Source organism: Patella vulgata, chromosome 2, assembly GCF_932274485.2.
Source record: "Patella vulgata chromosome 2, xgPatVulg1.2, whole genome shotgun sequence".
In the NCBI taxonomy this organism is placed as follows: domain Eukaryota; kingdom Metazoa; phylum Mollusca; class Gastropoda; family Patellidae; genus Patella; species Patella vulgata.
This window is the reverse complement of record NC_065880.2, coordinates 82294842-82439020: the sequence shown is the minus strand read 5'-3', so window position 1 is coordinate 82439020 and position 144179 is coordinate 82294842. Positions and strand designations below refer to the sequence as shown.

At 36.7% G+C, this 144179-nt stretch overlaps 3 protein-coding genes across 4 annotated transcripts; 1 reads left to right on the top strand and 2 right to left on the bottom strand.

Annotated features, from left to right (window-relative positions):
- The first annotated feature begins 29625 nt into the window (after positions 1-29625).
- Positions 29626-40320, top strand: LOC126810864 (splicing factor YJU2). Its single transcript, XM_050536175.2, has 7 exons — positions 29626-29748; positions 31301-31401; positions 32866-33010; positions 33686-33817; positions 34812-34993; positions 35572-35701; positions 38578-40320. The coding sequence occupies exons 1-7, from the start codon at positions 29725-29727 to the stop codon at positions 38947-38949; spliced, it is 1086 nt and encodes a 361-aa protein (XP_050392132.2). The 5' UTR covers positions 29626-29724; the 3' UTR covers positions 38950-40320.
- Positions 40321-41583: 1263 nt separating this feature from the next.
- LOC126810382 (hexokinase-1) lies at positions 41584-59195 on the bottom strand. 2 transcript variants are annotated; one of them, XM_050535416.2, is made up of 13 exons: positions 59108-59195; positions 57788-57900; positions 56703-56871; positions 55997-56136; positions 54101-54182; positions 51781-51923; positions 50453-50552; positions 49780-49859; positions 49054-49166; positions 48417-48572; positions 47537-47679; positions 46320-46453; positions 41584-44952 (listed from the first exon to the last, which is right to left on the bottom strand). In XM_050535416.2, exons 2-13 carry the CDS (start codon positions 57848-57850, stop codon positions 44854-44856), a joined length of 1422 nt encoding a protein of 473 aa, XP_050391373.2. In that variant the 5' UTR covers positions 57851-57900; positions 59108-59195; the 3' UTR covers positions 41584-44853. The 2 variants fall into 2 exon arrangements, with proteins under 2 accessions (XP_050391373.2, XP_050391374.2); XM_050535417.2 differs by having other exon boundaries at positions 57788-57893; positions 59108-59177.
- A 20023-nt stretch (positions 59196-79218) lies between these two features.
- LOC126810379 (rab-3A-interacting protein) lies at positions 79219-109080 on the bottom strand. The gene is made up of 11 exons (XM_050535410.2): positions 108930-109080; positions 92668-93489; positions 91697-91868; positions 90467-90562; positions 89805-89882; positions 88924-89160; positions 87430-87558; positions 85869-85948; positions 83658-83757; positions 82611-82677; positions 79219-81505 (listed from the first exon to the last, which is right to left on the bottom strand). Exons 2-11 carry the CDS (start codon positions 93468-93470, stop codon positions 81435-81437), a joined length of 1833 nt encoding a protein of 610 aa, XP_050391367.2. The 5' UTR covers positions 93471-93489; positions 108930-109080; the 3' UTR covers positions 79219-81434.
- Between the last annotated feature and the right edge of the window lie 35099 nt (positions 109081-144179).

The window sequence follows — 144179 nt, the reverse complement described above, 5'->3', positions numbered from 1 at the left end:
GGTAAATGGACAGTAAGTAATGACAAATACATTCTGAAAAATGGGCCCTCCTCAAAAGACAAACATTAGTGCTAAATGATAAGGCCAGCTCAATTTTTCCTCATAGGTAACGAGATGTAAACAGGACTAACACTAATCCTAAACCTAACCCTGGACCTAGCCCCAATGCTTACCTTAACCCTAACCTACAATCCCACCAACAATCACGTGCCGTAACCTTATTTACATCTCAGCGACCATGACAAAAATTTAGCTGGCCTTAACAAACAGATTTAGCCTCTACCAGTCTCGAGAGTTCAAAAGCCATGCAGTCTGAAATTAGGAACATCCACACATCGGCGTTTCCGCCTACTCTTCATCAAATTCTAGTTGCCCAGGGTTCTTTTATTTGCCTCAGTGGCTAAGTGGGTAAGCCGCTGGCTCGATAGCCTGGAGGTCGAGTGTTCGATCCCTGCAATGGCACATTGTATGGCGTATGCCCGTCTTCGTTAGCCCAGTTCGCAACGGAGCAGTAGGACGTTAAGTCCCATTTCATTTCATTTGGTTTAACGTTTCGCCAACACCCCATTTCATTTCATTTGGTTTGGTTTAACGTTTCGCCTACCGGAGGGCCTGACAAGGACAGCTGTCTAGTCGTTCCGATGGGTGGAAAAACCGAGGTCTCGTGTATATATTGGCATTCATGTAAAAGATCTCTTGGCAGTTGGAATTCGATATAAGAGTAGGCCATAGTACCACTGCCTAGGCAAAATTTCCCTCATAACACACTGCATGGCTTATGCTCTTCTTCATTAGCCCAGTCGGAGCAGAACAGTAGGACGTTAAACCCAATTTCATTTTATTTTCGAAATGTAACTGCCAAGGGTTCTTTTCGTTAAATACTTTTATTTTACTCGTTTTAAGCTTTTATTCTTACTAGAACCGAGTGGGCGACCCCTTGGTCACACCCGCCCCCTTGTTTCAGGTTTCTGAAAAATCATATTTATTATGATAAAATAATATCCTCGGAATAGAATCAGTCGTTGTATTTTGAGGAGAGCCAAAAAATGCTCCCCATAATCAACAAACTGAAAAAATCGCTCCCCTAAAACAGCTCTCCCAGTTTCGATAAGAAGGATTTTTTAGAAATTAAGGAGAGTGATTTAGAAATTAAGGATTAATTTTGTATGGGAAATGGCTCCGAAGATCAATAACTGTATGTAATGGGGTCATTCCTGGTTTGATAAATGATAATAAATCCCCAATGATTTTGTAAATGAGAGCGATTTTCAATTTTAAGCTCCCCTCGGTCGACATTCAGGTGAGCGGCAGGCGCTCGAGAGCGATCCCTCGCCTTATTAAACAATGACTGTAGAATGAGTACTTGGGAAAAGAAAAAAAGCCTTCTGTGTATAAGATAAGATATTTATTGCATTAAAATTCAATATTGGTCCATTTCCAATCTGATTAAGACACAGAAAATATTTCGTTTCGTTTTTTATAGTTCAAAATTTCGTTTTACTTGTATTCGCAAAAATTGGATCTGGAATAGTTGTTATATAACAGGCGTTCTAGTTGATGTGAGGATTTAGCCAATGAAACGGTCTGTAACGGCGAGTTTCTGGCGTGCTCTGCATGGAACTGTAGGTAAACCACTAGAAACGCCAACGCCTGGTGTAATAGGGTCAAAAGTCGCTTGACGCCACCTCCCAGTACAATTTGTCAGATCTTCATGTAGTGTAGGCCATCGAAAGGATAAAAAAAAATGAAACGAACTATAGATTTGTATTTTAATCAGATTGGTATATTTCAATCAATATTGATGTTGTTGTTTTGCACATTTAAATATCAGTACGCGAGTCTTGTATTCTATGGTTTCGGACACCAATTGTAATGAACAAAGACGAGCATAGTAATTGTAGTAATGGCTTATTCACAAACGACAAAATAATAATAAAAAAACGTGTTGAATGGACTAAGCAGGCGCAAACGACTGCCGTTCACGTATTTCTTCACCGAACATAACTGATTAGAAATTACAATAAAAACATTAAAAATTGAATATAAATCACTTTATATATAGCCTACATTGAAATTACATTGCTTTTAGAACCGTTTTTTGTCTATTTCAAGGTTTAAAAAAATAGAGCGGTATATTTTAGTTTTTCATTCGATGCCCCGTCGATTTCCCAGAGAGATAGTTGGGTTGATATGAAGACATTACCATTAATAGTGGCTCAAAAGAGTCAATGCACTAAGCTTAAGTGTAGTTATCTCCCTTTAACTAATTAATAGGTTGATGCAATTAAAAATTTAAGATTGATTTAACAGGTTGATCTATAACGAAAGCGAATGATTGCTTGATAACACAAACTCCAGTTATTTCTCATGGTCCGATAGATCGATAGGACACAATTTCTCAAGAGGTCTATTCATCAGAATGAACAGCTGAACGAATATTTCCATCGCGACCTTCTGGAATTCGTTCGATAAGCGCAATGTTCCAGTTATGTCTCGGTACTTTATCCTCGTATACGATTACAACACCACCAACGTGTACTGATCGATTGTCCTCTTGTTTAAATGAATTTATGATGTTCACTGGGGGATCTGCCGTTTTTGTGTGGAACATTACCCGATATTGACAACACCTACTTTACCAACTATGCCAGAAGCTACTTATGCAACACAACCTTCAAAATCAACAACAATAAATGAAATGAAATGAAATGAAGTTTAACGTCCTACTGTTCTGCTCCTAACCTGGGCTAATGAAGACGGGCATACGCCATACAGTGTGCTATGAGGGAAATTTTGCCCGGACAGCGGCACTACGGCCTACTCTTATATCGAATTCCAACTGCCAAGGGATCTTTTACATACACGCCAATGTGTACACGGGACCTCCGTCCTGCGTCACTGACAAGGGAGAACCACGCCGGAAAATCTGGATGAACTTTCTCGGCCAATGCAGGGATCGAACACCCGACCTCCAGGCTAGCGAGCTAGCGAGCTAGCGTCTTACCCACTTAGCCACGTGATCCCCCATCACGGACAATAAGATCTAGACGGAAGTTGCAATTACACGTAACAATGTCATGAAACCACCCCTCCATCAACCCCACCGAGACAAAAAGGGAAAACAGGCATAACAAGGGAGTGAGTTGAAAGACTCAGAAAGGAACGAACAGAGAGACTCAAAGAACAAACTTTCTTTTAATAGTCGTAAAATATTTACACAGAAACAAAAACAGCAAATAGAAGAATATTTACAAAGAACAAACTTTTTAATAATTATAGAAATATTTACATAAAAATTTGAAAACTCGCGAAGGATTATTTTTTACATACTGTTTTGTAATTATATAAAAAAAAATAAGCTCAAGAGGAACAGCTATTTTCTTACAATTAATTGTATAAAAAAATATGCTTATGTATTTATATAGAAATAAAAAACAATATGTATGATAATTATTATCTAAAATATTCACATACTTTAATTTTGTTTGATATTTCTGAAGAAGTAGCGAATCAACAGTCGAGCCAATCACCAAATCCAATTCCTGTGACAGATGTGGAGTTATGCCTTCAGATGTTGAAAAGTTATGTTGTGGGAACAGACCAGAGAATTGTATTTCTTTACAGCCAGTAAATGATTCTTTTCTGTCAAAATATCCTTTGAAAGATTTCATCAAGGAAGACGGCGTGGGTAGTTGAACAGCAGTAGTTAAAACCCCTTCATTTCATTTCTTTTCAAATTACCTCGTTTACTGAAAATAGATTTTAAAAATAGTTAATTTAATTTTGAAGACTTTTGTTTAGAGCCGAATTCTGGATCTTGTCAATGTAATCTGATTAAAACACAGATCCTATTTCGTTTCGTTTTTTATAGTTCAAAATTTCGTTTACTAGTCTTTACTACGCTTGCATCTGGAAGAGTTGTTATATAACCGCCGCTCTGGATGATGTGAATGATTAGCCAATGGAACGGTCTGTTGCGGCAAAGGTTTGGACGTGAATTGTACGGAACTCTGAGTAACCCACTAGAAACATCAACGCTGATTTGTCTGGCGTCATAGGTCAAAAGCAGCTCGTATGACCTTCCACTACAACCTGTCAGATGTTCATGTAGTGTAGGCCATCGAAAGTATTAAAAAACGAAACGATTGGTATTTTAATCAGACTTTTGCCAGTGTGGTGTACCGAACCCTTGTCCCAGCAACTGGTAAGGACGAAGGCCTCAATCGAATCAGACGACACATGGCTCTTGGGAGTTTGTGATGTGGCGGCTTGGTACAGGGATAGTAATACCTTTCTTTTGTGTCCTGAAGATATGGAGATTGTTTCTGGACAGAAACGGACAGTATACTGGTTTAATCCAAGAAGACTATTATGACAAATAAATAAATTCTCACATTAAAATATTGCTCTCTTTCTTGGCTATTTCTGAAGTTGGGTCAACCTCACCCAGTGATCTTTTCCTGCATGCTTTGCCTTTATCCTCCAGGCTGAAGGGGTGGGGGGATGCTTTATGTTTGATGCCCGTTTCCACCTAGGGCGATATCGCAGACATGTGTTTCCTAATAAACCTGCCAGAGATGCGAGATCAATAATTAGTAGGCTTATTGGATATTGTTTCCTTAAATGAAGACACATGGTCTTTTGAAAGGTAGCATCCAAGGTAAAATTTCATCCAAAGGAGTTGCTCCGGTTACTAAAATGGGGTTTGTGTGGGAAACCGTAATATGGCGAGCGTGCGCAGTCTGGTCTGCGTTGTCATAAGTGCTGTGATCTGCCGAAGCTAAGGTTTGACTGGCATCTTGATCCAGGGGCCTTCACCATGTTATATAGCAAGGATAATATGAAGCCATGATGCTTGGCTCCTTTCATTGCAGTGCGAAAGCGCAGTTTGGTGCTCTCTTAAGAGTTTTTTCTGTGGTACCTGAAAGATTGAAATTGTGAAAGTGTTATTGTTTTTAGACTTAATTAGTGAACAACATTCTAAACAGTCCTTAGAATAACAAGTAAAAGACCCGTTTTCAGTTATCGTTGAGACCTTTGCAAACTGAAATGAAACATTGAAAATGATGATCGTCAAACTTGTATAAACATTAGCTCAAATGACATATTTAACTGACTAGATTGAAAGAAAGTCAACAATAAAGGAATAAAAATTAAATATTGCAAAGGCGGATTCATATAACACTATCTTATATGAGTATGAGTTTAGTAAATATATGATTTATTTACATCAGAACATAATATCACACAGTTACATAGATACGACAGGAACTAAACTACATCGGGAACTAGGCTATGACAGGAACACGTCAGGACGGTACATAACTGCCATTTAGAGTGATCGGAAACAATAATCTGGTTTTAAAATGCGCCCCCGCCCCCACTAGATCAGCCCTTGAATTGCAAAAGAATAGAAACAATATTTTGCGTCTTTAATAAATACACCATGAACAATTAATGTTTTAAAAAAAATATTTGTTTTATCATGGCAAATACTCAACTTATAATAGGTTGAATTTGGTTTTCATTGATAACATATTTCTTCCTTTTTTATTAGCAAATTACCTGTATAATAACAGTTTTGCCAATTCTTCGCGGGTCTCTATGTTCCGCTTCTCCTTCTATTCTTCCCATTCTGCTCTGTTCTCAAATTCAGAGGGTCAGACCATTGAACCACACAACCCCTATATTGCGTGTGCTCATTTTATTTTAATGTTGATTATATGGTTTTACTTGATTCCGCATCAAGTGTTCCGGGTACTAATCACAGGCGCTTTATAATTGTCATCCTTCAATTATTAAAATTCAATCCGATAACATACATTGTTTTACGGTCATATCATCGGGGTTTATAAGTGCACGGTATAGATGGATCTATTGTTGGAGAATAACCACCAATTTGTGTAATAGTATTTTGTGTTTTAATGCAACAGAACATACATGTATCAGTTGAGATCAAACAAGGCAAATTCATCATATGAACATTCCGTTTATTTATTTATCATAAAATTCAACTTCAGGTAATTTAACTAAATGCTTCCGTTTTAACTGAAGAAGTTTATATGTATACACATTCATCGGTACGGAATTCATTTACGGGTGGGCTGAAATGTAACAAAGTACTCTGTAACTTTCATCAAATTGAACGGTCATTTAGGTGCTTAGAACTTTATGACCTCAGCTGATTTTTAATAATATAATATATTGTTTTTTCAACTCCGTGTGAACTTCTCTTAAGGCACGAATTGGCTATGATCTAATTAAACATGTAATTAATTCAATATATCATTAACGTGCTGCACGTGATCTGTGTGCAACACTCGGCAGGGCTTCAAAGGGAACGTACTAGTAGTCAGTGACTTCAAAGGAAATACGTAGTGCAATTACAGATACCATAATCTGATAAATAAACAATACCTTATATGATGTTCCCTCTTAACCATTGTCCCTAATTGTCGTACGCTAAATAAGCAGGGGTTTGCTGACAGTTAGATAGAGAAGAGAGAAGACAACTAAAGACGACTAGACAGATCAGAGAGAGAGACGAAGAGACCGGCGTATGGACTCATCCGAGTTCAGTCGCTGCCTTGGCAGAGGGGTTGAATGATGGATTTAATATTGTTACATGTGTTCATCTATAGTTTAAGTTCCCATATTGTTGATCTAACTGTAGATGTTTTATATACCTGATGTAGATAAATCATATATTTACTAAACTGATCTCTGTTATCACTAAGAAACAATTACGGAAAGCGTAGAGAGTCATAGTGGAGTAGACTTTGCAACTCAGAGCCACTAGTTCCAGTCAATTGCAAGTGTATTTATGTCGATCATATCAGTAACTGAGGAGAACTGAATTCGGGGCGCTCATGTCGACTCGCAACTGATAGCGATTACACTTAACACGTGACTTAATTTCTTCATCTAGTCATCAACAAATTAGCAAATATCTTAGAAATGAAATGAAATGGGTTTAACGTCCCACTGTCCTGCTCCGACTGCACTAATGAAGACGGGAATACCTTAGAAGAAGTATCCCAAGGACATGGTCGGTCTTGCCACAATTCCATTCATTCATTATTGTCGACATCATCAACATTTGAAAAGTAGGTGTCTTCGTTCTCTTCCATTTCGCTTATTTATAAAGTAACATGACACATGTCTCTTAACTCGTGATGATATTTGCATGGAAACAAGTTGACGCCACTTGTAAGAACGCTCATGTCGATTAGTTGAAGCGAGTTGCACAAAGTTTAGCATGGGCAACTGGCTTCACCTGACTGGAACTAGTTGCTTTGAGTTCTAAGAGGCGCCCGGCTCAACCTTTTCAGTTGCATTCAGTTGAAGCCAGTTGCTCTCAGTTGTAAGAGCCACCCTTAAGAGTTCGGGGTGGGGTGGGGTGGATGACTAAATGGTTAGCGCGCGCGCACTGTTATTGAGTCAGCTGGTTTGGTTTCGATTTTCCGGTTGTACGTGGCAAAACGTAGGAAATAGTACAGAAAATACAGACCACTTAGTATTAGACATAATTAATAAAACAAATCCTGGGTAGTGAATTTCCACAAATTACAATAAGCCAAATTGGACGTAGCCATCGAGTTGGAAAGCGTGTTCCTAATAAAACCAGGGATATCATTGTCCGATTTATTTGTTATCGTGACAGGGCCGCTGTTTTTGGCAACAAACGTAACTTAAAACCCTTCAACGAAGGACGTAGTCCTAAAATATTTGTTAACGAAGCTTTAACTCATAGACGATCACTGTTGTACAAGAAGACTAGAGATCTGTTAAAATCCGAGCACATTACTAATTGCTGGACATACCATGGTCGTATATATGTCCAATCGCTAGTTGGCGCAACATCGTTATAAACTCAGAAGTTGATCTTCAAAGTCTGATTGTTACTAATTATTACATCCCACTTCTACTCGTTGCCACTGGCAACCTTTGAAAAAACTGTCCTGTTTAATTGCAGTACATGCAGAAAAGTATCCGTGTATCAGAAATGTACAGAAAGAGTACTGTTCATTTCTGATACACGGTTACTTTTATACCGTTTTAGATACCTATCAAGCAATAAGTAGCGGACGTTTAGTCCGACCCAGATCGCAATTGATAACGACGGCTTTGTATAATGTCCACGAAACGACTAGTCAAAATCAGAGTAACAAAACAAAATGGGGGGAACTACATGGCAGTTCAAAAACATATACAATGACATTAAATTAACATAACAACATATTACAAAAATCAATTATTATACATATCAATTGGCATCTATTTCATAATTTTGTTTGATTTATATTAATATGCAAAATATATAAATTAGAATTTTGAATAATTATTTTAATTAATTGTGATGATAGAAGGCGCAGTTCTCTTGCTGGACACTTCACAGGCATTGAAAATAAGCAGGATGAAAAAAAAACGCCTAGAAAGTCATAAACTTGATTACAAATAAATTTCAACGGAAGAACCATCCGCCGATGCATACTTTCACCAGGAATGACCCACGTTTCGCATTTCCTTTACACTACATTTAATAATATCGCAGTCCTCTACGCCATAGACAAGTTTGTTTTGACGATGTGGTCTAAACAAACACGTGAATGTTTTACGCTCAGAGTATCATAGCAAGACGCACGTGTAAATACTACTCAGGTCGTCTCTCCTCTGCGAAATCATTCTACCATGAAATGTAACGTGAGGCTCATAAAGGGATAAATAATGAAAGAGCAGAAAGTATTTGTCACTTTTCGGTTGAAACGACTCGATAATAAATACTATTTTTCACATTTTGCTTCACAATACTCGATAGAAATGTGATGTAAGTAACTTATTAGCACCTTTCCTCGGTGTATCGGTGAATATCAGGACAGTTTAGGTCGGGAGCCGCCTCGGCTCCGCCTCGGCTGGGCCCCTCGACCAAAACTGTCCTGATATTCACCGATACACCTCGGAAAGGGTGCTAATAACTACTACAAACAACACTCGAGATTACAAACCAAGGACCCGTCAAGAAACAGTAGTCAGTCCATCAGAAGATAGAAACAGGTCAGAGGTCAACACAACCACAAATGTCATCAACCCAACAGCAAGCGAACAAATTGGATGTGTCCTAAATTCTGTCGGGCCAAATACAACCTTAAGACAACAGTCTTTGTTAGACGTCGGTCTGTTTCCAGCCACTTCCACTCCAAAATCTACCGTCAACGATACTTAATTATGTCTTTAAGAAAATTCCAAGTTACCACATAATAGATTATAATAATATATAAAATATCCTTCGGATAAATTGTGAAAAATAACGCTTTTCATAGTTTGTTTATATGTAATCTGTCCAGTAATTTCAACCCTATTGTATGGAATTGACAGCATAGAAAACTCATTCATTATTTTTAAAACTGTTCACTCGTTTTTTGAAATCACCAGACGATTCGAGGGACAATTATAACCATTCATTGTAAATATATTTTCACTTGTACATTATTTGCCTATTACTAAACTGTAAATCCATTCCAGAGACAACTATGACACACTCACTGTAAAATAACTGCACTTGTACATTGTATGTGTCTTTATGTAAATACATGTATCTATATCTGACAGGGAGAAGGGTTTAATATAGGCTATGCCTGTTCCCCAATCCCTATTCAGATAGAAATCTGAATAAAAATATTGCTTATAAAAAAAAAAAAATTTCAATAACAATTTAACTGCTGTATGGCCTTTCATAAATATCCAAAAACTGCGTTTTTGCCGTCTTTCGAAACGTGTATATCAAATATCTTGACCATATTGTGTATTACTAATTTTTAATTTAATCACATTTAAGTACATGTTATGACCGTACATTGACTTCAAATTAGTTGAAAACGCATAACAACAATATTTTAGCATTACTTTCCAAATGGATTTAGTATAATACAAAAAAATATATATATTTATTCAATATGGTCATGGTACTAACCCGGGATTCTTTGAAGCTATTAATGTAACGAAAATGTTATCGACACAAACAACCAAGCAGAAACCCCACTAAAGCATATGAAGTACTACATAAGACGTATAATGGATAAGAAAAGTCAAGAAAAGTCAATAAAATGAAACTATGACCATATCATAATTGTATTACATGCAGATATTCATTATATTTATATGATGGTTTTTATATTATCGCTTAAGACTACATGCCATATCCGTACTGTTTAAAAGGAACAATAAAGATATGTGGTTATGTACTATATATTTACTTTAATATTACAATTAGTATGTATAAACCCAATAGAACTTTCTGTCATATCAACTGCCTACTTTTTGTAATATAAAATATACATAATTTCTGAAGGAAAAAAAAAATGGAAATAATAATGGAATAAAATCCTCTCTAAGGATTCTGTCATCAGTATCGGACACTCCATGTGTCATGCTAATGTAACAAACCATTGTAAATATAATTCTGTTGTTAACCAGCTCATGAATATATGTTCGAATATTTCAAATAATTACTTTGTGTGTGGAAATGTTATCACTTATAAATTATACAAACTATGTAATGTGTCGAAATGTCCCGTCCTAGCCATGTTCATAGTGTCCGATACACACGATTAAAGTGTATCATTACATTATAAATCAACAGGACAATCTGACACATGTCATAGCATACCAGGTAAATATCTTAACATATATATATGTAATATATCTTTACTTCTAATTAAGACATTATTATTAAGGGGGTGTATTGAATTAAACCCAGGACCAGACGGAAAACGAATCGTCTCAAAAAAAATATCGATTGTTCATAACAATGTATGTAGTATATTATCGAAAATATCAACAATTGAAGCATGAAATGAAATGAAATGAAATGTTGTTTGATGGCACGTCAGCTCCAACCGGGCTATATTGCGCCAAACATATGGTGAATCTAACGAGACAAATTAAAACAATATCACATAATTAAATTTATATATGTAAATAAAAACAAATATCACAGAAAATATATAATTAAAAAAAAAATAAATATAACAAATCTTTTACATATATATAAATATTTAAAACGATATACATGATTAAATATATACAATTAAAATTGAGAATAAAAGTTTGTCTCTTTTAAAAATGTTAGCACTTTTTCATATAACTCCGGTTGAGCAAATAGCTGACGTAATGACTGGCAACGGTAGTATTTAGATCTAATAAACTTGAGATGTTTGCACTCAATCAAGATGTGTTTCACTGTCAAAGGAACATGACAGTGAAACAATTGAAGCAGAATTAAGTAATTATGGTATAACTGAGTCACACCTGGATCATTCTATTTCTGATTCCAGAGTATGCCTACCAGGTTATCACACTCCTGTACGGTTAGATCGAAGGTGGTGGTATAATATTTATAAAAAGTAACCTTTCTTTTCATGTAAGAAATGACCTGCACCATAACGATTTAGAAATAATTTGTGTCAGTATTAGTAATTCTAAGAGTACGTTTCAAATAGGAGTTCTATATCATCCACCAAGCACGCCAATTTCCTTTTGGGATTCATTTTATGATATAGTAAGTAAAACCTTAGACAGCGGTACCCCCCCCCCCTTGGTAATAACAGGGGATTTTAATATTAATGTTTTATCTAATTCCGGTAATGCCAAAAAACTATCCGTATTATTACAACGCTTTGATCTAGTAAATCTCATATATGAACCAACTTGCATTACAACTCATCCAGGAATATGCATAGATTGTTTATTACAAATAAAAGGTATCTTATTTCTAATTATACAGTATTGCATTCAATATGTAGTACTCATTCGTTAATAACTGTAGAAATTAACTTTAACACCTATAAACAATTATCATATAAATGGAAAATCAGAAATAATAAACAGGCTGATTTTGAAGCCTTATGTATTCTCTTAAACAAATAGAATGGTTAATAATGTTTTTTAAAAGTTAGGATATAAAAAAATTATATAATGATTTCAAAAATGTCTTTGACGAACACACATCAATATTCATTCCCACATAAGTAGTCACAATTGGACCCAATGATAAACCTTTATGAAAAACAGCATTCGTCTAAAAATTCGACAAAGAAATCGAGCACATAAGCGTGCCAAAAAGTCAAATAACCAAAACCATTGGTTAAAGTTCCGTAAAATTAGAAATGAGGTAATTTCACTCATAAAGCGAAAGATGATTTTACATCTAAAATCACTAATAAAATAATCATAAAGTCACATCAAATCAGTGGTGGAAATTAGTAAAATCAGTTGTGAAAATGGATAACGTGAACAGTAATAATCAAACCCCAATGATCCTCAATTACCAGAAAATTATCGCCCCATTTCATTAACGTGTACAATTTGTAAGATTTTTGAAAAAATTATCCTAAAACACCTGTACAACTTTATTAAAAAATATGATTTATTATCTGAACATCAGTCAGGATTTCAAAGAAATGATTCAACAATTAACCAACTTCTTGAAATATATAATATAATCATAAGTAATCTAGATAAAGGGAAAGAGCTTAGTTTTGTATTCTGTGATATTTCTAAAGCGTTTGATAAAGTCTGGCACATGGGAATTATATATAAGCTACGAAAGTATGGTATTAGTCTAAATTTATGTGATTGGATATACAATTATTTAACAGACCGCAAACAATGTGTTGTCCTTGAAGGCTTTCAATCACCTTATTTGTCAGTTGAATCCGGGGTTCCCCAGGGATCAATTCTCTCGTCCTTTTCTATTCTTAATCTACATAAATGACATTTCAGATAATCTAAATAACAATGTACGATTATTTGCTGACGATACGTACCTATTTCCAATTATAAATGATAACCCATTAGAAACTGCTAATTCCATCAAATAAAATTAAAAACTTAATATTCACACGTAAAAAAACTAATCACCCTAATCTTATGTTTGAAAATAAAATTATTGATAACGTAACCTCGCACTGAGAAAGTTCATCCAGATTTTCCGGCGTGATTTCCCCTTGTCAGTGATGCAGGACGGAGGGTCTGACAAGGACAGCTGTCTAGTCATTCGGATGAGACGAAAAACCGAGGTCCCGTGTACACATTGGCGTGCACGTAAAAGATCCCTTGACAGTTGGAATTCGATATAAGAGTAGGCCGTAGTGCCGCTGTCCGGGCAAAATTTCCCTCATAACACACTGTATGGCGTATGCCCGTCTTCATTAGCCCAGTTCGGAGCAAAACAGTAGGACGTTAAACCCCATTTCATTTCATTTCATTTCCACCTGGGGCTAACTTTTCATTTAAACGGAACATGGGCAGAACATATTTCTAAAATGCACAAAAAAGCCTGCAATAGACTCAACATACTACGCCAATTAAAATTTAAATTAAATAGGTCTACGTTATATACGATATTTACGTCATTTATACGCCCTCTTATGGAGTATGGGGATAGTATATGGGATAATTGTAGTACTAAAGATTCGGAATTACTTGAGAATATCCAACTAGAAGCAGGAAGAATCATAATTGGTCTACGTCGAAATTCCCACAGAAAATATGTTTATGACGAAATAGGTTGGGAACCACTGTTCAAACGCCGACAAAAGCATAAACTCGTCTATTTTTATAAAATCCTTAATTGCTATAGTCCCCAGTATTGGTCCGATATTCTAATGAAAATAAAACCCGAAACTAATTATTACAATCTTAGAAACCACAAATTAAAAATACCACAATGTAAAACGTCTTCTTATATAAAAAGTTTTTTCCCAAACACAATAAAACTATGGAATAGTTTTCCTGCGCATGTGCAGTTATCGCCGTCTTTATATACTTTTAAGTCCAGTCTCCTAAGTCAGTATCCTATACCTAGTTACTTTCATTATGGAAACCGTAAAGAAAATATCATTAACTTCCAACTAAGAAATAAATCTAGTAATCTCAACAACCACCTTTCCCCCCATATCTATCTGAATCAAAAATATGTCCTAAATGCAATTCTTCGGATGAAGATAACTACCACTTCTTCTTCTCTTGCCCATCTTATTCAAGTATCAGAATCGAACTATTAAATTCATTAAAGGTATTCACTGAAACTATTAGATCTAGATCTAATTTTGAATGGCTTTACAGACCTTTCGAACACCTCTAATATTTTTATTTTTGAAGCAGTCCATAATTTTATAAAAAAATAGCAAAAGGTTTTGATTTGCATTTACATATTGTTGTATAATATCAAATAATCGCATCAACTATATTTCGTATATATCATTTCCTCATGAAATGGTTTATATGTTCGGTTTTACAATTTATTATATTTAATCTTATTTTTATGTATAGGTTTATATTTATCGTTTATTATTTTCTGTATCCCTGGGAAAGAACTTATATAGGCTTTGCCTGTTGTTCAATCCTTTTCAAATGAATAAAATATTGTTTAAACTAAACTAACTAAACATGACACATGTCTCTTAACTCGTGTTGTTATTTCCATGGAAACACGTTGACGCCATTTGTAAGAACGCACATGGCGATGGCAGCAGTTCCCACTAGTTGAAGCGAGTTGCAGAAAGTTAAGCATGGACAACTGGCTTCGATTTCCCGCTTGAACGCTAAGGAGTAGAATCAACCGTCCAATTTCGTGGGTTTTCTCCGGGTCCTCCGGTTTCCTCCCACTGCTAAAGACTCCTACGCGCATGCGAATTATTGAAATAAAATTGAACCACATGTTAGTCCCGAAATGACCTAGTGCACCTTTCAGTGAAAGATGCCACACTCACTTTCATGTGTCGGTTGCCATTGTGTATGGCCTTCTCCAGCTCTAAACGCTGGTTCCGCCACTACATAGATATTATCTAATTATTCAGTTGTTTTGGTCACACTGTGTGCATTAATATAATACTGATATTCATCGATACAGGTTAATCATCGACACAGAACCGACAGGGGCGTCTATAAATGTTAATGCTTTGAGAGAGAGTCATACAGGTTGAACATCAACAAAGAACAATACAGACAGGACGTCTATAAATGTTGATGCTCTGAGAGACTGTCACCGGGATTATCAGTTATTGAACAATTCAAATATTGTGATTGATTCATTGTTTCATTGTGTGCCAAAAATTCGAATTGACTAAAAAGTGTTCAATTAAATGGCTTTTTAGAGCTAATAGAAAACGAAACTTAGCTGAAAATGGTCAATCTTGTAGCAGTGTTGATTTTAGTAGTGAGTATGGTCTGTATAGTTTCACCAAACTACGTACAGATTTATACGGATAAGGTTGTTGCCTTTGCTGCAACTACCACGTCACAGTCAGAGAGCTCCCTAGAGTGTGCTCTAGAATGTCTACTAAATCATCCTTGTGTTTCATACGCTTTCCATCCAGGAAGGGCCCAGTGCCTTCTTTACGACAGGGTTATTCACCCAGCAGACCCTACAAATGTTGATGTAGGCATCCAGACATTTACTTCTAAATTTGGTAAGTTCCACTTCCTGGTTCAGCTTGCTAACTTACACAATTATGCATTAATAATCAGTAGTTTTCTTTAACAATTCTGGACAAGTTTAATCATCACTATTGCTGCCGTACTTCACCGTGTCATTTTTTGTGACAATTTGGCATTACAGGTGACGATAATATCGCTTTACATAAACCTACTGCGCAAAGTTCAACTTTGGACGAACCATATAGATCATCAATGGGTGTGGATGGAGACGAAACCACCTTCTTCCATACTCAAGAAAATGCCTGGTGGTGTGTAGATCTTGGGGCTGTCTATGCCATTAAGTGGCTGGTTATGTACAACGTTGTTGATAGTAAGTAGCATTACATTTCTGTTTCTAATAAAGAAATGATATATGTTAACGTGTGATAACCGAACAATAGTAAGATTGATTAGGGGTCAGCGGATTGTCGAACTTGATTAGTAGACATGACAGAACAGGTAAATATAATTATGCCATTGTTATGTTTGACACACCTGCCCAAATACAGCATTCAACATTTAAAGGAATCGTGAACTGGAGTATATTTTTAAAAGGCATTGAATGATATCAGATCTATATATGATTACCGACAATGTCCATGTGTAAAATGAAAATTGGGGTTTTATGTATAAAACTTGTTGTTTTTAGAAAGATTTTCATTTTTAAAACTCTTTTAGGAAAAGGTACAAACTGTACAGAATTAAACTACACTGTATATAATATTTGAAAGCTATTTAGTTCAAAAGCCTAATGAATATCTAAATCTTTTAAAATGTTATCAGGAAGTGACGTCATAGACGACAATAGACCAACATTAGACATCAAAGGAAACGTTTTTATTTTCCAATCAATTTTAATGCGGTCTTCAAACTGAAATGTTCAGAATCCGTTATCAGTGAGTGGATTTAGCAAAAAATGTCAACAAAAATTTTTCGATTATCTCCCTTCTGAAAACGAGGTCAGATTTTCAACTTCTTTAATTTGCCTTATTTAAAATATTACACAGTAAAAGTCGTCTATCAACATTTTAGAGTAATCTAATCGAGTTAAAACTGTTGATGCTAAACCATTAACTGAGTCATTTGGTGCTTATTGTGTTAAAGATTCTGTGCAACTTTGAGTAAGTAATAGTGGCCCTCGAATTAATATGACAGGTCTTTTGTGGACACTGGTAAGCTGATGCCATTGACTTGTAAAGTTGAGCCTTTTAGTAATGACAATTTGTGTCATTATAGCATATAAGTGATCATTATTCAAGATTAATGTTTAGTAGTGGGGTTGGGTGACCGAATGGTTAGTGCGTGCGCGTTGTATCATGAGGTCTGTCATTAAGTCAGCTGGCGTGGTTTCGATTCCCCCGTTGTACGTGACAAGGAGTAGCGTCGCTTGTCCAACCTCCCGGGTTTTTTCCAGGTCATCCGGTTTCCTCCCACTCCTAAAGACCCTTACGCGCACGCGAATTATTTAAATAAAATTGAACCATAAAATAGTCCCGGAATTATCTTGTTTGTGTCGAGTGGATGTTAAAACCCATTTCTTCCTCACTCGCTTAGACTTTATACAGTAATCATTAGTTAACAAATTTATGTACAACTAGTTGTAAAAGATGTCATTACTGGTGTAAAAGCGTGACTATACTAAACAGCAAAAAAACGTCAGTACGATTTCAAAATCAGAGAGGCACTTTAATCAAATCATTCTAGAAAACGACTTAATAAATCGATCAAAGCAATTTTTTGTGAACAGTATGTTGACACATTAGTGATTATTTCATCACAATTCCAAGACATTGCAAGAAGGTTTAGAGTCTGTACAGTCTATACATCAGTATCTGGTGTGTCCACCGCGAGTGTCAATAACAGCAGCGCGACGTCTGTAAATGGAGTGGACCAGAGGAATGATGAACGCCATTGGCACCTGGAAACACACTCTCGTAAAAGTCTGGCGCAATCCATCGGCCGTGTTTGATCTCGGTACGGCGTTAATAAGTCTCCTCTGAATTTCATCCAAATCGGGTTTAAGTCCGGACTAAGGAATGGCCAGTGTATAAAGTTGATACCGCTCTGCTGTAGAAAGTACCGAGTAAATCTGGCGGTGTCATGCTGGAAAACGTTGTTTCGATGACGTGCGAAATGTGATATGACGTGGGGTCTGAGAGCTTGATCGATGTAGCGCACTGCTGTGATGCCGCCTCCTCTCCCTGGACCAAGATTATAGAACACCACAGGATCCACTCTCTGGTTCAGGCCGATTCCACCCCAAACCATTATGCTTCGAATTCCCCCTCTGGTGTGTTTCGTGCCGAGAATGTGATTTATAAAACACTAGTAATAAGTGTATTATAAGCATGTGATTTGTGTCGTATAAAAACTATCAAACATGTCACGAAGACAAGTCTAGTTCTTTTTATTATTGATTTTTTCTTGTTATAGCCACTGGCCTAAAGGTAAGACTTCAAGGATTTGAGATATGGCTAGCAGCAAGCGGTGGGTGTACCCAGGCAGGTTTCATGGCATCAACACTGTGTTACAGAGATATAAGTAATACAGCACTGAATGCCTACACAATCAATAACTGCTCTGAACCAAACACACAGTTTGATGCCAGATATGTTTTTCTTAATCAACCATCACATAATTTTCTTCATTTATATGAGTTTGAACTTGTTCCTTGGGGTTGCCATGCCTGAGTGGGAGTCATCGCCTTAGTTCGATTTTGTGCAAATGAAACAAAATAAAATATCAACCTGAACGAGAAGGTTGGAGATTTAACCTGGGAAATCAAATATAAGGAGCCAACTTGATATTGTTGATTAAATTAGTTCATCTGAAGAGAATTAAACACAATCGCTAGTCTTTGTAATACTGGGAATAAGGATGCTTCAACAAGGTTACGGTAAAGCTATCAACCTAAAGGGAAAGACATACCCTAGATTGTTATTTAACTTAGCGGGGTGTCGCGCTGACTCAGTTAGTGGGACGCTGGCTCGCTAAATACGAGATCTCGGGTTTGCTTCCAGTATTGACCGAAATTTTCTGGCGTTGTCAGTGATGCATGCAAGACGGAGGGCATTAAAGGGACAGTGTCTAGTCGTTAGGGTGGAATGGAAAATCGAAATCCCGTGTAGCACACTGGCGTGCACGTAACAGAAACCTTGATAGTTGAGATTCGAAATAATTGCCGCATTCCGGGGCTACATTTCTCTCGTTGCACACTGTAAGGCGTATGCCCGTCTGCATTAGCCCAATTAGACATAAAAGTAGGATGTTAAACTCTATTTCATTTTCATTGTTATTCAACCTAGCAGCGTGCATTTAGCGAATCTTAAGTTTACATAACGGATAACAACCAGCTAGATGTATGAATAACAATCTTAAGTTTAAATAACGAATAAAAACCAGCTAGCTGTATGAATAACAATCTTAAGTTTAAATAACGAATAAAAACCAGCTAGCTGTATGAATAACAATCTTAAGTTTACATAACGAATAACAACCAGCTAGATGTATGAATAACAATCTTAAGTTTAAATAACGAATAACGACCAGCTAGCTGTATGAATAACAATCTTAAGTTTAAGTAACGAATAACAACAAGCTAACTATATGAATAACAATCTGATGGGGTTTCTTTCTCCTTTAGGTTGATATTTGACTTTAGACTGCTGCGGTATCCTGATTATCACCATCATGAAGAACATAGAAGTATATTTCATTTAACATGAATCCCCGAATCTTCTCTTTTAGGTTGACATTAATTTATCTCCATGCGGCAACTCTTTCATTTTGACAAACTTTTGTTATTTATATTAAATTATTGATAAGAAGAAGCAAACTGTAAAATTTATAAAAGCTTATAGCTAGTTTTTTTTTTATTACACCATTTGAATTGAATTATTAATGTAGAGAAAAAGCAAATTGTAAAAATTTATACAAGCTTTTAGCTAGTTTTTGTATCACACCATTATAATGTTATAATATTTGATATGTTATAAATACATGTTGTTTAACACATGATACAATTATATGGAATACAAGTTACTTGAAGAGTTTATTTCAGCGACGTTTCGACGATGGTTCTCCCGTCTTTATCAAACAAAGAATGACAACCATGGTACAATGAAGATATATCACCCAATAATACATTCTACAGGAGATATCGCTTGTGTGATATATTTCATAATCTACTGCGATATCTCCTTGGTCAGTTAAAAAGAAACTACTTTTTTTTATTTTCAAAGAACAGTTCATTTTTTATTAAAAGTAACTTTTTTTATTAAAAATTAACTATTGTTATTCAATTGACCTTGATGGAAACACTGGGTCAATATAAAGGACTTTGCAATGGTTGAATTGCTGTCAAAAAATGAAGTATCACTACGCTGTAAGGTTCAGTAAAAGTGAAATCTACAGCATAGAATTATATTTATCTATTTGTGCATGTAACAAGGGATTGGGTGATAAATAAAATCTCCCACTCGTCTTTTTTGATATGGAACATTGTACTACGGTTGTGGGGGGGTTGTTGGGGGTTTGGTGGCCGAATGGTTAACTCATTGAGAATTATTGAAACAAAATTGAATCATGTGTTAGTGCTGAAATTACCTTGTTCGTGTCGAGTGGACGTTAAACCCCATTTCTCTCTCTCTCTCTATCTCTCTCACTCTCTCTCTCTCTGTCTCTCTCTCTCTCTCTCTCTCTCTCTCTTCAATGGTTGTCATTCTTTGCTTGATAAAGACGAGAGAACCATGGTCGAAACGTCGCTGAAATGAAATGAAAATGAAATGAAATGTGGTTTTATGGCACGTCAGCACCCACCGGGCTATATTGCGCCAAACATGGTGATTTATGCGAGACAAGTTAAATAAATATCACAGAAAAAGTATTATTTGCATAAATAAAAACAATATCACAGTAAATAAAATTAAAAATGAAATAAACCTTTTGTGCATATTAATATTTAAAATACACAAATGAAATGTTACAATATAAACTCGGTTGGGCAAATTATACGTGACGTAGAGACTGGCAACGGTAATATTTCGATCCTATGTTCTTGAGATGTTTGCACTCAATCAAAATGTGCTTCACTGTCAAAGGAACATGACAGTGAACACATTCCGGCTCTCGCTTCAAAATGAAAATGTGTGTTAAAAAAGGTATGACCAATGCGAGAGCGACACAAAACAACTCTACGTGACGTAGAGACTGGCAACGGTAATATTTCGATCCTATGTTCTTGAGATGATTGCACTCAATCAAAATGTGCTTCACTGTCAAAGGAACATGACAGTGAACACATTCCGGCTCTCGCTTCAAAATGAAAATGTGTGTTAAAAAAGGTATGACCAATGCGAGAGCGACACAAAACAACTCTACGTGACGTAGAGACTGGCAACGGTAATATTTCGATCCTATGTTCTTGAGATGATTGCACTCAATCAAAATGTGCTTCACTGTCAAAGGAACATGACAGTGAACACATTCCGGCTCTCGCTTCAAAATGAAAATGTGTGTTAAAAAAGGTATGACCAATGCGAGAGCGACACAAAACAACTCTACGTGACGTAGAGACTGGCAACGGTAATATTTCGATCCTATGTTCTTGAGATGATTGCACTCAATCAAAATGTGCTTCACTGTCAAAGGAACATGACAGTGAACACATTCCGGCTTTCGCTTCAAAATGAAAATGTGTGTTAAAAAAGGTATGACGAATGCGAGAGCGACACAAAACAACTTTATCCCTCCTGTTGGTCCTATAGGAGTTGGGCCAATCTCCTAAGAGAGGCTTAATGTGATGAAGGTTATTTGTGCCTGCAAGATCCCAAGACCGCTGCCAGCGGCCATAAATAAAATGATCAATGCAAGATTTAAAATCTGTGTATGATATTAAAAAATAGCATAAAGGAGAAACGTCGCTGAAATAAACCCTTCAAATAACTTGTATTGCATATAATTGTGTCATGTGTTAATCTCATCCAGTTACTAAATGTCACTTAAACAACATATTGTTCAACCTGATTTTGTAACAAACCATTATAATATTATATTTGATATTTTATAAACGTAGGTTGTTTGGTTTAGTTTATTACCACTAGAATGTTTTGATATTTTATAAATACATATTGTTTAGTTTAGTTTATTACCACTAGAATGTTTTGATATTTTATAAATACATATTGTTTAGATTATTTTGTATCACACCATTATAATGTAATATTTTTGAATACATATTGTTTAGCTTGTTTTGTATCACGCCATTATAATGTTATATTTTATAAATACATATTGTTTAGTTTAGTTTATTACCATTATAATGTTATATTTTATAAATACATATTGTTTAGCTTGTTTTGTATCACGCCATTATAATGTTATATTTGATATTTTATAAATATATATTGTTTAACTTGTTTTGTATCACACCATTATAATGTTATATTAATAAATAGTGCGTTAAACCCTATTTTCCGACGTGGTTTTCCCTTGGCAGTGGTACGGGACTGGGGACATGACAAGGGACAACGTAAAGTAAGTCGGATAATGAAGACGGGCTAATGAAAACGGGTATATGCAGTGTGTTGTTAGAGGAAACGTTACCTGGACAGGGGGCCAAACTTGCTAATGACGATGGGCATGCTGCCCACACCCACATCAAATTTAACATGTCAAGGATTCTTTTACATGTACGCCAATGTGCACATTGGAGTTTGAGTTTTCATACCATTCGAAGGACATAGCCTGTTCCTTGCACCATTGATCCCAGATTGGACAATCACAAGAAATTATCTCAGCCATGACTGGTATCAAACCCAGGATATCCTGCTTAGTGAGCCAGTGCCGTATTCACTGGGCCACCGTGGCTCCCGATAAAATTACAGAAAACTATAATACAGTTCATAATAACACAACTTTATGGATTTACTACTTCTTGGTTTATTACATGCAACGTTTCAATACTCTTACAGGTATCTTTATCAAGCAATGATCAATAATGAATAACAACTCTACATTTATAGTACATCCATGAGTAAGAACCATTTAACAATAAAAACATAACATTAATTAAGACTATAACAACAAACATTTCCCTTTGAGTATGGCTTTACCATTTTTCTTCAATCTAAGGTGTTAAAAGTGGGGATTGAGGCCACCGCCTAAGCTAAAATGCAATCAAAACCCATTAACCACACCATCAAATATTTATATGACTAATTTCAATACATTATGCATAATTAGTTAGGTTGAACCCACCCCCTCTTGCTCATACATTTACCATATTATTATATAAAAAAAATTTTAATTATTGTTCCAATAGAACAAATAAATAAGTTATAGTAGCCCTTATGAATAATAGTTCCACTGATAAATAAAATTTTTTTAATTTCCACTCCACTGATACGAATAATAACTTATAGATCCACTCCACTGATAAAAAATTATTTTAATTTTACTTCACTGATAATTGATACTTATGGTATCCTATTGTATAATACTTATAAATAGTTCCAATAATAGATAATAACTTGCTTAACAAAATAATTCATTCCATACATTAGAAATGGCTCTTCCATTGTCTTTATTCATTTTTGGTTTTTGTCTTCGGATTTCTAATGCTTCCCACAAAACTCTTTTCTTCCATACTTTAATATTTTTGGTAAGCACATTGGTGTTGTCCCATTCTATGTTATGGGTAGGATTGTTTATAATATGTTCGGCTACTGCAGATTTGTTTGGTTCCATACGTCTAGTTGCTGCTTTGTGTTCTTTGAGTCTCACTGATAATGGTCGGCATGTTTCGCCTATGTAAATGGATTTGCAATCGCATTGGATCTGGTAAACTATACCCTTTGGGTCCACTGTTGGTATTTTTGTTCTCCCATGGGCGTTGATAAGTGATTTTAATGATATCCCCCCACTAAATGTTACATCTATTTGCAATCTAGTTAGTAATCTTTTAATTTTATAACTTGTTGGGCCTATAAATGGAATGTTGATATGAATTGGAGCCTTTTCTTTACCTGTCACGTTTGGGGCTTTGTTCAGTTTTTCTGTGGTACTATGAATAACTTTTTTGACAAATTCTAATGGGTAGTTGTTGTTTTTGGTTAGAGATTCAGTAATATGTTCAATTTCTTCTTCAATTTTGTCATCAGTGCAAATATTGTGAGCTCTTCTGGTAAGTATCGAAACTATTCCTGCCTTGGTTGTTGTTGGGTGGGCTGAAGTGAAATTAATGTATTGATCTGTGTGAGTCGGTTTTCTATACACTTTTGTAGTTAATTTATCATCATTTCTATCAATTAGGATGTCCAAAAAGGGTAGTTGTTTATTATTTTCTTCTTCAACTGTAAATTGTATTCGGGGATGGATTGAGTTGAGGTGGTGGAGTAGTAGTTGGTGATCTTCCTCTTCCTTCATAACAACAAACACATCGTCCACTTTCCTAAGCCAAATACTAGGTTGGAATGGGGATACTATCAGGGCATTTTGCTCAAAGGCTGTCATATATATTTCGGTGATAACTGGACTTATTGGTGATCCCATTGGTAAACCATGGATTTGTTCAAACACTTCATCTTTCCAAGTAAAATATGTAGATGTAATACATAATTGTAATAATTTCATTATACTATCCGGACTTATGCTGGTATTGAGGTTTGTTGTTTGACTTTGGATTTTCGATCTCACACAGTTTAAGGCTTCATCGATTGGTATGCTGGTAAATAGGTCCACTACATCATAACTGATCAGTTTTCCTAGTTGTGATTGTCTCTCTATTTTACCTCGAAGTTCTTTGCTGTCTTTAATGTATGATTCTGCTGACTTTCCTAATTCTGATAGTGCGTTTGACAGGTATCTGGCTGTGTTGTAGAATACAGTTCCTCTAGAGCAAATCAGTAATCTAACTTTGACCGGGTTCTTATGTATTTTGACCTGAGCTTTGGCATATGGCGTTGATGGGTGCGAGATATTGAGCTTTTCATATGTTTCAGGATCGATCTCACCTGATTCTTTAAGTATCTTTAAGGTGGCTTTTAGTTTCCGATCTAGTTTTTGGGTTGGATCTTTAGGTAACTTTTTATAGGTTGTTGTATCTGACAGGGTTTGGGACACCATTATTTCTAATTGATCTGTATCCATAATCACTGTTGCTTTCCCTTTATCTGCTGGTACAATAGATATTTCTTTATTGTCTTTTAATTCTTTGATGGCCTTAATTTCGTTTTTAGTTAGGTTTGGTTTTTGATTGATAGGTTTCACAAGTAAATTTTTAATTTGGTGTCTATTGCATAAACTTCAATGTCATGGCACAGAAATATATTATACCAGACTATTATGGCAACATAGTTGGAAGATGAACCTTTGTACTGAAATGAAATGAAATGAAATGCAGTTTAACGTCCTACTGTTTTGCTCCAAACTGGGCTAATGAAGACGGGCAAACGCCATACAGTGTGCTGTGAGGGAAATTTTGCCCGAACAGCGGCACTACAGCCTACTCTTATATCGAATTCCAACTGTCGAGTGATCTTTTACCTGCACGCCAATGTGTACACAGGACCTCGGTTTTTCGTCTCATCCGAATGATTAGACAGGTGTCCTTGTCAGGCCCTCCGTCCTGCATCACTGTCAAGGGGGGAAATCACGTCGGAAAATCTGGGTAACTTTCTCGGCCAATGCAGGGATCGAACACCCGACCTCCAGACTAGCGAGCCAGCGTCTTACCCACTTAGCCACTGTGACCCCCACTTTTGTACTACTGTATTGCAAGATAGAGAGTTGGGCAAGGATCCCTGCATCGGGATTTCCGGACGTCGTTTCCCCTTGTCAGGGGTGCAGGACAAGGTCCCGTGTATACATTGTCAGTGGTGCAGGACGGAGGGTCTGACAAGGTCCCGCGTATACATTGTCATGCACGTAAAAATCCCAGTTGGAATTCGATATAAGAGTAGGCCGTAGTGCCGCTGTCCGGGCAAAATTTCCCCCATAGCACACTGTATGGTGTATGCCCGTCTTCATTAGACCAGTCGGAGCAGAACAGTAGGACGTTAAACCCCATTTCATTTCATTTCCCCCCAGTGGCTCCATCTGCTTTCCTACTATTATACGAGATGGAAAACCATGGGATTCATTATCTGTTAATGATAAACAAATTACACTATTTACAAAAGTTTCAGATTTAAAAATTGCTGGCTGTCTTTTTCATTTTTCAGACAATATGCTAATTCTTCATTGTTTAAATATGCATTATGCAAGAGCTAAATCTGCCTATTGCAGGTCTTTCTTTAGGTCTGAAATGTTATCTAAATTATTAATTAGACATTAATTAACTTAATGAGACCATAATCAATTCTCGATGCCATCGTTAGCCTGCTATATTTACTGGATTTGAATACATTTTGTGATGGATAATTTAACGCAAAACTGGATAATCGAGACTTTGTATATTATCATATCAACGTTAGTAATGACGACCGAGATTAGCCGAAAATTGAATCACGAATATCTCGGTTCAGAGTGGAGCGATTTGACTGACATTTCCTGCATATTTTGTTTTCATTGTCTATTTTTTAACTATTACAGCGATAACTGTTAGGTCTTTAGGTCTCTAATGCCCTTTTAACATGAAAAAATAATAATCAACTCTCGATGCCATCGGATCACTCCGATCTTAAGAAGATTAATTAGACAGGTTCGGCCATTTAATGACTTAATTTAAAAATGGTGGGACGAGGCACACATCTTGTCGACCCTTCAAAGGCTAATAATTATCTATTCCTCAGAATAAAGTAATTTGAATGAAATTTTCAATATATTCATTTTACATTATCTATTATTGAACTACAGTAGCAAGAACGATCAGCTCTTTATCTAAATATTACATAACGTATCTTTAATATAAAAGAATAGCCACCTTAAAATATACTTGGGAGATTAGTCTGTCGGTATGTATCTCAAGTTACGACCTACATTATTTTATTATATAGACATACAGGTCACAATTCTATGAATTACAATTACTGAGCGACGTTTCGACTAGGCTTCTCTGCTCAGTAATAAGCAGTACATGTACTTGTATTCCATAGAATTGTGACCTGTGACCTGTATACTCTCGTTCAATTACTAAATGCCATTGAAACACTTGTATAGACATGTACGTTATATGAATTTGTAAAGGGGGATAACTCCAGATTCTCGTTAAGCTTAACGCTCTAGGTAATAGGGGGTGCGTTTTTCTCCCACGTACTGTTTGACGAAATTCTATGACAAAATATTTCTATTTGTGTTAAAATACTGATCAAAATCTTAATATGTTTAAGGAATAGTATTTTCTTTTACTATAAATAGTTGGAATATCCTTGTTTAATTTATCTTCTATACTTTATTCGCGACTCGAATCGCTTTAATAAATCAGAGAATTTTAACTAGTTCTATCTCGCTGATTTATAAGGCCAGCGTAAGAAATTTGAATTGTGGTTCGCAGGAAAAGCTGGTTGTGCGGTCGTTGAAGATGGACTCTGTGATCAAACGGTGTGCCTTATCCAGAGTCAAAGAAGCCCATACCATGAAAGTGCGTGGATGGGTTTGGATAGGTACAAATTCAGTGATTTGTGGTTATATAGAAGATTGGATGCCGATAAAGTGGGTCCAAATATAGATTTCTCGATCACAGTGACTTCGCCTGATTCTCCCGATGCGTGCGCCACTGTTCCACAACTTAACCACACTTTTGATCAAATAAAACGATTGAAGGTAAAAGGTCCTACTATTTTGCTCCTACTGGGCTAATGAAGACGGGCATACGCCATACAGTGTGCTATGAGGGAAATATTGCCAGGACAGCGGCACTACGGGCTATACTTATATCGATTGTTAACTGTCAAGGGATCTTTTACGACCATGCTAATGTGTCCACGGGACCTCGATTTTCGGACCATCCGAACGACTAGGCAGCTGTCCTTGTCAGACCCTCCGTCCAATTTAGTTAAACGATTATACTGGCCATTAAATAAAAGTAGTCAAGCTGATGGTGACTTTTTTTATATAACCATATAAAATAATTTTTTTTTTGGGGGGGGGGTGCGGGGGGGGGGGGGGGTACGTCTGACTCCCCGAAACAACGATCACCCCTACTATGGCACATTAATTAGATTTTACCATGGAAACCAATCGACTGTCAAACACAACTAAACCCCTCTTAATCACAACAATATATTCTGAGCCCGCATACAAATTTAATATATTAAAGAAAGATAATGAAAAATCAATATATTGAAAATTTCAGTCAAATTAATATATTCTGAGCGAGGTATGTGAGAAATGGGTTTAACGTCCACTTGACACAAACTATAATGTCATTTCGGGCCTAACATATAGTTCAAGTTTATTTCAATCATTCGCTTGCGCGTAGGGTCTTAAGCAGTGAGAGGGTCATGTAAAGGCGAACACACGCTACGCATTGTGTTATGAGGAGAATTCTGCCTCGACAGCGGCGTTACGGGACAGTGTGCACACGGGACCTCAGTTTGTCGTCCCATCCGAAATTTTTCCGGGAAAACGGCACTACGGCCTACTCTTATATCGAATTCCAACTGCCACGGATTCCTTGATGCCTTGATGTGCAGGCTAATATGTACACGGTACGTGTGTGTGTGTGTGTGTGTGTGTGGGGGGGGGGGTGATGAGTAATGTCGACTCGACACCAATTAGGTCAATTCGGGACGAACACAACAGTTCAATTTCAATAATTCACTTGCGCATATTAGCAAAGGTTGTGGACCGGGAAAAACCAACGAGGCAAATGGAAGCAACATCACTTGACTCAATGACATGCTTTATGGTCTAAAACGCACGCCTTATAGCCTACCATTCAGTCAGCCAATTCACGGGTATGAAAAGACATTATATAATGATATCAACGTAACGGTGACCTCATTTCCCGAAAGCCAATTGCTGCTGATGCGGAATGGGTTTTCAAACAGAACACAGACTTGTAGTATCGCTTGGTATGAGTTACAATACAATACAGTGCTTTATCGGTTGACGTGTCTATAATTATTATTATGTCTGTGTAAAGGGGGGCAACTCCAGTTAAGCCGCCCGTTTCTAAAAAGACATTCGCATTTCATAAACCAAAATGCATTTTTATTCCGAATACCCGTTTTTAAACACATTCCGGGTATTTATATATTCATTCTAAAACACCTTCGTCATACAATTTCCTCAAAAGATGTAAGATGTAACCAATCTGTTCTTTTGTGAAAGGTATGTGTCTTTATATTGCTGTGGCCCCGCCCCTTTTACATATTATATCTGATTGAATTATGTAGAACTATATATAGAAATTGGTCTTGCGATTTACAAAATATCGACCACAATATCCGGAATGATTTCCAGCTTCTGTTTACGCACTGTCAATGACTGAACATATTCGCGAACAATTATTAATCTATATTCTTGTCAAATGACGTCATGGTTTTTCAAATCATCTAAAGTGTAATACGTGATGGTGGTTCATTTATATACCTTCGAAGACACCTTATTAAGTGTGGTGCGCGGGAAAAGCTGGTTGATCGGTCAGTGGAAGTCCACTCTAGGATCATTCTCTCCGTACTACATACGGAACAAACGCCCTTCACAGAGGGATTAACGGGACAAAACGTCCATATCGAGACAAAACGTCCACGGGCCTAATGGGTCCACAACGGGGTTTCTTAGTTCAAGAAACTCATCTAAGTCGATCTAGTGGCGGACTTGTACTGATGCCTTGGCCACTGTTCCGTACCTTAACCACACTTTTATAAGTACAAAATAAATTTGTACATGTAGTGTGTTTTCTGATTAAATCCTAGTCTATAATTTTATAATTTGGTAGATACGGGTTAGATTGTGTTCGTTGAATGAATACGCTCCCTTGGCTTTGATATTTTAGAAAAAAATCTGTAAAGGAATTTTGATTGGGTTTGGGTTGTTTTTGTTTTTTTTGGTTTTTTTATTGGAGGGGGGGGGGTATAGTTTTATCATTTTGTTGTGTAATTTGGACATAATATTGGGCTACGGCTCGTTGATTTTGCAGGGTTTAAACCAAAGTCACATAGCTTTATTGTGGTCTGTATCCAAAGAGAAGTGAAATAGAGTTACCGGTATCGAACTATTTCCGGTTTTATTTCTAAACCGCAAGAAAACGTCTTGTCTTGTTTACTGTTTTCTTGTATAATTTCAGAGTAAACTCAAAGCAAGATGTCTGAACGAAAAGTTTTAAATGTAAGTATGAAATATAATAGCCTAATATGTATTACTGGGTACGTGATTTACTGAAATACATAGGTTTGTCTAGCTATATAGCCTTCCCAACGACAGGTATGACAAAACGTAATGATGTAATGTTTCTTTTGGAAATGTTTTCAAAATTTGCTTTAGTTAGGCCTACCTTACCCATCTGTCGAGATATCATCATCAATCACTGAATCAGACTAAAGTAAAATTTTTATTATAAGGAACTATGAGTATCAGAATGGGTGCTAGACGACTCGGGACCAAGTTCACTCGGTACCCGCATTTTGAGATCACTCGGGACCTACTGGTTTTATGGTAGATTGGTGTATATACAGTAATTAAGACAAGGATTAGGATTAAAATATATTTATTGAGAATCAATCAACAAGATAATTAACACTAAAACAAACAATAACAATTGAAATATAGTACGAATACCTGCGTAAAAATAATAGCTGTGGTTTCGTAGTCAATTATTATAACGAGTATAGTCAATGCTAGTTGAGTAGTTCTCCTTTGTTTTGTTTTATCTGCGAGTATAAAACTTGACAATAATATATTGTTGAAAATTTGTGTATATTTAGTAATACTTCGTTGTTTTTCTTTTATCAAATAGTAAACGAGCTTGATTGACCGACCACTGCTAATGTTTTTTCGTGAAACGGTATAACTGCAATCAACACACGGCCGCCATTCTCTATGATTGACAACTCACGTTTTTCCTCATCCACCAAAGAACCGTTAGGTTTCTTTGAACATACTGCAATAACATCGGGATTATCAGTTAATCAGCTTTAATTATCCCGCTTTGATCGTTGCCATTTCTTATATTTTTCACAAAAAAACTTTGCCTTGTACGCCCCAATTTATCTATTGGTATTGCCATCAACGACAAGCATGTCAACGTGCAGCTCACGGATTATCGTTCACAATTTCTAGGGGCTTTTAAAAAAGATTGCATGTCGTGTAAATATTTATTTTGTTTTTTGTGTAGGTCATTTTCAAATAAATTCATCAGCATATTATTCGTTTTAAATAAATATATAACTTTTATGAGAAACGATGATTATCAAAGAACCGTAAGTGCAACTACTAATGTTTTATCGTTTGGTTAAGCCTTTTACTAACCACGTGTTTCATGTTCTTAAATATTTTCTTTCGTGTTTTGAATTGGCCTATTTTTAATAAATTATCCCGAGTCCCAAACGTAGTAGTAATTAATTAATCAAGCAACGGATTTAATACTTTTATTTAATAACTCCATGTTCATCAAAACATCGTTGAAACCATCAAAAACATTTAATAGTAATAATTAATTAAGCATATATAATTGACAATACACAGAAATACATTAATTAACACTTTAATTAACACCACTGGGTCCATGCATACACTAATCTACCATAAAACCAGTAGGTCCCGAGTGATCTCAAAATGCGGGTACCGAGTGAACTTGGTCCCGAGTTATCTAGGATTCATCAGAATAAGGGTTTGACAGAATAACAGTTTAAATTACAGATGCCTTCTTTTTTTATTTCAGAAATACTATCCCCCGACCTTTGATCCTTCAAAAATACCAAAAGTAAAAGGGCCAAAGAATCGAACATTTTCTATTCGTATTATGGCACCGTTTAATATGAGGTAAGAACAATATTAAGTGAAACTCACAGTTTCTTTTATGATTTAGCCTACCTGTGAAGGGAGATAAAATGATTATATATTATTATATTTTCTGTGTATGCCTGCTGATAGATCAAAACATGAAATGGGGAATTCTTGCCCACCTTTTCTGCACAAACCCAGGCTAATATTAATAAAGATGTGCATACACCATACAGTGTACAATGCATAATATTTTGCCTGGACAGTGCTCCTCGTCGAATACCAACTGCCTGACTCTTGTTATGTTCATGTTCATGTACCCTCAGCTTTTCATCCCCTCCGAACGTTTCAAAACTATTCATTGGCACGCCCACTATCATGCTCCACTGACAAGGAAAAACTGTACGCTACACTAGATTCTCTTGGTTTGTGAGCCAGCACCTTATTCACCGTGCCACTTCGCAGGTATATCTACGGTAGTTAATAGTCCGGGGGGGGGGGGGGGGGGGCTTGGATGGCCGAATGGTTAGCACCTGCACATTGTATCATTAGGTCTGTCATTGAGTCAACTGGTGTGGTTTCGATTCCCCAGTTGTACATGACAAGGAGTAGGGTCGTCTCTCCGACCTTGTCCGTTTTGTCCGGGCCCTCCGGTTTCCTCCCATTTCCTCCCACTGCTAAAGACCCATACACACAAGCAGATTATTGAAATAAATTTGAACTATATGTCAGTCTCGAAATGACATAGTTTGTGTTGAGTTGACGTTAAACCTCATTTCTCTCTCTATCTCTCTAGTTAATAGTCAAAAAAATTTTTTTAAATAAATGCAATACACAGGTATTATTAGGTGTCACAGCTCCATTGCCTGCGTTGATAGAAAGTCATTTTTTCCCGATTTGTAACCCTTTTTCAACTTAACGTCATACGGTGGCTATTTAATATTTTGTAATAATTTTAAAATATTTTTGAAGCCGATATCCTGTTCTTTTGCTTGGTATAATTTTTATATATGTGTTCATTTTATTAATTTCATAAACGTAAGTTGAAAAACGTCAATTTCCCGTGTTTTGACGTTACGCTGAAAATTTTCGTTACATTTTGAAATGAGGGTACCCCACTTCAAGTGCTCGGTGGCGGTTCCTATTTTTAATATTATTTTTTTATTTTAATATCATTAGAAAGGTAATTGAACGATCTTTCGATCGTTCGGGGGTGCTTTGTCGGCATTTCGAAATACCATGCCTTATTTGTAAGTTGAACGCTTCAATTCACGTAATCTTTTTGTGAGGCGATTTGCCAATATAGCACCCCCGACCGATCGAAAGTTTGTTTTATTGTCGTTTCAATGCTATTAAAATCAACAAAATCGGAGCATTTGAAGAACCGCCGCCGAGCATTTGAAAATTGTATACATTATTCATTTAGGGTAGGCCAACTGGTAATTCCACACAACTTACACAAAGTAATCATCTTTATTAAATCACAAATTTTATTTTTTTCAGGTGCAACACTTGTGGTGTTTATATTTACAAAGGAAAAAAATTCAACTCTAGAAAAGAAAATGTAGATGATGAAGATTATTATGGACTGAGAATTTTTAGATTTTATATAAAATGTCCATGTTGTGTTTCAGAAATAGCTTTTAAGGTTGGTAAACAGTATCCGTCACCACTTATTATTTGTCAGCTCGCCTCCCAGACTTGTGAATTTGGCTGCATAGTTTGTGGTTGATGGCACACAGAAATAACAATAGTTTATTCAAGGCAATAAAGCCACATCATTTGGATAGGGTCTGTTTCAATTTTAGGGTACCTGTAGTCTCTGTTATCAAGTAAATAACCCTGATGAATGTTATTAACAGTCATAATGGCACTGGACAATGGAGATAGAGGGAGCAGCATAATTAGTTAGTTACTGCTTGTAGAAAAGCATGATCCAGTAATAAAATGAAAACCATCTTCCTGAATTTGAAGTTTCTTAAGGATTATCTTAAACCCAAATTAATTTTTTTTTTGTATGTGTGGCTTATTAACTTTGTTAGTTTAAGGGCACCACACTAGTAAAATTAGCAGCATTTATGATTAATTTGAATTCTTCGATCTCTCCTTAATTGATCGGATTTTGCTTGGAAGAAATGATGCACATTGAGTTCTGAATGACATTCCAAGAAACTTGCATGACAATAAACCCCTTATTGTACAAAATTGTAACCCAGGTATCATTTAATCTTGTGTATTTTAATGGTACCCGGGTTACAGTGCAATGTTCTAAGGTTAGTATTTTTATGTTTTAAACATTTTTTTAATTTTTCTAATTTACTAGACCGATTTAAAGAATACAGATTACACACTAGAAGCTGGTGCCACTCGACTGTTTGAGGCGGAGAAACTAGCACAACAAATGGCAGAAAAAGAACGACAAGCTCAAGAAGCAGAAGACATGAATCCCATGAAGGTAAGGTATTTTAAACGGTTACAGTTAGTTACTCACACTAATCAATTTTCATTGAAACCAAGGGTGGGGTTGGGTGGCCGATTGCTATGGTCTGTGGTTTCGATTCCCTGCTTGTGCATGACAAGGAGTAGGGTCGCCTGTCCAACCTCGTGGGTTTTCTCCTGGTGCTCCAGTTTCCCCCCCCCCCCCCCACTGCTAAAGACCCTTATGCGCAAGCGAATTATTGAAAGAGAAGTGAACCATATGTCAGTCCTGGAATTAACTGTTTGTGTCAAGTGGACGTTAAACCCCATTTCTTTTTCTCCGGTTTCCTCACACTGCTAAAGACCCCTACGCACAAGCGAATTATTAAAATAAAAATTGAACCATATGTTGTCCCAAATCGACCTAGTGGACATTAAACCCTTTTTCTCTCTCTCAAACCAAGGAATGCTAGCTACCACAATGTATTCTTTCACGAAGGACCACATACATACTGTCTTTGACAATAATAAATCACATTGTGTCTGTAAAGCAAGCCTGGTAATAAGGCACCTGTCACTGACAATGTCAGGCACAGATTCAGGCTTTGTCAGGCACTAAACCTTTGGTGCCTGTCATTTTGTACGGCACTGATTTGTCTTTTTTATTGATATTATTAATACATGTCCGGCACTAAGGTGAAAATGTCAGGTAGTATTTCATTAGTGCCTGACATTTTGTCAGGTACATGTAACACCGTTATTTCCAGGCCTGCTGTAAAGGTAAGCTCTTGAATTTCTTGCGAAAAATTTTGTTTTCGATACAAGCATTATGTGAATGACCCCAAAACTTGCTGCTTTTATATCAGGTAGCAACTGATTAAAACTCACACCTGTATTACTGTATCTAAATTTTCCTACAATATATTTTAATCTATAAAATTTGATTAATATGCATCATGCAAGAGCAAAAACTGACTATTGCAGGTCTTTCTTTTGGCTTCAAGTGTTATATATATTATTATTTATATTAGGTATTGGAGAACCGAACGAAAGCCAGTCGTAATGAAATAGAACAGTTAGATACGTTAGAGGAGTTACGTGAGATGAACACACGGAACGCTGCCGTCGATCATGAATCAATGATTAAACTTCACACAGCCTACGAAGAGATGTTGACGAAACTACAAGATGAAGAAGATGAAAATATTGTACAGTAAGTTCTCCTTGATTTAATGATTTCTGGTCAACCAGGCGGTCTGAGGTTGTGTTCACGTTCAGGGGAATTTTGCCTGGACAGCAGCGCTACGGTCTACTCTGTTTTGAACCACTGGTAAACAGTTATAAATCTAGGATATATTCCATTTAAGACATCTTTATGAAAGATAAAGGCACGCCAAATGTAGAACTCTTCACAGAAAAGTCAATTTCAGTTCCTGGGCAAATTACCCGTATGAAAACAATTATGGCAGTTGATATAGTTTGGGCAGCCATTTCAAAGTTCGTGAGAAAAAAAGCTCAAGGTTCATTTGGCACATGTGCAGTAATCTGTACCGAAACCAGTTCTCAGACCAGATAGCGTTTACACTACAAAAATTTAACTGTGCCATGCCTGGCACCATGCCGAGACTACCTCACTTCAGTGTGCAAAATTAGCACGGTACTCAGTAGACATGCTTATGTTTGACCTGTTTTCACTACAAAAAGAATTAACTGTGCTGTGTCTGGTACCGTGCCTGGCATGCTTAAAATTTGTGATGTAAACAGGGTGTATATTTCATCTGTTTATTGTAGGTCTATATTTGGAAGTAAAGACGATAATTTTGTAAAACGACTAGCTGATTCGGACAGTGAAGAAGAAATAGAAGAGCCACCCAGGAAGAAAATGGCTGTGATTGAAAAACCTACAGATCTTCTAGCTGAAGTAAGTTTACGCTTAATGCAATATTTGTAAATATTTCAAACAACATTTTCTTGAGGTTGATGTTGAGGTCACTACTGTGTGACTTCTAGGTTTGGATCCCTCCATTCTCTGTGAGGGGGGTTGAATGGCCAAATGGTTAGCACTTGTGCGCTGTATCATAAGGCCTGCCATTGAGTCAACTGAAGTGGTTTACAATCCCCGGTTGTACGTGACAAAGAGTATGGTCGTCTGTCCAACCTCGTGGGTTTTCTCCGGGTCCTCCGGTTTCCTCCAACTGCTACGCGCAAGCGAATTATTGAAATAAAAAAAATTAAACCATATGTTAGTCCCGAAATGACCTAGTTTGTGTCCATTGGACATTAAACTACATTTCTCTCTCTCTCTCTCTCTCTCTCTCCTTTCTCTGTGAAAAAATTTGTCCAAACCATTTTTGCCAAGACTACATGGAATTATTTTATGACCACATTATATTTTTGTGTTGGAAACACTCTGGTTAAGAAAGTACAATCATCCTAGAGAAGAGACAAGTAAACATTTGTTGGCCGAATGGAGTTGATATTGGAGAAAATTATAGAGAAAGGGAGGTGTGGACATTTGATAAAGACCCCTACGCACAAGCAAATTATTGAAATAAAATTGAAACAAGTGTTTGTGTCGTGTGGACGTTAAACCGCATTTCTCTCTCTCTCTTTAGCTGTGGGCATTGGCCGAGAAAGTTCATCTAGATTTTCCGGCGTGGTTCTCCCTTGTCAGTGATGCAGGACGGAGGGGCTGACAAGGAAAGCTGTCTAGTCGTTCGGATGGGACGAAAAACCGAGGTCCCGTGTACACATTGGCGTGCACGTAAAAGATCCCTTGGCAGTTAGAATTCGATATAAGAGTAGGCCGTAGTGCCGCTGCCCGGGCAAAATTTCCCTCATAGCACACTGTATGGCGTATGCCCGTCTTCATTAGCCCAGGTTAGGAGCAGAACAGTAGGACGTTAAACCCCATTTCATTTCATTTCATTTCTTTAGCAGTGGGAGGAAACCGGAGGACCCGGAGAAAACCCACGAGGTTAGATAGGCGACCCTACTCCTTGTCACGTACAACCGGTGGATCAAAACCACACCAGTTGACTCAATGACATACCTTATGATACATTATGCACGCGCTAACCATTCGGCCATTCCCCCGCCATTCCCCCCCCCCCCATCCTTTTAGTGTTGGAATATGAACATGTAATCTATGATACATTATATCAGGGCTTGCCACGAGACGCGAGCAGTTGCTCGCGCTCGCGCTGTGCTCGCGTAAATCTACATTTACGTGAGCGGTTCGTTGCTCGCGTAAAATTTTAAGAAAAACCTGTAAAAATAATCAAAATATTGATAAGTTTATTGCCGAAACTAACCCGACAGTGTCAATAACGTCATAAATTCGTCTGTCAAACTGAGATTCACCCAGCTGCACGCGGCATTTCCTCCTTAAATTTGATTGGCTAATGAAGTTGCTCACCACTCGTGTTACTAAAAATACACTTGAGACCTGAACATCATGACTGGTTTTCCCACGAACACCAGTAACAAACGCGTGATAATCGAGTCTAAAGTAAAGAATGTTTACATCCGGCATTTGGCATTCACGCTAAATAAACACGTTTCAAACTAATATTTATCGGTATTTCTTATTTTATCAGAACTTCGGTTTTTATTCCATTGTGCAGTCGTATAATTTTAAATCTAAGCGTAATAATGGCCAAAGAAAACCCGATTGCCCTATCTACATTGATGTATCCACATTTATGTCGTGGGGTGAAGAAATCCATACGGTGATTGGTTTTAAAGAAGAGTCGTATGACTATGACTGTCAAAAACAGAAAGCGATGGTCACACATGTTTACTGCAAAGCCAGGAATAGCAATTTCATATGATTTTAAATTGAAACAATGTTACAAAATGTGTGCTCACGGAAACAATTTTTATTGCTCGCCTTAGCCTAAATTTGCGTGAGCAGTCATCTGCTCGCCATCAATTTATTCGTGGCCAGCCCTGTTATATTGATACTCAGTATTTATGATAATCTAAAACCAAACACTAGGTGGTATATGCTGTTTCTCACTTTTCAACATTTCTACAAGATATTTACTCCAGAATTTGATTATCTCCCTTTTATGAATATCAACATAATAAAATTTAGGCATGATAGTATAGTTACCCTCAGTTAAATACTATTTTTGAAATAGATTTTTAATGATCCAAGTGTTTCTGCAGGAACGAGGTGGATCCCGGTGACTGTGTGTGAGGTTTTCATTTACATGTGCTGACAATAAAAGATTATATAAATCATTTTACTGCTAGAACTGCGTCCACTGTAACCCAGGTATCATTTAATCTTGTGTATCTAGCACTAATTACTTTCACATTCGTTTATTATCCAATCTTTGTTTTAAAATTCATAAAAACTGTTTAAAATCACCATAAATCGTTTAATTTGTATTTGATAATGAGTGTCCAATTTACAAGTGTTTTAATTTCTCAATCACTGTTAAAAAAATAAACAAACCAATTGATTAATGATGTATAATGATTAATTTTTGAACAGTGGTCAGGAAATTAAATACTTGTATATTGGACACTTATTATCAAAATTAATCAGTCAGCTTTAAACTGGACACAAGTACAAATTAGATGATTTTTGGTGATTTTAAATGATTTTTAAACGAAGATATGATATTAATATTAAAAGAAATGTGAAAGAAATTAGTGCTAGATACACAAGATTAAATGATACCTGGGTTACAGTGTTCCATGATGACTATTGTTGATTATTCATTTTATTCATTATAATCATGATTTTTTTAGTTTAACTTTTGATTGTTTTATATATAATTTCAGGACCCCCCAAAAAAGGAACCTAAGAAATTAGAATCTTGGCAAAAGAGTGTTGGCGTAATGGGAATTAGCCAATCCAAAAAAGGTTTAGCTGGACTAATTGTGAAAAAGAAACCCAAAGTAGAAGCAACACAAACATCTGAAACAAAGACTGTGAATGGTTCTCATACTGCAGCAAATAACCAATTAGAACATGTGATACAAAACACATCATTTAAATCAAAACCTTTAAGTGACAATACTGCTTCAGTTAAGCCTGTTAGCCAATCAGATTCTGCATCTGTAAAGCCAGTTAGCCAATCAGATTCAAAAGCTGTTATTTCAGGACTGAGTATGCTGGGAGATTATTCGGATAGTTCAGGAGATAGTGACTGACAGTTTTAATTCTATATTTAATCCGGGATATGGTTCTATAAATGCAGTTTTGTAGATAGGGGTAACTTAACCCTTTGAAGTGTAAACTCATAATAATGTCACCTTATGAAGTGAAAAGTGTACAGGCTGTTAACAAAGGATCGATCTTACGATCTAACGTTACCAAGCAATAAGCACAGTATCATAAGATAGGTTGCCAGGCAACTAAACTTAACCCACAATATTGTAAAGAGGAAAGTCTTGGGGGACTTAACTGTACATGTGCAATGTTCTGATAGGATAATAATATGCAACCATGTGTAACATATCACTGATAATATCATGTGCCTGTATATTTTATATAAAACCAAAATCACAAATCTGTCTTCAATAAGATATTATGTTTAACGTGTACTTTATACCAACACGGGGGGGGGAGCCACAGTGGCTAAGTGGTTAAGACGCTGGCTCACTAGTCTGGAGGTCGGGTTTTCGACCCTTGTCAGTGATGCAGGATGGAGGGCCTGACAAGGACAGCTGTGTAGTCCTTCGGATAGTACGAAAAACTGAGTTCCTGTGTATACATTAGCGTGCACGTTGGAATTCAATATGTAGGCCGTGATGCTAATTTCTGCGCAAAATTTCCCTCATAGCACACTGTATGGCGTATGCCCGCCTTCATTAGCCAAGTTCGGAGCAGAACAGTAGGACGTTAAACCCCATTTCATTTCATATTTATATTCCTGCGATATGGATATATTTATAACATATCTTGATGTCCAATTGGTCTTACTCCTGGGTGGACATTTGTCAACTTGTGAAGGACATGTCCGGCATCTACTGGTAAAATACCATCCCTGATACATGTATGTACTGTACATTCCTGTCATATGGATAGATGCCTCTTCAACATCTCGTACCACTACCCCTCTTTCACTGCCTAGCTAATAAAAAGCTACATCATAAGATTGAAGGTGGTTTGGGTGGACTAGTGGTTTAACACATGCACAAGAAATCGCAAGGTCTGTCATTGAGTCAAGTTGCGTAGTTTCAGTCCACCGCTTGAATGTGACGAGTAAGGTCGGTTGTCCAATCCTGTGAGTTTTCTCCAGTTTCCTCCCACGTCCAAAGACTCCTACATGCAAGCAAATTATTAAGATAAAATTGAACCATATGTTAGTCACAAAATGACCAAGTTTGTGTTAAACCTCATAAGATTGAAACATGTCATCTTGTAACTTTGTATAAGTCTTGATATTCCAGTCTTGAGAAAGTTTGGTTCAGATTATCACCATACAATGAACACAACATTGTCACATGTTTTATAAAACTAAAAAAACATTCTGTAAATAATAATTGTTATCATTAAATAAAAAAATTTTATTGTCTGTCTTTTAGCATTTTATTTTCTTTTCGGAATTACAGTTCTTTTTATTCTCTTGTAAACATGGAGTCATGGGCGGGGGGCGCGATCTAATGCTCAAACCCATTTCCGTATAGCCCCATCTATGAGTTGGAATCACACTTTGTGACAAGAGGTTGATTTGATTACAAGGAGTTCCAATATTGTGCAGTAGCTTGCCTGATTCTTGTGGATGGCTGAGTGGTTAGCACATGCGCACTGTATCATAAAGTCTGTCATTGAGTCAACTGGCGTGGTTTCGATTCCCCGGTTGTACGTGACAAGAAGTAGGGTCACCTGTCCAACCCCATTTCTCTCTCTCTGATTCTTGTGGAACACATTTTATCTCAATTAAAAGCAGAGTTATTCTGTTCTAAAAGCTTCACCAATAAAACTGCTACTGCCTAAGCCGAAAATGCTCATTACCAAACTTGGTCAAGGTATTGATGCAATAAACTGGGGTTCTTACTCGTACTCAATTAGAATCAAAGTATTGCTTATCTTAGATTAACCTAAACAGAAACAATTCAACATCGCATTCACCTAGAAACTAAAACACGGCTTCTCCTTGTCTCCTTGAGAGCCTGTCTAGTTGTTCAGATGGTATGAAAAATCAAGGTCCCATGTACAAAAAAGAAACCACACTGTACATGTGCCTGTCTACATTAGGCGAGTCGAAGCAGAACTAGTATGTTAAACCCCATTTCTTTCGAATATTCTAGCTCGATTAGAAGCAGAGTTATTGTGTACCAAAAATTGTGACAGACAAACAGACATATTTTAACACTCTCCTGCTTTTCTCCAAAGGTGTGGGCAATAAATAATTTCATTAATATATGAATTAAAGTGTGTCCCCCTCCCCCCCTTTAGGGGGGTTGGATGGCTGAATGGTTAGCGTGCGCGCGCTGTATCATAAAGTCTGTCATTGAGTCGACTGGCATGGTTTCGAATCCTCGGTTGTATGTGACAAGGAGTAGGGGCGCCTGTCCAACCCCGTGGGTTTTCTCCGGGTCCTCCGGTTTCCTCCCACTGCTAAAGACCCCTACGCGCAAGCGAATTATTGAAATAAAATTAAACCATGAAATGACCTAGTTTGTGTCGAGTGGACGTTAAACCCTATTTCTCTCTCTCCTCCCTCTTTTGTAAAGGTATATAACAGGACCCTTAGAACAAAGAAGGCTGGGGAGGCGTTTTGCAGTAAAATAATTAATTATTACATGAATAGAACACCAACACATTCTACATATAAACCAATGTATAAGTTTAATTAATATACAATTCCCATCCATATGTAAATCTAAATCATACAATGTTATAGTAACAAAACCATATACCTGACACTTTTTATATAATAGCACAAATATATGAAGACCTGTATGTGCATAACAAACCATATACATGAAGACCTGTGTATATATAACAAACCATATACATGAAGACCTGTATGTGTTTATAACACAGTATACATGAAGACCTGTGTGTATATAACAAACTGTATACATGAAGACCTGTGTGTATATAACAAACCATATACATGAAGACCTGTATGTGTATATATCAAACCGTATAAGACCTGTATAAGTAGGGGATATTGAAATGCAAATACCTATGCAGGTTGTGATATGATAAATAGTCATGGCACTTGACATGTTTTGAGAGTATGTTCACAGATGAAGAACTTATTGCCCCAACAGAACCACTGAGCTGCACATGCAACACGCAATAGTGCCATACACCTGTGATGGGTTCATTGTCAAATTTGACACTTCAAGGAAGGGTTGATGAAAACTGCCGCGTGCTGGTTTATCTATCCATGTTAGCATTCCTATCGGTTCTTGTATAAAATTTACTGTTTAGCATATCTTTGCTTTAGTGTGTAAAGTTTATTTTCATCATCGGGAGACGTGTTCGTCGACGTCAACCGACAACACTGCAGATTGCCCCAAATCGTGATTGGACGGTTGAATTGCTGAATGTCTGAGGATTGGTGGAGCAATTACTCATTATTAAGACAAAAATTAAAATTGTCCATTTTCACTTTTGACGGTGTATCTCTTTGCGAGTGAAATGGGGCCGTCAGATAAGTCGCCCATATGAACTGTTTATGTTCATGTGTAGGCAATTGGCCTGTTATTAACATACACTGGTTACCTCTAATAAAAACAGCAGTGCATTTCCGCAGTTTTGTATTGTTTCTGAATATCCCCTACTTTTTTTGAAGAGTATATATAACAAACCGTATACATGAAAACCTATATACATGTATATATAATTAAACGATACAATATTATAGAAAAAAAACATATTTTATGTGTGTGTATATAGATAACAAACATGAAGACCTGTATACAGAAGAAAATTAAAATGATGACTACATTAATCAATATGTACAATTTCATATTATCAAAACCTTAAAATAATAATAATAGTTACAATTCCATAGTTTGTAAATGGACCGACTAGCTCTTTTACTCTTATAAACAATTCTCATATAAATGACATAATTTCTTACAAGTTACTATCCTGCATAGAGCATGTTCATACTGTGAATTTTAGGCCTTTTAAGACATTATTATTATTAATAACATAAGTGTCTACTCTGCTTAGAGAATGTTAATACTGTGAATTATAGGCATTATAAGACTATTATTATTAATAAACATAGGCTTGTGCTGTCATTACAAAAGTTACTACTCTTCTTGTCATGTCGTCATGTCATGACATCTTGTCATGTCATGTTATGACATCTTGTCATGTCATGACATAGTTTACTACCCTGCTAATTAATAATCTTGAGTCTTTTTGTGATGTCATGACATAGTTTTGTTCGATAATCATTAATCCATTCCCCTGGGATAATATTAAAGGTTGTTCTATAAAAGTATATCAATTTATTTTACATGCCAAGTGGTTTATCAGCCATGCTTTACACATAATATGAATCAACATTTACTTACTACCAACCGGTATATGGACACCGTTCCACATAATTATTGACACATCTTTGTTTGCTGTTCAGTAAATATTGGTGTCATGCTATCCAGTGTTTTACATGAATCACCATGCAGGCACGAAATATAGATCTAGATCTGTATTTAAATCAGATTGTTCAAAATGTTTCCTACTGATAAGAACAATTGTATTGGATAGAAGTATGTTCTGCTTAGAGAATATAAATCTGTTTATTTATGTAGTTGATTTAAACAATATATATTCAAATAAGTTTCATATTCTCAAATAGTAAGGATTCAAAAACACACCAAAGGCTTATATTAATACGTCTCCCTACCTAGTTAATTCAGGTACATGTTGTAGAGTCCTGGTATAAGTATTGCTACAATATGAAGAGCCCCGGCTAAGAACGATCTAAGTCACTTTTTCAGCAAACCCCAGTTAATGGCGAAATCTGGTAGCCAATTGATTAAGCTTTCTGTGGAACAATCAATTTCGGGTAAAAACGATCAGAGTCACATCAAACCAAGCCCTTCTGAAATGGACTCCCAGACAAATACAAGTCCATCGTATTTATTTGACTTTAATTTGGCTGAAAAGTGGAAGTCAGTTGTTGTACTGGTAATTATGATTTGTATTAAACATCATTTTGAAATTGTAATCAAACCCACTTGTTCAGTTCGCATCAAGTATTTTAGTCTAAAAGTCTGTTTTGGCTTTTATGCGAAAAGAGTAAAATGTGACTTAGATCAGTCTTCCTCTGGACTCTTCATATGTGTATCTAAACCAGTGGCTTCTGTTAACTTATTATCAGTAGTAAAATCATCTTGATCTTCCACACGATCTGCTAGTGTTAGTTACCCTTAGTGACGGTCCAGCTATTTCTATCATATTATAGTCCCACTTCAGACAGGAAGTACTATAAGATATTATTATCAAGACGTTTAATTCGGTCATATAATACTATAGGGGTGCTCGATTCACAGTCCAGAACGTCCCGAATTGACAGAATTGCAATCGAGTAAAGCAGAATTCAGTTCTGTCACAGTTCTGTCAGTCCCGACAACGGAGGTGATGTGAGTAGAATCGTGATGTAATTAAACACAATGAATAGGTTTCGGCTGCATGGTTGGTTGCGATATTTACTTATTTAGTTGACGCATGCTTTGTAGCCCCAAAATCCACCTTTTCACTCGATTGCCACTATTTTGTGGATTGAGAGAATTCAATTCCGGAACGTTCAATTGAGTACCCCCTTATAGTTGTGCATTGTAAGGGTAGCTAACTCTAGCAAAACATGGGGAAGGCCAATGGAAATTATACAATGAAATTAATTTGCCCAATTGCCAAATGTTTTTTTCGTTCCAGTAAATCAGGATATACATCATTTCTGATTTTTAACAAAATCTTTAATCTTGATCAAAAAAAAACATTTTTGATATTTGGCCATTTTGGCAACTGGGTAAAATGAACCCACTGGAAATTATATTAAACCTGGTAGTAGTCACAGCAATCTAATCAATAACTGGTCCCTCATCCAGTCAATAACTGGCCCCTCATCAAATAGTTCTTTATGATGAAACAATATTTTCCTCTTTTTGTCGTAGTCCTGCTACAGCAGCGAATGCAGCACCTTGTCCACTTCCATCTTTGGCTAATATTAACTTAACCTTAAAAAATAAACATATCAATTATATTAGAAACAGTTTCTAATTATATATATAATAATTCTAATGAATACACCATCATGACAAGACAAACGAGACAGTATTTGAACCATAAATATAGGCTACTCTAATTAATCTGTATCAAATATTATTATAAATAATAATAATAACATGTCCATTTATATAGCGCCAAATCCACGTGCTCATAGCACATACAACTATACATAAGTCTTCTGGCTCTAAGTTTGTTTTTTTTGGTCAATTTCTGTAGTAAATTTTGAAAAGATGATTTTTTAATCGAGATTTGAAGATTGATAAAGAAATCACAAAATGGAGTTCAACTCGGAGTGCATTTTAACTTTCAGCGGCAGCAAACGCTTTTTGTCCAAAGGTAGCAAGTATACACCATTCCCATGAGGAAACAAATTCTTGACATATTTTTGTATTTTATTCTTTATGCCTTAAAATTGTACAATATCTACGAAATAAATAGTGTTTAAACATACATTCCCACAAAAGTATTTATCGACTGATTATTTCCAATAAAAGTATGGCAAATTTGGTAAGACACCCAATCTTACTAGAAAAATACTGGATTACCCAAAAAACACCCAAGGGGCAAGTACGGAACCTGACTGTTGTTGAGAACGCTGGATCGGAGACGGTCCTGCGCATTTTATGACGTCATATGTGGATTATGGGTTAGGGTATGGGTAAGGCTTGGCCCAGGGTTACGGCTAGCCCTGTCTACATCTCGAGACTATGACAAAATCTACAGATCCTAGCCCTTATCCTAACCCACAATCCACATATGCAGGGCTCACACTGTCGGTCGCCAAAGTCGCAATTTGCGATAAAATTATGAAAGTGGCGATTAAATTTTGTTTTTGGCGATAATTTTGGCGATAAAGTTTTGGGGTACTGGCGATTCTTTTTTAGAATTGGCGAAAAAATATCCTTAAAATTCTAATTGTATTTATCCCGGATTAACCATAGCGGCATACTATAAATATGACGTCATAAAATGCGCAGGACCGTCTCCGATCTAGCGTTCTCCGACTGTTGTCTGCCAACTTGACTTAGGGATCAGTTGTTATTTGTTGATCGAATGGTTAGGCGTTTGGGGAAAATTGAGGAGTGTAAATGTTCAACAGACTATGCATTTAAATGGAAGAAAAAGAAGTTGGTATGGAGGTACAACTGGGATACTAACTCCATAATTTACTCACCTGTGTATGGAGGTTCAACTGGGATACTAACTCTATAATTTACTCACCTGTGTATGGAGGTTCAACTGGGATATTAACTCTATAATTTACTCACCTGTGTATGGAGGTTCAACTGGGATATTAACTCTATAATTTACTCACCTGTGTATGTAAGTTCAGTTGGGATATTAGTTCCATCATATAATTATGGAATTTAGGATGATGTTCGTATAATGAACCATCTATTGCCACGGTAACTTCTGGTAGATTTACATGTCGTATTAATACTGCTAAGGCTGAAATAAAACATGAACATGTAATAAATAGTGTCCAGATGATCAAGACTACATATCAAAGGCTCAACTGTTGGATGAGATATAGAGATACACAAGGTGATAGTTTGTGTCTGACTCACACTGATCAGCAGTGAATATTCATTAGCCCATTCCATTCCATGATAAGGATGACATCGATGCAACTTAATGAGCCAGAAATATTAACTTTTTTCCTCTAGACAAATTAAATTCTAAAACATTTTTTTTATGTATTAGAAAAATAAATAAAGATGTTTGACATATTTGTAGGTAAAAATTATTCCCTATTTAGTGTAAATGGGTATTAAAATGAGTAAAAAGAACGTCTTATGTAAACAATGCATGCGTCATTGAGCCAATGATTGACGCTGCGTGATGAGACGTCACGTGTTGAAGGTAGTCATCTTTTACAGAGATATTAGAAGACTCTTGTAATTCTCTGAGGAAGAGGTGCCCTATGTCCGAGCTTGGTGATACAACACTTGAGATTGCACGAGAGTTAAATAAATGCAGCTAAAGGTTATTTAAGGGTATACTTCATAAATTTATCTATATTTTTGTAGCACAAAATCAACTAAGGTAAAAATATATTTCTAATTCGAAATTAAAATATACGTAAATACAAGAGGTAACCAAGTCAGATAATCCTGAGTAACTTTCTTGACCAACACTGGGATCAAACCTCGGACCTCCTGGTTAGCTAGCCAGCGCCTTACTCTCTGAGCCACCGAACTTCTAAATCCAGGTAAACTGTATCAGAATATTTTAGACATACATGCTACTACAATACATACAGAGAGGCAATTTTTGGACTAACAAATGGTTAAATTTCATTTCAATATTTCGTTTGCTGCTTGTTGGGGTCTTTAGCTGTGGGAGAAAACCCCAAGGACCTGGAGAAAACTCAAAACGTTAGGCAGGTAAACCTACTACTTGCCACTATAAGCGGGGAATCGAACCCATGCCACCTGACTCAATGAGAGACCTTATGATCTGACACACACACGTTAAACCATTTGCCCTCCCATTGGCCAAAGAATATTACCTATAATTAATCAGACATACCTGCGGCAACGATATAAGAAGCTCTTTGTACAACAAAATCACAAACTTCTCTAACAATAGCCACATCTTCATCTGTTGCTAGTTTCTCTAGTTTCATTTTCTCTAATATCTGTCTAGTTTTAGCTGTGTCATTCCCTTTATCACTATAATAACAAGTATAATATTTGTCTAGTTTTAGTAACAACTCATGTCACTATAATACCAAGTATAAAATGGGTACATTTTGGACTGGAGAAAGAGAGAGAGGGGGAGAGAGAGAGAGAGATGGAGTTTAACTTCCACTCGACACAAACTAGGTTATTTCGGGACTAACACATGGTACAATTTTATTTCAATAATTCGCTTGCGCGTAGGGGTTTTTAGCAGTGGGAGAAAACCGGAGGACCCAGAGAAAACCCACAAGATTGGACATATGACCCTTCTCCTTGTCACGTACAACCAGGGGAATCGAAACCACATCAGTTGCCTCAATGACAGACTTTATGATACAATGCGCACGTGCTAACCATTCGGCCATCCAACCCCCCCCCCCTCCCCATTTTGAACTGTAATTTTGGGGATTGAAATAAAATAAAAGATATCTATAAGACAGCATCGAACAACAGTATAGAAGTACTTTATAGCAGATTAAGAGGAAACTGGACAACCTGCAGAAAGAAAAGCCAAGAGGTTGGTCATGCAACCTTAATCCTAGTCACATACAAGTTGGGAATCGAAACCACGACACGTGACTCAATGACAGAACTTATGGTTTCACATCCACGGAAAAATTTCTAAGCTCATGAGGCTGTGCCTTCATTGCTCAGATGTTAGACTCCATACCTATCATGAGGCTATATTGAAGACTATTATTATTTTTTGATCGTTATAAACGACATACCTATCAATTTCAGTTACAAAGCCAGAGGTAAATTTCCACCTAGTAGCTAGTTCTTCAGTCACCTGACCATTGAATAAGACGCCCTGTTTGGTTAATTTAACTAACACTAATCGTACAAATTCTCCCAGATACATCCCAGCAAATGATTTCTCAAATCTAGAAAACACAAAAACAAAAACCATGTAATTCCTCAAGATGTTTTAGGTGATCTTGAGAATAACAAAGCGATTTATTTCATAATCATGAGATCAAGTAATGTTTTATAAAAGAGAATGGCTCTAGCAAGTTATCTAGCGGGCTTTTTGGTTCAAAATAACATGAATTATGTTGGAGGGGTCTACAAAACGAAGTATTTTTAAAGATATTTCTTACCTTTGCACTTAACAAATTTAACTCATGTGAATTGAACTTCTGTTCATATAACTCACATGAATCTAACTCATGTTCATTTAACTCACATGTATTTAATTTTAGTGAATTTAACTTACACAAATTAAACTCAAGTGAATTTAACTAACATGTATTTAACTTGTGTACATTAACTCATGTGAACTTAAGTCACATATATTTAACTAATGTGAAATTAACTAACATGTATTTAACTCAGGTGAATTTAAGTCACATGAATTTAACTTACGTGAATGAATTAACATGGTTTGAATATTGATCAACTTCTTTCTCGAATTCTGTTTTATAAAAATCCAGACATCCTCCATCTCCCATACATCCCCATTCTACATTCACTAATACCTTGTAACAATAACACATAATATATAATACAGCCATACAATAACACATAGTATATAATGCAGACATACAATAACACATAGTATATAATATACACATACAATAACACATAGTATATAATATACACATACAATAACACATAGTATATAATATAGACATCCAATAACGCATAGTATACAATACAGACATACAATAACACATAGGATACAATTACTATTCTACAAGGCAACAATAACACATAGTATATAATATAGACATACAATAACACATAGTATATAAAACAGACGTACAATAACACATAATACACAATTACTATTCTACAAGGCAACAATAACACTTAGTAGCCAATATATATATATATATATATATATACAGTTTATAGTTCAGGATAGGGATGATAGATGATAGACAGTATACCAACCAGTCTCTATACATTCACTTATATGCACAATGGGAGGAAAAAAACAAAGCATGTAGAGAAAACCCACAAAATTAGGCCAGCAACATGGCCCTCGAATAGATGTGATACCAGTAAGTATTTTAGTTGGATTAGACTCGATTAACAAGTGGTTTGTCTTGGTCAAGAAGTTTGAAACTTGAATCTGTGGAATCCTACCTGTTTTGGTTCTTTGAAATCTCCTGTGTATTTTTCTATATTCTCTAAATGTTCTACAAAAGCTGCATTTGAACCCGTTCCTGGAATATATAAATATAATAAAGCTATGGATTTAAACATTTTGTACATATATGGTATTGGAAATAATCTTGTAACTAAACTACTAAGGCCTAAATTATTCTACCCTTGATATATCTAAACTATTAAGGTCTAAATTTATTGGTTCAATTAAGATCATCTAAAAATTCTAATTCTTAAATTAGCTGGCAACCATTTGTTACCGAAAGTGACTCCATGTTATAGGGGGATAAACTACTAGACAAGACCCCGGCACTAAAACAGTTAGAATGTCTAAATTAATTTGTCAATATGTTAGTATGATTTAAAAAAGCTGATTAATGACGCCAAATTATTCTGTCTTAAATAGGCATGACTATGGGAGACTATCCATTGGCTGGCTGACTTTAAGGTCATACAACAATAAAAATCGTGTTCTCAGACAATCCTTCCAAACTGGGAATGGGGGTGGGGTTTTTTTATCTTTGCTTTTACTTTGTCAAAGAATCACCAACAACCCATTTGAAGGTTCTACATATATCCCATCATGCTGTTAACACAAATTACTAATTCTATTTCTAAATCTCTAAAATGTTTGTCTGTTAGTGTTACTCACCTAATATAACCCCAATTCGACATTTTTTATCGAGATAATTTCCTGCCATCAGTGTACTAGTGGTATCACTCATAACAGCTACAATATCCACAGGTAAATTCTATAATATAAAATAACAACAGGTAAATTCTATAATATAAAATAACAACAATTTATAACAACAGGTAAATTCTATAATACAAAATAACAACAGATAAATTCTATAATACAAAATAACAACAGGTAAATTCTATAATATAAAATAACAACAGGTAAGTTCTATAATACAAAATAACAACAGGTAAGTTCTATAATACAAAATAACAACAGGTAAATTTTATAATACAAAATAACAACAGATAAATTCTATAATATACAATAACAACAGGTGTATTCTATAAAATAAAATAACAACAGGTAAATTCTATAAAATACAACAATTTATAAAATTTATAACAACAGGTTACTGATGGTATCATCAATTCAATTAAGGACAAATGGTCTTCTACAAGAGGCAATCTGATTAAAATACAGATCTGTATTATGTTTCGTTATTTTTTTTTTATACTTTCGATGGTCTTAAGACTGCATGAAGATCTGACCAGTTGTAGTCGGAGGTCACATCAGGGGTCACGCGAACGGCTATTGACCTTATGACATCAGACATTTGATTAACCAATCAACATTGATGTTTGTAGTATAAAACCCACAGTTCTGTGCATCACACATCAGCCAAAACGCGGGTTATATAACAACTCTTCCAGATCCTAGTGTAGTAAAGACAAGTAAACGAAATTTTGAACTATAAAATATGAAACGAAAGATGATCTGTGTTTTAATCAGATTGCTTCATATGGTAGCCTACACAATGAACAACTTTTGCAAATAATTAATAAGTTGAACTAATATCGACAATCTTATATAATATTTTTCTGAGAATCAGAAAGATATATAAGTCTGGCTATATATAATGGAGTAATTGACAAAGACGCTTGGGAAAAGATGAGATGTGTCATTTTAAAAGTGATAAAGCAAGACTTTAATATTATATAAAGATAGAATAATGAGGTTTAACGTTCCACTTTTCTGCTCCAACTGGGCTAATGAAGACAGTATATCATATACAAGGACTTCTATAGGAAGAGAAGTAGGATGTTAAACCCCATTTCATTCTATGAAATTGCTATCATTTAACCAAGATGAGCCCAATATGAAGCACAGAAAAGTAGGACTTGCAGCCCCATTTCATTTCCAACATGAAGCACAGCAGTAGGTTTGACTAATGTTTAACTGTTACTCAAAGGTGATTTACAAGATAAACCAGTAAATAACGTTTAACTGATACTCACAGGTGATTTACGGGATATAGCTTCTTCCAATAATTTCACTGAATCTTGTCCCACACCATCTGGACATTTAAAACTCTTCGTCCACGTTAATAAAATGGCGCTGTTTAATGCAATCTGTGTGGACGGGAACGAAAACGTAAAACCTACAAAATAAAAATATAATATCAGAAATTTATCTCAGATAGAACCAGGGTTAAAGAAATGAAATAAAATGGGGTTTAAAGTCCTATTCTTCTGCACCGACTGGGTGAATAAAGAGGGGTACACCACAGTGTACTATAAGGGAAATTTAGCATAGACAGTGGAGCTACAACATACTTTTATTAGAATTCCATATTTAAATGGTTCTTTTACGTGCACTGTATGGTTATGTATACATGGGGGGATCACGCGGCTAAGTGGGTAAGGCTCGTTAGCCTGGAGGTCGGATGTTCGATCCCTGCATTCGCCGGGAAAGTTCATTCAGATTTTCCGCAGTGGTTCCCCCTTGTCAGTGATGCGGGACGGAGGGCCTGACAAGGACAGCTGTCTAGTCCTTCAGATGAGACAAAAAAACGTAAAAGATCCCTTGGCAGTTGGAATTCGATATAAGAGTAGGCGATAGTGCCGCTGCCCGGGCAAAATTTCCCTCATAGCACACTGTATGGCGTATGCCCGTCTTCATTAGCCCAGTATAGGAGCAGAACAGTAGGATGTTAAACCCCATTTCATTTCATTTGATGTATACATGGGACCAGGCTTTTGTCTCATCCGAATGACTAGACAATGTCCTTGCCCTTGCAAACTACTGTACTGTGAAAATTGAATCACTAAAAGGAATACCGGTCTAAAAATGTTTTATTTCTGTTCAGCAGACGATATAAAACGGATATGGTTAAATGCCAGCACCACCTTTTCTTTGCGACAAAATGTGAAACACAGTGGCTCGCGTGTTCCATGCCTGTGGTGACCGAGAAAGTTTATCATGATTTTTCGACGTGGTTTCCCCTTGTCAGAGGTCCAGGACGGAAGGTCTGACAAGGACAGCTGTCTGGTCATTCGGATTGGAAAAAAAAACAAGGTCCCATGTACACATTGGCATGCATGTAAGACATACCTTGGCAGTTCAATTTTCCCTCAAAGCACAGCTATGGTATATGCTAATCTTCATTAGTCCAGTCGAAGCAGAACAGTAGGACGTTAAACCTCATTTCATTTCATTTCATTAGTCCAGTCGAAGCAGAACAGTAGGACATTAAACCCCATTTCATTTCATTTGCTACAAAATGTTGATGGGGCTCTTTTTAATCCAGTTGTCTACCATATTGATATATTTATTTTGTATTTCTAATTAAACATCAAATCTACTGTTAATTTTTGACCTGAATCAATGACAGTTTTTTATACAAACAATACTCTTGTCATTGTTTAACATCAACACAAATACTGATGTATTTACAGTTTCTTAAATTACATTTCTGATAAACATTCACATACAAACATACTTCGGCCCTAGTAATATAGGTGTGATTTTGAATTGATATTAGGTGTGAATTTGAATTGATATCAGATGGGAGTTAAATTGATATGAAATGAAATGGGGTTTAATGTCCTACTGTTCTGCTGCTAAATGGGCTAATGAAGACGGGCATGTGCCATACAGTGTTCTATGAGGAAAATTTTGTCTGGGCAGCTGCAATATCCCTCACTCTTATATCAAATTCCAACTGCCAGGGGATCTTTTACGTGCATGCCAATGTATACATGGGACCTCGTTTTTTTTTTTGTCCCATCCGAAGGACTAGACAGCTGTCATTGTCAGGCCCTCCGTCCTGTACCACTGACAAGAGCGAAATCTCGTTGGAAAATTCCGATGAACTTTTTTGGCCAATGCAGGGATCGAACACCCAACCTCCAGGCTAGCGAGCCAGAGCCTTACCCACTTAGCCACTGTGGCTCCAAAATTGAATATCAGGTGGGATTTTGAACTGATTCCAGGTGGGAGTTTGAACTGATTTCAGATGGGATTTTGAACTGATATCAGGTGGGAGTTAAATTGATATCAGGTGGGAGTTAAACTGATATCAGATGGGAGCTAAACTGATATCAGGTGGGAGTTAAATTGATTATCAGGTGGGAGTTAAATTGATATCAGATGGGAGTTAAACTGATATTAGGTGGCAGTTAAATTGATATGGGAGTGGGAGTTAAATTGAGCATGATTTTCTTTTCAATGATTAAGTCAATCTTTGGGAATTTCTCCACTGCCCTCTAGCCATACAAACTACATTCCAATAGAAATTCTTCATGCAAAATGCTGTAAATGTCTAATATAACTTACCCAAAGGTAATTTTTGTTCTGAACTGATGAGATTTTCTTGTTTTAAAAAATCTTCAATACTCAGGGCGATGAAATCAAAAACCTGTGAATGAGAAAAAAAAGTTTCAGTTTGTGGAATCAGCATTTTGAGAAAGTGATCCAGCATTGTCGATTCTTTCTTTTTGCAGTTAATTAAAAAGTTAAGATGTCTGTTTTGCATGTACAAGTTTTTGCCAGTGAAAAGGTTGGTCAAATAATCTAATGCTAATGTAATGGAACCATTTCCATGTGACTGGCCGAAGACTACAGCACCTGACTATAGTCAGTTCACTGTTTTATTTGTTTGCAATACACGACAATTACTCTGAAATCGTTTAAAATCAGTAGGCTTCATAGTCGCACAAGTTACATGTAACGTATAAGTCAATAGCTTCAAGAGAGTCAACAAGAAATTGTGGACCCTGTCTTGACAAACGGACTAATGAATGGATAGGGGGGGGGGGGGGGGGGGGTGATGGCAATATAGGGCTATTTATTGAAGTTTAAATGTGTTCATTCAACCTAGCCTACATATTATATATTACATATCAAGATACACAGATAATACCTTCACCCGACTTTCTCACAGAAAGCGAGAGCTTAACATCAATTCAGCACAAACTAGGTCATTTCAGGACTAACATATATTTAGATAATTTGCATGGCCTTAGAGGTCTTTAGCTATGGGAGGAAACTGGAAGACCTTGTGAAATTTTTACAGGCGATCCTACTCCTTGTCAGTAGAAGCTGGTAATCGAAACCACACCACTTGTCTCAATGACAGACCTTGTGATCTTAACATGCACGCATTAAACCATTCAGCCACCCAACCCCCTCTCTTAACTGTTTCAAGGATTGTTTGTTTATTCAGCAACTATATGACATACTACATGTGGTATATTAGATATACCCTAGATATTAGATCAAGGTTGTTTATTCACTAACTACATGTATAACATATACTATATCCAACCATGATGTTTACTGGGATTATATCAAATTACATCATGGAATATATTGACATGAATTATTATCAATATCAAATATAAAAGAGCACATAAGATGAACTATAAAAATTGTATGTACTTGATGCCATGGTTTATTATATACACTTAAAGCAATTTAATTCAAATCCATTTATAATTAATTGAGACATTTTCACTCAAAGTTGCAAATATAGACTTCCCCTAAAAACAACTTTGCCAATTATCGAAAACACTCTGATTACTCTCAAACGCCAGGGACATCACCATGACCAATGTGAAAATTAGAAATGTCCGGGATATGTACTCATAGTCAATGCCTCAATAATTACTTAAACCCTTAATACTTGAAAATAAAACAATTAACTACAGAATAATTTGTTTGATATGAAATGAGTGCCGTAAATTTAATTACATACAATATCATTCAGACATTTAATGTGCTCTTTAAACTACCCCCCAGCACACCATATATATTGACATGGATTATATGAAATATTAAAGGGGTGGCCTAGTGACCGGTCACCTCTGCCTCTGGCTTGGAGTCGTGGTTTCGATCCCTAGTGTGAGTGTATGTGGCTTGGAGATAGAGAGAGAATGAAATGGAGTTTAACATCCACTCGACACAAACTAGGTCCTTTCGGGACTAACATATGGTTCAATTTTTATTGTAATAATTTGCTTGCACATAGGGGTCTTTAGCAATGGGAGGAAACCGGAGGGACCCTGAGAAAACCCATACATTTGGACAGGCGACCCTACTCTTTGGTCACATACAACAGGGGAATTGAAACCACGCCAGTTGACAGACCTTATGATACAAAGCGCATGTGCTAACCATTCGGCAATCCAACCTCCTAAATAGAAGAAGATGAAGATGAAATATTAAACTAACCCCAGCACATGGTCCACTTAATACTTCCTCCGTTAAACTGTAATATTTAGTATTAGTAGTGGCTACACCATCTTTTAAATTTACATGTACTACACGGAAATTGGTTCCACCTAAATCTAGACCTAAGAAATCACCATTTTCTGAAATAAAATAATAATTGGAAGAGTTGACACTTTATTCATCAACCAAAACTGTTCATAAATTTTGATATATCAGTAATGATTTGCATGGTGAAATGTCTGTCTCTTGAAAACAGAGAGAGAGAGAGTTTAACATGCACTCAACACAAACTAGGTAGTTTCAGGACTAACATATGGTTCAATTTTATTTCAATAATTCGCTTGCGCGTAGGGGTCTTTTAGCAGTTGCAAGAAGCCTGAGGACACGGAGAAAACCCAGGAGGTTGAGCAAGCGACCCTACTCATTGTCACGTTCAACCTGGGGAATCAAAACTCTTGAAAACAACAATAGTAAATCAACATTCAGGTGCCACGTAAATTGAGCCAGTAAAGATAGGCATACACCATATAGTGTCCTATGAGGGAAATTTTGCCCAGACAGCGACCTTCTTTTATTTCGAATTCAAAGTATTGAGGGTTCCTTTACATGTCCTTTTTTTGTCCCATCCAACGAATTAGATACTTCTCCTTCCCAAGCCCTCTGTCCTGCAAGTCGAGTAAAAATATAAAATGTCCAGCTTACAAACCTCTACCATCTAATAAACATCTAACATGAGTAATTGCCATTAAAATATCTGATTTCTTCCGTGTTGCTTCATCTTTACTTGTAGCCAATCGCATTTGGTCTTCCATTGTATCCATAATACGTTTGATCGTTTCTTCCGATAGATAGAGAGGCTGTAGAATTTCTTGTAGCTAAAACAGATAGATAGATAGAATTCAAACTTTCAAGGGTATCTGACATGCAAGGCATGTGTAAACAGGAGCTTGTTGGGGTTTTTTCTCATCGTTGTCCCTTGTCAGACCCTCCTTCCTTGAAAACTGACAAGGGGATCACGTGGCTAAGTGGGTAAGAAGCTGGCTCGCTAGCCTGGAGGTCGGGTGTTCGATCCCTACATTGGCAGAGAAAGATCATTCAGATTTTCTGGCGTGGTTCCCCCTTGTCAGTGATGCAGGACAGAGGGCCTGACAGCTGTCTAGTCCTTCGGATGAAACAAAAAAACGAGGTCCCGTGTATACAATGGAATGCACGTAAAAGATCCCTTGGCAGTTGGAAATCAATATAAGAGTAGGCGATAGCGCTGCTGCCCGGGCAAAATTTCCCTCATAGCACACTGTATGACATATGCCCGTCTTCATTAGCCCAGCATAGGAGCAGAACAGTAGGACGGTAAACCCCATTTCATTCATTTAATTTCATTTGAAAACTGACAAAGGGGGAACCACTCAGAAAATCTGTAAGAACTTTCTTCGCCCACACCAAGATCAAACAAAGGGCCTCCAGGTTAGTAAGCCACCATCTTACTCACTCAGCAGGAGCATGAACAGGAATTTGAGCAGCAGCTGGTCCACAGTGGAGACAACATCACTTTTCGCGCTTGGTCGGGGTGGGGACTACAATTTTATAAAATCAGAAGCCGTGAAAAAAACGCTATTTGCATGATATTCTCTGTGCTAGCTTGGCGTGGGGACCCTCTACACACGTGCCTGTTTAGCCATCATTGCTTCCACTGATCTGTGGAGTGTGGGCGCAGGTCGTAAAGGTGCTGAAATTCTGCAGTTCAACAATGTTTTTCAAGTGTTGGGACAGTGAAAAATTAAACAATCATACCATTAGTTTCTTGTCGTCGGCTACAGATGACAGCCTTGCCATTCTATTAGAGAGGGCGTCCATCTTTTGTACTATTCTTTTGTTCACTCTGTGTTACTGCTAAATACTGAAAACTGAATTTAAAAGATACTGATTTGAAATAAAGCCTTGATTGAATGAAAGATATAGTCCTGCCATTTTGGTCTGTGCTATCTTCATATGACATAAATTTTGTTAAATCCTCCCTCAGACTGCCTCCATCTATCTCTCTTTCCCACAGTCGTAATGTATACTAACATTATTGTGACTCTCATTTGTTTGTCTGTCTGTTCTGGGTTGGCGGCTACACTAGGGCTGTCCAGAGGCTAAAATTTGGTGTATAGGGGTAGCTCAGTCCCAGGAGTAACATAGGCTAGGTGGCATTGGACTACCACTCCCAGATTCTGAGTTATACCACTTTCGGTAACATGCACAACCTGTGCAGCAGCATGTCATCTGCTTGGGTTTTAATATTTATTTGTTGAATTTACCGCAATATACCATGTTGCAGCACACACACACACACACCCTCCCCACATCTTAATGGGCTGAATTGGTCAATGCGTGGGGAAAAGGGTTATTCCTTAAACATTTGCAAACCAGTCAATTAATTTTAGCATACTTTTGATTAGCAAGATATATTTTCAAAACTAGAAATATATCCATTTCTTATATATATAGATTCTATTTCTAAGTGTTTTCATATCGTGTTCTAAAATTAAAGATGCATTATGTTAGAGCTATTAAATCTGGCTAATAAAGGTTATAGATTTGAATCATCTATGTTGCAACTATTACAGCAAGTTAACTGTCAGCTCTTTATCGAAATCTTACATAATGCATCTTTAAAATCATAATTCAAATTGACTGACAGGTACATGTATGTTCTCCACCGGTCAATTTCTCTGCCAGTCCGCCAAGGCCGGATAAATGTGACTTAAATTAGAGCTCTGGCTGTGAGGATCTAGCAAGGATCAGCCGACAATAAATATCTTGTGCCATGCCAAATTGATTTGGCCTTTAAAGAAGGTTTAGTTCGACCTAATTTGCGTAAAAATGAGAAATATTATATAGCTCCGAATAACCAGAATTTACATTAAAATCAATGACAGTGAATTAAATAGTGATACAAACTGCCAACGCATCGCTAAAAACAATGTTTGCACTTGACTTTGAAAACCACGTGAAAGAGTTTGTCAGGCTAACTTACATGTCCCTATTGAATGCACACCAAATAAAATTTGCAATTTCGGTTGGGAATTAATTTTAGCGGATTGTTTGATCCTAAAGATTTTTACTTACTTTAGTCTTACGGTGCACAAATGTCTACAAATCTCTTCTTATGAACCGGTGACCTTTTATTGAACCCAACTTCTTTCCAAGAGTTATCTCCCTTGCACATATAGTCATCCATTATCCAGACTGTTTAAAGGAGACTTAATTTTTTGTTTTAGTTGCGCACCGATAATGTTTGCCAACATATATTAGTGTGTATTAAATAAAATAATTATCCATAAAAATGACACACCAGAGGGCAGTAATTAAGATTTGATAATATAAAGGAATAATAAATATTAAGTTTGCCAAGCCTGTTCCAATGTCTTTCAATTCGGAGTAGGGTCGCCTGTCCAACCTCGTATGTGGGGGTTCCCCGGGTCCTCCGGTCCCCCTCCTCCATTGCTAAAGACCCCTTGCATTTAAATTGAACCACGTGTTAGTCCCGAAATGACCCAGTTTGTGTCGAGTGGATGGCAGAATGGTTAGCACGTGCGCGTTGTATCAGAAGGTCTGCCATTGAGTCAACTGGCGTGTTTTCGATTCCAGGCTGTACGTGACAAGGAGTAGGGTCGTCTGTCCGGTTTCCTTCCACTGCTAAAGACCCCTACACGCAAGACAATTATTGAAATAAAATTGAATCGTGTGTTAGTTAGTCCCGGAATGACCTAGTTTGTGTCGAGTGGACGTTAAACCCCATTTCTCTCTTAGGTGGATGACGTTAAACAATCTGATTAAAACACAGATCCTATTTCGTTTCGTTTTTCATAGTTCAAAATTCGTTTTACTACACTAGGATCTGGAAGAGTTGTTATCATTGACGTGTTCTGGATGATGTGAGGAATTAGCCAATGAAACGGTCTGTTACGGCGTGCTTTTGGCGTGCAATACACCGAACTGTGGGTATCTTATTAGAAACATCAACACTGATTGGTTAATCAAATATCTGATGTCATAGGGTCAAAAGCCTCGCGTATGAACTTTGACGTGACCCCCCCCCCCAAAAAAAAACTGGTCAGATCTTCATTAGTGTAGGTCATCGAAAGTGTAAAAAACGAAACGAAATATAGATCTGTATTTTAATCAGATTGGACGTTATTCGCCTTGCAATTCTTTTCAATTGTATTGTATTGTCAGGTCAAGCCAATAAGTGACATGTTTAAGGTGCCAATCATTGTGGTTAATTCCACTGAAGACGGGACAAAAATCCATGACATTAAAATACAGTATCAGTTATTTCCGTAGCCTAATAGTCCATCAATTCTCTACCTCAAGGGAGGGGCGCCTAAAATATAACCGAGACGTTCGTGACAAAAATTGTAACGTCACCAGAGAAATTCGGAATATTGAATTGATCCCAATGGTAAACAAACAAAATTCGATGATTTTCCAGACCTGCGAATTAGATCATTATTAAAGAACTATATCATCAACTATTCGGGATTTATTTACATCACACAAATAAACTTTACAACATTTAAAAATATTTACATATGGTTTCCAAAATATAAGAATATGTACAAAAGGTTATTTCTTATATCTGTACAATATCTACATGTTTACCTTGTCGCTTACCCTTGGTTCGTTTCCACATAAAATAGCCCTGAGGTAGGCTACGCATGGATTAGTGCTAAATGATAAGGCCAGCTCAATTTTTCGTCATAGGTCAGCCCAGATGTAAATAGGGCTAGCGCTAATCCCAACCCTAACCTACAATCTCGACAACATGTGTAGGCCTACATCTCAGCGACCTTGACAGAAATTGAGCTGGCCTTAACAAATAGATTTAGCCGGCTACCCAAGGGCTAATTTATCGTATAGGAGCCGGGCCAAATTCGACATCAGATTGGCCGCGGACTGGGGGTATTACAGGCGATTGCTATGAAATGGTTGGAATAGTATTTATTCTCGATCATGCATTAATACCACAGCGTATTACCAAGGGTAGATAACTTTAACTCGCCATGCAATAAATAAGATAGTCATAGGCTGACTGTTGGGGGAGGTAACTCTGGTTGGCCGAGGGTAGACTAAGATGATATACAGTTTATGGTAAGCGTTAGATCCTTCACAGTGGTTAGAGTTGAAGCTTATATAAATTACGTCATACAGAAAACTGTATAACGGGCAATACGCAATATTCTGATGCAGACACACTTTATATATAGTCGCCCTCGATCTGTGTTCGCCTTTCATTTCTAAAGTGCCATGGAGACCACCGGGATTCCTTGGGTTATTCGACATTAAATGTCTAAAATAGAACTTCCGTTATTCAGAAGTTAAATAACTGTAGACTAGATAATCCATGACATGATAATAATTGTAGGCTCGGTTGTCGTTGACATGAAAATAATGTTGGCTAGAATGTTCATAACACATGATAATAATTGTGGACAAGATTGTCCATAACATGATAATAACTGTAGGCTAGATTGTCCATAACATGATAATAATTGTAGGCTCGATTATCCACAAAATGATAAAAAAGGGCATTGTCAGTATCTCTTGACGTCCCGTCCATGGTCACGTATATTATCATAAACATCACTGCTTACATTATATAAATGATTATAATCTTCATCCGATTCGCCACTGGTTTTATATTGATTTGATTCGGTCTGGTTTTCTCCCAGATAATTATATTCAGCATCGCTTTCAACTGTTGGGTTCTTTCCCTTTCCCTTGTTAGTAGAGTTATCGTTCTTTCGTGAATTAGGCTTTCGAATACTAGTGTACAAATTGGCGTTGTTCAATTCATTATAGTTCTCCGACTGGCCAACAGAGTTACGGTTCTTGGATCTGGAAGAGTTAGCTTTCCCTTGTCCACTGGAGTTATCTCCCATCACACTAGCTTGCCTCGACATACACAAGTCGTTTATGGTATTATAGTACGTTGACATTCTGTTGGAATTTCGCTTGTTTGCCGTCTCCAGAACGTGATATTCTGGTAATGACTCCGATGACGTTTCTTGCGACTCTGTTTTTTTAGTCTCCTTCTTTGATTTTTTCCTGGAAAATAAAACAAATATTTTGGAAAATTTGAAAAAAAAAACAATTGGGATAGTAACTGATTTATGCCAATTTTTGTTCCCTACCCTAAAATTTTTCACAAAAACAAATCACATCTACCAAGACCAGTCAAAAGAATACAATTTTTATAAAATGTAATAATGCCATTTTTAAAATTCAGCAGATTATTTCACTTCAGAAACACCTCGTCAGGATTGCGCACCCCTAAACATAAATAAAGTTGTCTTATGTTCCTCGGATAAATATTGTAACTCTCTCCTCTGAATAACATCGCAAGAGATGTGGATATATAGTATACAAATCGGGAGTGAGTAAGACGCTGGTTTGCTATTCTGGAGGTCGCGGTTTCACTCTCAGCGTTGGCCAAGAAAGTTCATCGGGATTTTCCGGCCTGGTTTCCCCTTGTCAGTGGTACGGGACGGAGTACCTGACAAGGACAACTGTCTAGTTGTTTGGATGTGACGAAAATCTGAGGTCACGTGTACACATTGACGTGTACTTAAAAGATCCCTTGGCGGATGGAATTGGATATAAGAGTATGCCGTATCATAGTACATTGTATGGCATATGCCCGTCTTCATTAGCCCAGTTTCATTAGGTATCCGTTATATCTATATAGACTATATTAGACTAGGAATCAGGTATTAGCCTATTATATATCACAAATCCGTTCGCGGTTTATCGTATTATCAGACGCAGCGTAAATTCAGATATTTCAAACTGTAACTAGATATTATTTTATCGTATTTGAATATATTTTTTGAATAAATGGAAGGACAATATATTTGTGCATCATCTAAATCCATGCACACCAAGACAGGGTTTTTACTAACTATTTAACGTGCCCTTTAGTGATGTAACTAGCGGGCAGATGTCTGAGTTATTTAACTATCCAGTAGAAGTATAGGTATATAACGTACCCTTTAGTGATGTAGCTAACCGGTAGAAGTCCGAGTTATTTAACTAGCCAGTAGAAGTATGGGTTATATGACGTACCCTTTAGTGATGTAACTAGCCGGTAGAAGTCTGAGTTATTTATCCTACTCTTTAGGGATGTAACAAGCCGGGTGAGGTCTGAGTTATTTAACTTCTCTTTAGTGATTTAACTAGCCAATAGAAGTCTGAGAAATTTAACCTACACTTTAGTGATGTAACTAGTGAAGTCTGAGTTATTTAACTTCCCTTTAGTGATATAATTAGCCGATAAACGTATGAGTATTTTAGTGATGTATTTAACCCAACCTTTAGTGATCTCAATAGCCAGTAGAACTATATATGAGTTATTTAACCTACCTTTTAGTGATTTCAATAGCCAGTAGAACTATGAGCTAATCTATGTACCTTTTAGTGATATGAATACAGCTTGTAGACCATGAGTAAACTTACCTTTTAGTCAAAAACATAGCCAGCAGAACTATGAGAAGTAATACCAATAGAATGATAATAGTTAAAGCCACGCCCACTATTACACCCTGCGTTAATCCTTTAAATACAAAATATAAAATAATCAATAAATTAATAATCAACACAGAATTTGTATAGCGTAAACAGTACATCGATATATAAAGTTCCTAATACGCTTTAAAATCTATGTGCAGGATTCATCAAATAGATGTCTTCAAACGTGACATGAAGAAGTTTTTGATTCTTTGATGTCTATGGGTATAGAATTCTAGAGAAATATGCTATAAAGTGTAAAGATCACCCACCGACAGGATAAATAATTTCAATGGAATATTGTTACCAAAACGAATTTCGTTAAATCTAAAATTACAAATACGAAAAATTAACAATTATCGATGTGTTTCTCGCCCCCCCCCCCCTCCCACCCCTCACTGTTAAAAATCTCTTAATGTTTCCGTCCACTGTTTACATACCCCACAGAGTCACACCACAGCTAAATGACCCACTGCAAGGCGTGATCCCACAGCTAAATGACCCACTGTTAACATACGCCATGGCGTCCACCCACAGCTAAATGACCCCGATAACTCACGGTGTCCTCCCACGGCTAAATGACCCACTTTCAACATACGCCACGGCGTCTTCCCACAGCTAAATGGCCCCACTGTTAACATAACCCACCGTGTCCTCGCACTGCTAAATGACCCCATTGTGTCCTCCCACACAATTAAATGACCCGACCGTGTCCTCGCACTGCTAATTATCCCTTAATGTTTCATCGCACTGCTAAAAGACCCTATGGCTTACCCCCACTTCTAAAAGACCCCTGGTTTCCTGTTACTGCAAAAGATTCTACATCTCCTTCACATTTCTAAAAGACCTATATGTTTCTTCCTAGTGCAAAAAGACACCTACATCTCCTCTCTTCTATAATACCTTTCTGTTTCCTCCTAGTGCCAAAACACCGTACAGTTTCCTCCAACTACTAGAAGCCCCTACAAAGTCCCCTCAATAAAAAACCGGTTTCCTCGTACTTAAAAAAGAACGTAATGTTTTCTCCCACTGCTACAAAATCCTTCGACAGCTAAAAGCCCCTGCAACTCCCTCCACTAGTAAACACTACTAGAATACCTTCCTACTACTAAAAAACACCTGCATGTACATCTTTCACACGGCTTATAAAAAATCCAAACAGTTATTTCCTACTGCTAAAAGACCCCTAGAGCTTCCTACCACTTATAAAAGACCCCCCCCCCCCCAAATAAAAAAAATAAAAAATCCTAAAAGACACTAACAGCACCCAACCCCAAACACTCAAAGACCCCAAAATCCCCACCCCACCCCCTCATAAACGATCCTTATTATTGACATATAATATGCCACTTATCATTATAAAATGACAAACCATCAAATCGAGTCAAGTCTTATCAATTTAAAGGAGCTAAGTCTCTAATTCAATATCATCCAAAATCTTCAACATTGAAAACACGATTTATTTGTCAAATTAAATCAACATTCATGTTGTGCTCTTACCGGAAAAAGATGGGCTTTTGATATCCTATATTTAAGACAAAATAAACATTTTACCATTGGTACACGAATCGTGTACCATAATGCACTTTAGCAACAGTTGTATCAAGAGACTCGAGGGACGAGGCTAGACACATATGCGTTGCGACCCACTTTTGTCAATTTCTAGGTCCCAAATGTTAGCGATTTAGCTCCTTTAAAGAACGAGAGCATCGCTAACGCTGCAATATACGTCCACATTCCAGCTTTGATTGATATGGTACTTTTTAATAGGAAGATAATGAAATATGAAATGGCTGTAATGTGATAAGAGGCAAAGAAGGCTAGGAAATGGGTTTGTTTTGCCAAATTTACATACAAAATACTAACAAAAAAGTGGGTGTGACACTGCCCCAGGGGGTCGGGGCAAGCATCAAAATAAATAGTTGCTGTCTTTACAGAATAAGGAATAAATATGCAAAGATCCAAGATGATTCATTCAGAATTGCACCCTGTAGACGATAAATACAAAAAATGGGCATGGCTCTGCCCGTGGGAGTTGGATATGGAAACAATATAAATAGGTACCACCCTGTTATTGAAATGACAACATCAATAGTTGCCGTCCTTAGGGTGTAAGGAATAAGTATACCAAGTTCCAAGATAATCCATTCAGAATTGTGGCCTTTGGGCGCTAAAGGCAAAAATTGGGCGTGTCTCTGCCCCTGGGGGTCGGGGCATTCACCAAAATCAATAGTTGATGCCCTTAGGCTATAAGGAATACATGTGCCAAATACCAAGTTGATCCATTCATAATTCCGGCATGTAAACGATAAACACAAAAATTGGGCGTGGCTCTGCCCCTGGGGTTCGGGATATGTAGTTGTCGTCCTTAGGCTATAAGGAATACATAGCCCAAGTTCAAAGACAATCCATTAAGAATCGTGGCCTGTAGGAAACTCACAGAGACACAAAGAAAAAATGGGTGTGGTTCTGCCCCTTGGGGGTTGGGCAATCACCAAAAAACAACAGGGGGTATCCTTAGGGTATAAGGAATAGGTATGCAAAGTTTCAAAAGGATCTGTTAAGAATTGCGGTCTGTAGGCGACACAAAAGGCACACAAACATTGGGCGTGGCTCTGTCCCAGGGGGTCGGACTTGCACCAACAATAATAGAGGTCAGTCTTAGGGTATAAGGAATAAGTATAAAAAAGTTTTCAAGATGATCGATTAAGCATTGCAGGCTGTAAGTGACATACAGACACACAAAAAGAAAATGGCCGTGGCTCTGTCCCTGGGGGCTGGGCATTCACCACAAACAATAGGGATGTTCCTTAGGATAGGAGTAAGTATGCAAAGTTTCGAAGTAATACGTTAAGAAATGCTGTCTGTAGATGACAAACAATGAATACAAGAAATGGGCGTGGCTCTGCCACTGGGGATCGGGCATGCACCAAAAACAATACGGATCATCCTTAGGGTATAAGGAATTCATATGAAATTTTTTCAAGACGATCGATTAAGAATTATGGCCTGTAGGCGACACACACACAAAAATGGGCCTGGCTCTGCCCCTGGGGGTTGGGCATGCACCCCAAACGATAGGAATGTTCCGTAGGGTACAAAGAATGGGTATACAAAGTTTCGAGATGATACGTTAAGAAATGCGGTCTGTAGACGACAAACAAACAAATACAAGAAATGGGCGTGGCTCTGCCCCTGGGGGTCGGGCATGCACCAAAAACAATAGGGATCTTCCTTGGGGTATAAGGAATAAGTATACCAAGTTTGAAGAAAATCCAGTAAGAATTGCGCCCTGTAGGCGACACAAAGACACACGAAAAGAAAATGGGCGTGGCTCTGCCCCTGGGGGTTGGGCATGCACCCCAAACGATAGGGATGTTCCTTAGGGTACAAAGAATGTGTATGCAAAGTTTCAAGATTATTAGTTAAGAAATGTGGCCTGTAGACGACAAACAAACAAATACTAGAAATGGGCGTGGCTCTGCCCCGGGGGGTCGGGCATGCACCAAAAACAATAGGGATCTTCCTTGGGGTATAAGGAATAAGTATACCAAGTTTGAAGAAAATCCATGAAGAATTGCGCCCTGTAGGCGAACCACAGACACACACACACACACACACACACACACACACACACACACATACATACATACACACACACACACACACAGACAGGGGCGACGGCATAATACGTTCACATTATGAATGTGGACGTATAAAAATGTGTGAATATAATCTATTAGTAAGTGTAGAAGGACCGCACTACACGTAAAGCAAAATCTGTGGACTTCATCGGCATTTAGGACAAAGGGGGATAACTCTAATAGTCAGTGTAGGAGGACCACTACACATAAAGCAACACCGATAAGACAAACTACACATACATTGTAAGAGACAATCAACAAAATATATCAAATCATGGGAATTGTAAAGCAGATTTGTAAATAATAAAAAAAAAACATGACCCTTACCTGCATGACTAGGTTCTGTGTCGTTTGGTGTGTTTATTCTATTATTAGGCCTATTAGTATTACCTGGAAACCAGACAAACATATTCAGTAAAATAAAATGAAATAGGGTTTAACGTCCCACTTTTATGCATCACCCGGGGCCAGTGAAGACGGGCATACACCATACAGTGTGCTATGAGGGAAATTTGTTCCTTGCCAGACCCTACGTCCTGCATCCTGACAATGGGAAACCAAGACGGTAAGGGAGGGGGCGGTGGTGGATGGCCGAATGGTTAGTGCGTGCGCGTTGTATCATAAGGTCTGTCATTGAGTCAACTGACGTGGTTTCGATTCCCCGGTTGTACGTGACCTAGTTGTGTCGAATGGGCGTTACCCCCCTCCCCTCTCTCTCTCTCTCTCTCTCTCTCTCTCTCTCTATCTCTCTCTCTCTCTCTCTCCAAGCCGGTTAATCCGAGAAATCTTCTTGACAAACCTGGTAAGCAAACCAACGCCTTCTCCACTGAGCAACCTGGTAAGCAAACTAACGCCTTCTCCACTGAGCAAACAACTTTAATTGTATTGGTGACAGAGAATAAGGATTCCGGTCTGGACACTTTACGTAATATAAATAGCTAACTAAACGGGTTAAGTGACATCAGATGCTTTAGAAAGCAACCCCCACTCCACCCACTTTCCAAATCAACTATTTACCTGTATGTGGATGTTCTATCAAATATTCCGAACATATATCTTCACCCTTCTCTTCATCGGCCACGTGATCTAAAAATAAAATAAATTTATATTTCATATTAGTATATTATCGTCATTAGCTACATATGTATTGTCAAAGAAATAATAAAAACATATTATCGTTGCCAGTCTTTGCACAGTCTATTTGCCCAACCGGGTTTATATGGAAAACTGCCAGGCACGTAACTAGGGCTGAGGGGGGGGGGGGGGTCCCATTAATACCTGAGGACAAATTTTATGAAAAAAATCCGTTTTGGTAAGTGGGGAGCCACGGTGGCTCAGTGAGTAAGACGTTGGCTCGCTAACCTGGAGGTCCCGTGTGAGATCAATGCTTTGGCCGAGAAAGCTCATTGGGATTTTCCAGCGTGGTTCCTCCTTGTCAGTGGTGCAGGACCGAGAGTCTGGCAAGGGACAATGTCTAGTAGTAGTTCGACATAAGAGTAGGCCGTAGCGCCGCTGTCCAGGCAAATTTTCCCCCATAACACACTATAATGGCGTATACCGGTCTTCATTAGCCCAGTTCGGAACAGAACAATAGGACGTTAAACCCCATTTCATTTCTTAAATAGTTACTTATGACAAGCATCACCTACCTGGTTTACAGGTAAATTTAATCACAGAATACACTGGTTTAACATTAATACCAGTCGAGCACCTGTTGGGGGAGACTCTAGTGGTAGGAGTACACCTAGCTTGTCTCCAACACTTAGCACACAAACTTCTCACCGGAATAACATCCAACATGTCCCAACATCCAAAATCCTCCGCATGTCTACAGCAATCTTCTTTTTGACAATTAGGATGAAACAGCTGTCCAGAACAGTTGTACCTTAAATAATATAAACAGACTAGTGTACCTAAATAATCGCATATAAACATCCCATATAAACAAACCATCGCTATAATTATTCTGTGTTCTATTCAGATGGTGTTTACTGTATTTACCAGACATTATAGTGTTCCATTCATGGGGTGCTTATGGTAATTACGAGAGAGAGAGAGAGAGAGAGAGAGAGAGAGAGAGCTCGGCCTCTCCTCTGAAAAAGCTGTAGACAACAACTTGTGGTCGGGCAATAGTCCAGATCACTGGTGGCAGAGAAATATCAGATGTTCTTCAGCAACGGTTGTACAGCAGAATTACCCCCACATGCAGAGAGAGAGACAGAAACAGTAACGGGGGAGGGAGAGGGGGGGAGGGGTCTTTTCGGGATTAACACATGATGGATCTGGATTTCATCAAATTGACTCACGAGGTTAGGCAGGCGACAATGATCGATTTTATGATAACTCGGTTAGTCTCCCTGGCGATTGCCACCCCCCGGGCCCCGAGCGAGGAAGAGATATATAATAAATATTGTATACCCTAAATATGCCTCTTCTATGATGATATGTTCGGCTGGTTGACAGACCAGATCATGATGTTCACAACCACTTATATCATAGCATACTTTTACATCTTCCTTGCCGAGAACCAATCCTAAAAAAGCATATAAACATTACTGTAATATGCCACAACATCTCCTGGGCTGAGAACCAATCCTGAAAAACATGGGCATTACTCTAATACTCAAACATCTTCTTGGCTGAGAACCAACCCTGAAAAAACACATAAACATTCCGTAATATACCAGAACGTCTCCTGGGCCGAGAACCAATCCTGAAAAGCACAGGGGCGTTACTTTAATATACATCAACATCTTCTTTGCTGAGAACCAAACCTGAAAATTAGATGGATATTATCCTGATATACATCAACATCTCCTTGACTGAGAACCAATCCTGAAAAAACACATAAACATTACTCTAATATACCACAACATCTCCTTGGCTGAGAACCAATCCTGAAAAAACACAAACATTACTCTAATATACCACAACATCTTCTTGGCTGAGAACCAACCCAAAAAATACACATATGAACATTAATATACGACAAAATATTCTTGGCTGAGAACCAATCCTGAAAAGCATATAAAAAATCTTCCTTAATGTGAACTAATCCTGAAAAAACATATAAATATCACTGATATACTCTAATAACCTTCTTTCTGAGAACCAAACCTGTAAACATAAATATATATAAATTAACTGTATAAGCGAATTTTTAGAAAGGTGCGTGTTTTACCTAATACAATATTGTATCGGCATAATTATATTATGGCAACATGGGATCGTACATACTCCTCGCAATGTTTTGTTTGATTAGACCCAATACGACTAGAGGGGTTTCTCGGGCCATTGCTTCAGGAATATGGGGTTCGTATAAAAAAAACAAGTCACATAATTCTTATCAATAAAACAAAATATAATTCATTCAAGATACGAACATTCTCCATCAGTAATATCGAATAATATTTGAATTCCAAATGTAATACTTTCTGTGATGACATCGACCAAAAGAAGTTGCGTGAAGGAATTAACCCTCTAACTCAATATTTTCTATAATATTCGAAATCAAAAAAACGAATTAGAATTTAATATCGGTCCATCCCAATCAATATTGGTGTTCGTTTCTTGCAGTGAAAATATGAAATCCTAATAGTCAATATCAAATAAACGGGGGACAATTCAAAATCAATAAACGGGTCTTGTACTCTATGGGCAAATTGTTTCGAGCGTCATTGTAATGGACAAAGAAAATGTCATCCTATACGACAATGCGGGAGTAATTAGTAAAGGCTGATTCAAAAACGACAAAATAATATTTTTTTAAAAATGTGTAGAATGGACTACGCAGGCATAAACCAATGTTGTACAATTTGGACTCTTCGAGTGTTGATTAGAAACTACAACAATTCATTTAAAAATTGGGTATAAATCACTTTGTGTACGTTCATATTATATTAATATGTGCTTTTGGAGTCCTCTTAGGCAGGTCTCACGAGAGGGGGTCGGCAGTCGGTGCGCCGCCCCAAAACCCATAAGAGTCTATGGGGTCCATGAATATCAAAGTTCAAAACAGAAATGGGCAATTATGCATGAATTTTGTATTGTTCCTTTGACGCTTATAAAAGTATGTACAAAAGTTTTAGCTTTATCGCAATCTGCGAAAGGAGTGAGGTGGCAAAAAAGGTCTCGTCCCAGCACATTTTTCCGTCTCAAGGGCTTTGCTCATAGAGCCAAAAGATCTTTAAAGAGTGTATATGGTCGAGTGTATAAAAATACACGATAACTGATATTGCTCAAATGGTCAAAAGATTTATTATATTAATTTTTTAAGCATTTTGTTGAGAATTAAATTGGGCTAGAATTTGTCAAGTTCCGTGTAAACTTGTGTCATTGACGATATGATAGACCTTCATAGACCTGGGTGGGGAGCTCAATGCTGGTGGTTGTGTTACTATTTTATTGGCAGATCCTCAAACAGAAAGGTACACACCTTGTTGTGAATAATCCAGGAAAATTTTGCTACCAAAAAAAACATGAATCATTTTATAAATAATCGTGGATCTTTTGTAAATAATCTTTTGTAAATAATCATGGATCTTTTGTCTTTTGTAAATAATCATGATATTTTGTAAATAATCACGATTTTTTGTAAATAATCATGATTTTTTGTAAATAATCATGATCTTATGTAAATAAATAATCACGATCTTTTGTAAATAATCATGAATCTTTTGTAAATAATTATGAATAATTTTGTAAATAAAAATCATGGATGATTTTGTAAAGTAAATAATCAAGTGTCATTTCGTTTTAAATAATCAAGGATCAAGTTTTTAAAATAAATTAATAATTTAGATGTATGTTGACCTCATCAGTCTTGTTATTAATAAATCTTATGATTGATAGATTCCTGACGAATGACAGTACTTAATGTTTTTAATGTCCAACATGAAGCCAAATTCAGTTTTTTCTTGGTCTATTAAAATAAAAAGTTAAAATTATGTAACTCGAAAATTTAGGTTTTTGAAAACCAAGTTCGATATATGATATTTATATATCTCGGTTTTTATCAATAAAAAGTGTAAATATCCCCAAGCAATATTTATATATTTTAGTTTTTTAAGCCCAACACAATATTGAAAATTATCAAAATAGAATATTTTTCAAGTCGTGTATACATATAGATACCCAAACAGATCTACCTGTGCCGTGAAATAAATATATATGTAATGCCGGCAGCAATATAGTTGATTATTAAGTCACAATTTACTCAGATGAAATAGAAATCTACCCGAAAGGAATTAAAAAGAGAAACTAGAACTTATAAAATCTTACCTGCAGTAACAGTAAGTTTTAAAACTGTTGTAATAATTATCCAAAACATCGCGAAAAATATCAAAACGCGAATTCCGAGATAAAGCTGTAAAATTATTCTGGAGTTGTTATTGACACCTGTAGGTTAATTAACTTTACCTGTTTTACACGGAAGTAGGTAAACCCTTCATTAGATGATGAATAAACTCATCTACATTCCCGACCTTTGACCTATCAGCTATTAACATCACGGGTGATGTCATATTCATTGATTTGATCAATCAATTAAATGCGTTGATAATTAGTCGTCTTCCGATCGTCGGTGATTTTCAACCCACTCAAATTGCTTGTATGACGCGTCTGTCACTGTTACCGATATGCAATAACAAATTATAATAATTTTTTTTTCTGAATTTAGATATATTTTGTGAAGCCAATGATATATTTTGTGAAGCCAATGATATATTTTGTGAAGCCAATGACAAACATGTTTCAAGAAAAAGAAATATACTACCATCGACTACTTTGTTGAACGAAACGTGGCACCATTAAAGTTTATCTCATTTAATGATGGGGAGTCACGCTGACTAAGTGGGTATGACGCGGACTGGCTAGCCTGGGATTGCGTGGTCGATCCCTGCATTGGAGAAAGTTCATCGGGATTTTTCGCGTGGTACAGGACGGAGGGCCTGACAAGGACAGATGTCTAGTCGTTCGGATGGGATGAAAAACCGAGGTCCCGTGTATACATGGGCGTGCACGTAAAAGATCCCTTGGCAGTTGGAATTCGATATGAGAGTAGGCCATAGTGCCGCTGTCTGGGCATTTTTAATGTGGTACATAGATTGTTGGAAATAGCACACATATTCTGGGCGATGGCAGTAATAACAGTAATTAAAAGTCAGTATACTCCGCTAGAAAGGGAATATGGATGTGAAGTAGCATAGACATACCCAAAGTGGGAGGGGGCTAACACAATTTGAGAGGGTTCTACACATTTTCGGGAAGAGACCCGCTACTTTGTGAGGTAGTATATATGTACACTTTCCAGGGAATGGCTGACACCACTCGGAAAGTGGTACAATTGCCGGGATATAGCACATATACATTTGTTAGGAGACACATCACAAACAGTTGTTGGAAAAAGCACAACTTGAGATAGCACACTCGGCCGACGCATCTATCGAGAGATGTAACATATTAGTCGTAAAGTGACACACATTTGTCCGGTGATTGCACACACATTTTTCAGAGGGATTGCACACACTTTTTTTGGGGGGGGGGGGGGGGAGATAGCACACACATTTGTCGGGAGATTGCACAGACATTTTTCGGGAGATAGCACACACATTTGTCAAGAGGTAGCATGTAAATTGTTAGCGATGAATTAGCATACTGATCAGAAGTGAATATTCGTTAGGCCGCTACAATCACTGATAAGGATGACATCAATGCGACTTAACGAGTCTCAAATATTAACTATTTTCCACCGACAAATTAAATTCTAAAACATTTTTTTTATGTATTAGAAAAATAAATAAAGACGTTTGATGTAATTGTAGGTAAAAATTATTTCCTTTTTAGTGTAAATGGGTATTAAAATGACTAAAAGGCAGCATTCTGCCCGAAGCAGTAACGTCTTATATGTAAACAATGCACGCGCCATTGAGCCAATGATTGACGCCGCGTTCTGTGACGTCACGTATTGAAGGCCGTCATCTTTTACAGAGGGAGAGAGAAATGTCGTTTAACGTCCACTCGACACAACTAGGTCATTTCGGGACTAACATGGTTTTAATTTTTATTTCAATAATTCGCTTGCGCATAGGGGTCTTTAGCAGTGGGAGGAAACGGGAGGACCCAGAGAAAACCCACGAGGTTGGACAGGCGACCCTACTCCTTGTCACGTACAACCGGGGATTCGAAACCACGCCAGTCGACTCAATGACAGACTTTATGATACAGCGCGCGCACGCATCTTTTACGGAGATATAAGAAACAGATTGATGAATTAGATTTATATAACTTGGAAGAAACAAAGTCAACAATATTTTATTTTTGCAAAAAGTTTATTTTAGGAATATAATTAATAGATATGATATTACTTTATACAAATTTGTAAAAAAAAACATGGCGCAGAAATACCTAGATATATTATATAATAAAAACACACATAAACAAATCGCTCTATTCACGTTTCACAAGTTGTTATAATCATCACAATATAGTCCTCTAAACACGTCATCAATAGCTATTTGTTTTATAAATACTGGGGCCTGTTTCACGAAATTTTAACTAAAGATAAAATCCAAATTTTAGTAGATACTTCAATTTTGATGGCGAAGCTCTAAAATCAATCTAATATTATCCAATCAAATTCCTAAAATTTGGATTTTATCTTAATTAAAATTTCGTGAAACAAGACCCTGATTTATAGATTCGTCTCCAGTTAGTAGATACAGAGGTTATTCATAGCCGCAGTATTTAGGGTTTAGGGTTAGGGTACGGTTAAGGAAACTTTTTTCTTGGCACAGTTTGTATAAGGAGTGTTTGGTAGCTGCAATGAGTTAGAGTTAGGTAACCAGTTCTTAAAAAGTATTTACGATGTCATTGTAAATCCTAAATACAAGATTTACGATGTAACTGTAATTCATAAATACAGTATTTACGATGTCATTGTAATTCATAAATACAGTATTTACGATATCTTTGTAAATCATATATACAATATAATCCTTATAAGACATATAGAAATAGATTTCACTAAAAATAAAACACACTTATATGGATATACTACTTCTGAATTTATTAACATGCTACGTTTCGATACACATACAGATATAGTTTTCAAGCAAATATTTGCTTGAAAACGATATCTGTATGTGTATCGAAACGTAGCATGTTAATAAATTCAGAAGTAGTATATCCATATAAGTGTGTTTTATTTTTACATATATACAATATTTACGATGTCATTGTAATTCATAAATACAGTATTTACGAGGTAATCGTAATTCATAAATACAATATTTACGATGTTATTGTAATTCATAAATACAGTATTTACGAGGTTATCGTAATTCATAAATATAATATTTACGATGTTATTGTAATTCATAAATACATTATTCTATGAGGTAATCTGTATACGTGAACACTGTGATTATGAATAACCTCTTTCAATTAATATATCACCCATCCAAATCTAATGTGACAAATTGCATAATGTTACACCACTGTGTTGCTTATTCATATTAAAGACATTATACCCAGGTCTGATATACAGCCAGTATTTCACCCTAGGCCTGATATACAGCCAGTATTACACTGTGGGCCTGATATACAACCAGTATTACATTCTAGGCCTGATATAAAACCAGTATTACACTCTGGGCCTGATATACAACCAGTATTACACACTGGGCCCGATATACAACCAGTATTGCACCACAGGCCTGATATACAACCAGTATTGCACCCTGGGCATGATATACAGCCATTATTTCATCTAAGGCCTGATATACAGCCAGTATTACACCCTGGGCCTGATATACAACCATTATTAGACCCTGGGCCCAATATACAACCAGTATTACATTCTTTTCCTGATATACAACCAGTATTACGCCATGGGCCTGATAGTAATACAACTAACATACATGTGACTATTATAAATAAAAAATTATCACGAATCGATACTGAAAAAAAATATAATTCATAAAAAGAAAAAAAAAAGAAAAGTTTTATATACAACATTCACATTTTGATTGATGAAGAACCACAGGGACATTTACCAATATTTTACACAGGGGCATGTAGCAAAATACAATTAAAGAATTTATTGCCTATGGGGGAACATAATATCTATGATTTCATAGTTGAATTAGATTTAACCGAAGGTAGCGAATTGATTCAAATCTATTCATCCATTTTCTGGATAGGACGAAAACTACATCTACAGGTAATCTCAAAACCAGGAATGCATTATCTTTCATCAATAACAGAGCTAACCTGGTGTATGGTTTAACTCAGTGCCTGGTTGACCCAGTACCTGGTTTTATTTGGTACCCTTTTTGACTTGGGACCTGGTTTGGCATGGTGTCTGGATTCACATGGTACCTGGTATGACCCAGGACCGGTTTGACTTGGTACCTGGTTCGACTCAGTACCGAGTTTCACTTGGTACCAAGTTTAACTTGTACCTTTATTTGGCTTGGTTTCCTACTTGTTTTAGGCACAAAATAAGTGACCATAAATCTTGAAAACACAATTACCTCAACTAAATGGTCACCTAAAAATGGTTTCTAAATCTGGACCACTGAGTGATAGTCCCATTGGGCATTGCTTTATGAACAAAAATGTTTGTATAATACGATTAGTTACATGTCCCTGTAGTTAAGATAAATTTCAAACAATGAGTATTTATAAAATAATCTCTATAACAATATGATAATAATTACAAATGTATGATAACAAGATGGTCGAGTGTAATAAATCGTCTAGAAAATCTACAACTGCTTAGCAACAGATGTAATAATAACAAGATGGTCGAGTGTAATAAATCTTCTAGAAAATCTACAACAGATGTACAATAACAAGATACCAAGTAGACTGCACTAATTACAGATGTAATAATAACAAGATGGTGAAGTGTAATAAATCTTCTAGAAAAATGACAACTTCTTATCAACAGATGTAATAATAAAAAAATATCTAGTAGACTGCAATAATTACAGATGTAATAATAACAAGATGGTGAAGTGTAATAAATCTTCTAGAAAAGTGACAACTCCTTAGCAACAGATGTAATAATAACATAATGATTGATTGTAATAAATCTCCTAGAAACATGGCAACGGCTTAGCAACAGATGTACAATAATAAGATGGTCGACTGTAATAAATCTATGACTATCATGTAGACGGAGTCAAGGACAATAATAACATTGGTTTTTACCAAGTTTCACATGATCATATTAGTTATGGTACTTCCAGATTTTTGACAAAAAGATGGTAGAAATTCTGCTGTCTGGGAAAAGAAATTTCCCCTCATAGCACACTTCAGAAAAGTAGGATATAAAACTCCCAGTTAGTGATACCCTGACACTTTTGTCCTATGTGCACTTCATGGGCATGGCACTTAAACTATTTTTTAGGGAATCCAGAATTTTCTAGAGAGATTAAGCGTCCCTATGTTCCATATATATCAAACTTGCCATACTGGGCTAATGAAGAGAGGTATACGCCATACAGTGTGCTATGAGGGAAATTTTACCTGTACAGTGGCGCTAGAGCCTACTCTTATATCGAATTTCAACTGCAAAGGGATCTTTAACGTGCACACCAATGTGTACATGGGACCTCGGTCCTCGTCCTATCCAAACGACCAGACGCTCCATCCTGTACCACTGAAAAGGGGAAATCACGCTGGAAAATCTTGATAAAACTTTCACGGTCAACACCAGAATCATACCCGCGACCTCCAGGCTAGCGAGCCAGGATCTTACTTACTTAGCCACTGTGGCTCCCTCAACCTACAGAAAGGTCTAGAATTATTCATAACCTACAGCACAATCTAGATGAACTGGTATCAGAAGACATGAAGGTTTTGTTTACAACTTATTTTAAGGTGAGCTAGGGTTAGGGTTACTGGCCATCTGAATTATATATATACCGGTACCAAAAGATCTAATTTCAATTCGATTGAATGAAAGACAAATGATATTATTTACATACATGAATAGAAAATACACAAAATAAATACAAATATAATTTAAACATGTATACAAATATCTAAAATCCTAAATTTACATTGTTATTTGATGAGGACTGGACCAGTGGCAATTGTTATGGGAGGTAGCCATCATCATTGTTATTTGATAAGGACTGGACAAGTGGGAATTGTTATGGGCACTAGCCATCATTCTTTGTTGTTTTTAAAAAAAAAAAAAAAAAAAATACAATCTGGATCAATTTGGTTCATTTTTTTACAAATGAACTGAAAATTAGTCCACATTCAACATCTTCTGTATGGATATAAATACCATTAATAATCTTGACTAAAAAAATTTTTTTAAACAATATTTTTTATTCTGGATAACTGAATGGGATTAGGAAACAAGCTTAGCCTATGTAAAACACCTTTTTTGGGGGTGTCATCTTTTTAACTTGATTGAATCCAATCCACGTCTACCGTTGATATTTTTATTTTGTTTTCTTCATTACATGTAAAATATTAATTCAAGTATATTTTAACATGGAGTAAGCATTTTCTGAAAAATGACGTACACAGACATGAAGTAGTTTGATCAACTTTAAAATGTGTAGGAGTTGCCGTTCAAACATGACCTGCTGAATATAGAAACAAGTTTACTAATCTGTGTTAATCAATACACCGCTCCTCCCCACTGTCCTCCTCCTCCAAATAACAAATTAAATTTATGCTTAAATAAAACCACAACCAGAACTATACATGTAAATAAGATATTCATATAGAAACATAGTTTATGTTCATATAGAAACATAGTTTATGTTCATATAGAACATAGTTTATGTTCATATAGAACATAGTTTATGTTCATATAGAAACAGTTTATGTTCATATAGAACATAGTTTATGTTCATAAAGAACATAGTTTATGTTCATATAGAACATAGTTATGTTCATATAGAAACATAGTTTATATTCATATAGAAACATAGTTTATGTTCATATAGAAACAGTTTATGTTCATATAGAAACATAGTTTATAAGAAATAATATATTGCTATAAAAAACACATTTAATTTAAAAATAACCTTAATATTTGCATAATGTACAGGTTTTTTTTGGTTTTTGTTGAAACATGCGAGATAATTAATCAATCTCTTGAGAATCAAGATATATATATCCTTATTTAGTTACAACAGGTGTCGTAATTTCTGAATGTGAGGAAGAGTTGAGAATAATGATACTCCGCGACACAAATCATCAAATTATTATCAACTCTTCCTAGTTTAAAGATACATTATGTAAGATTTAGATAAAGAGCTGACCATTCTTGCTATAATAGTTCAAAAATAGATAAAGCAAAATTAATATATTGAATATTTCATTCAAATTACTTTAATCTGAGCGAAGTTATCACTGTTTGGTGTTGAGGCTTTGTATGACTGAAGCGTTCCAATCTACTTAAAATAGGTGGCCATCTGATAACCTAGATAGTTGATTATAGGCAGATGTAGCTCTTACATAATGTATCTTTAACACAAGGTACAATTTTATGGATACACATCCATAAACCCAGTAATTGTGTATCCATAAAATTGTACTTTGTGCTTAAGTAACAAGTTTTTCTATTAATCTTAATCTAAAAAAATAATGAGAAAAATATATTTTGAATTTTCAGATATCCTTTGTATTTTTGTATAAACATACTATGTGGTAATTAATTAAGTAACATTCATTCTTTAAAAAAATGTTTAGGGTTTACAAATTAACGATTCCTGTATAATATTATTACCGGTAAACAATATTTTACGGATAATTAAGGATGCAATCTTCAATATTCAAATATTTTAAGTACTAAACAACAAAACAGTAGGAGGTTGAAATCTCAAATCAAAAAAAATAAACAATGATATTTAATACCATATTTATTTTATAACAAATTATGCCATATTCATCATTTCCTTTATAAGGGAAAAAATAAATATTAGTCATATTCCTATAGTTGTGAAGATTGATGAAATGACACCAAAATTATTGCTATTTTGTTCGATAGATATTGACAGATCTGTTAAACTCTGGGAGATAAGATAAAGAGCTGGCAGTTCTCACTATAATAGTTAAAAACTAGATAATGTAAAGGCAATTTGCTGAAAATTTCAGTCTAATTGATCTACTATGAACCGAGAATTAAGCGATTGAAATTTTGGCTTAGCCTCAATCATCTGTTTGATAAAAAACATAGTCTCGATCATCCATTTCATGATTAAATTATGAATGGAAGTTGTGCAGCAAATCGGATCATAATCCAGTAAATATAGCAGGCTAGCGATGTCATCTAGAGTTGATTATGATCTGGATAAATTAATTAATGTCTAATTAATAATTTAGATAACATTTCAGGCCTAAAGAAAGACGTGCGATTGACAGATTTAGCTCTTGCAAAATGTATCTTTAATTCTGATATTCATTTAATGACCATTTCTATTTATGGTAATCTTTAGCAATATTTTGATACCATCACAAAATTATTGTGCTCATGAAAGAAATTAATGCAGTAATTGTGAATGACCGGTGGACGGCAATAATTTTATGATATTTAAAATCCAACCTCTCTCCAATATTTTATCCATTTTAAGAAAGATTTACAATGAGGTTTTGGCACAATATATTCCGCAGTTATTCATTATTTCATTGCCACTTATAGACATCACAATCGGATTAGAATACAGATCTATATTCCGTTTCATATTTTTATATTTTCGATGGCCAGTTGGACTGGGAGGTCGTGTCAGGGGCAATACGAGTGGCTTTTGACCCTATGACATCAGACATTGATTAATCAATCAATCAGCGTTGACGTTTCTAGTGGTTTACACACAGTTCCATGTATCGCACACCAAAAACTCGCTGCAATAGACCATTATATAACAACTCTACCAGATCCTAGTGTTGTAAAGACAAGTAAAACGAAATTTTGAACTATAAAAAACGAAACGAAATAGGATCTTTGTTTTAATCTGATTGTAGACAACAGGGAAATAATATATGACTGTATGATTGGCCCTTGTATAAAACCGCTACAATAATAGATAGCTGTATGATTGGCCCTTGTATAAAACCACTACAATAGATTGCCACTTCTAGACAACAGTTATAGTAACAGTAATAGGTTGCTATACGATTTCCACTTGTAGCCAACAGCTATAGTAACAGTAATAGGCTGCTTTATGTGACCCGCCTGCTGATTAGGGTTTACATCAAGTAACCAATGGAGACTACGTAAATCCTAGTTTAGCTAATCCAATCTGACGTCGTAATCGGGCTATCTCATAAAACGCATCTTTATCTGTTAAATAGAAAGAGAGAAAAACGATTTTCAACAGACAGTCAACACAAACCTGCCTCTGAGTTCACTAAGCATTCTCAGACTTGAGTTAAGAATTTACTGAAAATTCTCAGACTTGAGTTAAGAATTTACTGAAAATTCTCAGACTTGAGTTAAGAATTTACTGAAAATTCTCAGACTTGAGTTAAGAATTTACTGAAAATTATTTGCCTTATTTTAACTAAAATATAGCCCTTTATAAAACTTTTGTTGTTTTCATGTATCAAATATATCAATAAGAAACTATGAGCCAAGTTTTGTGTTTCTGGATCAAAGATATTTTTCATAAACAGTGATTGAAAGTTGAGTAAATTCTTAACATATGTCTAACAATGCTAGGTCTAGGTCTTTCTGGGACTAACATATGGTACATCTTTATACCAATATTTTCGCTGTGTTTGTAGGGGTCTTTTAGCTGTGGAAGGGAACTAGAGAAGAGGTTCGACAACTGACCCATCTCCTTGTGATGCTGGGATCAAACTCACAACACTTCTATAGATGGCCGACCTTTTGATGTTCAGCACACACATATTTTCATCTCCCTAGGTCCCAGGTCATTTTGAGACTAACATGGTTCAATTTTATTTCAATAATTGCCTTGCATGTAGGAGTCTTTCGCACTGGGAGGAAACCGGAGGACCTGGAGAAAACCCATGAGGTTGGCCAGGCGACCATAATTGTCATGTACAACTGGAAAATCAAAACCCTGCCAGTTGACTCAATTGACAAACCTTATGATACAACACGCACGCACTAACCATTTGGCCATCAAACCCCTGTCCGTCTCTTTGATACAAGAAACCCTTTCAATTATCTTCTATATATACATTTATAAACATACAAGCAACCAAGCTGACACAGGACTGGTAGAGATGTAAAACAGAATTAGTATCACGCAAAGCCAGAAGTTGAAATTTCAGCCCAAGTGTAGCCCAAGCCTGAACAAACCAACATGTACACCCCCCCCCCCCCCAGTTTAAGCTGTCCTTAAACCCTAAATTTCATCCTCAAGACAGCTCTAGTGAAGCCGACAACCCCAAAGAAAATCCTATATAAATACACAAACCTTCACTCTTCACTAGACCTTGTTGTATATACCTTATATAGGTATAAAAATCACAAACAGCTGCTATCTGAAATTACAGATATAATAATAACATCAGTATTTGTATAGCGCATAATCACAGTTTCCACAGTATCGAATGCGCTTTGAGTTCAATAGATTTGTTCTTGATGTCAATATCACAAAGGACCTTCAAAAAGGAAAGTTTTCAGTTTTTTTTTTTTCAAAAACAGATAGAGATGATTCTAGACATGTGTGATGGAGAGCGAGAGAGAGAGAAATTGGGTTTAACGTCCACTCAACACAAACTAGGTCATTTCGGGACTAACATATGGTTTAATTTTATTTCAATAATTCACTTGCGCGTAGGGGTCTTTAGCAGTGGAAGGAAACCGGAGGACCGGGAGAAAACACACGAAGTTGGACAGGCGACCCTACTCCTTGTCACGTACAACCGGAGATTCGAAACCATGCCAGTTGACTCAAAGACAGGCCTTATGATACAGCGCGCACGTGCTTACCATTCGGCCATCCAAACCTCCTATATGTGTGGTGGAAGCTGATTCCAAAGAAACAGCGCTGAGTATGAAAATGCACGTTTACAAGTCTTAAGTGTTACGCAAGGGATCTTTAATAAGTGTTTATCAAATGAACGTAAACTTCAGCTTGTAGTATAAGGTATTATCATATCTTGGATGTGATTGCGATTTTAGAACTTTAAAAGTTAATAAAAAAATCTTGAAATTATTTCGCTGTTTAACGGGTAGCCCACGTAGTAATGATAATCTGGCTGATATCAGATGATATATAAACATAAATATATATTTAATTGTCAGAGGTTAGTCGCAGCATTAACTGAGACAAGTGACACCGTTTCCCATGACTGCTGAATTGTTTCCCCGACAACTTTTGAGTTGTTCCCCAAGAATTTTGAATTGTTCCCAACATTTGTTGAATTGTTCCCAACATTTGTTGAATTGTTCCCTACATTTGTTGAATTGTTCCCCACATTTGTGTAACTGGGATACAGAAATAAACCTATTAACTCACCCTATTTCTACATAACTGAGAAATTGAATGCCATTCTTGATCATCATCTAATCTTATCTTATAATTACATAATTTGTTGGATTCTGTTAAAGAACATTTCCTGAAAATATCAGAAATAAATATACAATTATTAATTCTACAAGGAGATAAGTTTTGACACTATCATATTAGTTGTCTTGTTTGAAAACTAACACAATAAAGCGAGAGAGAGAGAGAGAGAGAGAGATGGGGTTTAGAGCAGGGCTTCCACTTCAAATTTTCACTGTCGGTCATTTTTGATAACGCACGAAAAACTTTTCAAAGTAAATTTATATTTCATGTTTTTTATTCATGGTAGGGTATTGTGAATTCACGTGTCTATACTACTTTGTCACCATGGGGTGCACAAAAAAAATATATTTGACTTCAAAATGAAATATTAGTAAGGATCATGATAATTATTTAATAATTAAATATTCCGTTTTGGCTACTTAAATAACGAAATAGTTGAACTGGCCGGAGAAAAACCATTTCAGTAGCTCACACGTAATTAACACGTGCTCTATAGAAAACACACTGACCTGGATAATTTTGAGTTGTAATACAATAACTTTGAAATGAAGATAAATATATAATTATCCATGGCATATATCTCACATTTGTTTGGTTTTAGACCATCTCTTACGGAATTACGGGCCGCAGAATTGTGACGTAAATCCTAATAATTTATAACTAAATGACTAACGGATAACTAACTTCACGGCTAGAGACACTAGCGCCCCCTAGAATATGGTCGTGTATAAGAGTAACCGTACACATACACAACATTTCTTCTACACGTGGAATTATCAATATTGCTGCACAATAGAACTGGAATACGTATTTTTCTTAATTTTTCGGTAAGCAAGTTAACTAATCTCTAGATTTTATTTCAACAATTTCCACAAGGCCGTAATACTGCTATAAACATTTTATTTTTAAATGCATTTTTCTTCCAACACGTACATTGTTGAGGATTTACGTAATATCTATGCTGTTTTTATTTGATATGACAGTTGGTTGGATTCGAAGAGCAATACTTCATATAAATTGCCCTTTTTCGAAGATCATAATAAATCGTTTACATTGTGCTTAACCGTAATAGCGGTAAACGGCTTTGTTGTTGAAAATTCTTATGACACGTGGACAATACGTGAATGATTAACAATGGGCCGCTTCACGCCATTGATTAGATTCCCACTTATCAATTAACATTTATTGCTCTACTACCAGACATTCATCATTAATTATCAACACAACACTCAGTATAATCTGTTGACGACTATATATACAACTCTATAACACCAATCACGAGATTGGCTTCTAGACGACGTGCATTCTTGTATAGTTACACAGTAAAGGTCGATCGTAGTCATGTTTGAAATTTTTTTTTAAAAAAAAAAAATACCCTCTTTCCGGCGTGCAAAATGACCGTTAGGTCAGATCTAGGAACGGTCATTTTCATAGCCGTAGGTCTCGACCGGCATATACGGCCGACGTGGAACCCATGGTTTAAAGTCCATGCGAAACAAACTAGGTCATTTCGGGACTAACATGTGATTTAATTTTATTTCAATAATTTGCACATGAGGTTGGACAGGTGACCCTACTCCTTGTCACGTACAACTGGGGTATCGAAACAAACCCAGACAAAGTTGGCTTGCTAACCTGGAGGTCCCATGTTTGATCCTTGTATTGGCGGAGAAAGTTCACCAGGATTTTCCTGGCATGGTTTGCTATTATCAGTGGTTTAGGGCAAAGGGTATGGCAAGGGACAATGCATAGTTGCTTAAATTGTATGTAAAAAAAGGGCTTGTGTACACATTAGCATACAGGTAAAAGAACCCTGTAAAAGAACCTTCATAGAGAGACAAATGGGGTTTAATGTAAACTCGACACAAAGTAGGTCATTACGGGACTAACATATGGTTCTATTTCAATAATTTAGCAGTGGGAGGAAACCCTCGGACCCAGAGAAAACCCAACCTACTCCTTGTCACGTACAAACGGGGAATCGAAACCAACGCCAGTTGACTCAATGACAGACCTTCTGATACAACGCGCACACACTAACCATTCAGCCCATCCAATCCCCCATTTCCCCACATTAAATGGTGTATGCCCGTCTCAAACACCATTTGACACACATTTGACACACAGACAATTGTAAGACATTCTGTTTAAAAACATTACCTCGGATATGAGTTATCTCCTGGAATCGGTTCTATAGTTAAACAGTTACCCTCTACACACTCCTGTAATCTTGTAGCTAACTGTAAACAGATAAAATATATCATTTATTGGTCAGACTATAGGGTATTAGTTTACCTGGGGAGGGAGGGAGGGAGAGAGAGAGGGGGGGGGGGGGGAGAGCATATCATTTACTGGTCAGTAGGCTACCTGGGGAGGGAGAGATAAAACACTTCACTTACTGAAGACTTTGTATTCGCTAGGCTCTCAAGATGGGTCAGTACCCAATCGCGAATTTAAAGCTGAAATATGCGGGGCATTATGTAAAGGGCTTGATAAGATGTAAAGAGTTCAAGCAAGATCAAATCTTCTACTGAAGATGGTGTTTAACGTTCACTCGACACATTTTCGGGCTAACATATTGTTTAATTTTATTTCAGTAATTTCCTTGAACATAAGGAAAGAGAGAGAAATGGGGTTTAATGTCCACTCAACACAAACTAGGTCATTTTGGGACAAACCTATAGTTAAATTTTATTTCAATAATACGCTTGTGCGTACTTGTCTTTAGTAGTGGGAGGAAACCAGAGGAACCCGGAGAAAACCAATGATGTTGGACGGGCGACCCTACTCCTTGTCACGTACAACCGGGGAATCCTTGCACGTAGGGTCTTAAGCAGTGGTGAAAAAACAGAGGACCCAAAGAAAAGACATGCAGTTTGACTGGTGACCCTGCTCTTTGTCATGTTATCTGGTCATAATAAATTACTAGTATCATAATTAACAAAAGATCATACACGGCTGAATCTATTTGTTAAGGCCAGCTCAATTTTTGTCAAGGTCGTTGAGATGTAAATAAGGTAAGGTTTTCGTCGTTTACTCGCGTCACTAGAGTCGACTCCATTGCCGAGTTTACCCGGGTGAAACATCCCGAACGGTCCGAGTAGTCACATGACATCAAAACAGTTACGACGTCAGTATGTGATCGAGAGACAGGCTTTTTTGCGTATAGGACGCCATTTTGTCACGTGACAAACCCTTTTACTCTCCGCTCAACGGGGAGTAAACGGGTTAGTCACGTGATGCGACTAAAGTCAGTCATGTGACCAACTCGATTCAAAACGCGAACAGTCTGGTGTCGACTCGAGTGACTCGAGTGAACAACGAAAACCTTACCTAAGGTTAGGGAACATGATTGTTGGTGAGACTGCAGGTTAGGGTTAGGGTAAGCATTGGGGCTAGCTCCAGGGTTAGGGTTGGGATTAGCGCTAGCCCTGTTAACATCTCGTGATCTATGATGAAAATTGAGCTGGCCTTATCATTTAGCACTAACCAACAAACACAATGAAACTAATATGAGACACAAGTTCAGATCAATGACAGTATTACAAGAGTAGTCTCCCTTACAAACATAATGGGAGGAAATCAAATCAGAAGTGTGGAATGAATGAGTGTATATAATAGACTATAATAATGTACAGATAATCTATTGGTTTTCTGTGCTCATGCCACAGACTGGATGCCGTGTTTTCCATTATAAATACACGTTATTGACAAGACTTACTTTTCTATTCTGGAAGTTGAGACAGGGTTTAATATCCTCATTAAATACACGACAGAAGAATGGGGTCGAGTGATTCATTTCTGGTTTCAATCTCCAGTTCTGGAATTCTTCCAAACAAACTGTATCAATCTGTAATGATAGTAAATACAATTATTGATCTCGTATTAAAGATGTAAGATTTAAATAAAGGGCTGACAGTTCTCGTATTAAAGATGTAACATGTAAATAAAGGGCTGACAGTTCTCGTATTAAAGATGTAACATGTAAATAAAGGGCTGACAGTTCTCGTATTAAAGATGTAACATGTAAATAAAGGGCTGACAGTTCTCGTATTAAAGATGTAACATGTAAATAAAGGGCTGACAGTTCTCGTATTAAAGATGTAACATGTAAATAAAGGGCTGACAGTTCTCGTATTAAAGATGTAACATGTAAATAAAGGGCTGACAGTTCTCGCTATAATAGTTCAAATAGTTCATTGATTCCGTATTAAAGATGTATTATGTAGGATTTAAATAAAGAGTTGACATTTCTCGCTATAATAGTTCAAAAATAGATAATGAAAATGGAATATCATTGATTCCGTATTAAAGATGTATTATGTAGGATTTAGATAAATAGCTGACATTTCTTGCTATAACTGTAACAGTTCAAAAAATATATAATGAAAAGGGAATATGTTGAAAATTCCAGTCAAATTACTTCATTCTGAATATGTTATAGCCATTTGAAGAAACATTTAGTCTTGATTGTCATTGCTACCATTGTTACAATAATAAATAAAGTCTTGATTATCCACTGTTTTAATTAAATCATTAACTGTCAATTTAAATTAAATCTGTTGAAAATCAAAACCATCCGAAGCTGAATCAATGTATCACGTTTCTTTGTTATGTTTAGTTTTGTCACTTCATTAAGTAATCTTTCACTCTTAATTATCCACGTCAAACATTATCGATAGTGGCCGAGAAAGTTCATCCAGATTTTCCGGCGTGGTTCTCCCTTGTCAGTGATGCAGGACGGAGGGGCTGACAAGGAAAGCTGTCTAGTCGTTCGGATGGGACGAAAAACCGAGGTCCCGTGTACACATTGGCGTGCACGTAAAAGATCCCTTGGCAGTTGGAATTCGATATAAGAGTAGGCCGTAGTGCCGCTGTCCGGGCAAAATTTCCCTCATAGCACACTGTATGGCGTATGCCCGTCTTCATTAGCCCAGGTTAGGAGCAGAAAAGTAGGACGTTAAACTCCATTTCATTTCATTTCATTTCATTATCGATAGGTACACAAACACCATTAAATTGTTTTGGTCCTTATTTTGATCCACATCAATATCGTGATATAAAACAGTTCTATTTCTTCAACATCGGCAGGACTAAAAATATCAATTATTCATTTATCCTGTTGTTTTCTTGGTAAATATTGACCTGGTTATGAATCGTGATACGAATTGTATCGCATCATCTGAATCGTAATAAGTATCGTATTGTGACATACCTCTTTACATTTGATTTTAGCTTGTTCTTGTTGAGCCTCGGCAATCTGTCGTGATTCTTTAGTAAATTCATGATGACTTGTTGATCGTCGATGTGTCTTCCAGAATGGTTTTATACTAATACTCTTCTCTTTCTTCTGTACGTCTATTTGTGGGTGTAGATGTTTATTTGGGGAGTTGGGCGTTGATGTTAGCACCAACTGTTTTAACGCTACTACCTCCGCTTGTAATATTTCAATCTACAAGAAAAAAAAAATCATGCACATTTTTTTTATTTATATAAGCAATATTTTTATTCAGATTTTTATCTGAATAGGGATTGGGGAACAGGTATAGCCTATATTAAACCCCTCTCCCTAATAAATGCAAATTTATTTCAACCATTTTGTAATAAAACCGGGCAATATTAACATAAAAGATTTGCAAGACCTGAATACATCTTTATAATCTATTTCAATCATATTTCAATCAATCTGATTAAAAACACAGATCCTATTTCGTTTTAGTTGTCTTTACTACACTAGGATCTGGAAAAGTTTTTATATAACCCGCGTTATGGATTATGTGAGGGATCAGCCAATGAAACAGTATGTTGCAGCGAGTTCTTGGCGTGCAATGCACGGAACTGTGGATATCCTACTAGAAACATAACGTCCACTCGACATAAACTAGGTCATTTCAAGACTAACATATGGTTCAATTTTATTTCAACAATTCGCTTGCACGCAGGGGTCTTTAGCAGTGGGAGGAAACTGGAGGACTCAATGAGAGCCCTAATGATAAAACGTGCACCCTCTAACCATTCAGCCACCACCCTCTGCAGTCTTGGTATTTATTATGAACCTATCATAAACCTACAAACTATGATATATAATCTACTAACTTTTTGATTTGCTTCTTCTAGAAGTTTTTCTGTATGTATACGTTTTATATTGGCATCTTGTACCATCTTATTCGCTTCCTGAAATAAAAACATCATAGATTAACAAACGCATACATATAACTATAATAAATATGATCGGGCGAAAAACGATCCCTTGGCAGCTGGAATTCAATATAAAAGTAGGCTGTACCGCCACTTTCTGATCAAAATTTCCTTCATAGCATAATGTTTGGCATATGCCTGTTTTCATTATCCCAGTCGGAGCAGAACTGTCGGACCCATTTCATTTCACCTATTAATATCGGTGGAGTTAACTCTTAAAGGTAGCAGTTTTCACAAGTTTTTGAATTGAACATCACAAACTTAAAGCATACATTATGCAAGAGCTAAATCTGCCTAATTAGACATTTATTAACATGAAAAGACCTGAATCAACTCTCGATGACATCTTATGTGTTCGATTTACACTGCTGCTCAACACTCATTGATGATTAAATCCAAAAATGGACAATCAAGACTACATGTATGTTTTTTATCATACCGATTTTAGTAATGATGATCGAAGCTACGCCTAAAATTCAAAAGCTAAAATCTAGGTCAAGAGTGGATAAATTTGACTGAAATTTCAGCAAATAGCCTTTACATTATCTTTACATTAATACCTCAAATAAACTGGCAGTTAAATCTTCTACTTCCTGTTCCATCTGATAGCGAACTTTAGATAATTTCTCACATTCTTCGTCTTTTAATTTCAATTCCTGATAAAATAAAAATATTCAAAAATCAATAAAAAAACAAATTTCCCCAACAAGATTTCTATTTGTTGATTTTTATTATCGCCACTTGTCAGAGGTGCAGGAAGGAGGGGCTGATATGGAAAGATTTCTAGTCTTTTGAATGGGACAAAAAAACAAGGTCCCATACATGTACACACATTGGCATGTAGGCAAAGGAATCCTCAAGAGTTGGAATTCGACATAAGAGTAGGCCGTAGCAAACAGTCAAGGTAAATTTCTCTCACAGCCAAATATAGCCCAGTCGGAGCAGATTAGTAGGACGTTAAGCCCTATTTCATTTCATTAATTTTCCATCTGTGAAGGCAGTATATATACATTGTACATATTTCTGTATATTATAAGTATATTACATATATATGTACTGTACATAGTTGAAATTTATCCAGTGAACCTGAAGTGTCAAATTTAAAAAAGGATTTCATTATTTAATATACATGTATGTATTTCTAAACAGGATATAACTTTGACAACTTGATGCATATAAAAAATATAATAAAGGTTTAGATAGGGCTGTTTCACACGGCCTAAGGAGACCTAGTTTGGGTGGTTACCGACAAGAGTAAAACAGTAGAAATAGTGTTATATAAGGAGAGAGAGAGAGAGAGAGAGAGAGAGAGAGAGAGTTTAATGTCCACTCGACACAAACTACATCATTTCGGGACTAACAAATGGTTCAATTTTAGTTCAATAACAAACTTGCGCATGGGGGTCTTTAGTAGTGGGAAGAAACCAGAGGACCAGGAGATAACCCATGAGGTTGGACAGACGACCCTACTCCTTGTCAATTAGAAGCGGGGAATCGAAATCACACAACTTGACTCAATGATCTAACGTGCCGAGTTAACCATTCGCCCCCCCCCCCCCATCTCTTAGTTGAGGAAATTGTATTTCCTTGTCAAATATCTATATAACTCTAAACATGTCTAATCTTTGTCTAGTGTAAAACATATTATATAATCATCATATTACAGCTTACTGTATCTGACAAACTCCCACATTTTCTCAAAGAAATATGTGTAAACTCCAGTTCAAAGGTCATGACAAGATACAGGTCAATAGGTTAAAAGGTCACAACAAGTGGCTGGTTTTACTCACCTTTTGAGCATTAGTTAATTCACGTTCTAATCGTGTAAAGGCCTGGGTTTTTGCTTCAGCCATTGTGACACTTTTACGTCTGTTAGGTACGCCATCAGAGTAGGAGTGACGAAATGGACGACGCTTTGTTGCTTCACCTAAATCAAGACCAACTTGATCATGTTCTTCATCACTGAAAATAGCAATTGTTTGAGAATCATATTTCTGTATTCAAATCCAGTAAATATAGCATCAACAATGGCATCAAGCTAGAGTTGATTATGGTCTGGATATGTAAATTTATGTCTAATTAATAATTTAGATAACATTTCTGGCCTATAGAAAGACATGTACTAGGCAGATTTAGGTCTTGCATAATGTATGTTTAATTAATAGAGAGAGAGAAAAATGGGGTTTAACGTCCACTCGACACAAACTAGGTCATTTCGGGACTAACATATGGTTTAATTTTATTTCAATAATTCGCTTGCGCGTAGGGGTCTTTAGCAGTGGGAGTAAACCCACGTGGTCGGACAGGCGACCCTACTCCTTGTCACGTACAACCGGGGATTCGAAACCATGCCAGTTGACTCAATGACAGGCTTTATGATACAGCGCGCACGTGCTAACCATTCGGCCATCCAACCCCCCCGTTTAATTAATAGTATTAATATGTACAATCTGATTAAAATACAGATCTATATTTTATTTTGTTTATTTTATACATTTGAAGGCCTCTACTACATGAAGATCTGACTGGTTGTAATGGAAGGTCGAGTCAGAGGTCATATGAGCAACTTTTGATCCTATGACGTCAGACATTTGATTAACCAATCAGCGTTGATATTTCTAGTGGGTAATCCACAGTTCTGTGTACCTCACACCAAAAACTTGCCGTTACAGACTGTTTCATTGGCTAATCCCTCACCCACCACTCCTTTGCCTATGTATTACATGTATGTATATATCAATAATTTGTTTTTAACACTTACTGTCCAGACACATTAAACATAAAACTACCATTAGAAACCAAATCTGGTAGTCTTGATGAACCAGCTTCTTGTCCATTACTCATTACTTCTGGCGGGGTTGAATAGACAGACTCGTCCAGACTACCACGGAAAGCTGGATGAGCAATACTTCGGCCGATGGAGGCTATGGCTGAATTGACATGTTGTGGTGTTGATACCATGGGCGGATTAAAGTTTTCGTAATTTCTGTTTGAAGTGGCGATGGTTGGAGCCACGTTTTGTGAATTTAATGAGAGCGATTGAGTCTGACTGATCACGGGTGGCGATAATGGTTGTAGACTAGAATTAGTTGTAGGACTTCTTGGGTCTGGGATCATATCGGGTCTGGACAAGAGGGGAACTTGGTTAACATTCGATGTAATATTTGACACGGGACCAGTCGGAGAACTGGTGCTGATTACTGAGACATTTGGCAGGTTTTGATGAAGTACTTTTCTTGTTGGGGTCCCTGGTTGACTGTTGGAACCAGAGTTGGACCGAGACAGAGAGACTGAACTGTGGGAGGATCCTGATGATGATACCGAACTTCCAGATGATGGTCGTCGTTCTGATGGATGCTTTCCTGATGCTTGTGGTGAGGATGGACCAGCACGGATCTGACGTGCTGATAATGGGGATTCACTAACTTTAATTGGAGGTGACTTACAACCAGAATGTTGAGGACTGCCATTTGATTTTACAACTGGTGATGTTGGGGACGATCTCGAGTTGACTGTATTATCAGGACCTTGTCTCACCCACACTGGTTCTGTCTCACTCGACATTGTGTTTCAACTAACTGACCTGAAATCATAAATAAAATAACTTTAAAACAAATGAAAATGAAATTAGGCTTAACGCCCTACTGTTCTGTACCAACTCGGCTAATGAAGACAGAGAGAGATAGAGCAATGGGGTTTAATGCCCACTCGACACAAACTAGGTCATTTCGGGACTAACATATGGTTTAATTTTATTTATATAATTCGCTTGCGCGTAGGGGTCTTTAGCAGTGGGAGGAAACCGGAGGACCCGGAGAAAAGCCACGAGGTTGGAAAGGCGACCCTACTCCTTGTCACGTATAACTGCAATCTGAACGACAGACTCACCCTACCTGCAGAGAAGTGACTCTGACACAGTGAATAGCCATGATATCCATATGACGTTATCTAAACGTCACAGGTCATTCGAGGTCACATCAACAAACAAATGTAAACACGATCATTATGATCATTATCAACATTACAAGACACAATGTTACATTGTAAACAATAGCCTTCTTGCAGCCTTTAGGACTGTATAATCCGTACAGAACGTCTTATCACTTCTTCCAATGATTTTTCACAAAAATATCATCATCTACAACTCTAGATTTGACGTCGTTATATTGGCACTATTTTGTGCTTCGGTCGTGTCTATTTCAGATATACACAATCAATTCTGTTAATGTTTTTAGCGTGGGGGGTGACTAAAAGTTAATTCACACAGTGAATAGCCATGATATCCATATGACGTTATCTAAACGTCACAGGTTATTCGAGGTCACATCAACAAACAAATGTGAACACCATCATTATGATCATTATCAACATTACAAGACAAAATGTTACATTGTAAACAATAGCCTTCTTGCAGCCTTTAGGACTGTATAATCCGTACAGAAAGTCTTATCGCTTCTTCCAATGATTTTTCACAAAAATATCATCATCTACAACTCTAGATTTGACGTCGTTATATTGGCACTAATTTTGTGCTTCGGTCGTGTCTATTTCAGATATACACAATCAATTCTGTTAATGTTTTTAGCGTGGGGGGTGACTAAAAGTTAATTTATTTCAGTTCTAAACAAAAATTTAAAACATAACGCAATTTTAAAAAATAGCCAAATTCTGGCTGGGATTACTGAGCAAAATGGCCATTCACTGTATACGTGCGAAAAAAAAAGCCAGCTACCATTTAATTTTCGTACGTTAGTTACGTACGGTATAACTGGGGAATCGAAACCCTGCCAGTTAACCCAATGACAGACCGTATGATACAGCACACGCATGCTAACCATTTGGCCATCCAACCCCCCTTCCCGGTGAATGAGCAAACGTCTTACTCAGTGAACCACGATAACTCCACTTTAAAACAATATAACTAAATTATCTTATACAGATGATGTGTCAAATCTGTAACTTGAATGTTTTCAGTCAGTTATAGGGTCATGTTTCACAAACCACTGTGAAAAAAACTTGGTAGTTTTAAATGAAATGAAATGAAATGGGATTTAACGTCCTACTGTTCTGCTCCTAACCTGGGCTAATGAAGACGGGCATACGCCATACAGTGTGCTATGAGGGAAATTTTGCCCGGACAGCGGCACTACGGCCTACTCTTATATCGAATTCCAACTGCCAAGGGATCTTTTACGTGCACGCCAATGTGTAAACGGGGCCTCGGTTTTTCGTCCCATCCGAACGACTAGACAGCTTTCCTTGTCAGCCCCTCCGTCCTGCATCACTGACAAGGGAGAACCACGCCGGAAAATCTGGATGAACTTTCTCGGCCAATGCAGGGATCGAACACCCGACCTCCATTGGTAGTTTTAATATGAACAAGAGTAGGCAGAATTAGTGTAAAATTAGGAGCATATATTATAATATTCCTATTTATAAATATGTTTTTTTTTTACTTTGAATTTATTATATCAAAAATATGTTCCCTCACAGTTAGCAGCGTCATCTTCAGGTATTTCAACCTGTCCAGCCTCTGCTAAATGGAGTTTAACGTCCACTCGAAACAAATTAGGTCAATTTTATTTCAATAAATTGCTTGTGCGTAGGGGTCTTTAGCAGTTGGAAGAAAAAAAAAGACCCGGAGAAAACCCACGAGGTTGGACAGGCGACCCTACTCCTTGCCACATGCAACCGAGGGAATGAAAACCATACCAGTTGACTCAATGACAGACCTTATGATAACCATTCGGCTACCAACCCCCTCCTGTTATTCTCCTAAGATTGAAAACAAATTAATTGTGCTGTAAATATACACATACCTAACCATTCGGCCATCCAAGTCCCTAATTATTAAGAGTAAAAGATGACCTGAGATAGGCTTTATCATTGGTAATTATCAATCAACTAATCATTAATCCTATATTCTGGATTATCAACTGGTTAATTAATTCATAATAATTGTTTGACACTCAATGTGATGATCAATCTAGGATAAATATGGTAAGAATTCTAAGATTTTTTTCTCTGCAACTTATAAAGAATCACAAGTATACCCAAATTATTGCCAAAATCAAATTTTATTGCCACTTTCATTTTTTTATCGCAAATTGCAACTTTGTCGACCGACAGTGAGAGCCCTGTCGCCCCCCCTTCCCACTAAAATTATTTCAGACATTTCTTTTGAAAAATACAAATAAAATCAATCAATCAATAAGCTCACAATAAATAAAATAATGAAGATATCCAATCTGTTCATCAGGCCGAAGGCTGTGTGCTAGTCCAAGTCGATAGTGATGGCTTGTTGTTAGCGTGTGTTAAAGTGTATAATTGTATTTTTTTATATTTACCGGTATATTGATAATATTATAATGTTATCATGTTTTATCGTATTACAGGGTGTGGTATATAGTTTATATCCTGCCTCTACCATGGTTCATGTATATAAGTAGATATAACCTACATATAATCACATAAACCATGATAACATTTATAAATTCCAATCAAAAATAAACCCTTTATTACAGTCTGTTCCTTATAAATGAAATGACAATAGGATTAAAATACAGATCTATATTTTGTTCATTTTTTATACTTTCAATGGCCTTTACTACATGAAGATCTGACTGGTTGTAGTGGAGGATCACATCAGCGGTCGTACAAACGGCTTTTGACCCTATGACGTCACACAATTGATTAACAAATCAGCACTGATGTTTCATGTGGAATCCCCACAGTTTCGTGCACCATATGCCAAGAACTCACTACAACAGATCGTTTGATTAGCTAATCCCTCATATCAACCAGAACGTGGGATATGTAACCACTCTTCCAGATCCTAGTGTAGGAAAGACACGTTGATCTATAAAAAACAAAACGAAATAGGATCTGTGTTTTAATCAGATTGGACTGAGAAGAACCTTCCAGATATTTCACGGAAAGCATGCCACACCATCCGACTGGGATGTACACATGGATTTGCCACATGAAGGACGCCTTGGAAGTTAGAAATTAGAAACTTGTAGTGGAAATGCTGCTATCTAGGCAACTTATTTCTACCATACATGAACATTGAACTATAGCCGTAGTAGCATTACCAAGTACCATGTGTTTTTCTCAAAATAAGCAAAGGATTGTCTTGGCTGATTATTAAACCACCTTCCATAACTCAAAACAGACCAGGAACTATTCTCTAAATCCAGACTTGGTAGATTAGGTCCTCGTATAAATGATATTTATATAGCACATTCTTTAAGTTAAAAAAACCTGCTCGAAGCACATTTATATTGCTCTTAATTGTAATACTTAAACAGTCAAGATTATAAGTGACACTTGAAAACAGATAATGATGAAGAAAGTCAAACATGCTCAGGAAAAGAAATGAAATGAAATGGGGTTTAACGTCCTACTGTTCTGCTCCTATACTGGGCTAATGAAGACGGGCATTCGCCATATAGTGTGCTATGAGAGAAACTTTGCCCAGGCAGCAGCACTAGAGCCTACTCTTATATCAAATTCCAACTGTCAGGGGATCTTTTATGTACACGCCAATGTATACACGGGTCCTCGTTTTTTTCGTCCCATCCAAATGTCTAGACAGCTGTCCTGGTCAGGCCCTCCGTCCTGCACCACTGACAAGAGAAAACCGCGCTGGAAAATCCCGATAAACTTTCTGAACCAGCTTCTTACCCACTTAGCCACTGTGGCTCCCACTCAAGAAGAGAATTCCACGAAGTTGATATATAACATATATGTATGTCTTATGTGTATCTGTTGAGTAGAAGTTTTATATACATGTATTGTTGAATAAACCAACATATATTAAATAATATCACAGTGATACAGCATTTTATCTATATTCATAAAACCTATTGATGGACATTCAATAGCATACAAAAAGGCTGACAAATTTTTCATGTACATGTGTATATAGTACTCAAATTATCCCATACTATCATAAAAATATAACCTCGACAAATGAGAGAAAGAGAGAAATGGAGTTTAACGTCCACTCGACACAAACTAGGTCATTTCGGGACTAACATATGGTCTAATTTTATTTACATAATTCGCTTGCGCGTAGGGGTCTTTAGCAGTGGGAGGAAACCGGAGGACCCGGAGAAAACCCACGAGGTTGGACAGGCGACCCTACTCCTTGCCACGTACAACCGGGGATTCGAAACCACGCCAGTCGACTCAATGATAGACTTTATGGTACAGCGCGCGCTAACCATTCAGCCATCCAACCCCCCTACAAATGAGAGAGAGAGAGGGGGGAGAGAGAGAGAGAGAGAGAGAGAGAGAGAGAGAGATGCTCTCTCCACATACATTGTAATTGATAGTTTCAATAATACAATTGTTAATAACAACAAAAATGTAAGATATAAATGTTATAATAAATAGTTAAAAATCCCATTAAGAGAGAGAGAGAGAGAGAGAGATAAATGGGGTTTAGGGTCCAATCAACACAAACTAGGTAATTTTGGGACTAACATATGGTTCAATTTTATTTCAATAATTCGCTTGTGCGTAGGGGTCTATATCAGTGGGAGGAAACTAGGGAAAACTTACGAGATTGGACAGACGTATGCCATACTACCAAAACAATATATCCTCCACAAATCATAGAGAGGGTTATTCTAAATTAGACATCTTTCTTAAAGGCTAAAGAGGTTATATTCACAAAAAAATTAATTGGACAAAGTCCATGAGCAAAATTAGATTATGCAGGAAACTATATTTGAAGTTAATAGCTGCAAAATTCTTGACATGCCTGAGCAGGGTAGTTTCATCCTGTAGACCTCCATCTGTGAAAATGGGGGCCATGGTGTCTCGGTGTTCGATCCCTGTGTTGACCAAGAAAGTTCATCAGGATTTTCCGCATTGTTCCCACTTTTCAGTGGTGCAGGATGAAGTATGAAAGGGCCTGGCAAGGAACAATGTATAGTTCTTTGGATGGTATGAAAAACCAAGGCCCGTGTAATTCAATACATGGATAAGAGTAGGCTCTAGCCCTGCTGTCCGGACAAAATTTCTCACATAGCACACCGCATGGCATCGTCTTCATTACTCCTGTCAAAACCTAGTAACCCCAATCTTTTGATTTTGTAAGCAGTTACACCCATGACACAACCTAGCAACTTCCTTCATTTGCCTAGTATGCCAAAGAAAAACCTACTATCTCAATAGGGAAATCAATGCATAAGCTGCGGTTTAATATTCATTCATTAAGTTTTCCTTTGATTTCTCAAAATAAGAAAAATAGGTGTGGCCTTTTGAAGGGAGATTATCTAAGTCGGGGTAGAATAGTAGAACATTAATCCTCACTTCAATACATTTCTTTTGTCTCTGTGATGTCAATACATGTACATGTAAATGATTGTGAGAATCAGGCCTGTTTTGAAATTGTTCATTCGTATATAAGTGCTACAAAACGATTTAAATTGATAAAGTACTGATCAAATTGAATTAAACGCTCAAACTCCCCCAGCCCTCTAACCCACGCCCGCCCGCCCCGAGGATGAGGACACACTATGTACATTCTAATACCACGGTGACAAAAATGACACAATATTATACATGTACATGTACTTATCTTCGCGCAATGTATTATAATTTCCATGCAATTTAGACATGCCATGTTTTGTTTTATTATCTTGGAGACGGATTAATATAAGCCTCATAGCTTGTTTCCGAATCCATATAGTTTATTATGTATTGTTAATATGTCATTATATGTTAAATAAATACTGTTTAAACCAATACATGTACATATTTCTGTGTATTACAAATCATAAATGAAATGGGTTTTAACATCCTACTGTTCTGCTCCGAACTGGGCTGTATATTACATATATATATGTACTGTACATAGTTGAAATTTATCCAATGAACCTAAGTGTCAAATTTATCAAAGGATTTCATTATGTAATATACATGTATGTATTTCTAAACAGGATATAACTTTGACAACTTGATGAAGATGAAAAATATAATAATGGACTAGGTCACACAGTATATATATGTGTATGTCAAAATTATTTTTTTCTCTTCAATTGTTCAGATTCAAATAAAAAAAATATATATTATAAAAATAGCCTCTCTATTATAAAAACATAAATTTATTAAGATAGTCTCTCCTTTTCCACATTTTCATGGACCCAAAATCTGATAAGCAATATTTTTTTCAACAGTAAATCTTTGTTTACATTTCTTAACCCTGACAATATGATTATCTCTATAGGTGTAGATTTTATCTGATAATATCCAATATCTCTTCTGGTACATGTAGATCTTACCTGACAAAATCCAATATCTCTCCAGGTAGATCTTACAGGTACATTCATTATATCCCAATAAAATGACAGCTCACATGTGTTCAAGTATTGTTAATAATATTCTTAATTATCAAAACACACTACATGTATATACTGTCCAGTGAATACAAATATAAACACAACATCCAATAACCTAGCATAGATATCTAATACTCAATATTAAACAATAACAAGGACACAACAATATTTTATTACTTTTCATTAGTCATTCTCATTTCTTCTTTTTATCTTAAAGTTTTGGTTATTTCCTCGACTTATTGTGTTGATATATGTACAATATATATTCAAATTGAATACAGTCATATTACTATCATCATATTCAAATCAAACCGTTAAATTACTATAATCATAGTCAAATCAAACCGTTAAATTACTATCATCATAGTCAAATCAAACCGTTAAATTACTATCATCATACATGTAGTCAAATCAAATATCATCAAATTACTATCATCATATTCAAATGAAACACAGTCAAATTACTGTATTCAAAGAGAATACAATCAAATTACCGTTAACACAGTCACATTACTGTTATCACAGTCAAATACAGTCAAATTATCTGAAACTGTTGTACCCAGTAATACACCTTTCTAAACTATAAGCAATGAAAACTCTAATTCTAAGTTGGCAATCAAAATAATGACTATTAATGTTTGTTTACAGTAAGTGACGTCATGTAGTGATAAAAAATGTATGATAATTAGCTGATTATATACAACAAATAATTCTAATCTACATGTAGACTCATTGTTTCTTTAAAGATGCAGATACACATGTAAAAAGAGATAAATGGGTTTAACGTCTACTCGACCCAAACTTGGTCATTTCAGGACTAACATATGGTTCAATTTTATTTCAATAATTTGCTTGCGTGTAGGGTTTTTAACAGTAGGAGGAAAGCGGAGGACCTGGAAAAAAACCCACAAGCGGGGAATCGAAACCACGCCACCTGACTCAATGATAGACCGTCTGATCCATGCGCACGAGTTAACCATTCGGACACCCAACCCCACAACCTCTTATTTGAAGAAATTGTGTTTTCAAGATTTATAGTCACATATTTTGTGACTAACAAAAGTAGGAAACCAAGCTAAATAAGGTACAAGTCAAACTCGGTACCGAGTTGAACCTGGTACAGAGTCAAAAGAATTACTGAAATAAAACTGAACTATAAGTTTATCCCAAAATGACCTAGTTTGTGTCGAAAAAATGGCTTCAGCTGCTAGTATGCCTTTCTCTGTTTTTTAACTTTCACTATGGGATTGGATGGGCCTCTTTTTGTATCCAATTGAATCCAGGTCGTGAGATTATCCACAGTTTTGTTTTCTTAAAGATACATTATGTAAGATTTAGATAAAGAGCTGACCATTCTTGCTATAATAGCTCAAAAATATATAATGTAAAATGAATATATTGAAAATTTCATTCAAATTACTTTATTCTGAGCCAAGTTATCACTGTTTGTGGTTTTGACAAGATCTGTGCATTGTGGTAACCAGGGCACTGGTATATTTGAGATTAGCCTCGTTTTCCCATCTTTAAATTAAATATTTAAATGACAAAACATTCTAATCTAGTTAAAATCTTGAGTATCCGATGCCATCCAGAGTTGATTATGGTCTTGTTTTCTTAATAAATGTCTAATTAATAGTTTATATAACATTTCAGGTCTAAAGAAAGACCTGCAATGAACAGATTTAACTCTTGCATCATGTATCTTTAAACAATGAATTGGAGTATAGCGTGATTTGAATGCTACTAGATTATATGAAATTTAAGAAGGAAATAAACAGAGTTATAGGTCTCTAGCTGTTGGCTATAATAAATCTCACAACAATTAACATTCTTGTTGTTGAATGAATTTCTGAATTAAAAGAAATTTGAGAAAGAATTTAAAAGAAATTAGGTTGTTTCTTTATATATGAATAATAAATTGTAAAGTTTTCAACAGAATGACACATTTTATGTCCTGTTGTAAATATTCATAATGGTTTTCAATTTAATATTTCTAAAAATATCTTCACTCACAAAAAGAAGTCCTGAAGTAAAAAGTCAATTAATAATAAATCTTTCATCGGGTTTTTATCTTATTAAGATTTTGTATGGAGGTATAAAAGTGTATTATTGTGTTTGTGTGTTTTGTTATGGTTTAATTTGATTTTGTCGGAAGATATACAAGTAACAAGGGTTATTGTTTATGTGTTTTGTTTGATTTTAAATTACTTCAATAAAATATAAACTACACAATATATAATATAATAATAACAAAGTTTATTATTACAAGTTTTATATTCTTGTTCCTGTCTACACCAGATAGGAAAAGAGAGAGAGAGAAAGAGAAAGAGAGAGAGACAGATGGGGTTTAAAGTCAATTCAACACAAACCAGGTCATTTCGGGACTAACACATGGTTCAATTTTATTTCAATAATTTCAATAAACCAAATACCCGGAGAAAACCCATGAGGTTGGACAAGCGACCCTACTCTGTGTCACGTATATTGGGGGAATCAAAACCCTGCCAGTTGACTGACCTTATGACACAGTGCGCACGTGCTATCCATTCGTCCATCCAACACTCCCCCCCCCCCCCCCGGTAAAAAGCAATTAGTTGTAATTAAATACTAAGAGGTACAGAGAAATGGGTTCCTTTAATACTGTTTTTAGTAAAATAATGTAGGATATGTACATGTACGTGTAACACAGGGCTGCCCAACTGACTTTTGTCTCTAGAGGTGGATATATAGCCGAATGGTTTAAGTGTGTACGTTAGATAATTAAGTCTGTAATTCAATCAAGTGACGTGGTTTAGATTATCTACTTGTACTAGACCTTGTGGAGTTTCTTTGGGTCAGTCTGTTTCCTCCCACTGCTCAAGAACCCTACACACAAACGAATTATTGAAATAAAATTGTATCATATTTTAGTCCCAAAATGACCTAGTTCATGTTGAGCGGGTGTTAAACCCTATTTCTCTCTCTCGTCACAGGTCTCAAGTTAATCTCTAATAAATTTAGTTTTAAACTAATTAACACAGAGGGCACCTGCAGGTCACAGACACTTGACCTTTCATATTATAGTCACCAGCTATCACCCAGTAAATTACTAGTATATATATTTACATTGTAGTACTAATTGTCAGTCAACCAAACAATAAAAACAGGAGTTGCCAGGCAACAAAACATTCACCCCCCCCCACAGCCATCAAGCCATACAAGCCAGTAAGGTGCTAGCTCACTAACTAAATGTAGGTGTTCCCTTGACAGAGAAAGTTCCTCATGATTTTCCAACCTGGTGCTGGGGAGTCTGCCAAGGAACAAATGAAATGAAATGGGGTCGGATTTCATCCGTATATTCCACACATATCCGACGCAATTTTCCATACAGTCTAAATTGTCCGACCAGGAATATGCCTAATCGGACATCAAAACATGGTGAATAATATTCAAAATTCCAAAATTAATATAGTGTACTGAGTGTATAACTACCACTCAACCACAAACTGATTGTCGTTGATAATAGGCTGGATTGATTAGGTAATTAAGTTGTCAATGTATTTATCGTGTTATACCGTCTATACACCTACCTTGATTTACTACTTAAACTGCCTTGATTGTCTGACTTAATCCTTTGTCGGACAATTCATCAATCTAATCTTAAACAGAAGTCATTGCTTCCCCTTTGTCGGGCTATTCATCAATCAAATAAGAGTGATTACAATTTTAATCTACTATTCTGCACCGACTGGGCTAATGCAAAGAAAGGCATACGCCAGACATTGTGATACGAGGCAATATGTCAGGCCCTCTGTTCTACACCTCTGACAAGGGGAACCACACCTGAAAATCCCGATGAACTTTTGTTGGGTAACCCAAGAATCAAACACAGTTAGGAAGTCAACATCTTACTCACTAAGCCACCGTGGCTCTCGGAACAGATAAAGAAGGTGTGGCAATGAAAAAAGCTTCCCTCAATCAACAAATTGAAAAAATCGCTCCCCTAAAAATCTCTCCCAGTTACAACTAACTCACAAACACACAAAATGCTATTAAAGCACTCCTCTACAAAATATTTTTCGGAGAATGTCTTTAATTAAGAAAACAAAACAAATATACATACATGTACATGTATCAATGATACAATATCAATACATTGTATATCAATAACACAAAAATGAATATAAACTTCCGTCAAACAGAGGCCCATAACAAAATGGGGTTTAACGCCGTACTGTTCTGCTCCCACTGGGCTACTAAAAACGGGATGCGCCATACAGTGTGCTATGAGGGAAATTTGCCTGGGCAGCAGTCTATGGCCTAATCTTATATCAAATTCCAACTGCCACTGGATCTTTTACGTGCATTCCAATTTCCTTTAGAGAATCAGTCATAATATTGTCATTCCCTCAAATGACAATCTTAAAGGAGCTAAATTGCTATTCTTGGGCACCTAGAAATTGACACAAATGGATCACAACGCATATATCAATGTAATCTGAATGTATATAAACTGATGTACATTCAATCTTTTCTATTTTTACAGTAATTTTAATCGGTTATGGTCAGCGAAATATGGGAAGAGTTCAAATCAAACGGCAGTCTATGGTGTCTGATTATTCCAGTCTACACCGGCGGTATTCTCCTGTGGGATACATGTATGTTTAGCGTCCTTCATTACAAATGGCGCTCGAAAGCATTCTGGCACGCAATTAGTGTGCCAATTTTAAAATTTTCATTTTGTCTTGAATATTGGATATCAGCCCATCTTTTCTCGGTAAGATAACAATATCAATGTTGATTTAAATTGACCAATAAGTTGTGAGTGATTGCAATGTCGAAGACTGTGGATGATACTGAGTTAAAGACTTCCTCCTTTAAGATTTTAAATGTATTGTAATGTGAAGTCTACTCTATATAGTATTGTGAGACTGTTACTAAACTTATTTCTTGTTTGCCAGTAATTCAAAAATCTCTAAAATGATGATCTTAAGACTTTAAACATCTAGTATTCTTCTACCATGTAATTTAGTTTGTTTTTTTATTAAACATAGTTTATTGTACTAGAACATACATACAGTACAAAAGGATTGGGACAAAAGTTATAAAAACGTACTGATGCCCTCTCCACATACATTGTATTTGACAATTGTAATAGTACAATAATTGTTAAGAACAACAAAAATGTAAGATATACTCGTAAATGTTATAATACATGTAAATAGTTGAAAATTCCATTACGAGAGAGAGAGAGAGAGAGAGAGAGAGAGAGAAAAGGGGTGTAACCGTTTAACGTCCACTCGACACAAACTATGTCATTTCGGACAAACATATGTTGAATTTTATTTCAATAATTTGCTTGCGCATAGGGGTCTTTATCAGTGGGAGGAAACCGGAGGACCCGGAGAAAACCACGAAGATGGACAGGTTACCCTGCTCCTTGTCACATAGAACCAGGGAATCGAAACCACACCAGTTGACTCAATGAAAGACTGTATGATACAACGCGCACACACGCTAACCATTCAGCCATCCAACCCCCCTAAAAATCCCATTTATGTAAAATTCTTAAATATTGGATTTATGAAAGTAATTCAAAGAATCTCACTGACAGATTTGTTTTGAAATTCAACATTAGTATCTCACCCATAGGAATAAATATTGAGATCGAAATTTGCAATTTTGTGACAGGTTTAGTTACCAAACTCCAAAGTCACACGACAATGAGTGAATTTAAATTGATTGTAATCTACCATGTAGTTTTGTCAGTGTTACGAGACTCACCTGTCAAACGAATGTTAATATCGAGACTCACCTGTCAAGCGAATCTTAATATCAGTAGTTATTTGGTGTTTATCATTCTGATGCTTCCTATCACAGATATATAGATGTTTATATAGTATATAGTTAAGTGTGTGTATATACATAGTTTATTTACCTGTATAAGTAATGTATGTAGGCCATGCAGACAGGTACATGATGGCTCTATAGGTCAAAGGTTACTAGGATCTACTGTGTACTTGTACATGCAAATACTCACAAACAAAAAAAAGTTCATTTCATACTTTCTTTCTTTCCTTTTAACAGACTCTCTTCCTCTCTCTCCCTTGTTAAGTAGACCTCAAACTGACAGTCTCTCTCTCTCTCTCTCTCTCTCTCCATCTACATGTATGTTGATGTATTTACAAGTTTTTTAATGGATCAAAAGATTGAAGTAAAAAAAAAATGAATAAAATTGAATCTTATAGGCTTAGCTATTTTTTTAAATGGCTAAAAAAGAATATGATTCTTTTGAACATTTTCTGTCTATACAAATAAATACTCCAAAAAATAATTATTGCATGTTCTTTTGCTCTTTCTCTCTCTCAAATCTACATGTATGTTGATATATTTTCATGGTGTTTAACCCATTAAGCGTGACGTTTTTAAAACGTTAACTACCCCCTATTGTGTAATTAATTTGATGAAGTGACGAAGAACTATGTACTATGTTCTAAGAATAGGTTGGGGAAAATACCTCCAAGGCGTTATATTACGCCCTACACACAGTGAGTGGCAGTTGTCCAGGACTGTACATGTATATAACGACCTACGCACTTAACGGGTTAATGCATCAAGCGACAAATGTCAAAAAAGAAAGAATAAAATAGAATTTAATACATTTAGCACTATATATATATTTTGAGAGAGAGAGAGAGAGAGAGACAGACATGGGGTTTAACATTCACTCGGCACAAACTAGTCAGGACTAACACATGCTTTAATTTTATTTCAATAATTCACTTGCGTGAAGCCAGGGGTCTTCATCAATGGGAGGAAACTGGAGGAAACCCACGAGGCTAGACAGGCAGCCCTACTCCTCAAGTACAAGCGGGGAAGCGAAAAAAAAACACCACCTGACTATACATGTATGTCTGCTGTCTAAGATGCTCTTTAGATAAAAGATGGAAAATGTTGATAAAGAAGTTAATACAATATGTGTACATGTATGTTGTAGTTTTTGTTTTTTTAATTTTGTTTTATGATAAAAAGGGGGAAGCTTAACTTGTTTGGTTTACATGTAGGTGAAAATAAATTATTGAATTGGGTGGATCTGACGTGATAAACTCTTTTTAGGGCTACAATTAAATTTTTGTTCAAGTCTGCTTGTTTATTAATCTAAGTTTGAATTTCAGTATAAAGATGCATTATGTACATATAAGAGAAATCTGCCTATTTGAGGTCTTTATTTTGGCTTCAACTATTATACAAATTTTCATTAATTTAGACATTTATTAACATGACAACTAAATCTGCCTATATTGGAGGTCTTTATTTTGGCTTCAACTATCATACAAATTACCATTTAGACATTTATTAACATGACAAGCCTGTAATAATCTCTCTAGACCATCAGGCGACAGAGATTTAAATGGATATGAACACAAAAGTGATTTTAAAAATCTAAAGACAATTATCTACACTACAACTTCAAACGGTGATAGCCTCCCATTTTTGTGTCTCAATATCTCATTGTTGTTGAAGATTTTGTCTTACTCATTGGTTTTAATCTTAAAGGGACTATCCCGATTTGAACAGGGTCTCAAAAATAAAAGTCTGAGTACGTATGAAATTTAAGGACCAAAATATAGAGGAATGATATAATTACCCTTCTCAAAATTTCAGCTCAAAATATTGAGTCGTTTGGACGTGACCGTCAAAACTGTTAATCCGGAAACGTAACCCTTTTAAGATTTCGGGTCAATTTCTTCGTTGGGTGACCTGATAATCGACTCCCGTTCCTTTAGAGGTCTATACAATGAAAGACCCATGTGCTGTACTTGATAACAAAAGTTACATTTCACCTACACACTTTTTTTTATAAAATAAAAGTCTGGTTTTATTAAGACAGCTTGGGACACCGGTCTCCATTTCCAGATGAAGACTGACGGGTTAAGTTGTTTAAAAACGTATCACATATGTTGAGTTAGTTGCTCGGCCGTAAGGTAAGGTATTTTATGGGATTTTAACACAAAATTAAGCAGTTTTATTCTCTAAAATATTATCGGGATTGGCCCTTTAAACCCCTAGGCCCTAACCCTGAATTTATAGTTTTTTTAAAATCTTAAATACCTGACCCTAAAATAAAAAGTGATGGAAATAGAAAAGGGAGTCGGATCGAACATGATCGCGGAATTTTCACATAGATTCCCTTAATTGAAGCCGAAGGTCTGTGTGTATTGTAATGATAATTGTACAATACAATGTATACTGATCGAAACCTGATCTGATCAATTTCCTTTCAAATTATAAAGGAACCTACCTCAGATCTGTATTCAACGTTTATGTTGGAAGTTGTGTTTATGACTACTATCTCTGACAATTTGACAAAAGTCAAGTGTAACATACTGTCATAGCGCAAAGTCAACGACGATTTTTCTTCCTCTTCCCAGTTTTTTTATTCCTATTTTTTTATTTGGTGGGAAAAGTGGAGCGGGTGTTTTATTTAACTTCCCTTTTCTTGCTTAAACACTGTAAAAGCAAATAACTAAATGGCCGCAGTCGACTTCCACCGGTTATATAACAATTTGAACTTTAGTAAGTTGACTGGCCGATTTCATTTTGTAATGTCAAAAAAGTAAACAATCATCAACATCGTTCGTTGTCGAAAAGTCGACTTTGATCATTTCTGTGGTTATTTTCTTATACTCACCCCAATGGATCGTAATTCAGGCATCCAATTAAAAGTCTGTTAATTCAAATCGAACCACAAGCGTCTAAAAATAGGTTGGTAAAATTAGAAGCCAGTTAGCCGCAAACTATTTTCGTCTTTCAACTCAAGCTGTCAAGAGTCCGCCATGTTTGTTTTTAGTTAGACGCATGCGCAGAAATATCAGTCCAGATTATCACGCCAACATTTTATTGCTAAACTTCATAGCGAGTTGATAATGTGATAATCTAGACAAAATGCATGTGTCAAAATGTCAATTTCTGTCACGACATCGCAGGCCAGTGGTGTTAGACGAATTTTTTGTTTATTCTACGTAAGGGTTTTGAAAACCTGGAAAACACTACTTCTCTTTAAAAACCAAAAGCCCAAAATATATATTCAATCCGTTTACCCCAATAGAAGTTGAAAAATAAAGTAGATTGATATTTATAGCCGAATGGCTTTATTTAATATCACTGCCTCGAAGTGAAGCATTTTGCGCTATCTTAATGCCCCTTTTTATACGTCCACATTCATAATGTGAACGTATTATGCCGTCGCCCCTGTCTGTGTGTGTGTGTGTGTGTATGTATGTATGTGTGTGTGTGTGTGTGTGTGTGTGTGTGTGTGTGTGTCTGTGGTTCGCCTACAGGGCGCAATTCTTCATGGATTTTCTTCAAACTTGGTATACTTATTCCTTATACCCCAAGGAAGATCCCTATTGTTTTTGGTGCATGCCCGACCCCCCGGGGCAGAGCCACGCCCATTTCTAGTATTTGTTTGTTTGTCGTCTACAGGCCACATTTCTTAACTAATAATCTTGAAACTTTGCATACACATTCTTTGTACCCTAAGGAACATCCCTATCGTTTTGGGTGCATGCCCAACCCCCAGGGGCAGAGCCACGCCCATTTTCTTTTCGTGTGTCTTTGTGTCGCCTACAGGGCGCAATTCTTACTGGATTTTCTTCAAACTTGGTATACTTATTCCTTATACCCCAAGGAAGATCCCTATTGTTTTTGGTGCATGCCCGACCCCCAGGGGCAGAGCCACGCCCATTTCTAGTATTTGTTTGTTTGTCGTCTACAGGCCACATTTCTTAACTTATAATCTTGCATACACATTCTTTGTACCCTAAGGAACATCCCTATCGTTTGGGGTACATGCCCAACCCCCAGGGGCAGAGCCACGCCCATTTCCCATTTTCTTTTCGTGTGTCTTTGTGTCGCCTACAGGGCGCAATTCTTACTGGATTTTCTTCAAACTTGGTATACTTATTCCTTATACCCCAAGGAAGATCCCTATTGTTTTTGGTGCATGCCCGACCCCCAGGGGCAGAGCCACGCCCATTTCTAGTTTTAAAAAGTACCATATCAATCAAAGCAGGAATGTGGACGTATATTGCAGCGGTAGCGATGCTCTTGTTTTTCTTTGTCGGACGATTTGCCTAAAAACAAAAACAAAAAAACCCCAAAACAAATGGGGGAAGGGAATAATGAAAACGATTTAATCATCAGTAAAATTGCAAAAGTAAGACCACAAAATCGAGCTAAATGGAAAATAAATCATTTGATAAACGATATTTGACGGGCACTTTTTGGGCATTTAGATCTAATCATAATCGTAGGTACATGGAGACAGGATCGCCCTATAGTTATGGTGCACCTATGTGATTTTTAAAAATTTTGATTTTTTTTGTGTTTTTTTCTTCATATTTTTAAAAAAATTAATTAAACCTTCTCTATTTTCCTTCCTATACTTTTTATTATCAAGCATGTTCGTATTAATAAAAATACACTCGGATGTATAATAAAGGAGAAAGATAAGACGCTTTTCTGTTGACATTTTTTTCTCCGTGAGGTAAATCACATAGGTGCACCATAGGGGCGTTCCTGAACCTATGTACCTGGGTTAGTGTTAAATGATCTATTTGGTAAGGCCAGCTCAATTTTTCGTCATAGGTCACGTGATGTAAATAAGGCTTGCGCAAATCCCAACCCTAACCCTGGACCTAGCCTAATGCTTACCCTAACCCTAACCCTAACCTACAATCTCGCCAACAATAACATGTCCTAATTAACCCTATTTACATCTCAGCGACCTTGTCGAAAATTGAGTTGGCCTTAACAAATAGATTTAGCCCATGTACCTGTGATAATAATAGGCTAAACAGAAAGAAAACTATAGAAATAAGTGATATAATATAACACCAAGTAAAAGATTTATATTAATGATAAAATACAGCCGAAATTCTCTCCAGTGGTGTTTCGTATGGAGGCGCGGAAATGAAATGAAATGAAATGGGGTTTAACGTCCTACTGTTCTGCTCCTAACCTGGGCTAATGAAGACGGGCATACGCCATACAGTGTGCTATGAGGGAAATTTTGCCCGGGCAGCGGCGCTACGGCCTACTCTTATATCGAATTCCAATTGACAAGGGATCTTTTACGTGCACGCCAATGTGTACACGGGACCTCGGTTTTCCGTCCCATCCGAACGACTAGACAGCTGTCCTTGTCAGGCCCTCCATCCTGCATCACTGACAAGGAGAAACCATGCCGGAAAATCTGGATGAACTTTCTGGCCAATGCAGGGATCGAACACCCGACCTCCAGGCTAGCGAGCCAGCGTCTTACCCACTTAGCCACGTGATCCCCGTGGAGGCTCAGTGAGTAAGATGTCGATGCGATAGCCTGGAGGTCTAGTGTTCGATCCCGATGTTGGCCGAAGAAGTTAATCGGGATTTTCAGAAGTGGTTCTAACCCCTTTCAGTGGTGCAGGTCGTTCGGATGGGACAAAAAACCGAAGTGCACGTAAAAGAACCTTTGGCAGTCGGAATTGGAAATAAGAGAAGGCCGTATATACATGTAGTGCCGTGGCAGGCCAAAATTTCCCTCATAGCACATAAAATATATGGCGTGTGCCCGTCTTCATTAATCCAGTTGGAGCAGAACAGAAGGACGTTAAACCCCATTTCATTTCACAGTGTTTAATAACCACAAGGAAAATGCAGCGAGGAAGTGGAGTTACGTGATAAAGCAATTCTCGATTTTACAACCAAATTTCAGATTTAGAATAAACGAAATGAAATGGTGTTTAACGTCCCAATTTTCTGCACCACCCGGGATACTAAAGACAGACATGTACCGTGCAAGGTGGGTTAGGTCTATTTGATAAGGCCAACTTCAAGTTTGGTCAAAGGTCACGAGATGTAAACAGGGCTAGCGCTAATGCTTACCCTAACCCTAACCTACAATCTCGCCAACAATCACGTGCCCTAACCTTATTTACATCTCAGCGACCTTGACGCAAATTGAACCGGCCTTAACAAATAGATATAGCCGTGCAGGGTGTGCTATGTGGGACTTGAACCAACAGACGAATAGGTGAAATCAAATTAAATTTAGAAATGTATACACTAGGAATGTAAATAAATGTATCGCTCGGATAACGTTATCGTGAAACTATTTATTTTGCTTAGAAACGATGTTCGCTGCGCGTTTTCCCCGGTTGTACGTGACAAGGAGTAGGGTCGTCTGTCCAACATCGTCATGGGTTTTCTTCGGGTCCCCCGGTTTCCTGCCATTGCTAAAGACCCCTACGCGCACGCGAATTTTTTAAATAAAATTGAACCATGTGTTAGTCCCGAAATGACCTAATTTGTGTTGAGTGGATGTTGTCGAGAGAGAGAGAGAGAGAGAGAGAGAGGGTCTCTCGATAGAATCTCTCTCGACGCGCGCTAATAACGAAATAAGTAATAAGTAAAGAAATTCCCTTTCACCGAGTTTATTAGATTTATAGCGAGAATTGACAAACATGCACTCTAGTTATTACATACAAATGGGATTATATGTCATAAATACATATATACAAAAGAAAATCAGTCATGCAGAACGGTTATTAAAGGTTGTGCTGATGACGCACTCTTTTGACCCATATTATTGTTAAAGGGGAAATACCATTTTCTTCAATACACACAATAACTTCTGTCCAAAAGGTATTATTCAATCCGACGAATTCTAATAGTAAATGCAGGGGGACTGCACCACACATAATTTACACAAAAAAAAATATACGGACAAGACATATTACGCAGAAATCTCAAACAAACGCACAATTCAAATAAAGTGAATGGATCAGGGGGCTAGCCGTAAGCGTCCACTGCCCTTAGAGACGTTCTCTACTTTGGCACCTAGAAATGGACACAAATGGGTCGCAACGCATTTAATAATATAATATGAATGTATTATAAGCTGATTTACATGCAATAGTTTCTGTTTTTACTGTAATGTCTAATCAGTACAAATTGAACGGCTGTCTTTCGCATCTGGTTATTCCAGTCTACACTGTGGCCAGTGTGGGATATGTTTAACCTGGTTCATCGAGTCGCTTCATTATAAATGGCACTCGAAAGCATTCTGGCACGTAATTCGTGTGTCAATTTTACAATTTTCACTTTGTCGGGAATATTGGATATGAGAAGCCCATTATTTCGTAATAAAATGACATCATTGTTGATTTAAATTGGCCCATAAGTCGTGTTTGCAATATCAAAGACTACGGATGATTCTGAGTTAAAGACTTGCCTTCTGTAAACTTATACAATATTGTAACTTATATGACAGGCCTGGCGGAGTGCGCGTGTGTGTGTGGGCGGGGAGAGGGGCTTTAGCAAGTACTCTTTTCTCCAGGTTATTGCACTCAAGTAACTATTCAATAAAACAAGAGGCTTGATTTTAACATGGATGTGAGTAGAAGTGAGACTTCTAGAATGTAAACTTTCAGAAGAAGAAAACCCTGATGCTCTATACTGATCCCTGGGTTAAGAGACCCACGGTTGCGAGGGTCGCGATTAGATAACTGAATAGCAGATCTCTATTTCAAGTCTGTTGTATCTATGACGTGTTAGGCAATAAGAAAAACGACGGGACAGAGTTTTATTTATAAATCTTCCTTGTGTCCCTTATCAATGAAATAATTCACTGCTATCCGTTATGATCAGTTAAAACAAGCGGTTGCCATGCAAGATATATCCCCATTTTGCAAGAATTGATGGGGAAGAGGTAAAATCAATAAGGCGTATCCTCTCATTCAAAATCCTTTGATCTTTAAAGCGAGAATTTCATATTTTCTAAGAAAGTTAAAATATAATTATTTCTATGTCTTTTGCTTAATAGGTTGTCAACTCACTATTATACGATCATAGTTATCATTCTCACACTCAAAAATGTTTCACACCGGAAATAATAACACAATTACCTCCTTATTACCTCCCTTGTTTTTCTATTCCCTACCATGGAATAGCTATCTTCAAACGTTTGAATTTGATGTTGAAAATGATATTTTTGCCAATTTCTCAACTGGCAATAATGAATTATAGGATTAATAGAATTATTCTTTATCAAGGTAGGACTGTTTATACATAGCATCGATTTGAGGGCTTTATTTAAATACATTTTAAAAATATAACTTAAAAACATGAAATTGTAGCTTTAAGTTTCAACAAAATGAGACAACAATGGCAGCCCCCCCACCCCCGTACACATTTGCGTACATATTTCAAATTTTGCGTGAAACGCAGGGGCTATAGCTCTAGAATGTAAGGTCTGATGCTACCAAAGTCGAACTCATCCAAGAACTTTTGATCCTTAACACAGTTTAAGTTTCACCGTGAAAGGTCCACAAACTTCATTCATATTTCACATTTTGTGTAAAAGGCAGGAGCAGATGCGTACGAAAATTGAACTCGTTTTAAGTTCCATTTAAATCGAGTATATAATTGTTACCTCTAGATGGTCCACACCTGGGTAATACATGATTTTATTATACTATTTTCGTAAAGGGGAGTGACTATTTGACGGGAAAGTTTCGGTCCGATTTTTAGGAAATAATTATGGTGTAACGGTGATATATTTGAACAATCTTAAAATAAGATAAAAATTGTGAGCTCTTGGGGGCCCATAAGCTAAAAATGTGATATTTTGTACAATCAGGGGATCATAATCCAATACGCGCAAATATCGAAAGGAAACCAGACCTAGGGGATGTAAATATATATTTTAAGTTTCATCAAAATTGGATAAAAAATTCGAACCTGGGTATTATGGTAAGATCTAAATATTAAAGATTTCGTCATGGTCACGAGATGTAATCAGGGTTAGGGCACATGATTGTTGCCGAGGATTGTGGGTTAGGGTAAGGGCTAGATCTTGGGTTAGGATTGGCGCAAGCTCTGTTTACATCTCGTGACCTTGGCGAAATCTGCAGATGGCCTTGATATTTAGATCTAACCTGGGCATTGCATGATTTTTGGGGAGCGGCCATTTTGTCGGGCAGGTCGGTTCGATTTTCAGGAAATGTGAACTCAACCGTAATTATGGTATAACGGTGATATATCCGAACGCCTTTTAAATCGGATAATAATAGTGACCTCTAGAGAGACCACAAGCTAAAACGCAATTTTTCGTACAATCAGGGGCTATAATCCAGGAAGTTACAATCTTATATGCGCAAATATGGAAAGGAACCAAACATGCATTTCAAGTTTCATCAAAATTGGATGAAAATATTATTGTGACCTCTAGAGTGTCCATAAGCTAAACACGTAATAATCCATGAAGTTACGGCCTGATACATGCCAATTTCGAAAGGAACCGAGATCTTTAGGAGATAGACCTATATTTCAAGTTTCGCCAATATCGGATAAAAATTGTGACCTGGACCCTGTTTCACGAAATTTTAAAGATACATTATGGGAGATTCGATAACGAGTTGGCAGTTCTCACTATAATTAAAAACTAGATAACGTAAAGGCAATTTGTTGAAAATTTCATTCAAATTGATCCACTATGAACCGAGAACTAAGCAATGAAATTTCTGTCTCGCCTCGGTCATCATTACTAAAGTCAGTACGATAAACAGCATAGTCTCGATTATCCACGTAATCGTTTAATCGAGAAGGAAAGTTATGCAGTAAATCGGCTCACAATCCACTTATGATCGCAGGCTAGCGATGCCATCTAGAGTTGATTATGGTCTGGACAAGTTAATTATTGTCTAATTAATAATTTAGATAACATTTCAGGCCTAAAGAAAGACCTGTAATAGACAGATTTAGCCCTTGCATAATGTATGTTTAACTAAAGATAAAATCCAAATTTTAGTAGATACTTCAACTTTGATTGGCTAAGCACTAAAATCAATCTTATCTAATATTATCCAACCAAGTTACTAAAATTTGGATTTTATCTTAGTTAAAATTTCGTGAAACAGGCCCCTGATATAATTAAACGGTATTTACAATCAAATATAAACTGTTACTTCTACAGGGTCCACAAACTAAAATGTGACTGTTCGTACAGTCAGGGGCCATAATCCAGGAAGTGACGGTCCCATATGCGCCAATATCGAAAGGAACCGAGATCTTTCGGTAATAAACAAACATTGTAAGTTTCATTTTCATCAAAATCGGATTAAAATTGTGACATCTAAATGGTCCACAACCTTGATATTATTATGCATATATCTGTCAAGTTCAGCATCCCAGGATTAACCCACATAGATTGTGTTTTCATGGTAAGGGAGTTAGAAAAGAAATAAAATTTCACTCCATTGCTGTGTAATTTTATTAGCCAGAAATCACTCAGAAAGCGTCTTCGACGATCTAGATCCCCAACAGCCTCCGGTGCCTAGGCGGCCCTGGACCCTCGCCTGAGAACCTAGCATGGTAGCCTCCCCAATCAAGAATTGCTTTCGCCGGCCCTGTATGGGACGGTACAGTAACTCAACCGACGCATATAGACACCAAAATTGTAATTAAAAGCTGTATGCGAACGACTTGGCTTAGGGTAAGCGTTGGGACTAGGTCCATGGTTAGGGTTAGGGTTGGGATTAGCGCTAGCCCTGTTTACATCTCGTGACCTTTGACTAAACTTGAAGTTGGCCTTATCAAATAGATCTTGGATTCTGTTTTCTTCGGAACGTCACAAAAACACAACATGTTATAACAAAAGCATGTGTGGCCATCGCGACTGATTACATCACGTTACGTAGTTTTAGAGTGTATCTTTGTATATATTTTATTATTTAATTTTAATTAAAGTAGCAATTGACCAATATCTGAACTGATCTTTAAGTTTTTTATGTAATGATGGCGTAATTATAATCAAGGCTCATTCTTGCTATGATTGATCATATCATTTTCTGTGTTTAAACTTCTGTTTCCTATTTACAATGTAACATATATTATCAAATATTATTATATAATTATTTTATTCATAAGGCTGTATATGTTTCATATTCATCTGTAACCTTAGTCAGGTGATCGACTCGTCATAACAATACTTGTGACCGTTGGCCAGTTTTGGACACCCGTTTATTATAAGTTCAACTTTAAAGATACAATATGCAAGATCAGAAAAAGATCTGACAGTTCTCATTATAATAGTTAAAAACTAGATAATGTAAAGGGAATATGCTGAAAATTTCAGTCAAATTGCTCCACTATGAACCGAGATATTAGCGATTGATTTTTCGGCCTAGCCTCGGTCATCATTACTAAAGTCGGTATGATAAAAACAACATAGTCTCGATTATTCATTGTTTGAATTAATCGTCAATGCGCGTTGTGCAGCAGATCGGATTCCAATCCAGTAACAATCCGACACATACGATGAAATCGAGAGTCGATTACTGTCTTTTCATGTTAATTAATGTCTAATTAATAGTTTATATAACATTTCAGACCTAAAGAAAGACCTGCAATAGGCAGATTTAGCTCTTGCATAATGTATGTTTAACTATTTATCTGGGTTATGTTCGTTACTGTTGAATAAGCTACAACCCCCAGAATACAACACCATTATGCTAACCCATTTGTATATTTAGGATTTTAATGTTTGTAACTTATCTGGGCGAGTTGCCGTTTAAAGAGGCATGCCAGTTGTGTGTGTGTGTGTGTGAGAGAGAGAGAGAGAGAGAGAGAGAGAGAGAGGGACTCCCCCCCCCCATCATTTTTGTGTGTATGTGTGAACAGTATTCTATATTAAATGGATGAAACGGTCAGGGAGCAGGCGTAACATATATCACCCCTCTCCTCACACAGATCTTCTGATATGTACATATTATGTAAATATTGGGAAACAAATCGAATCAAAAGAAATACAAAGAAGTGATATTTTATAACATAATTAAAAACTGACCAAAATGAGAATGTCTGACATATTGAAACGATTGGTGACATCAGAGTATTCACGTACTATTTTAAAGATAGGATTAGTTATAGCCTGATTATCTAGGCCAAATATATAGTTGATTGTTGATTTAGTACGTGGTAATAGATTTATTGTGTTTGTTTACTAAGAAACAAATAAAGCCTAAACCAAACAGTCATACTGCACAAAGTAACAAACAACTGCAAGGATGAATGGTTCAGGACAAAAAAATCACCAAACCACTAATTCAGGCTGATCCCAATTGTCGTAGTTATTACACAGTTATCTCCCTTGTACAAGATGGACCATTTCGATGCGCCCAAACCATAGATTTACATTATACTATAACTCTATGGCCCAAACCTATTTTAAAGAGTTTGATTTTGAAAGACAGCGACCCCACAGTTAGGGCTAGCCTCTATTACTATTGCGGGCCGTTGCGAAGGAAAATAGTCTCTATTTGCTGCCTAGCATGAGCAGACCCCGTCAATAAATTTTAATATGTGTTGGAGATGTCAATAAGGCCCCGAGTAGCCTACATAGAATATTCTCATACTTTAAGGGGCATTATGGAAGATTAGATAAAAAGCTGACAGTTCTCAGTATAATAGTTAAAAACTAGATAATGTAAAGGGAATATACTAAAAATTTCTGTCAAATTGCTCTGCTATGAACCGAGATTTTAGCGATTGATTTTTCGGCCTAGCCTCGATCACCATTACTAAAGTCTGTACGATAAAAAACATAGTTTCGATTATCCACGTTTGGATTAAATCATCAATGAGCATTGAGTAGCAAATCGGATTCAAATCCAGTGAAAATCCGACACATAAGAAGGCACCGAGGGTTGATTAAGGTCTTTTCGTGTTAATAAATGTCTAATTAATAGTTTATATAACATTTCAGGCCCAAAGAAAGACTTGCAATAGGCAGATTTAGCTCTTGCATAATGTATGTTTAAGTTAAGAATTGACTCAAAATTGTTTGCCTTATTTTAACTAAAATAGAACCCTTTATGAAACTTTTGTTGTTTTAATGCATCAAATACATCAATAAGAAACAATGTGAAAAGTTTTGTGAATCTGGATCAAAGATATTTCACATAAACATTGATTGAAAGTTGAGTCAATTCTTAATTCTTAAGTCTGAGAATGCTTTGTGAACTCGGGCCAAGGATGGAAAATCCATCCCAAGATTTGTTTTCTGTTCCGCTCAGTCCAGTCTATGAAAAAATGACATCAAGGGCTGAAATTTGTTCATGAGATAAAATATATCTTTAAAGACTAGGGGTCAGTCTATCGTTAAGATATCGATCAAACTCTGCAAAAGCAACAACAAATCAGTAGTCTGATTCTACAATATTATATCCATGACATTTAAACATACGTTATGGGAGATTAGATAAAGAGCTGGCAGTTCTCACTATAATAGTTAAAAGTAGATAATTTAAAGGGTATTTTCTGAAAATTTCAGTCAAATTGATCCACTCTGAACCGAGATTTTAGCGATTGAATATTAGGGCTAGCCTCGTTCATCATTACTAAAGTCAGTAGGATAAAAAAAACACCATAGTCTCGATTATCCACTTTTTGATTTTGTTATGAATGGAAGTTGAACAGCAAATCGGAACCTAATCCAATAAACATCGCAGGCTAGCGATGCCATCGAGACTTGATTATGGTCTGGAGAAGTTAATTAATGTCTAATTAATAATTTAGATAACATTTCAGGCCTAAAGAAAGACCTGCAATAGGCGGATTTACCTCTTGCATAATGTATGTTTAATGGCCTTTGGCATTTTTTAAAATATCCTAATCTTTATGAGCCCAATATGTTACAAACATCTGATAACAATATTGAAGGGGTGGGGGGGGCATCTCAATTTTTTTCTAGACCCAGTCAAAGAATCTTTAGACTGTGAAGGTCTAGAGCCGTGGGGGCTTAGTAAGTTAGACATGGGCTCGTTAGCTTGACTGGAGGTCTCGGGTTCGCTCTCGCTGTTGGCCGAGGAGGTTTCTCAGGTATTTCCGGCGTGTGTTACCCGAGTGACAGTGTATACATTGACGTGCAGAAAAGTGCGGAAAAGTAGAATGTATAAACCCCATGTCATTTCATTTCATTTCATTTCATTTCTAATTGATATCTGTTTAATGCCTAATCATTCCGCCTCAAAATCCTGAATATTCACCCAAAAACTGTTAGGTTATGTAAATTCAAAAATTTTTCTTCGATTCTAGACGAAAAAGTAAAAAAAAAAAATGCAATGCAAAAAGGAATAAGCGGGAATTACTATACATAGAGAGGGAATTACTAGTCTTAATCCACATAGTCTATATTTAAAAACAAGAGTTACCTCCCTTGTAACGCGATGCTCCTTAACCATTTAACTGTGTTTTAAACTAAAATATCAAACTTACCTCATCGCAAAAATATTTGACAAATAGAGCGAAACATACCAAATACATCGAGCTACAAGACGTGTGACATAAAGTACAACATATTAGCAACATGATTCAATAGCCGAGCGTGCACGAGATTCGTCACTTAAACTGATAGCCAGGGCTTGATTAATATTCTGTAGGCCCATGGGCTAGAGTTACCGCGAGTTCTCCAGAAAGACATTCATAAGATAGGAATCTAGGAAATATGTACCCGCCGACTGCGGCTGGTATACAGCCCTTCTCTCTCCCTCGTATGTTGACAAATACTTATACATTCGATTTTTCTTATTTACTTATTTTCTACTTGATTTCAGCATTCACAACAAAATATGATTTTTTCAATTACTCTCCGAAACCCTTAAGCTGACCGAAACTCCCTGTTTTGCAGCCTCTAAAGCCCAAGCCCAAGTTTCTAATTGAATAATTAATTACCTGGTTTGAATTGATGCGATCTATTGTCACATTTATTAACATACTTCTATCATTTTATATTTATCTGATCGAACTCTTCATCATGGCTAAAATGGTTGGTTGTTGAGACCATGTTGTTGGATGAAATTCAACAATTTAATTCAGCAAATCGATGTTGAATTGTTCAGAGAAGAAGCATGCCAATTTTCATATCGATCCGACTTGAATTGACGGGGCCTTAGGCTTTTTTTTTCGAAGGGCGTCACCCCAAGAAGAAAAACAAGAAGAGAGGTAATATAGGCCTGGCCTGATCCTCAATCCTTTTCTGAGAATATTGTTTATAAAAAAAACAAGAAGAAGAACACCAAGATGAGTAGCGGTTAGCAACCAGTTCCTGTTCCAAAAAACTATGAAGTAGGGTTATTACATGCACGATGTATGTAATATCGCCGAGCGGAGCGAGGGGCAATAATTGTCTTCCACAAAACTAATTTGATTACAATATGATTTATAAGTCAGGTTGAACTGCCCAGTTCATATCCATATAATACTTGTTATATTTTCACAAAATTTGCATAGGAATTATATGATATTTGCTTCAGGGCTGCCCCGACCTGAGAATGTCATAGATGATAGACTTTGGTATACGTTCAAGTATGCATATTCTACAGAAGTTTAATTGCATAATAAACTAGTTGAACTTTCTAGAATTTCTTGGGAATAATAATAAAAAAAACTATCCGACGTATAGCCAGAGACACGTACATTCTCTGATGTAGATCACTCAAAAAACCTCGAAACGACCAAGTTATAAAGATATAAAAAACTGGAATCAGACAACTAAGTTCTATTTAATAGTAGTCTCTCGTGTTATTCAATTGGCTATGTAAACTCTATCCAACTCGTTATTAATAACTGGGGCTTGACGACGAATAATCTCTCTAATAATTTTGACAGACGGACGACTGTGTTCCAACACGACTCCTATTTCACTTCCCAAATCGACCCATAACTTATTCTCTATCTTTTTGATTTATGTTCTTTGTTGCTTGTGAAGTTGTTTTTACATTCTATCGTTATTACACCAGTTTATGCCTTTCACAGAAGCACGAGACACCAGAAAAAGTCTCGCTCCAGGCACGCGACAAAATGCGGCGTGTGCTGTCATTTCGCGCCTTTTTGCATATTCTGCATAAAATGTAATTTTAGCATTTTTTGACAGATTTTTCTTGGTTTTTATGTTGTTTCTTATCGTGTGTGTTTTAAAATGGTTATGAAGGAAACAGCTGGAATCATTACTTATGTACATTAACAAATGTTTTCTATCTTTCATTTCAACTAACATGTGCATTACGTGCAGAACCCGCGCCACAATCAAACAAAGAAAACTGTGGATTCAGTTCAGTGACCGACCTGGAGTGAAAGACAAATCAAAAATACGATTTATTCCTAAAATACCCCCCCCCCCGTTTTTCCTCCAACGACAATCTATAAAGACCCAGAATGACCTGAACAGTGTTGACGATATCCGGGGGATGGGGGGGGGCTGATAATACGGGAATTTGGGCACTGTCTGGTGAGCTGGGTGACATATACCCGGAACGGTTTAAGATCCACTGCGCCACGATCGATATCAGTACTGACCATTTCATTTTATTTTCGATACCGCTCTGTCCTATTTTAAAACCAAGAAATATCTTGGTTTCTTGCTGATAAAAGTTTTTCTGTTTTTACAGTGAATTTATGGTTTACAACATAGTTAAATTCTACCATGTTAGTCCAGTGGGGGCAGAAGAATAGGACGTTATACCCCATTTCATTTTATTTCAATTGTAAGTATATAATGCATGCAATATATCTACACCATGATGTGATCCATGTATCCATATGTCCGACGATCTGGGCCCTGTTTCTCGAAATCTTAACTAAAGATAAAATCCAAATTTTAGTAGATACTTCAATTTTGATTGGCTAAGCACTAAAATCAATCTAATATTATCCAATCAAATTACTAAAATTCGGATTTTATCTTAGTTAAAATTTCGTGAAACAGGCCCCTGATCAATAAATTAACGACACGTGTTTATGCAAAACTTTGATCATTCTAAAATGCACATCATGGGGGAGAGAGAGAGAGAGAGAAAGAGCGAGAGAGAGAGAGAAATGGGGTTTAACGTACACTCGACACAAACTAGGTCATTTCGAGACTAACATATGGTTCAATTTTATTTCCATAATTCGATTGCGCGTAGGGGTCTTTAGCATTGGGAGGAAACCGGAGGACCTGGAGAAAACCCACGAGGTTGGGCAGGCAACCCTACTCCTTGTCACGTACAACCGGGGAATCGAAACCACGCCAGTTGACTCAATGACAGACTTTATGATACAGCGCGCACGTGCTATCCATTCAGCCATCCAACCCTCCTGCACATCATGGGTAGATCCAATAATCTGATCAGTGTATAGTACAAGCCATAGTTCATCTATGTAATGTCTACTAATAAATGAAATGAAATGGGGTTTAACGTCCCACTGTTCTGCTCCTATGCTGGGCTAATGAAGACAGGCATACGAAATACAGTGTGCTATGAGGGAAATTTTGCCCGGGCAGCGGCACTATCGCCTACTCTTATATCGAATTCCAATTGCCAAGGGATCTTTTACGTGCATTCCAATGTATACACGGGACCTCGGTTTTTCGTCTCATCCGAAGGACTAGACAGCAGTCCTTGTCAGGCCCTCCGTCCTGCATCTCTGACAAGGGGAACCACGCCGGAAAATCTGGATGAACTTTCTCGGCCAATGCAGATCTACTAATAAACACCAAGCGCATCTGTCTATGCATGGAACAACAAACTATTGTAATATATTTTCAACCAGACATTGCCAAAAAGTTTATCTAGATGATGCGAATTAACCTCGATAAAATACTTATACCCGTCCCCGGATATCCGAGCAAGACATAAATATTTCCAGGCATTTTGTTTGTATTCACAGCTTTATTATTAGAAAAAGACGATGGGTCGTTCGGGTGGGTCGAAAAACCGAGGTCCCGTGTACGGATTGGCAGGCACGCAAAAGATCCCTTGGCAATTTTTAATTCGATATAAGAGTAGGTCGTAGAGCCCCATACCACACTGTCTTCGTTAACCCAGTCGGAGCAGAACAGTAAGACGTTAAAACCCATTTCTTTTTATTTCATATATTGTTCATTACGGCTGAGAAGAAACAGACCAAGGGATATATAACTTCATTGATGAAAGTCTCTATATCGGTTGCCCAATACCGCAGACATGTGAGTTGCTGTCTCTGACGTCCGTCTTATCAATGAGTGAATGACTTACATTATCTGTGTGAATGAAGCTACTCATATTACTCTAAACTTTTCCAACAACCCGCAAAAACTCACAAGTTGTTAAAATATGTCTTAAAAGAAGGTCACATTTTATTAATGTAGCTTAAGAATAGCCACAGCCAATCATTTGCTCGGGATGCCAGATTCACGAAATCGTCTCGATCATTTAAGGGTGGAACTTTTATCAATGAAAATACATCGCTGCTGAAAGACTGGTTAATTGAATGCGTCACCCAGACTTGCAGGTAGGTATTCGTGCATGTAGGGATTTGGAATTACAGCCAATCAGAGAGCTAGTTGGTGAACCGGTGGTTCTGAATGTAGGTCAGTGTGCCAGTTGAACCGAGGGGGCGTTCAGGCTGTTGAAATTTGACTTGCAGACTTAAAACAGAAAAAAAGGAAGGCAGACGATAAAGAAAGAGAAGAAAGAAATAACAAAATTGCCGTCATTTAACACGCGCTGTGAAGCCTATGGCTACAGAGAGAGAGAGAGAGAGGGGAGAGAGAGAGAGAGAAATGGGGTTTAACGTCCACTCGACACAAACTAGGCCATTTCGGGACTAACATATTGTTTAATTTTATTTCAATAATTCGCTTGCGCGTAGGGGTCTTTAGCAGTGGGAGGAAACCGGAGGACCCGGAGAAAACCCACGAGGTTGGACAGGCGACCCTACTCTTTGTCACGTACAAACCCCATGGCTACATTGTTTATATATTCGCCTATATTAAAAACACATTATGTAAGATTTAGATCTATAGCTGACCATTCCTGCTGTATAGTTAAAAATAGATAATTAAAAATGAATACATTGAAAATTTCAGTCAAATTAATTTATTCTACCGAAGTTATAAATGTCTGAAATGTTGACAAGATAGCCTCGATTGTCAAGTATTATATAGCCTAAATAATAAACAAGGTCTTGATTATTAATTTTAACGTTAAATGGCGAAGTTCTAATCTATTCAATACCGAAGCCATCTCCGCTGGTGCCCACTGTATTCGAATGCACGAAAAAATACAATACATCTTTTACCATCACACCAGTAATCAATTAAACCACTTCCATTTAGCATAGATAATCAGGCTACATCTAATAACATCTTTAAAGCGGAAATAGCATATTTTTAAGTTATATTTTTAAAATTTATTAAAATAAAGCCTTAAAATAGATGGTATCCATAAACAGTCCTACCTTGTTAAAGAATAATCCTATTAATCCTATAATTCACTATTGCCAGCTGAGAAATTGGCAAAAATATCATTTTTCTCTTCATTTTCAAACGTTGAAAAAAGCTACTCCATGGTGGAGAATAGAAAACAAGGGAGGTAATTGGGAGGTAATTGTGTTATTATTTCCCGTGTAAATGACTTGTAAGTGTGAGAATGACACCTATGATCGTATAATTGTGAGTTGAGCAAAATAATTATGTTTTGACTTTCTTAGAAAATTTGCAATTTCCGCATTAAAATAGTGCATAAATACTTCGATGTTACCAGACGCTTCAATATCTGATTCTATTTATAGAACCCCTTTTCATCGTGTTATAAAACAGCACTTCCTTTTATTTTTTTCATTTGTTTGAAATAGTATGTGAATCTAAATAATAATTTTAATTTAACATTTGAAGCTAGACAAAAGATCTACACTAGAAAGATTTAGCTCTTACATGAAGCATTTTTAATTTTAAAAAAAACCAATTAATTTTCATCAATAGCTGAAGTATTCTTCATGGAAATCAAAATTTACGATCATCAATTTGTGATTTTTAAATAGCACAATTGTATAACCGATATACAAACAGCATTGGTTTTAGTGGTCGTATATGCCTGAAGAACAACACCATCTGACCGGAAAAGGGAAAGAGAGAGAGAAATGGGGCTTAACGTCCACTCGACACAAACTGTGTTATTTCGGTACTAAGGGGTCTTTAGCTGTGGGACTGGCGACCCTTCTCCTTGTCGTGTACAAGCAGGGAATCGAAACACGTCGCATGACATAACTTAAGAGCTGTATGACGTTAAACCCCATTTCATTTCTTTTTAATATTCCTGCGATTTTCGCCATAATGAATAGAATGCTTCTCGATACGCAGAACGAACTGCTCTTTCTTGATATGCTAATAAAAAAGGAGAAATTTTCTGCGCGAACAGAAATTCGACCGAATTCGTCGTTAGTATAAACGACTTTATAGCAGTTAATGTTAGGTTCTCACTGTCGTGCGATGTATTAAGATAAAATTGACCCTATTGAATCCACGAGCTGGTATGCGTAAAGGGGGGGGGGTGGCCGAATGTTTAGCACGTGCACGCTGTATCATACGGTCTGTCATTGAGTCAAAGCTGTACGTGACAAGGAGTAGGGTCGCCTGTCCAACCTCGTGGTTTTTCTCTGGTTCCTCCGGTTTCCCCCCACTGCTAAAGACCCCTACGCGCAAGCGAATTATTGAAATAAAATTGAAGCATGTGTTAGTCCCGAAATGACGTATAGTTTGTGTCGAGTGGACGTTATACCCCATCTCTCTCTCTCTCTCCCTCTCTCTCTCTCTCTCTGGTACGCGAAAATACGCTCGGATGCGTTTCGATACGATCAACACGATTGCTACGACTGACCTCAAGGTATAATCAGAGGATCACCACGATTACTTCACGATTAAAACCACGATTTCAATCGTAGCGCGAATCGAGATAGTGGAAACCTAGCATAATCAATCAAATGCGATCGCGGTGTTCGCCTCCACGGTCGCGATCGTGCTCAATATAAACAACCCTTTAAACTGGATGGTAAATTTTCCTTTGGACCCAAGAAGGACGAACCAACAGACATAATGATACAATAGCCTGATGACAGATGCAAGCGACGACAATATACGTCATAATTAAACGTGGGTGTTCGAACAAGTCAACCATTTCTTTTTATTTATCACGTTTCACATCCGCCCAGATCACCTGCACGAGAATCTATATTCTAATATCGCGACAGGTGGAATCGATGCACCTTTTCCCAGAACCGACCACTACACAGTAAACGATGACGCAATAGTGTTCATTACGTCGTGAAACATGAGTAACTCAGATCGTGACCATATCAAAGGAAAAGGACATCGCCTCTATTCTTTAATTATACGTTACCCTTATATTTCTATAAAATGTGAAACAGACTTGTAGATATTTTTTGTCAGTGTTTTAAGTTTATATTGTAATCGTTTACCGCGTGAGAATTTCTGGCTGACTCGACAGAAATAAAAACCGTTTCCTTTCTGGAGAGCTCACCTTGAATTCAGCACGACTGTGAAAAGAAATGAAATGAAATGGAGTTTAACGTCGTACTTTTATGTACCAAAAAGGGCAAATGAAATGCTTTGAGGGACATTTTGCCAAGACAGTGGCGTTTCTGCCTACTCTTCATCGAATTTCAACTGCCAAGGGATCTTTTACGTGCACACCGACGTTTAACTAAAAAAATAAAAACAATATATCAACAGTAGATTATCTTCCAGTTTGGATTAAAGAGAGGCCCATCAAAAGATTTTAAATGATTAGAATATGATATTTTCGTTTAACGAGATTTTTTCATAAAAGAATTAATGATGTTGCACACTTCCGGTGTAGGAACCAAGGCGATTCGTGTATTTGGGTTGTTCGATCGTTTTATTAACACACACGACAAACTAGATTACAACATGCCGCCACTCTCGTCCTTTCAACGTAATTTATTATTAATACAGAGCAAATTAGTTTCAAAACTATTCTAATTTGAGATGTACGAATTTGTGTAAACGCTGAGTCAGAAAAAGTTTTTGGGCCTGAGGCTAAAAGTTATTGTTAATCAAGGGGAGTTAATTCACAGCCCTTAAGAAAAACGTTCTTCCCTCCATAATAAACCCGTCTAGTGGTAAAATAGGGCAAGAGTTCATTCATCTTTTAATTTTATTACATGAATGAAAAACGAGGTAATATTCTAAGGGGGTCGTGTATTGTTATCCCCCTTGAGTTGTTACCCTAGAAACACGAGACGAAGTCTCTTCAAATATTTATACTGTTAAGAAGAAAACACATCATGCGAAAGAATTAGAGAAGGCAAGATAGCGATGAGAACAAATAAGAATGGCGGTGTTTTATTGTGATGGGTCGACTCGAGTTTCGCTATCATGTAAAAGAAAGGAGAGAAGTTGTAGTGTTTAATAGCGAAGTGTTACTGAATATTATTACACTGTCTCAACCCCACTCTATTATTATCACGTCACCTTCTTGCGTGTCTCTCTTTATAACGAGGCTTCCTTCTATTGTGCACGTGCCCCCTGGGGTCATCTCAGGTATGCGAGGTGACGGTGTCAGGGGTTTTTGAATTAAGATTTATCCAAAAATGTGCGACTTTCTTTTGTTTATTTTTAAAAGTTCATGGATTCGCTAACACGACGATCGTCGCTGTCTATTTTTACACGACGTTATCGACTGTGGGTTAAGGCCGTAGAAGTGAATACAATGCCCCTGGAAATAAATATAAAAATAAATTTTAGCCCTGTTCTGAACATATTCCAACACAAAATTCGGATAAATTATAAAGTTTTATATTTTTAATCAACTGTCTAAAGGGACGTCAATTGAAATAATGACGTCATCTTTAATAGATCGACGTAATATTTGGTCTCGCGATGTTAAATTATAAAACAGAAATATTTATATACGTCACAATCTGATTAAAATACAGATCTATATTTCGTTTCGTTTTTTTTTATATTATCGATGGCCTACACTACATGAAGATCTGACCAGTTGTACTGTAAGGTCGTGTCTGGGGTCGTACGAGCGGCTTTTGGCCTTTGACGTCAGACATTGATTAATTAATCAGCGTTGACGTTTCTCGCGGTTTACTCACAGTTCTGTGCACTGCACGCCAAGAAGTCGCCGTAACAGATGGTTTCATTGGCTAACCCCCCACATCATCCAGAACGCAGGTAATAAAAAAACTCTTCCAGATCCTGGTGTAGTACAGACAAATAAAACGAAAATTTGAACTATAAAAAACGAAACGAAATAGGAGGATCTGTGTTTTTGATCAGATTGAATACATCACATTGGAAATGAACACGAAGAAGAAAAATTGCAAGACGCCAAAAAATATTCACGAGGAACCTAGCTAGAGATTAATAAGATATTTCTAATTAGGATTCATTCACCAGTAATAATATCTAGTTAATCCTCTGAGGAGACTGGGAAAAGAGGATTTTTCATCAGTGGACCTTAAATGACCCTTAGTTTACTAAATGGTGTTATTAAGGGTAAAATTATAGGTTCACCTTAAATTGGCCTGGGAAGGTGTGGGGATTATGGACGATGAAGCTAAGTAAGGGCGGGTATATGAATACTAGATAGGTGTTATAGGTTGAAGAGAGAGTGAAGAGGGGGAAGCTGATAACATCAGATACCCATATAAACATCATTCACCTCTCAATTATCCCACACTGCATCCACCAATATCTTTATATCTAGATTATGATAGCTCCTGACCCCCAGGGGTCACCGTATAACCAATCACCTGTTGATCAGGTAGGTATATAATTCACGTTCCCACGACTATAACTGGAGTTTTTATATACCTTTATTTACACACCTAGGTAACTGTAGATATAACTAAACATATCAACAACAAATAACGATTAATATACATGTGCATGGGTGGTCTAACATGCATGTGTAAATCGGGTAGATATACACGTGGTTAAATATATGTTTATAAACACGTGTAAAACACATACTAGATATATTTAACACCAACTTTAACATAATCACAGAAAACAATCTTTACATCTCTTTCCATAAATAGATCTCAAACGTTATTTTAGTAAACTTGTAAAAAAAATATTTAAAGGAGCTAAATCGCTAATATTTGGTACCTAGAAATGGACGGACAGAAATCGGTCGCATCGGATGTAATAATGTAATCTGAATGTATATAAACTGATTTACTTTCATTCGTTTCTATTTTAATGTAATTTCTAATCAGTTATGTTCGGCGAAATACGGGTAGAGTCCAAACTGAATGTCAGTCTTTGGCGTCTGGTTATTCCAGCCTATACCGGAAATATTCTCCTGTGGGATATGTTTAGTCTCGTTCATCGAGTTGTTTTTTACAAATGGCGCTCGAAAACATTCTGGCGCGGGAATTTCATTTTGTCTTTAAAATTGGATATCAGAAACTCATCATTTCACGGTAAGATAACAACATCAATGTTGATTTAAATTGACCAATAAGTCGTGTTTGCAATGTCGAAGACTGTGGATGATGTTTAGTTAGAGACTTGCTTCCTTTAAACAAAAAAAACCCCGACATGTGTGAGAAATAGCTTTATTTCACGTCCGCTGGAACGGTGTCTTATAGTCGTTCGGATGGGACAAAAAACTATGTGTTGTATGCCGTCTTCATTATCCCAGTTGGGACAGAAACAGTAGGACGTTAAACCCCATTTTCTTTTTCTTTCAGCCAATCTGTGAATTTAAAACAAGTTTATGTTATTACCAATCAAAATATAAAAAAAAAAAACTATAAAAAAATATATATTATTGACCATATTTGTCACGATCGTTATTGTATACCCCCACCCGCCCACTTAATGAACATGGTCTGTTTTCTAGTAAACTGAGATGGTAATACTTCTTTTTAAACTTTCCCGAATTAGATTGCATATGTTATTCCTGTAAATAAAATACAGAGTTGAAGAAATTGGAGGATATTTTGTCACGAACCATGAATTGAACATATCCAATATCTCGATCATAAATACATATAGTAACCTGGTATGGTAAACACGTGTTTATTTGTGAACCTTAAAATAGATCTAGACTGTGGTTTAAAGGCCGTATGGCTCTATTTTTTGGAAACATAAATGGGTCTAAAAGCACATTTTAATGTAATATGAGTGTATATATAGTGATTTATATTCAATTGTTTTTTAAAAAATTGTAATTTCTAATCAATTGTGTTCATTGAAATACGCGAACAGTTGAAAATAGATCTACAGTTTAAAATAGATCTAGGCTGTGATTTAAAGGCCGCATGGCTCTATTTTTTGGAAACATAAATGGGTCTAAAAGCACATATTAATGTAATATGAGTGCATAAAGTGAATTATGTATTTAATTTTTTTTTAAATTGTAATTTCTAATCAATTGTGTTCATTGAAATACGCGAACAGTCCAAACTGAACGACAATCGTTTACGCCTAATCAGCCAATTCTTCACTTTATTTTATTATTATTTTATTATTTGTGAATCAGCCATATTTACTGCTGCATTGTAATTTAGGATATGTTTTTCTTTGTTCATTGTGTCTTAAATATTGGACAGTGCTCGATCGATGCCCAACATACAGAAGAAACTCTCTCTCTCTCTCTCTCTCTCTCTCTCTCTCTCGTTAACCCCTAGTTGCAATTGAATATAAATTGTCCTGTTACTGATTATAAATTTATTTACTGTTATAATTATGTAGACATATAACCGTCAGTCTTGTGAACTGATCACGTGAGATCGTTCATTTTGACCTGACCAGGGGAGAAAGCTGACCTCTCTACCGGACGGTTCGATTTATGGACAGATTAACCTTGCGCTAATGACCCCCTTGGGTGCCAAAATACCCTTACAACATGTAAATCCCGTATTTACTTAACATATCAAGTCTGTGATAAGTAAGCTGCACCTACTGTTTTGACGCGGGTAATTTGACCAGTATGTGCACGTTAGGATTTATGTGTGAAATACGACCTCTATGTGAAACGGTATTTAACTATTTTTCACGTGCAGTTAACATATCGCACGTGAAACAAAACACCATTTCCCCTGCCTCCATTGACCCAATAGAATCCCAAGTCATTTTTAATAAGTTATTTTTTCTTTGTTGAGAATTTTTCGGAATCTCTTAATGTGTCCACTTTTTGTTGACCTTGTTGACCCTAAGAATGGAAAGGGAATCAGAGAATGATGATGGAGGGTTGATGGTACGATCGACATCTATTTTTTATTATTCGTTTCGGCTTTGACATAAGTAAATACGAACAGAAAATATGCAGTTAAAATATTTTGTAGGGTGACTCGTGGTTTTTACAAAAGGAGAAAAACAATGGCATGTCATCAGAGATTGACACCAGTTTGTATTGTTGTTTTCTTGGCTCATTTTATTGTTAATATTGTTTTCCTAGCTGATATAAACAACATGAAATGTTTAAAATAAACCTATTTGGAATTACGGCCACTCTTGACACCACTCGGCAAACCTCGGCAGATTCCTAGCCTCGGTTGTTTGACGAAGTCCGCCATTGGAACTACTTTCAAGTTCCCGGATTACCACCTAACAATTAATAAATAATTATGTTCACCTCGGAAATGTGAAACATAGTTGTCACTCAAACTAAAAATAAAATGTAATTTATAGCGCATTTTCTTAATATTTTCTGTTTTATTCTTTTATAGAAAAATATAATATTTCAACATTTTGGGCATATCTTTTTTTAGTATTGTATCTCATGGGTAAGTAGTGGTTTGAAATTTGAATTTTATTTCTAAAAATAAAGAAAAGGGATATTTCATTTTTGTATTTTGTACCCTTTCCTTCTTTAAAATTATGCATGAAAAATCAATTCATTCGAATTATTATTTTTTTTAAATGGCCGTCATTCGGAAATATTTTGTAAAATCAACAATTTATCAAAATATATCAGTCCAGATTTGGATGGAAAATTATCTAAATTTAATGTTTAGAAATGTCGACCTTGACACGGTCAATGTCCACTTGATCTAAGCATCGTATGATTTATTTTTTTCTAAATAATTATAAATGTTATTTTAAAATTCCATTAATGAAGCTTCTGGCAAGAATATAGAAAAAATAAATCCCTTTTGAGTCCGCCTCTTTTTAATATAAACTCCCTCCCTTTTGTTATTTATAATTAGACCTTTAAGGTCACCAGGGGCATCTGGTCAGTGAGATGAAATAGATGGCTATGATGCATTTCACCCAATTAAATAAACATTTCAAATCATCATATTTATTGTTCATTTCAGATCTGACCGGCTTAAAGTTTCAGACAACTATTCAAGCTGACCAAATCGTTTCCACAAAAAAATGGCTGACCAACTTGCATTCGAGTCGTCTGCTATCAAAAAGAAATCTCGACTGATTAAATCTTCATTATAAGCAGACGATGTCAAATTTAAATATGGCGAATTGGTCAGTTGACCTAGTGGCCGAAGTTAATCCTCGAGGTCGTGGAAAAATAGAAACTTTATGATTATTTACAATTAAATGTGTTTTTCATAAAGGAGGAGAGTTCGTTGATAGATGGCGAATTGGTCAGTTGACCCAGTGGCCGAAGTTAATCCTTGAGGTCGTGGAAAAATAGAAACTTTATGATTATTTACAATTAAATGTGTTTTTCATAAGGGATGAGCGTTCGTTGATAGATGAGTTAATTTTAATATGGCGCTGTCCCCTAGTGAGAAGGAACCTTTGAATGAAAGGTTAGGTCGACCCCGCGAGCCCTTGACGGATATTCGAGAGTTGAAGTTTGAAAGTAACCCATATATCATAAATGACATTTATAGAAATATCTGAAAGATCAAATTCCTCCTTTCTTCTCTGTATTTAAGATGTTTTTATTTGAGAGAGGGAAATAATAAGCCTACTAATGGCCTGTCATAGTTTAATTTGTTAACTTATCACTGACAGGCTAATTTACACACATTATTTTTTTATTCACGGAACACTTTTTTCTCTTTCCTTTTTTAACCGGTTACATGCACTTATTAATGAGGCGATGTCGACTCTCTCAAAAAAAAAAGTCTAAGGGTTCGCCAATCTGAGTATTGACACGAAACCTAGGCTTCGATTGACAGCTTTTTTTCTGTTATGACGTCATAATTCTATAATGTATGCCTGCATGTATTTCAATACATTACGATAGGATCTGGAGAAAACCCCCACCGATCGTTTTCTCCAGGTACTCCAGTTTCCTCCCAAACGACCCCTTTGCGCAAGCGAATTATTGGAATGATAATAATTATGCAAGATATACAATACCCACCGACCGATTCTCACCCCACCCCCTCCACTCGCCAACCCTAGCAAAATAGTTCCGATACCTACCCAGATTATGAGGTCCAATTCAGACTTATCTGATGAAATACTGGTATGTATCCCAGTCCAACCATCATTGTAAACCTGACCGAACGAGAGAGAGAGAGAGAGAGAGAGAGAGAGAGAGAGTGTGTGTGTTTAACGTCCACACAAAAGTCATTTCGGGACCACACAGGTTTCAATTTGTTTTTCAATAATTCAGATTTTGAACAGAAACAGAATGGAGTTTAACGTCATTTCGGCACTAACACATGGTTCAATTTTATTTAATTTCATTTCATTGGATGATAAAAGTGATGACGTAATGTACATCTAGGTAGGTGGTCACTGGCCAGACAATTTTAAACCCTCGACCTTAACATGACATTCACTTGACCTTCACTTCCTGCAGACACAAAAACCTTAAACATGAAACCCGGTCGTCTGCCAGAATTTTATTGATATCTATGAATCAAAGAACCAACAAACGACCAACAAAAGTCAATTTACTTCATTTTATCATTAAGTTCCTTTCTGCTCGCGGAGTGAGCGGTACTTAATGGAGGGCAATCTAAGGACACGGGGAGTTAAACGCGTTGTTCAAGTGGTCTCCGTCCATTCGTATCAATTAGAGGTTTTTACAACTAGGAATATTATCATTATCATCAATTATTAACACTAATACGAATATAAACAATGTGCCCGTATTTAAACAATAATTTAAGCTAAAAGGAATTCCAAAATGGCAGCCACTTAATCGAACGGTGCAGTGCTCATAACATTTCTGCTCAGTAAAATTATATCTTTGACCTCACTAGGTCGGGTGGTCGAGTAATTAAAGGCGATTTGTGGGAGGGGTGGAGGGGTTAGTGCTAAATGATAAGGCTAGCGCTAACCCTAACCCTGGATCTAGTCCTAATGCTTACCCTAACCTACAATCTCACCAACAATCACATGCCCTAACCTTATTTATATCTCAGCGACCTTGACAAAAATTGAACTGGCCTTAACAAATAGATTTAGCCAGGGTGGAGGGTGGTGTAACACGTCAGCTGTAGTTCATGTACAGCTGGTTATCTCTGGTTTAAATCCCCTACTTGTCCTGGAGTACATGTCACCCGCCTTAAAATTATCTATTGCTACATGTTAGTCCTGATCAAATCCCTATATTCTTGTTTTATAAAGATAAAGCTGGACGTCACGGACCGGGAAAAGTAATGAAATCATTCAGAGCATTTGTTAAGGAAATGAAATGAAATGAAATGGGGTTTAACTGGACTAATGAAGACGGGCCTAGGCCATACAGTGTGCCATGAGGGAAATTTTGCCCGGACAGCGGCGCTACGGCCTACTCTTATATCGAATTCCAACTGTCCCATCCGTACGATTAGACAGCTGTCCTTGTCAGGCCCTCCGCCCTGCATCACCGACAAGGGGAACCACGCCGGAAAACATTTGTTAAGGAATCTGGAGCACTGGAGGATAGAACGTTCTGGGGGGGGGGGGGGGTCTCCTCTCCTGCGCGAAAACAATTTAGATATCGGCAAATCTTAGTGTTTTGTGTTTCAATTGTGATGTTTACCTAATTATGCTAGTTACCATCTCTCAAATAGTAAGAAAAGCTCGTAATTATTGAAATAAAATTAAACCATATGTTAGTCCTGAATTGACCTAGTTTGTGTCGAGTGGATGTTAAACACCATTTCACTTCTGTTCCTGTTCAAAATATGAATTATTGGACTAAAGTTCCCCCAGTCGATGAAGAAAATGCATTTCATTTAAACACTAGTTCAGTTTCTTTAACATAAGTGCATGGGAAAACGTGTATATATAGTCGTTCGGATGGGACGACAAATAAGACATCCCAGGTACACATTCATTAGCCCAGTCGGTGCAGATCAGTAAGACGTTAAACGCGATTTCATTTCACTTTATTTAACCTCTAAGTAAGTGGTCTGGAGATGTGAATGGCCGAATGGCTAGCGCGTGGGCGTTGTATCTTAAGGTATGTCAGTGAGTCAACTGGCATGGTTTTGATTCCCTTGGTTGTGCGTAACAGGGAGTATGGTCGCCTGTCCAACCACTACTAAAGACCCCTAATATGGAAATTGAATTGAACCATTTAGTCCTGAATTGACCTAGTTTGTATCGAGTGGACCTAAATCCCATTTCTCTCTCTCTCCTTTAATCTCTAAGTAAAATAAGTTAAAATGGACGTGATACATATTTGACCTATAAATGTATGTTGAAGTTGATAAAGAAGACAAGTTGTGTATATAACTAAAAATACTGGTGTATACTTAACAAGGTGGAGATAAAACATCTTACATCCTGTGTTTTCTTACCAATCTTTAATCACAAAACATTCTACTTCTCTTTCACAATAGTTTATACAGAGAGAGAGAGAGAGAGAGAGGGAGAGGGAGGGTGGGGTTTAAGGTCCACTCGACACAAACTAGGTCATTGAGAGAGAGAGAGAGAGAGAGAGACCCAAGTTAGAAAATACTTCCAGAATTTCTCGATCTCGGTTCTTATTTTTATCGATCGGATATGACAATAAAAAGACAGGAGATATCGACGACGAAATTCATTTGATAACAAATTGTAAAAGACATGACGAAAAAAGAAAAGAACTGTTCAGATTAATTCTAGTTCGTGAACCAAACTGAATGATTTACAACAATTTAAAATACTGATGATGAATAAAAATATAGAAATTCTAAAATGTTTCGGAGCTTTTGTATACAATTCGTTCATGTCTTTGTAATGCTGTGTATCTTTGTATAATTATGTCTATGTATGTATCCCTTGTTTGTTTCATGTATCTTTCTATCATTTTTATTTATATATGCACATAGCCTTGTAAGGTTTTTTTATGCAATAAAGATTCTTCTTTTCTTTATAAAGTTTCTTCTATACAGAGAAGAAGGCTGAAACTTCTCCACGTAGAAAATACCATGTTAGCAACCTTATTTAAACACCAATCCTATTTCGTTTCGTTCGTTATAGTTCAAAATTTCGTATTACTTGTCTTTACTACACTAGGATCTGCAAGGGTTGTTTTATAACCCGCGTTCTGGTTGATGTGAGGGATTAGCCAATGAAACGGTCTGTTGCAGCGAGTAACACACTTGAAACATCAACGCTGGTTGATTAATCAAATGTCTGACGGCATACGTCAAAAGCCGCTCGTATGACCCCTGACGCGACATCCCACTACAACTGGTCATATCTTCATGTAGTGTAGGCCATCGAAAGTATAAAAAAAAAACGAAACGAAATACAGATCTGTATTTTAATAAGATTGACCATGTTAGTAGTCTCAGTTGACGAGATGGGCGTTTCTTTAGTAAACCCTATGGTCTTTGTACAATATCCTACTTTCAGCAGGGCATTTGTCAGTATTCCTGGTCAATAGTGGGGGATTGGATGGCCGAATGGTTAGCATGTGCGCGCTGTATCATACGGTCTGTCATTGGGTCAACTGGTGGGGTTTCGATTCCCCGGTTGTACGTGACAAACAGTAGGGTCGCCTGTCCAACCTCGTGGGTTTTCTCCGGGTCCTGTGGTTTCCTCCCACTGCTAAATAACCCTAGGCGCAAGCGAATTATTGAAATAAAATTGAACCATGTGTTATAGTCCCGAAATTGCCTAGTTTGTGTCGAGTGGACGTTAAACCCCGTCTCTCTCTCTCTCTCTCTCTCTCTCTCTCTCTCTCAGGTCAATAGTAGTGTATATATAGGTATTAAAATGACCAGGTATTTTACTGTACAAATTATTATTGATGATTCAGCAGTATAATTTGAAGAGCGTGATATATTTAAAACGACCATCAAGTGATATATCGAGTGACATATGATAACATTCAAGTAGGTAAGAGGTATAGATAAAATTACCTTTTATAATAATACCCCACCTTTATCAAGACGGCTAACATCTTAGTAGATTCGTGATTACTTAACAAAAACTTTATTGTTGGACAATTTGTAGATTTGACCACGGCAGCAACGATGAGAGGGGTTGACTATAGTCCGCGGGTGCACTAGTCCATGGGAGCACTAGTCCGCCGCTATTAAAATACTATAGAAGAAACTATTTTTAATAAAAAAAACCTTACAAGGTTATGTGTATATACAAATAAAATTACAATAAAAATATACATATGCCAAACATAGGATACATATACATGTACATAATTATATAAACATGTATACTTTACAAAGACATGAACGAATTGTATATAAATGCTACTAAACATTTCAAAATTTCTACATTTTTATTTATCATAAGTATTTATGTGCGCTTATTCTAAGATTTGTTAGTACTTTTCTGTGGGGGGGGGGGGGGTGGATGGCTGAATGGTTAGCGTGCGCGCGCTGTATCATAAAGTCTGTCATTGAGTCGACTGGCGTGGTTTCGAATCCCCGGTTGTACGTGACAAGGAGTAGGGTCGCCTGTCCAACCTCGTGGGTTTTCTCCGGGTCCTCCGGTTTCCTCCCACTACTACTATTGAAATAAAATTAAACCATATGTTAGTCCCGAAATGACCTAGTTTGTGTCGATTGGACGTTAAACCCCATTTCTCTCTCTCTCTCTCTCGCTTTTCTATGTTTTGGATTTCTTATCGCATCTAAATAATGTTCATAGTTTATGTCATTTTTTATAAGTAACTTGTTTAAGGAAGTTAATATGGGTATCAAAATAAACCCAGCAGGTATGTCGCTATCTGGGCAAAATTTCCCCTCATAGCACACTGTATATCGTATGCCCGTCTTCATTAGCCCAGTTCGGAGCAGAACAGTAGGACTTTAAACCCCATTTCATTTTATTTCTGTTTTGTTTTTTCTAATTTTGTCTATTTTTTGCTTGTTTATATTAAAATGTGCTGTGTTTGCTATATGGTCTATACATTGTTTGATATGAACTTTTTAAAATACAAAATCGTCAACTTTTTATAATATTTTAAAATATATTTGACATTTTATTGTGTTAGCTATGCATCATCCGTTCTACCTAAATCATAACACAAAAAATTAACAAAAACTTCCGTATTTTCTTCCTTTGTCGCCTTTTTGGTATTTTTTTTATGTCAAATTCAATCTCGGGGACCGGTGATGGCTTTATAAAGTGGGTCGACCTTGACACTATTCTATATTTAGTGACGTAACTTTTCTTCTGGGCTGTATATATAAAAGAGACAGAGAAATTGGGTTTAACGTCCACTAGACACAAACTAGGTTATTTCGGGACTAACATGGTTCAACTTTTATTTCAATAATTTAGCAGTAGGAGGAAACCAGAGGACCCGGAGAAAACCTACAAGTGGTTTCATATATACTTGTTTCAAGGCTTTTTTTTTATAAGGCATCAAAGACCCAACTAAAGGCATCATAGACCCAACTAAGGCATCATAGGACTAACTAAAGGTATCACCGACCCAACAAAAGGCATCATAGACCCAACTAAAGGCATCATAGTCCCTAATAAAGGTATCTTACACCCAACTAAAGGCATCATGGACCCAACTAAAGGCATCATAACTAAAGGCATCATAGACCCAACTAAAGGCATCATAGACCCAACTAAAGGCATTATAGACCCAACTAAAGGCATCATAGTCCCAACTAAAGGCATTATAGACCCAACTGAAGATATTATAGACATGATAGACCTAACTAAAGGCATCATAGACCGAACTAAAGGCATCATAGACCCAACTAAAGGCATTATAGACCCAACTAAAGGCATCATAGACCCAACTAAAGATATTATAGACACGATAGACCTAACTAAAGGCATCATAGACCGAACTAAAGGCATCATAGACCCAACTAAAGGCATCATAGATCTAATTAAAGGCATCATCACTCTCGAAAAAAAAAAGTTGCTGACCATAGCTCTAAAATACCTACTGTAGACTGTGCCCCCACATAAAAACTTCACTGCCCCTCCGCAGCCAGCAAGCTACGGGCTTGCATCATAGACCCAATTAAAGAGGAAAATATAGTTTGCCCGAACATACACAATATAATAATATAACAAAATACAAACTGGTTCCAAAGTGAATCGAATCGACCATTTGCGATGTAAAAATGATTATAACCACCGTCAAGAGAGTTTAATGAACTTTGTATGTCAATCATATTATGATATATACAGGCGGTGTATATTAATAACATATGTCGACAGTTTATCTTAGTGAAGGTTCACATGGTGAGACAGAGAGAGATAGAAATGGGGTTTAACGTCCACTCGACACAAACTAGGACAGGCGAGGCTGGACAGGCGACCTTACTTCTTGTCACGTGCAAGCGAATTATTGAAATAAAATTGAACCATATGTTAGTCCTAAAATGACATAGTTTGTGTCGATTGGACGTTACTCCCCCTCCCTCCCCCTCTCTCTCTCTCTCTCTCTCTCTCTCTCGCCATTGAAATAAAAAAAATATTGAAGCATGTGTTGGTCATAAAATGGCATAGTTTGTGTCGATTGGACGTTACCCCCCCCCCCCTAAATAAAAAATATATTGAACCGTGTGTTAGTCACAAAATGACATAGTTTGTGTCGAGTGAAAATTAAACCTCCCTCTCTCTCTCTCTCTCTCTCTCACACACTATCTCTCTCTCTCTCCCTTGCTCGCTCGCCATGTTTATTATTATGACTATATGATGTGTTCAGCAGGAGATCAAACTAAGATGACGTAGTGGTAACCGACTAATATATAACTTATTATAGATGTCGCTAGCCACAGAATCAAATGTAACTTGTCACCTCTCGGTCAAGGTCGTATTATACAAACAGAGACTTCCGGTATGACAGACTCCCCAGTAGCTGCTGACTGATGGTCGGGTATCAATCCATGGTCTGGATCAGAGTAAAATGATGTTGCGCACTATACAACTGGGCAATTATGGAAATAATACATGGAAATATTTAGCTTGTGACCGGGATGTGGGGGTGGGTGTGCACAATAGCAGTCCATCCGTTTACACAATAACGTGCACGTTAAAGACTCCTTGACAAACAATGACCAAGAGGCGAAAACGCAAATGTCCGTGTAAACATCGCCTCTCTGGCGTTACACAAGTCACCATGAGCATTGTATTATTACGGTATGTGTTAAACTCAATCCTTTTCGTGCTGAAGTCAAAACAAACTCCCGAGCACTGTAACTGTTATACACAACCTCTAACCCGACACAATAAACAATTTAGCTGACAATGTGCACAGTGCGGGTGAAACTAAGCAGAACGCGCTCCCAGTGGTTGTTATGGGTATATTCATAGTGTCAATTTTCATCAAAAAACGATTGGTGTAGCGTCTCTGTTGTCATAGATTCCAGGGATCCTGCCGAATGGATTAAATTCGCTGCGATGTGGTCTTCCTTTCCAGTGTTGCATGACGGGGTGGGTGGGGTGACTGGCAAGGGACAACGTAATAGTTCGAATGGGACGAATAACCGAGGCCCGGTGTACACATTGGTGCACACGTAAAAGAAGCCTTCGATATAAGAATAGGCCCCACATCACCCTGTCTGGCGTATATCCGTCTTCATTATCCCAGTTGGAGCAGAACAACAGGATGTTAAACCTCATTTCATTTCACATTCGTTGCAGAATCAGTTTGTAGTCTGGGGTGAATGCATTTTATGCTTTTCACTTAAAGATACATTATGGGAGATTATGGCAGCTCTCACTATAATAGTTACAAAATAGATAATATGCCATTGAATTTTAGGCACAGTCTCGATCATCATTACTCATTTCGGTACGATAAAAAAAACAAAGTCACGATTATCCATTTTTTGAATAAATCACCAATGCGCGTTCAAATCCACTAAATATCGCAGGCTAGCGATGACATCGCGAGTTGATTATGATCTGGATAAATTAATTAATGTCAATGAGTATTGAGCAGCAGATTGGGTTCCAATCCAGCGAAAATCGAACTCATAAGATGGCATCGAGAGTTGATTATGGTCTGGGTAAGTTAATTAATGTCTAATTAATAATTTAGATAACATTTCAGGCCTAAAGAAAGACCTGCAATAGGCAGATTTAGCTCTTGCATAATATAAATGTTTAATATTGTCAACAATGAGTGAACCGTGCAGATTTTTAACTCTTTACACTTGTATAACCTTTATTCTTGAGCTAATCGTCACAATTTACGTGTATAATTAATCCAATAAATGACACTTGTCATCGTGAAAAATGTCCATGAACAAAGAGGAATGGTTAAAATAACAGACAATTATGAAAAAAAAATTATATGAATAAATTTTCATCATAATCACCACGCACACGTGACAGTGATAGACTGTTACGTCACATTTTGAATTCATCATTTTATAGTTTGGTGTATAAAAGATGGCAGGTTTGATGAAAGTCTTTTATCTTTACCTGATTTAATGAAAGTCTTTTATCTCTACCTGATACAGGTAACTACAGGTAAGACGCACCTTCAACTTAAAACGCATATTTCTCTCTGATAATTTACCTGTAATACGCTCGGGTAGGTACGTCACTTATTAATGTCTCCATATTATATATCATAACCATACCTTTCATCAATTTAATCTACAAAATAACCCATAAAAACGGCTACTTTAATCATTTTGTTGTGATATTTGGCTTCAAGCTACCCTCATGTTTTCAAGTATGAACTTATGAAATATTTGATAAATGGGCGAGGGATACAGTACATAGAAATAAAAACAGCATCATAAAACATAACGGTTTTAATGGAAATATTTGATGACATTGTGATTAGACAATTGGTTCTGAAAGGTAAAGTTAACCATAGATATCCATACCCCCCTCCCCCCACCGCACCATCCTCGACTCACTAACTTTGCACCACTGTCACCAAAATACATCTGTAACATTTATTTATATTAAACATACATTATGCAAGAGCTAAATCTGCCTATGGCAGGTCTTTCTTTAAACCTGAAATGTTATCTAAATTATTAATTAGACATTAATTAACTTAATGCAGACCATAATCAACTCTCGATGTCATCGCTAGACTGCGATATTACCTGAATTGAAATCAGACCTGCTGCTCAACGCTTATTGATAATTAAATAAAAAAGTGGATAATCGAGACTATGTTTTTTTTAATCGTACCGACTTTGGTAATGATGACCAGGCTAGGCTTAAAATTCATTCGCAAATTCAGCAAATACCCTTTACATTAACTAGCTTTTGACTGTTATAGTGAGAACTGCCAGCTCTGTTAAACGTCCTACTGTTCGGCTCCGACTAGGATAATGACGACGGGCATTTGGATCTATTTGATTTTATGTATTGTTTCCCCTTTTGTCAGAGGAGCTGGGCAGACGGCGTGGCAAAGGACAAAGTATAGTCTTTCGGATAAGAAGAAACACCGAGGTGCCGTGCACTCATTGGCGTAAACTTAAAAGAAACCATCGCCAGACCGAATTCGAAATTTCCATCATAGCCCACTGCACGGCGTATGCCCGTCTCCATTAGCCCAATCGGTGCAGAAAAGTAGCACGTTAAACACCATTTTATTTTATTATTTTTATGAGTAATGCCCGTCTTTATTAGCTCATTCGGAGCAGAACAGTGGGACGCTAAACCCCATTTCATTTCATTTATGAGTGATGATGTCTTTATTCATAAATAGATAATATTAATACGATAAGGTCTAATAAAGCCCCCTTGTCGACAACCATTGGCCTATAACTCGACTCCACA

Coding starts and splice junctions, on each gene's coding strand:
- LOC126810382 (XM_050535416.2), bottom strand. CDS start 57,850: ATGGACGCCCTCTCTAATAGAATGGCAAGGCTGTCATCTGTAGCCGAC. Junction 56,872..57,787: donor CCGACGACAAGAAACTAATG/GTATGATTGTTT, acceptor TATCTGTTTTAG/CTACAAGAAATTCTACAGCC. Junction 49,860..50,452: donor TCGAATTGGGGTTATATTAG/GTGAGTAACACT, acceptor TATATATTCCAG/GAACGGGTTCAAATGCAGCT.
- LOC126810864 (XM_050536175.2), top strand. CDS start 29,725: ATGTCTGAACGAAAAGTTTTAAAT. Junction 31,402..32,865: donor ATGGCACCGTTTAATATGAG/GTAAGAACAATA, acceptor TATTTTTTTCAG/GTGCAACACTTGTGGTGTTT. Junction 33,818..34,811: donor AAGACATGAATCCCATGAAG/GTAAGGTATTTT, acceptor TATTTATATTAG/GTATTGGAGAACCGAACGAA.
- LOC126810379 (XM_050535410.2), bottom strand. CDS start 93,470: ATGTCGAGTGAGACAGAACCAGTGTGGGTGAGACAAGGTCCTGATAAT. Junction 85,949..87,429: donor TCAACTTCCAGAATAGAAAA/GTAAGTCTTGTC, acceptor ATCTGTTTACAG/TTAGCTACAAGATTACAGGA. Junction 82,678..83,657: donor CTCAGTTATGTAGAAATAGG/GTGAGTTAATAG, acceptor CTGTAATTTCAG/ATAGCAGCTGTTTGTGATTT.